Here is a 144,179-nt window from a genome sequence, read left to right on the forward strand (position 1 = left end):
AAACAATTCCAAAATGACACTACAAATCAAATTCTGGAGCGGCAGAACCAGCAAAAAGTCAGGTGAAAGAGTTTTCAGGGTCAAATCACTGGTCGTAGGGGATTGCAGGGGACCTTTTGCTGGCCCTTAGTTCAGGACCCTGTTGAATTGCCCCCATAGCCACAGTCCAAAGGCCAAAACAAGGGATAGTATTTGCAGCCCCAGAGGAACAGGGGTTGTGGTTGGGGTTCCAGAGCACAGAGGTGTGCTTATGGTCACTCACAGGGGAGTAGGGAACCTCGCCTCAATTCCAAGACGTAGGGAAACACTAGCAATTGGGGCTGCAGAAAAGCTGGGGACCTGGTCACAGCCCTAGGGCCAGGAAGTGTGCTAGAGAAGGTGGTTATAAAAGAACTAGGTCCCTTCTGGGGTAAAGACCAGAGCATTGGACAGGGGAGCAGTGATCATACCTCTCCCTAGATCATGTTACTTGGAACAACAAAAAGCTACAGACTCCACAGACATGGCCCTGAAAATAGCATCGAGAAAGGCCTGAAGGTGGTGACAGTGCCCCTTTTATCACAGCAGAGCACGGCTTTAACATAAAGCTAAAAGCCAAGAAATAGTTCAGAGAATTGAGCAAGTGACAGAATGAACTCGACCATAGCAAGTACTATAATAATAGGGAAGATGAAGACCCAGACCCAGAAAACAATGACGTCAAAGCATCTAGAATTAAAGCCTCAAAAATGTGAATTGGTCACAAGCCAAATAAGAATTCTTAGAAAAGCTCAAAAAGGATTTTAAAAGTCAAGTAAGAGAGGTAGAGGAAAAAATGGGAAAAGGAATGAGAGTGATGCAAGACAGTTATGAAGAAACAACAGTTTGGTAAAAGAGGAATAAAAAGAGGAATCAAAATAATATCTTAAAAAACAGAATTGGTCAAATTAAAAGATATACAAAAATCCAATGAAGAGAACAATTCCTTAAAAGTAGAATTGGTCAAATTGGGAAAAAAAAAAGGTACAAAATCTTTCTGAAGAAAATAATCTATTAAATAATTAGAATTGGGCAAGTGGAATTTAATAACTCTGTGAGATACCAGCAAACAATAAAACAAAATCAAAATATGAAAAAAGAAAAAACATGAAATGCATTATTGGAAAACAATTAAGTTGGTAGATGGAGGAGAGAAAATTTAAGAATTATTGGACTACTGAAAGTCATGATAAAAAAGGTGGGACTTAGATATCATACTCCAAGAAATTTTAAAAGAAAACTGCCCGGATAACGTAGAATCAGAGGTTAAAACAGATATTGAAAGAATCCACTGATTAGGTCCTGAGAGATAGCCCAAAATGAAAACTCCCAGGAATATTATATCCCAATTCTAGAGTTTCCAGATAAAGGAGGAAGTATGGAAAGCAGCAAGAAAGAAACAATTCAAATATCATGGAAGCGCAGTTAGATTCACATAAGATTTAATAGCTTCCATATTAAAGCATTGAAGGGTTTAGAATATGATATTCTGGAAGGCAAAGGAACTAGAATTGTAAGCAAGAATAACTGAATGGGAAAATAAATATTTAATGAAATAGAAGATTTTCAAACATTTCTGATAAAAAGACTAGAGCTGAATAGAAAATGTGACTTTCAAAACAAGACTCAAGAAAGGTATAAAAAGGTAAACACAAAAGAGAAATCATACGGGAATCAACAAGGTTAAAATCTTTATATTTCTACACAGGAAGATGATAATTTCTACTCTTAAGAACTTTACCATTATTAGGGCACTTAGAAGGAATAGACATAGAAAGAGTGCATTAAAGTAAGGGGCTGCAACAAAAACTATTATGGTTTAGCTGAGGTTAAAAAAAAGGCAGGGGTAGCAATCATGATCTCAAACAAAGCAAAACCAAAAATTAGAACTAATTAAAGGAGATTAAACAAGGAAACTACATTTTTAAAAAAAGTACCATAGACAAGTAAGTAATATCAGTACTAAACATATATGCACCAAATGGCATAGCATCCAAATTCTTAAAAGAAAAATTAAATGAGTTACAGGATGAATGAAACAATAAAACTATACTAGTAGGGGACCTCAACTTTCCTCACTGAGAACTAGATGTATCTAACCAAAAAGTAAACAAGAAGGAAGATAAGGACATCTCCTCAGCTGTAATATCAAATTTAGAAAAGTTAAATATAATAGACCTCTGGAAAAAAAATTAATGGGAATAGAAAGGAATATACCCTTTTTTTCTCAGTTATATATGGGAAATTCACAAAACTGACCATATATTAGGACACAAAAACCTCACAATTGAATGCAGAAAAGTAGAAATATTAAATGTATCCTTTACAGACCATAATGTAATAAAAAATTTCTTCAATAAAGATTGTGGAAAATAGATTAAAATTAATTGGAAACTAAATAATACTACAAAATGAATGGGTAAAAGAGCAAATCGTAGAAATAAGAAATAACTTATTAAAGAGATATATAACAATTAAACAATATACCAGATTTATGGGATACAACCAAAGCAGTATTTGGGAAAAATATATATCTCTAAATGCTTGCACCAATAAAATAGAGAAGAGCAGATCAACAAATAGGGCATGCAAGTAGAAAAAGAAGAGGAAGAAAGAGAAGAAGAAGAAGAAGAGGAAGAAGAAGAAGGAGGAGGAAGAGAAGGAGAAGGAAAAGGAGGAGGAGAAAAAGAAGAGGAAGAAGAAGAATTTAAAAATCTCCAATTGAACACCAAATTAGAAATCCTGAAAATCAAAGAAGAGATTAATAAAGTTGAAAGCAAAAAATCCTTGAGCTAGTAAATAAAACTAGGTTCTGGTTTTATGAAAAAAGATAGATGTATCATTGATTGATTTGATTAAAAAAAACAAAGAAAACCAAATTTTCAGTATCAACATGCAAAGGGTTTATTCACCACAAGTGAAGATGAAATTAAAGCAATTATTTTGCCTTGTTTTGTCAGGTCATATACCAATAAACTTGGAAATCTAAGTGAAATGGATAAATGGTTACAAAAATATAAATTGCCTAGATTAACAGAATAGGAAATAGAATACTCAAATAACCTATCTTAGCAAAATAAATTGAACAAAACATTAGGAGCTCCCTAAGGAAAAATCCCTAGGACAAAAGGAATTTAGAGGTTAATTCTACCAAACAATTAAAAACAAAACAATTAATTCTAAAGTGTATCAAACTATTTGGAAAAAATAGGCAAAGAGTCCTACTAATTCCTTTTATTACACAAATATGATGCTGATATCCAAAATAGGAAGAACAAATACTGAGAAAAGAAACAATTTCCCTATTGAATATTGATAAAAAACTTTTAAGTAAAATACTAGCAAGGATATTAGTCTCCATTATGTATTGCTACCCTTCACATATTCTATTGTCCAATCAAATAAGTCTTATTACTCAATCAGATATTATTTTCTTTCTCCCAACTCTATGTCTTCTTTGCACAGGGAGCCACTTGTGACTAGATTATATGTGTTCTTCAATTATATTTCTTAAATTTCCTTGTTTCTATTAAAGTTCAATTCAAGCATCTCATTCTACCTGAATCAATGAGTTGAAAAGTGTTCATTCATTCATTCATATTTATTCATTGAACATGAATGATTGTAAATATGAGCTATAAGAATATCTTACAGCATGGAGACAGTAGATCTATGGGTTACAAGTAACAGTAAGCCTCTGTATCTTACCATTGATGATTTGTAAAAGTTTTGCCAAAGGTAACATGAATGAATGAAAAAAAAATTAAATGGTTAAGTGCAAAAATGGAAAAAGTACGGGAACTCCTGCTCTCAAGGAGTTTCTTTTCTGATTAGGGGAGTGAACACACTTAATAGAACTCAGGTGTAGAGCAGATGGATAGGCCCAACTAGCCTGGAGGGTCCTTTGGGTGCATTTGAGGAGCAATACCCAGGAACATAGATATAGTAGCAAGACATCTGGCAAGGCCCAGATATATTTAGTTAGTTCTCAGTAGCAGAGAAAATTATATGGTGGAAGTTCTCCTCCAGATTCTCTTATGAATTGTAGTTTTGATTTCCTAATGATCAAAATGGTGAGATAATTGGAATTCTGCATTCCATCCTGCATATTCTAACCTGCAGTTGATGTCTAGACAAGAATGGGAAAAGGGGAAAGGTCACTGGAAGAAGGTTTAGGGGAGATGGATTATGGGAAGTAAACTGGAATAAGGATGTGTGGAAGAGAGAGGTATACAAGAAAGGCTGATAATATCAGGAAGACAACCCAGGTTTTCCACTGCTTTTCATTAAAAAATATTAAAATTGTCAAAGGAAGGCCTTCAACTCATTTGGCAGATGCTTTATAAATACAGTATGGAAGCTCATGAAGAAGAAACACGTCGCATAAATCCTGAATTGGCATCAAACTGTACCACTAGAGGGCATGCTCACACCAATGTGAGCATACGCCCTTCAAAGCATTGAAACACTGGCAAACTGACCTACTCCTCAGAGGACAGAGCTGGTAGACATTGTAGGAGAAGTTTTAAAATTTCCCCCTTTAGGGGAGTCCATAGTTATTCTATTTTCAGCCTTCGTTTCTGAAAGATCTCAGTCTTCCTCTGGCACTGAAATTCTAATTAAGCTCCTTGTATAAAGAGGAATTTTATAGGCAGAGATATCACATTTTCTGAACATGTCATTTGTAGCTTACTTTGCTTTTTGTTTATCTATCTAAAGGCTTCTGCTTGTTTTAGGCCCCTTGGCTATTTATCTATTTACTTGATGCTATAGTCTCTTGTTCAGAAGAGTGAATTTATGTCAAAAATTCAATTCAACATTTGAACCACTGTGTTCAAGGCACAGTGCTCATGAAATGGATTCCGAAAGGAAAAAGACAAGATCCTTTCTGGCGAGGAGTTTATTGATTCTATTTTGATGAGTCTCCTCTGTCTTGAATTTAAGATATTTGTCTTGGTCCTCAAGGTAGTCTTTTCCTGTTGAATAGAATGGATAATGAACCGCTTGCCTCAGATCAACTATGATTCCTTTTTTCCAGACTGGGATTTAAGGGTCCTTAGTATTAAATTTAGAACAGATTCCCAAGGACCTGAAGTATATAATTATTGCTAGGCCAAGAGATTGTCTGAGGCTCAAAGAAGCTAAGTAGCTAGTCCATGAACATCACCCATGGATGCCACCTCATCATGAGTGTCAGAGATGAGATTTGAATCTCATGCCTTCTAACACCTAATTCAACCACCTACATTTAAAGTTTTTGGTGGTTTTCATTCTTTTTTTCTATTTTTCTATTTACTTGATACTATAGTCTCTTGTTCAGAGTTATGAATTTATGTCAAAAATTCAACAAACAAGTTGTGCAAGGCGAATATTAGTCCTTCACTTACCTGTGGTAAATTGTTCTTGTTAATGTAGTAAAAATCCATCTTCCCCCTCTCTAACTATCCCTGTGATCCAGTACAGTAACACACCATAGAAAAAGTCTTTGGAAATTTTGGTTTTAAACTCCTACCACCATTATTATTTCTTTCACTACTCATTTATATTCTATGAATCCCAATTTCTTTATCTGTAAATAGTAGATATTAATACTATCCCTATATACTTTATAGAAGGATTGAAAGAAAATCAAACATCATAAAACTATGAAGCACTATGAAGATATAAGACATTATCAAGACTATCTATCAAAGTGAGGAGTAGATGAGAGGTCCTATAGGTGCAATTGTCTCTGAGTGAAAATTTCTCTGAATTTTGATTATATATTAAATCTTGAAATAAATTGTATTGTTCTTTGAAAATTGGTGTGGCATTCTAATTTTCTTGTGGGGCAAGGAATGAGGAGGATTTTATCTCATCTCTATTATATTGGCACTTGTAGAATATAAAATAATGTTATAAAAAGGGCTATACTGACAATGTAAGTTTATTTGGTTCATATCAGTTGAACTTAAAATATTTAGTTTATGATTTATTTTATTGAGGTTTATATAAATTTGAACTAATAAATAGTCCCTAAATAAATTATCCCCTATTTTATTTATATAAATCAGTTGAATTTTGCTTGTTTACTAATTCTAAAAATGTCAGTGTTTATAGATTACTAAGAGTTGCCTTTTTAGGTTTGGATTTGCAAAAAAAAAAAGTACTTCATTATTTCAATGTCTTATGCTCATCTTGGTGTGGATGATTCCTCCACCAAGAGAGATTGAAATTCTTTCACTTAATAGAAGCTTGCCTTTTGATCAATACAATGTTCAATCATGATTCCAAAGGACTGATTATGAAGAATAGTGCTCATAAATCAGGGGTGGGGAACCTGTGGCTTTGAGATCATATGTGGCCTCCTAGATCCTGAGGTGCAGCCTTTTGACTGAGTCCAAGTTTCACAGAACAAATCCTTTTATTAAGGCAATTTGTTCCATGAAGTTTTGATTCAATCAAAGGGCCACACTTGAGGAACCCAGAGAGCCATGTGTGTCCTCAAGGTTGCAGGTTCTCCATCCAGCTATGGACTGATATACAAGTGAAAAAAGAAATAAATACTTGATAATTGAAAAAACAAAGCAAAACTACTTTAAAGAAGATTTTAAAAAATCTTTGAAAGTTGCTGTGGTCAAAAAAAAATCATTATCCTTAGATCAACCTCTAAACTTCACAAAGTTGGTCCTCAGCTGACAGGTAGATAGTCTGCCATTGGAACCATGCTAGAAACTGTTCCATAAGAGTACCATCTGATTGCTTAAACTTTACTCTCATCAGATTTTGCTCAAAAAAGGGAATAATATATTCAGGTATAGAAATCTAATTTACCCTATAGGCAGTAGGAGAGGAAGGGGGACGAAAAGGGAAGAAGGGCATAGAAGGGAGGGCAGATTGAGGGAGGCAGGGAAAAGGGAGAAAGAAAAGCATAAATGGGATGGGGTGGGAGGATGGAAAGAAAGACACAGACAGTAATCATAACTGTGAATGTGAATGGGATAAACTCTCCCATAAAAGGGAAGGAGAGAGCAGAATGGATTAAAAATCACAGTCCTACAATATGTTGTTTACAAGAAACACATTTAAAATAGAGAGATACACACAGGGTAAGGGTAAAAGACTGGTGTAGAATATATTATATTTCAGCTGAAGTAAAAAAAAAAGCAGGGGTAGCAATCCTAGTCTCAGTCAAAGCAAAAGCAAAAATAGATCTAATTAAAAGAGATAAGGAAGGAAACTACATCCTGCTAAAAGGCATGATAGACAATAAAGTAATATCACTGCCAAACATATGCACCAAGTGGAATAACATACAAATTCTTAGAGGAGAAGTTAAGGGAGTTACAGGAAGAACAGACAGCAGGACTATACTAGTGGGGGACTTCAGACTACCTCTTTGAACCACATAAATCTAGAAAGAGAAATCCCACTTAAAGTTATTGTAGACAGTATGAAATATTTGGGAGTCTACCTGCCAAAACAAGATCAGAGACTATATGAACACAACTACAAAACACTTTTCACACAAATAAAGTCAGATATAAGTAACTTGAAAAACACCAGTTGCTCCTAGGTAGATTGAGCTCATATAATAAAAATGACAATTCTACCTAAATTAATTTACTTATTCAGTGCCATACCAATCAAATTACCAGGAAATTATTTTCCAGAACTAGAAAAAATAATATCAAAATTCATCTGGAAGAACAAAAGATCCAGAATATCAAGAGAATTAATGAACAAAAAAAGCTAGGAAAAGTGGCCTAGCCGTAACAGATTTCAAAATGTATTATAAAGCAGCAGTCATCAAAACTACTTGGTACTGGCTAAGAAATAGTGATGTATCAATGGAATAGTTTAGGTATACAAGACACAGCAGTCAATGACAGTAATAATTGACTGTTTGATAAACTCAAAGACTCCAGCTTTTGGGATTTGAACTTACTATTTGATTAAAAAATGCTGGGAAAACGGGCAGAAAGCAGGCTTAAAGTCAAAATGGGTATATGATTTATATATAAAGACTGATCCTGTTAGAAAACTTGGAGAGCAAGGAATAGTTTCCTTTTCTGATTTATGAAGAACAGAAGAATTTATAACCAAACAGGAGACAGAGAACATTATAAATGCAAAACGGATATTTTGATTACATTAAACTTAAAAGTTTTTGCACAAATAAAACCAATGCAATCAAGAGTAGGAGGGAACCAGAAAACTAAGAAAGAATTTTTATAACTAATATCTCTGTTAAATGTCTTATTCCTAAATTATATAGAGAACTGAGTCAAATTTATAAGAATACAAGTCATTCACCAACTGATAAGTGGTCAAAGGATATGAACAGGCAGTTTTCATATGAAGAAATTAAAGCTGTCTGTGGTTATATGAAAACAATGTTCTAAATCACTATTGCTTAGAGAAATGCAAATCAAAACAACTCTTAGGTACCACATCACACCTATCAAATTGGCTAACATGACAAAGTATGAATGTTATAAATGCTGGATAAGATGTGGGAAAATTGGAACACTAATGCATTTTTGGCAGAGTTGTGAACTGATCCAACCATTCTGGAGAGCAATTTGGAAGTATACCCAAAGGGCTACAAAAATGTGCATACTCTTTGACTTAGAAATACTGCTTCCAAGGCTGTATTCGAAAAAGATCATAAAAATGGGAAAAGAACGTGTACAAAAATATTTATAGCAGTTCCTTTTGTGGTAGCAAAGAATTGGAAATTGAGAAGATACCTATCAGTTGGTATATAACAAGTTGAGGTATATGAATGTAATGGAATACTATTGTGTTATAAGAAATGATGAACAGGCAGAAAAACCTGGAAGGACTTATGTGAACTGATGCTGAATGAAGTGAGCAGAGCCAAGAGAACATTGTACACAGTAAGAGACACAATATGGATGTGTCACTTTGATAGACTTATGTCTTCTTAGCAATGCAAGGATCCAAGACAACTCCAAAGGATTCATGATGGAAAATGCTGGCAACATTCAGAAAAATAGCTGTGAAATTTGAATACACATTGAAGCATATTATTTGCTCTCTCTTTTTTCTTTTACTTGTTTCTTCTTTTTCTTGGTTTTTCCCATTGGTTCTAATTCTTCTTTACAACATGACTAATGTGAAAATAGGTTCAGTATGGATGCATATGTAGAACCTATATCAAATTACATGCTGTCTTGATGTGGGGGGAGGGGAGAGATGGGGAGAAAATTTGGAACTCAAAATCTTATTGAAGTGAATGCTGAAAATTAAGAACAAATAAATATATTTTTTAAAAGAGTATCATCTGCCAGAATTTGTTCTTTATTGGTGCAGCCTTTTATATCCCATGGTCACCCTATCCCATAATGAGACATAAGAGAAGGACAACATTATTATGTCCCTTTTAGAGATGATAGATCTGAGGCTTTTCTTAAACTCTTCAATGAAGAGTAGAAATGAATATCACCCTTAGAGTCAAAAGCCCTAAGTCTGAATACTGGCTGTATCTATTTCTTCTCTCTGTGACCATAACAGATCACTTACCTTTTCTGTGTCTCAATTGAATCATCTATAAAAATGAGATAATAATAACTTTCATGAGGTAAGGCATGTGATTTTTAAAAAAATCTTAAAGTCCTACATGAATGAAAGATTTTTATTATTGTTATAAAGTAAAGGAAAAGTTTGTATGAGATGGTAAGAACTAAAAACAATTCAGTTTTCTTTGAATGTCTAACTCCTTGAGGGTAGGAATTATTTGATTTTTCTCTTTGTATCCCCAGCATATATTATAATACCTCACACATGCTTATTGAATTGAACTGAATTGATCTTTTTCTAGAATGAAAAGTCACTAGAATAAGAGATGAGAAACAACCTTGAAGTAGAAAAAGAGAGGGTGTGAGGAGAGAAATTGGTGGAAAAGACCAACAGGGAAGCTGATTGAACTCTGTGAAGGGTTTTAAAAAGGGAATTATACCTGGATCTTGAAAAAAATGCCTCTGACATTGTTTGGACATAAGAGAAAGGACCCTCAGGCAAGGTACTGGAAGGGCGGGTTAGAGGAGATATGTCACTGTGGTATTCTGCATGTGAGAACAAAGAAGTGAGATTTGGGAAGTCATAAAGATGGATGGCAATAGTTATTGTGGAGGATCAAAACTCCAGTGCAATTGAAGCCAAAGCATTTAATTTTTTTAAAGGCAAATTGTAAATTATCATAAGAATTTCAACTAACTGGAATTGTCATAGGCAAACGTTGCATTATGGCATTTGAGGTATCAATACACATTAAATGTAAGAAACAAGGTATTTTATACCACCAACTTGATTCTATAACTTGTCAGTGATTATTGATGAATAAAGTTATCTATTATTGATGGATGGCACAGATGCTTCATTTAAAAGTTCGAGAAAAGCACAGTCATGTGAGTTAACAGAGTCTACCTGACATACACTCCGATCAGCTTTGGGCAAATTTTTGACTTCTGTATGCCTTTATTTTTCCATCAGTAAGTTATAAATAGCAATGTCCTATTTCCACTTAGAGCTACTATTTGAATTCATATTGACTATAAGGTATGACATGCACTGAAATTTTCTGAGAAAGGCAGCATTAAATACAAATTATTAGTATAGAAACCAAAACCAGCTTGAAGTAAGGTGTTTGCTGTAATCAGGATTCAAAAAGAAAATCCAAAAGGCTAAAATATTGAGATGAATAGATTTAGATGCAATTCAAAAGGAATAAATGGAAAATCTTACACTTGGGTTTAAAAATTAACTTTATGAGATGAGGGAGATAAGGTTGTACAGTACTTTAAATAAGAAATAAATGAGAGCTTGAGGTGATTGAAAGTCGACAATGTGACATGATGGCACAAAATGCTGATGGTATTGTATCAGTAAGCCCTAATATACAGAGGGAGGCTTGCTATCACAGGTTCTTAGTTCTGCATTCATAAAAGGAAAGACAACTTCTCAGAGAAAATCAAAATCAAAATTTCAGAGAAATCAAAAATCAACAGATAGTGCCTCCAAACTGCCTGACCACTAACATACATGCATCTTTACCAGAGAGGGAAGCACCAACATCAGAGTTTTCAAAAAGCTTGAGGCAGGGGAAAGGTGGGGTGAGATGAGTGGGGGCTGTATAGAATTTCCCAGAGTCTCATCTGGCACAGAGACCTTCTTCCAAAAATTAAGCCCCAAAGTAAAACCTCACCCTCAGAGTACTGTATACTTTTCAGAGCCAGAGGGCATAACCTTCTGACCCAGAGCCTCAATAGAAAAAACAAAATGTACTTGGGACCCTCCTATGAAACAACTCTCCTAATCAAGCTTCTCAAGATGGGCAATCCCATCAGTGGGTGAGGAAGATCTTCTTTAATCACATTATTCAATCAGAGGCACTTTTAGTAAAACAAAAACAGCAAAAGATCTTAATTTGATTGCCACCACAAGCATAAGGCCATAGGAAGTGACAATAATAGAAAAGTGTCTATTGTACTCCTTCTTGGTCGGATCATTTCTGGGACACTGGGTTCAGTTCTCGCTACTACATATTGTGGAAAGGGTAGTCAAAAGCTGGAGTGTGAACAGAAGAAAGAAACCAGGATGAGGAAAGATCTTGAAATAATGTCATGTAAGAATCTTTTGAAAAAACTGGTGATGGGGAGGAATCCTAATCAAGGTAGGCTTGGGAGTGGGGGTGTCATACTTGCCTTCAAGTATTTCAAGGACTGGACAAAGAAAGACTTGAGAATTTATCTGCTAAACCCTAGAAGGCAGAACTAGGAACAGTGGGCAGAAAAGCCATATCTAAGTTTAATATATAAAAAAATAACCTTGAGAAGTGTGTAAAACAAAATAAGTTTCCTTGGAATGAACAGGTTTCTTCTGACAAGAGGAAGGGCTGAAGGATAACTTGTCAGGCATGTTAAGAGATGAATTTAATTCAGGCACAGTTGGGTTGGATCAAAGGTGTCAAGCACTAGGTCCTCAGTCTGCATGTCACTCACAACACTTCCAAGAATAACCCAGAGCAGATTAAAATGTAATTGGGAAATATTTTAAAAAATAAGCAAGAAGAAAAGAAAACATAGAAAATATTTTGTTTTAAAATGAGGATCCTCATGTGTGGATGAATGGTTTCGATTTAAATTGAGTTTGAACACCACAGGTCTAGGTGACCTCTTTAGTCTGACCCTGTGCTGAGAATCTGTGCTTTTGCAATCTAGTGCTACTCATAAGCAATTCACACCTTTCCAGCTGGGGTGGTCTGATTCATATGACTGCTTATTAAAATGGGAATGAGAGATAAAGAGGAAGGAAATAGGAGAGTCTGGTGTGAGTGTGCATGTCAATTGGATCCTATACTTCCTTCATGGCTTCAAGTAGCTGTCCCTTTGTTTTAGGCTACATCCAATGTATTTTGTCAATTACAATCCCTTTGCATTATAACCTATATCTTCTAACACTTCTCTGATAGAGTTGTAATTGACATTTAAAGATAAGCATTCTGATTTACAGATAAAAACATAAGAAAATAAAATATTTTTAATGTTACCTATGATACAAATATAGTTGATAACAACATGATGTGAATAGTTATATTGTCACTGTTTTCGTTGTCGTGACTTCATCTTCATTTGACATTGAATAATAACACCTCTCTCCTTCTCTCACTCTAGTTATTGTAACCAACCAAAATTTGGAAATGTGTTAGAAGATTTAGGGTGGTCTGTGAAAAATATAGAAGATATAAAAGAAAGGAAAAATGTAACAAGTGCTTTGTCCATGCCCTGACTAACTTGCCTTCCACTAGGCACCACTGTGCCTGTCATATAACTTGGAGGGTGGTTGCCACTACATACTCTCTCCTGTTTGTCACATGACCCATGACAACCAATCATCCTCAGTTTGTCTCTAAAAACCTATCTGTACCCCAAAGAAGTTCAGCCTATTTTAATTTTGTCCCTTATCTACTTCCAAGTTGTGTAGGTCTGCGTAGACATAGCTTTATTCTAAATTTTATCCTTTGGAATCAAAGACTTTAGGTCACTTCTGAAAGGGTTTTCAAGCATAATTTATAAAGTTTATATATTATATGGAAAGGTAGATTGTTCTGTGAAGTTTGGATTTAGTCAGAGGGCTGCACTTGAAGACCTGGAGGGCCACACACGGTCTCGGGGCTACATGTTCCTTACCCCTGGGGAAACGGAAGAATACAATGAGCATTATGAATGACAGCCCAGATTGCAGGTGAAATAAATGGTCTTTCTAGGGACAATCACCCTGAGATAGTTCTGTGATTTCTACTCTTGGGTACATGTAGAATCTACTAGCCTGAGTTTCTTCCACAAGGATCCAAGCAGGTAGCTATCTGTATAGAAATTCAGTCTCTGTAAAAACTCCTCACATACTAGTTTCAAGACATGAGTAAATCCCAGACTCTGTGTCTTAATTTGCCTGGTTTCAGGCAGTCAAAGAGGGACCACACGAACTCTCAAGGTTGTGGTAATTAAATACATAGTGATGGTGGTAATAAAAAACAAAGGACTTTCTGCTCTCCTATTGGGAGATCTTATTGTCCACAGCATCTACCTCCTCTACAAAATATTCATACATCTTGTCATCCATGGTACACTCATCTATATTTGTTCCCAGTAATGGGGCCAGAAGCCTCTGTCCTAAAGTGCAGATCAACCAGTCTTAGGCCGTTCAGCTGGATATGTTATGGCTTCCCAAGTCACAGAGACCTCATGGACTTAGTGAAACATCTCTGGTGATGATTACAGCAGTATCTCTGCCAGACCCACTGTCCACCATGTTCACCACTACATCACAGATGGCCAATAGTGCCAGGTCTTGAGCATTCAGGATCTCTACCTCATGTCAGTTCTTGTCACAGTAGATGGTGCCATTGTGGGTCTAGAGGCAGGGCTGCCTAAAACCATAGGTTCTTTGTAGTTTCACCTGGAGGACAGGGCAAGCTCGAGGATCAGTCATCGAGTCCTATAGCAGTGTGGAGGGAAGAGCCAGGAAGTGAGAGAGGGATTTATTTTTGTGCTGTCACTTTCTGATGTTCAGAGTAGAGCAGATTGACAAAGTATGAACTTAACCAGGAAGTTTTTCTGTGAATCAAAGTCAAGGCTAGGAAGTGGTAACATATGCCTCGTGAATAATCTTCAAGGGAATGTAACTAAGGATGATTTTCAGTGTCTCAAAATAGTCAAAGGTATCCAGTATAACTTCAGTGTTGATCTTCACTTGATACTGCTATCTATGCCTGCTATCTATGCCTGCCCTTCTGCAACTCTCCTGCATGTCCTGTCCCAGGTTCCCTGCAGTGGGGAAATTTGATAGAGACTTTTCATGCTAAGTATGCCAGTAGAGCACACAGGCTGCCTGTGGAATTTCTCTGTTTCAATACATGCAGAGCCCATCTACAATTTTAGGCCATTCATTTTCATAATAACATTTCAGTATCACTCTGGATATATGTGAATATTTTTGATGCAAGAAAATTCCACTCTCCATGGCTCATATTTACTTTGGGTAGGTCAAACTGAATGTATCAGAAAATGTTGAAAGCTTCCAGTGGACAGTAACACACAGGGAGCTTTTTAAAATTCAACTGTCTGAGAATTGTTAAGCCTTCTTTAGAATACATTGTCTCAGCACAGTACCCAATACCAAATATTTGCCTGAGATGTGTATAATAATCAAATAAGATATACTATAGTGAAAAAACAAAACAGAACTGTCCTTTCATGTATTTTTTTTAAACCATAAAATGATATTTCCTGCATTTTCTTCTAAAAGACTTGGTCTTCCCTATCTCAGATAGGTTGGAAGTACAGGGGCCCAGCTCACACATCAATCTCTTTCTGTGAGTTTTGAAGTTCCCTAGTATCCTTGGTATCCAATGAAAGCTCTTGATCTTGACTTGCAAAGTTATCATAAATAATTCACTTTGTCTCATCTAGCTGAGTTGGGAGATTAAGAGCAAGAAAACAGAATAGAGCGTTGGATCATTTTTGTCTTTCTCCAAAAAAGTTATCACCATACTTCCCTCTCTCCTTCACCCAGTTGTCCTGATTTGGGCCAGAAACCTTCAATCAATGTGGCAGGAAAACAAACAAACATAACTGTGGTTTAAAATAAATGTTTAAAGGAAAGTAACAACTCATGATCCTATGAGCCAATTTGTTCCTTCTTAAAACATGGTTATATCTAAGGTCATATCTTTCTATTTTGGGAGCTTGTTCTATTTTGATTTGATTTGGAAGAGCTGGGGCTTCAGACTTGTGATTTCATTGGTTTAGTAGGGTGATGACATCAAACTGAAAAAGAAAGAGGGAGCCATTAAATAATATGTAACATCCCTGTGGGCCTCATACTGACTAAGTTTTAAAATGCAATGTGATCTATGCTTTATTGCATTTTTATTTTTTTGGTAATATTTCCCAACATCATTTTAATCTTGTTTGGCCCCACTCACAACATGTTTGACTTTTCTAGTATAAGGAACTCAAAGTGAGGGAGTTGCACCAATGCAGATCAATGATTGTTCTGCAATATACAGTCTTAGAGATTTGCCTGGGGGATAATGACTTGCCCAGGGTCACAAATCAGTTTGTGACAGAGACAAGGCTTGAACCCAGATTGTCCCGACTCTGAAGCCAGCTCTTATGTACTATGCTGCCTCTTTTACTAAATATTGCAAAACTTTTCCTAATAATTAGAACAGAAATGAAATCAACTGCCTGAGGAGCTAACATGTTCCTTGGAGGACATTATTGGAAATGCTGTAATACTTCTCAGAAAGACTACTCTTAAGGAATTTTATAGGATTAATTGTATAGTTATGGACTTAACTAAATGAAATCTCAGGTCTGTTGAATTCTAAAATGTTTTCACTCTACATTACATAAAACTGGGGCTTGGGGCAGGAAAAAGAAACCAAATGATTTCCCTCATTAACCCCAATCATGCCTACTTTCCTATTAGTTACTTGAATTTGAGAGTAGGGAAAGGGAAGTGGAGAGAAGAGAACAGAAGGTTAAAAATGTTGTTAGTGAGAAAGAGAGACAGAATATGAGGGAAGTCTGATGTGGATCATTTTTGCTCATTCAAAAAAGAGTAAGTTCAACAGCTCTTTGCTATGAAATGGGGAAAATATAATTATGAAGTTTCAGATGAACTAGTTTGTGAAGGACAAACACCTATCAAACTGATGTGAACCAAACTTAAGTCCTCAGAATGAGGAAAAATTGGGTTATGAAGGACTTCTTGGAGGAGATAACAAGCAGGGCCTTCAAAGAAATAGTTAGTGGAAAAGAGAGACACTAGAATTTTTGAAGATAGATTTTTTTAGAAGTTTCTGAAGAGAAATGTAAAGAAAGAAGCAGTGCAACAGAGAAGTAATATTGGTACAGAAGATGCAATCAAAGACGCTAAAACAGAAACGCAATAATTCATTCATACCAAGTAATCAAGACTAAACATCTCATTTAAAAAAAATAGCACTTCACTTCTGAACCAAGTATGTGGTTCCCAAGACCTAGTAAGAAGGGGTTTGATCAAGAACTTGAGGTCACTGAAGCATGGAGCCTCTATAATTTTATTCCTTTTGTTGCTATGGAGACTTCAGTTTTGGAATCTGGTTTCATTATGAATACCTCAGAACAATTACCAGGAAAACCAGTCTGTTGTGTAATTCTGGTGAGCTTTAAAAGGCTTTTCAACAGGTCAAAATCCTTAAAAGAACCCCCTCCTCTAAACATTTTTAAATATATTTTGATATAATGAAACAATCAGATTTTAAAAAACACTGCATCCAAGATGTCCCAATCTGTCTCGTAGTTAATCATATCTCTACTTTAGGTAACAAGAAATTATATTTTAGTATAAAGCTTAATGCCTCAGACTTCAGGGGAACTCATTCATTGTCTCTGAAAATTGCTGGGTAATAGCATAGATCCTTATGCCTTACACATATTTCATGCTAGAAGGGAGGCATACCAGAACTTGTTGTCAGGAGGTGGTCTTTAGTTATGGAATTCAATTTCCATGTCTCACTCAATTCAATTTGACTGGGGAATCTTTCAAAATAAAAGCTTATGTGACTTCTGAGTCTAATAGATATTCTATAAAGAGATGGATGTGGCTTTTAACCACCAGAAATTTCTTTTTAAAAAATGAAAAAGAATAGTGGACTGCCTACCAAGTCTTACTTTTCAACTCACTTATCATTGTATAACTAATTTATAAATCAAGCATCTAAAAAGAGCCATACAAAAAGGCCATTGTTCTAGCTTAGTAACCTAGTTGATGTGTAGAGGATTTGGCCACTTTCTAGAAATGTGTAGCTGGTGGGGATTTTAACACTGTACCTTATTTTAGAAAGCTATAAACAAATACAGATTTAATTTAGCAATACTATCAGCTGCCTTATTCTCCTAATCATAAATCAGTCAACAATATCAGGGGAAGTAAAGTTTTCAAGAATCCACAAAGAATAGTTAACACACAAAAAAAGTTATACTCATAAAATAAACTTAAGGCTACAGAATAAGCATAATTATATGGCTTTTTTCCCAAAAAGGAAAAATGCTAATAGCTACTGGAAACAGTAGGTTCTTCTTGTTAAACAACAAGGAGAAATGGAAGATGTTTTGAGAAAAAAAAGGACTTTTGTTTATCTAAAAAAGAAAATTTTCTTTATCTAATCCTGGCACCATTAGCAATCAAATATTTAATTTCAGTCAAAGATGGAAACTAATTATAGTACATGGAAGATGTCATTTTTTTTAAAGTATACCTCCATTCACCCCAGCTTTCTTTATCCTTTTTCATTTTCTATGTTCAAGTCATTTCTTCTCACACTAACACCCCCAATTTCTGTGGTACTCATTGGTATCTGTAGACCAATGCTATTTGGTAAATGATAATTTAACACTTTGGAAGAATATGAAACAAATTTTTACCTACTGATGCAGATTTCTCATCACTCAGTTGAAGTCCATGCTAAAAGATGCTAAACATATCAAAAAAAAGGACACATTATCTGGAGAAATTTGTTTCCATTCCCATTCCAAAATTTTCCTTTCATGAAAATATCTCTAAAATGTAGTATTTGTGGTGTTCAAATTTTTTTTAAAAGAAAGAATGAATAATGTTTAATTATTGGCAGAACATACTTCGAACACACACATCTGGGCCAGCTGTCAGCCAGAAAATTTTATATCTTCAATGAGATATTAAGTTTCTCTTAAATCTGATGCTAATGAAAATTCCAGGAAACTGGCATCTATCCAAATGCAGCGCTTCCTTACGTGTCATGCTTCATATAACATCTCAGAGGCACTAAACACTAAGACATGGTGGTGGTTTTTAACACAAACCTGGCTCTACTAGGTGCCATGCCTCTGATGATGATCTTGTGCTTTCCTCCTCCAAACCCCCTTCTACCTCCCAATTCCTAGTCTAGGATGGATGCTTTGAGTTCACAACCCTTCCTGTACTTACTGTATGAACTCTTCCCAAGGGGAAAACAAAGGAATGAAATCAGACTTTGGTAGCATTAGGAGGTCAGTATTAAACATTTTTGTCAGATTCAGTAGCTCTATGATGTCAAATCTCCAGTGAAATTTTCTATGAGAATGAATTATGCTGTCATTTAACCCATCTCACCTTCCAGATGGAAAATTTAGAATTTAGTAAAGAAAGTGAAAAAAGTTAAGGAATATGACTTAAAGGCACTCTCCAACTTATCCTTTATGCTTGAGTTCCTATCCCTTCTCAAATCCCAATAAACTCATGATACTATACAAGTTTGTTTATTTGTACTGTCAAAATACAATTCATTTTCTTTATCCTTTCTCTGTCTGTCTTTTTCTGTCTCTTCCTTTCCCTCCTTTCCTTCTTCCTTTCTCTTCCTTTTTCTTTCTGTCAACCTCATCTTATTATCATCAATCTACCTTTCCACCCTTGATTTCATATTACTTCCCTTTATTTCATATACTTGATATTCCAAATAAACTGGACTCAAGTACATGTATTCATGCATATATACATATGTACATATAATATAACATATATACATATATTATACATGGATATGGATATATGTATATAAAGAGAGAGAGAGAGAGAATTTGCAAAGAGCTGACAGCTGTTAGCAAATCTGAATTTTAGTCATAACTCTATCAATTCTAGTCATTTATGTAGCTCCACTGGAAGTTCTTCATTATTATAATAATTAAGCTTTCTCTTAGAAAACTTTCTAACATTACCTGATGGGTAGATAATTCAAGTCACTAAGTGTCTATTAAATGTTTGCTATGTGCCAGTCACTGTGCTAAGTGGTGGTAATACAAATGCAAGGCAAGGCATAGGTACTATTTCTAGGGTCATTTAGAAATTTTCAGCAAAGATGAAACCAAAATCCAATAATGAAAACAGTTGTTTGACATTCTGCATATGAATATTATCAGAACAAACTCCTTAATACCAGCCTCTATACTTCAGGCTATCAAAACCCAACTCTATTGTTTCTTTCAAAATGCTTACTTGCAACTTTCAGGCTATTTATGCAACATTGTATGAGATCTTGAGTTTCTTTTAAGGCTTTTCCAAATTGCATTTTATAGTATGAAATATAACTTAACAGGATATATGTCCTAAAATATTATTTAAAACCTCTGAAATCGTTGCAATAAATGTACTGAAAAAGGACAATTTCATAATGTACATTACAAAATGTGGAAACCTGTTTTTTAAAGACTGTGATCTTCACAACTACTTTAGGTGACAGGAGCAGATAAGGAGAAAGAGCAATTTGCCATCTGTAACAGCAGTTGTGTCATTTTTTGTAAAACCAAAATAATATATCACTCAGTAAGTCATACCAGTGAATCAGAGATGTCACACAGATGTTTTGAATCATTTTGTGAAAAGGGATTTTCACAAGAAGAGTTAAAAATCACTTACACTATAAGTAATATAGTTAATCGCTTGTCTTATGTAGTCACATGATTTCAGAAATGAGTTCCTCAGTACTTCAAAGGAGTTGGGATTTTGTTGGCATAAAATACCATTGGATACTTACTCCACTGACTCAGTTTGCATTTTCTCAATGCCTACATGGACCACATAAATGGGGAAAAATGGATCACCTGGTTGCCATTTTTCTGATGATCAATTTCTCTTAAAGTGACTGAGCCAGTCATTAGATGACAGACACAGCATTCACCTCTTCACCCCTGCTCAAATCCTTTCAAAATTAGTAGGATCTACTAGAATTTCTGCTCTGCTGACGTGACGCATGGGAGCCTAGGAGTCATCTTTGTGCTCTGATGAGGTCTTTGAGAAATGAGTATGTCAGAAGCAAATGATAGAAGTGAATAATGATGGCTGATTTTCTCTTTTTCATGTTTTGTTACTCTTTATAACCTAAAAGCTAATCATAAATTAAAACTTTTGAAAATTTTGGATAATTTCTTGCATTGAAGAACAATATATTAAATTCCAATACATTGGATGTGCCTAGAGGACTGGAAGGTAATTGAAGAGCCATTTCCTTGGGGATGAGGGGACGAAGGGGAAGAGCCAAAATGGCATGGAGAAGCCAAAAGTTTCCTGAGTTCTTCCTAGTTTCTCTCAGAAACAATGCCAAATGAAGCCTCTAAATGGATTCTGGAGCAGTAGAACCCACAAAAAGATGAAGCAAAACCATTTTCAGCCCAAGATAACTTAAAAGGACTTCAGAAAAGGTCTGTCTTACCTGAGTAAAAGGAGAGCACAGTCCAGTACAGATAGTATCTAGGGAAGCTAGGTGGAGGTTCTTAGCCATAGAATTCCACAGCCACCAAGCCCCTCAGTCTTAACTCAACAGGCCAGTACTGAGGCCTCCAGTTCCATCACAAAAAAGAGAAGTTGTGAGCCCTGGAACCCTGGCACAACAGGCATGACCAGGTAGGTCTACCCCTAATGTGATAGACAAGCCACAAGCACCTGAAATTCCATCATGGAAAGCCAGTGAGCCAGCTCCTGGCTCCCAACATAAGAAGTTTGGGAGAGTTTTCACTGTGACCCAGGAACAGAATTCAACTTTAAAAGTCACAAAATTACCTGAAAAAATGAGCAAGAAAAATGAAGACAGCCATGACCATAAAAAGCTACTATACTGACAAGGAAGATCAAACACAAGCTCAGAAGGACAATATTAAAATGCCTACGTGTATGTGAAACCTCAAAGGTGAGTGTGAATTGATCTCAAGCTCAAAAATTCCTCTTGGAAAATCTCAAAAGAGAATCTTGAAAATCAAGTAAGAGAGACAGAAGAAAAATCAGAGGGGAGAGAGAGTTATGAAGGAGAATTATGAAAAAAGAGTCAACATATTGGAAAAAGACGCAAAATAATTGACTGAAGAAAAAAGATACTTAAAAATAGAATTGGTCAAATTGAGGGAAAAACATCCACTAAAGGAAACAAATCCTTTAAAAGTAGAATTGGTTAAATGGAAAAGAAAGTACAAAAGCTAACTGAAGAAAATAATTTTTTAAAAATTGGAATTGGGGACTTCATGAAATATCAGTAAAACAAAAGAAAATAAAGGAATGAAAAAATAGAAGAAAATGTGAAACACTTCATTGGAAAAATAACACACATAGAAAATAGATCCTGGAGAGATAATTTAAGAATTATTGGACTACCTGAAAGCCAGGTTCCAAAAAAAGGGCCTGGAGAGCATTTTTCAAGAAATTATCGAGGAAAATTGACCTGATATCCCAAAACCAGAGAGTAAAATAATCATTGAAAGAATCCACCAATCACCTCTGAAAGAGACCCCCAAATGAAAACTCCAATGAATATTGTAGTTAAATTTCAGAATTATCAGGTCAAGGAAAAATATAGCAAGCAGTCAGAAAGAAACAATTCAAATACAAAGGAGTCACACTCAGAATTATACAGGATTTAGCAGCTTCTAAATTAAAGAACTGGAGGTATTGGAATGTGATATTCTGGAAGGCAAAAGATCTTGGATTACAATCAAGAATCAACTACTCAGGAACATTGAGCATAATTTTTCAGGGGGTAAGATGGATATTCAATGAAATAGGGGACTTTCAAACTTTCTTGATGGAAAGACCAAAGCTGAGCAGAAAATTTGGTCTTCAAATACAAGACTAAAGAGTAGCATACAAAGGTAAATAGGAAAGAAAGAAAATGTTATTCAATAAGATTTAAACTGTTTTCCCTGCATAGGAAGATATTTGTAACTTGACAACTATATCTCTATTAGAAGTATACAAGACAGAAGGCATGGGTATAAGTTGACTTTGATGTGGTGAAATTAAAAAAAAAAACAAAATCATTAAGCAATAAAAAAAGGATTGTACTGGGAAAAGAGAAAAGGGAGAGTCAGAGTAGGGTAAATTATATCACAGGAAGAGGTGCAAAACATCTATTACAGTAGAGGGAAAGAAGGGGAAGGGGTGAGCATTATTTGAACTTTATTCTCATCAGATTTGGCTTAAAGAGGGAATAATATACAGACTCAATCAGGTATAGAAATTTATCTTGTCTTATACGAATGAATGAGGGAAAAGGAAAAAGAAAGAGGATGTACTGATAGAAGGGTGGGCAGAAGTAGGATAGGAAAGGGGAAAGGAAAGGTGGGACTGAGAGAGGGCAGGGCAGATTGAGAGAGATGTGATCAAAAATAAAACTGTGGTGAGGAGGGGCAGGGTGAAAGGACAAAGAAAAATGTAAACAGGAGGGAATTACACAAGAATCATAACTGTGAAATGTGAATGGTATGAACTCTCCCATAACATGGAACCTGGATAGCAAGGATTAAAAATCCACTTAATTTATGGATTAAAAACCATAATCTAACAATATGTTGTTTACAAGAAACGTATTTGAAGCAGAGAGATACACAAAGAGCAAGGGTAAAAGGTTGGTGTGGAATACATCATGTTTCAGTTGAAGTAAAAAAATGCAAGAATATGATCCTGATCTCAGGCAAAACAAAAGCAATAATAGATCTAATTAAAAGACATAAGAGAAAAACTACATCTTGATAAAAGACATAGACACTGAAGTAATATCAACACTAAACATGTATGCACCAAGTAGTATAGCATCTGAATTCTTAGAGATGTTAAGTGAGTTACAGGAAGAAATAGACAGCAAAACTACACTAATGGAGAACCAGATAAATCTAACCACAAAATAAACAAGAAAGAACTTAATGAGGTGAATGGGATGTTAGAAAAGTTACGTGATAGACCTCTGAGAAAATTGAATGGAGATAGAAAAGAATATACCTTTTTCTCAGTGGAACATGGTACCTACACAAAATTTGACCATATATTAGGGCATAAAAATCTCACAATACAATGCAGAAAGGCAGAAATATTAATTTCATCCTTTTCAGATCATGATGCATTAAAAAATGACATGTAATAAATAGCCATGGAAACAGTTTAAAAACTAATTGGAAATTAAATAATTTAATCCTAAAGAATGAGTGGGTCAAAAAACAAATCATAGAAAAAATCAATAATTTTGTTTAAGAGAATAACAATAATGTGACAATATACCAAAACTTATGGAATGCAGCCAAAGTAATTCTTAGGGGAAATTTTAAATCTCTGAATATTTACATTAATAAAATAGAGAAAGAAGAGATTAGTGATTTGGGCATGAAACTAAAAAAGCTAGAAAAAGAAAAATAATAAAAATCCCTAACTAAATCCCAAATTAGAAATTCTGGAAATCAAAGGAGAGATTCATAAAAATAAAAGCAAGAAAATATTGAACTAATAAATCTAAGCTGATTTTATACAAAAATAAAATAGATAAACCTTTGGCTAATTTGATTTAAAAAAGGATCATTTCCTGTTGCCTCTAGATTTAACTGCTGGTCAACAATCTCACACAGGTTCTTGAACTCATGGTTGGTCTTGAAATCTTGAGAAGATTATCTGACTTCCTGTGGTACTATGCATTAGGTCTCAGGGAGGAGGTAGTTCTCTCTACTTTTCCATTGACTTTCCTTGCCTTCATGCTTCCACTCTTACTTCTGTATCTATAAATCCAAAGCCCAGTCCATTGGTACATCTAATGGTTCCTTTACTACTATGACTTTCTCTGGGATCTTTAAAATGTATATATACACTTAATTCCTAAAAAAGGAAGGACATAGATTTATCTCTCTCCTCTTACCCTTTGCCATAATTTTCCTCAAAACAAGAAGAATATTTTAGTGGTTGCTTGGTACAAAGCGTTACAGAGGTAATATCCCAAGGAGTCATATGATGGCAGTAATGGAAAGGAAAAAAGGGCCAATGATAAATATTAATAGAAGAAAGTTTACAGATTATATCAATGTTTGTGAATTAATCCTTTTTCTATATGCTAGCTATAGAGAAGGAATCCTATTCTTATTAGGCTTTTCTTTCTAATTTATCTCCTGTGGACAAATATTACATTTGGTATTACCTTGATCTAGATTTCGATACAATTTTCACTTCCAAGCTTATTGAGTTTCACATATTTTTGAATGTTTCCCTGACTTTAAGCTACAATGAAACCTTTTTGTAGTTCCCCCATTTAATTATTTTATGGAATATATCATCCTAGACCCATTATTCATAAACCTAGAGAAGTTCCTATTTCCACCTGTCTCTGTACTAAAAGTATTATTTCCTATCTCAGAGTTCTCCAAATTAATGGGCCATACCTGTGGTCATAATTGGTTTTAACTATTCAATTATAATACCTACATGACACTATTTTTAATCAAAAAAATTCAAAACAAAATCAACAAAATTAGGTAAACAGCAAATTCATGCTGACAATGAAGTTAACATTACATTATGAAATATTATATGGGTAGACAAAGTCAAACTGGAATCAGTACAAGGTGGAATCAGTACAAGGTGAATCTCAAAATTGGCATGAAGAAAGTGTGTGTGTGGGGGGAAGACTAAGATAACTTCTTTCCTGAAATAATTGTTTTAACTCTTATGAAGAAATATGAATGGAATTCTTTGGAAGCCTCTCACACCTATGGACAGAATATCATTAATTACCATACAAAGGATAATTATTATGAATAACAAAAACATGAATGTAAATAAACAGAGAACATATTATGGTTTATTAGAGGAGGGGGAAGAATCAAGTGCATATTTATATCTTAAGATGGTAAGTGGAATTGATCTTAGAGATAATTTAGACCTTCTCCTTAATTTGCAGATAAGCAAACTGAAGCTCAAAAAGGTGATAATATCATAAATCTAGAATTATAAAATTATAATAATATATATGATGTATATACATAATATATATGTAAATATATAATTATAATATAATAAATCTAGAATTAAAAAGAACCTCAACGACCATCTAATCCAACATCTCATTTTATAAATGGTGAAATTGAATCCAATGGAGGTTAAACAAAAATTGGCCAAGACCACCCAGGTGAAGTGATTTGCCCAAGATTACATAGATAGGTAGTAGAAAAGTCAGAATTTGAAACCAGGTGTTCTGATTTCAAACACATTACTCATTCCAATACTTTATGCTGTGAATGAGAACAAAGGAGAATGTGTTGCTTCTTATCTAAGCCAATAACTTTTTGATACTAAATGATTATGTATAGAAAAAAATCCTGTTTGAGGCTTGGAAAGAAACCCAACAAACTCATTTCTGCCTTTCTTAACCATAAAGTATACAGTTTGTCACCATGTTAATTATCCAGCACGGGAGTTCAATTTGCTGAGGTCAACAAGTGATTTTCTAGTAGACTGCCATATCCCTTCTGGTCACTAGAGGATAGTCAAGACTGCAAACTTTTAGTCTAATCCTACCATCTGCCATAACCTCATATTGGAAAACTAATTTTCATTAATTCCTTACTGGCTGGGTTCCAAATTTAATTCAAGGAATGAAATGAAGTATTGATCCAAATATTAAAATATGGTGTCTGCTATCTGTGTCTGGCTTAACCCTTACCCTGTGAAATATTTTACTCTCTCAGGGCATTTACCAATGCATTTAAAGATCCAGGGCCTTAGCATGCTGTCATCTCAGCATTGTAAAAGAAGAAAGTGAAAAAGAAACTAGGCTAAATGCTACTCTACCAATCATCTTCTTCCCTAGCTTTTCTCCTGTTTTCCTCCCAGGATTTTCAAATGTGAACTCACACACACACACACACACACACACACACACACACAGAACTCATTAAAAAGAGGTGGGCAAAAGAGTAGTTGAGATGTTCACTAACCATCTCAGAAGCAAACATCATTTTTTTCTGCTCACAAGTGTTGAGTGATTCTTGATAGCTACCATCATCAACAAATCAAAATCCTTTTTTTCCCCTAACATCTCCTGGTCACTGTCTTATCTCTCAGATATCCAGGCATGACTGATGCTTTTGACACCTGCAGGAATTTTGGCAGCACTAGTCATTGTATCCACAGCTCTTGATGTTCTTATCACTCAAGCCACATGCCCCTTTTTTAAGAAGTCCAAATGTGGAGAGGGAGAAAGATAACAATTGAAATAAGAGCACTTACAAAGTAGAAGAGAGTTCTGATGTCTTCTCAGATGCTTCTGCTGCCTCTTTCTGTCTCTCTGTCTCTCTCTTTCTCCATCTCCCCATCTCCTCTCTCTCTCATACTCATAAACACACACATATGAGAGATTCATTTTGATTTCAAATGAAGGAGAATGGAGAGTGAATTCATCATAATCATCATTTGTCTGCTTTCCTATCTGTTTATGTCACTGTTGTCTGTCTTCCCTGTCTGTCTTTAACACACACACACACACACACACACACACACACATGCATACACTCCTATTATCCACAAAGATAAAAAAGACATGGGTTAGTACTCTACATCTGTGACATTATCTTAACTATGGACATGCCACATATTTGTCCAGTGTCTCTTAGGAAATTAAATAAATTCCAAAAACATGTTTGAAAGAAGAGCCTGCTAAAACTCTGTTGTTAGGCAATCTGCAATGGAGCCTGAGGGAGTGGGATTAATTAATGGAATTAAAGGTTGAATTCAGAACAATACTAAAGATTAAAATACTTCACTTTAATTCTTCTCTCTCTGACCTTGGTGGTCTTCCATCAGTAGCACTAGTAATTAGAGAAGATCCAAAATTATTCAACAGAAACTGCTAAGCCTTAGGTTGGAAGACTCAGTGAAATGTAACTCTTCCTGGAAGCTAACACTTCTTGTCATGACCTATGTAATTTTTTTCAATTGGCATTTCTCAATTGTCAGGAAACTACCATTTTCACAAAGTAATTTTAGAATTATATTAATGGATAAGACTCATGGATGTCTTATGTGCATGTAGTACAATTTATGACACTTCAATGAACCATGGAGTTGATCATCTATTTGACTACATTTTCTTAAAGGCATCTCAACAGTAAGTGGAACTTTAAATGGAAGATGTAATTGATACAGAATTTTTGGTGTTCTGCGCTCAGAAGTAGAGAGATGGCATTAATCAAAAGGTCACTTGCTTGACACCTCTCATTTGTCCACTGAAACATCTATGTTAGCAATCTTCAATCCATCAGCAAGTATTTGCTAAACATCTGCTATGTGCCAAGCTTTGTGCTTGACCCTGTATAGCTTGGAAAAGTCTTATTTCAATAATAAGATAATAAGTTTAGGTCTAGATCTACAAAGGACCTTCAATAGTATCTAACACACTCCCTTCTACATTTTATTAAGAGGGATTCTGAGAATGAAAGAGATGATTATGATGGCTAGAATATATAAAACACTTAAAGATTTGAAAAATGCTTTGCAAATATTATCTCATTTTATGTTTGTAACAACCCTTGGAGTTGTTATGACAGCTGTTGTGGCTGTAGCTGTTCTGAGCCATGTTGGACTCTTCATGACCTCATTTTGGGTTTTCTTGGCAAAGATACTGGAGTGGCTTGCCATTTCCATCTCCAGCTCATTTTACAGATAAGGAAACTGAGGCAAACAGGGCTAAGTGACTGGGCCAGGGTCACATAGCTAGCAAATATATGAGATCAGACATGAACTCAGGTTTTTCTGATTCCTGATCTGGCTCTCTATCCACTATGTCACTTAGCTACTTAGATAGAGTGATTTGCTAAATGCTAAATAAATAGAAACGAGATTTAAAATCAGTAACTTTCTTTCCAAATCCACTACTCTTTTCAATACACCAGTTTCTTTTCTTTCTTACATTTAGCTCTACTTCTATTAAAGGAAGGGTATAGTTGAATCACCACTTTTTTTATTTTTCCACGGTCACATCTCCTTGAAATTATCCCTGTTATGCCTTTTCAAACATCCAATCTGTTGCAAATTCTTGCTGTTTTTATCTCTACAACAACTTTCACATCTGTCCCTATTTCCTCACTAATACAGCCACCATCATAGCTCGGGTAATCATCACTTATTACCTGGACTCTTGTAAAAGTCCTTCAAATTAATCTCCCTACCTTGTCTTTCCTTACTCCTGTCCACTATACACAATCTGTTAAAATGGTTTCCCTTTAGCACAGATCTATTCCCCTTTGCCTCTAGAATAAAATCTGAATTCTCCTGTTTAAAGTCCTTCAGAGCATGGCCCAAATCCATCTTCCCGGTTTCGTTATATGCGTTAGTCCCCTTACTACAACATGTAGTCTACCTTTCTGTTGCTTATATATAACACTCCATCTTCCATCTTTATGCCTTTGTAATAGCCTTTCCTCATACCCAGAAGGTAGTGCCTCTTCAGCTCTGCCTCATAAAATCTCTCACTTTCTTCAAGACGAGGCTCAAAGTTCAAGCATCACCTTTAATATACTTTTCTTTCTTTCCCTCCCACCATTTCTAACTATATGATTATTCCCATTTTGTATTTATTCTACATTTAAAAAATGTTTTAGGTAAAGGGCATCTCCATTTCTGGAGGCCAAGGATTGCTTCAGTGTTCTTGCATACCCAACACCTAGCACAGTGCCTGCAACTGTTGCTTACTTAAATGTTTTTGTGGATTGCTTTTATGCAGTTTCAGAATATAGAATAAAATTAAAAATGAACCTGGAAGTTTCTTACAATTCACTAAACCACAATCTCAGAGTTGAAATTGACCTCAGAAGCCATCTAGTCCCGTATATAACTTGAACACGACCTCTTTCTACAACATCGCCAATTAGGGTCATCTATCGTTTATCTTGAAGACATCTTCATTATCTCCCTTGAAGAGCCATTCCATTTTTATAAGCTCTAAATCTAGTTTTTGCTTTTGTCTTTTGTTGTTGTTATTATTTTTGTTTATGTAACACAAAACCTAAAGCTGTCTTTCATCAGTCTACAGAGTTGATACTCCACTAGATCTGCTTTCTGGTTTCAAATGGAAGAGACTTAATTCCACTTCTAGGTCACTTCAAATACTTAAAGATATATATTATGGTCCACCTTCATTCTTCTCTTCTGTAGGATGAATGAAACCATCTAATTTATGGAAAGTATGATTACCTTACATAAAAAGTTGAGTTGAAGAAAACCTAAACTAGTTAGTATCAACCTCAGTCCTCTGTCAAAACCTGAGGAAACTAAGCTTACCAAATCTACCCCTTTGGTAGGCACTAAGCAATTAGCATCAAGAAAACACAGGTGCTCCATCAGTCTCCACCATATCATCTATATATGGAAGCATCAGTTACAGAAAATGGAGAAGTTTTGACTGCTGTTAATAAGTTCACTTACCTTGGTAATATGCTTTCCAGAGATATACACATTGATAATGAGGTTTACACACTCATTGCCTGAGTTAGTTCAGTGTTTGGGAGGCTCCAAAGGAAAGTATGGGACAAAAGAGGTATTAGACTAATTACCAAATCGAAGGTCTACAGAGCCATTATGCTGACCTCATTGTTGTACGCCTGAGAAACCTGGACAGACTACCAGCGCCATGCCAGGATACTGAATTGTTTCCATTTGAATTGTCTTAGGAAGATTCTGAAGATCATCTGGCAGGATAAGGTACTAGACAGACATTGAGGTTCTTACTCACACTAAACTGCCAAGCATTCAAACTCTGCTTCAGAAAGCACAATTCTGATGGGCTGGTCACAGTTTTCAAATGCAAAACATACACTTGCCAAAAAAAGATTTTTTTATGGAGAACTCACACAGGGTAAGAGTTCGTATGGTAATCAGAAGAAGTGACACAGGGACATTCTCAAGGCCTCTCTTAAGAAATTTGGAATTGTTTGTGTGACATGGGAGACAGTGAAACAGTGCCATTCATCATGGCATGCCCACATCAGAGAAGATGCTGTTGTTTAGTTGTTAACGTCATGTCCAACTCTTCATGATGGGATTTTCTTGGCAAAGATCCTGGAGTGATTTACCATTTTCTTACCCATAACATTTTGAAGATGAAGAAGCTGAGGCAAGAGGGCTAAGTGACTTATCCAGGGTCACAGAGCTAGTAGATGTTCAAGGACAGATTTGAACTCAGAAAAATGAGTCTTCCTGACTTCAAACTGGTCCTTCTATCCACTGCACTACCTAGTTGATCACTTTTTTGGGGAAAGAGGGGGAAGAGAGACAGGCTACTATATTATTTGTTTATTCTGAGATTTCAATTCACAAAAATGGTAATTTCACACAAATGGTAATTTAGTCCTTTATCTCCCATATTGAACTTGATATTTTTTTGGACCCAACATGTAGAGTAACACATTTGTCTCTATTAAATTTCATCTTACACTTTCCTCCTCCTGCTAGCAACTCTATTGTTCAGTATGTGACCTTTCCCAAGTTTTTCTCATTTGTGAAGCTGATAAACATGTCATCTATGCCTTTATTCTATCATTATTTATTTTAATGTTGCATGAAATCGGACCAAATGGCTTTCATGGATGCATTTCTGCTAGAGATTTCTCTTCTGGTTGACATCAAGCCATTAATGATGACCTTTTGGACCTTATCATTTAAATAATTTCAAATATACTTACTTTACTGCACTGTCAGCTAGGCCAGCTATTCTTACAGTGTCATCCATGAATGTATGGATTTCTTCAAGTCCTTTGTTAGAGTGGTCATGAAGTCGAAACAATTTTCATTATAATATTAAGATGTTTTAATTTCTAATACTATAAACATCAATAGACATAAACAAAAGCTCTTTGGGGGGAGGTACTCTAATTTTTAAGAGGATAAAGGGATTCCAAAATACTGATATAACATATGTAAGTATAAAGTATTAAAATACATCATGAAAGATTTTGTCAAATGATTTTCTGAAATCTGGTTCAGTTTTATCTAAGCATTCTCATGCTCTATCAGTTTAATAACTGTAAAAAAAGGAGATGAAGTAAGTTTAGTATGAGCTGCTCCCGATGCTATGCTGGCTTCACTGTTTCCCTTTCTATATATGTATATATAAATCCCTCTTATAGTACGACACTCATAATTGAACATGATCCAATTGGAATGGGAATCAAAATGAAGTTCACTGGCCTAGAATTGTAAACTTGATTCTCTACCTTTTTTTCCCCTGTGGATGTGGGGGGGATGAAAACTGAAATAACATATCTAATTCTCTAGGACTGCAGGACCTTCCCCATTTTCCATGATCTTTCAATAATCACTGTTAGTGTGTGGATCATTAATCACAGCCACCAATTCTTTCTGTATCCTGGAACATGATTTAGCTGGGTCTGGTGAATTGAATTCATCTAGAAAACCTAGGCTCTTTCCTATCATTTTCTTACTTATAGGTTTCAATTCCCTTTGACTACTTTTGTTCTAGTCCCAAATCATTCCCTTTTACAGAGAAAGAGGACAAAAACCAATTAATAGAATGTTTTCAGGTCTGTTTATTGCCTAGTCTTCATTCCTACTCATCTTCTCAAGTGCCCTACTCATTCTATCTGCCACTGTTCAAACAGTGATAAAAAGATCAGTTAATAGAAAAATCTAAACTTGGACTTCTTTCTGAGGGCAAAAAAGAAATTAAATTGTTAATACATCCCTTCCCTGTAGGGAAATAATTGTTTTGGCTAAAAGTGTTCCCTTTAATCCATCACCTATCTACATCTCCCAGTAAACAGGGATTTTGTTCTGTCTCAATGGAAAACTTAATCAAGTGACATTGGTAACAGAGACTTGAAGACATAATATACAATGTGATAATGCCCCTTGGTAGGACAAAATATTAAGCTGCACTTTCTTTTAGGGTTTTGCTCAACATTTTGACTGAATCTGTCATTTGGTAGCAAATGTATTGCTTTCATGTGACCCCTTTTTAGAGCCTCTTGGTATGTAAAGCTTTAGGTAAAGAAGTATGTGTTTATATGTATGTATATATGTATACACACATATATACATATATATGTGCTTGTCCATGTTTATACATGTACACAGGCATATAATCAATAGTCAATAAACATTTATCAAACACCTGCTGTGTCCCTGGCACTGTGCAAAGAGCTGGGGATGCATATACAAAAAAAGAAAGCAGTCCCTGCCCTCCAGAAGTTTCTATACTAATGAGAGAGAAAAATAAACAAAAGGAAGATAAAGAGGGAAGGGAAATACCTATTGCAGGGGCACAATGGAGAAATCCCAAGAAGTCCGAAAGTGAAGGAGGTTAGACATACATACATACATACACACACACAGACAGACAGACAGACAGATAGATAGATGGATAGATAGATGGATGAATGAATGGATAGATAGATAGAAAGACAGACATACCAATAGATAGAAAGACACATACAGATAGATAGATAGACAGAAAGACAAAGAGATAGATGATAGATAGGTCAATATATAGATCAATAGATAGATAGAGATGAAAAGATAGAAATAGATACATACAGATAGAGATATATCTATCTGTGTGTGTGTGTGTGTGTGTGTGCACATCTACATGTGGATGTGGGTGTGTGTACCTCCATTGTGTGCACTCAGACAGTGACCAACAACATTATAGATTTCAAATGGAAAGGAATCTTGGAAGTCATCTAACCTTGCTCCTTGATATTACAGCTGATGAAATCAAGTGCCTAAAAGGTTAAATCTTTTATCCAAGAAACATATTTTAGTGAGCTACACAGCCAGGATTTGACAGGTCCTCTTACAAGATAAGACCAGAGTTCTTTCACTTCATCACAGTGTCATGGATCTATGAGTGAAATGAATCTATATGTGCATATGTGCATACATATATATGTCTAATATATCACTACATAATATCTTTACATATACATATACATAATATGTATTTCTTCCTATAACCTCCCCTCACATCAGGAAGGTCTTAAAGACTTTCTGCCCCTCTAATCATTATTTTGGATACCATAACAAAGATGGAAGATGTTAACAGTCAAAAACAATTGCTATTGTTTCAGCTCTAAATTAGAGAAGTCTGCCCGCACTCATTAAAGGAAAGGATCAGCTTGCAGGTATCATATTCATTACTTTGAGTTAGAACTCATGCTTTCTGGGGAGGAACCAAGATGGCGAAGTAGAAAGACACACATATGCTAGTTCTGAACCCACAGACCATAAAATATCTGTAAAGAAGAACTCCCAACAAATTCTGGAGCAACAGAAGCCACAGAACAATGGAGAGGATGAGATTTCAGTTCCAGAGAGACCTGAAAACCTGACGTGAAAGGTCTGTGGCGCATGGGACCTGGAGCGGAGCCCAGCCCTGCCTTGGACACGTGGCACTGAGAGGAGCAGATCTGAGCAGGCTTCAGGGACAGAATCTCCAGCGGCCATGCAGGTCCCTCCACCCACAGGTGGCAGGGGTTGGTGAGAGAGTCTTTTTGGGTGGCCAACAGGGGAGTGGGATGTCCCTATAACTCAGGCCCCCTTGGGAGGCAGCAATGGGGGCGGCAGCAGACAGGGGCTCCCAAAGCAGGCTGGAGCCTGGATCCATTGTTGAAGGTCTCTGCATAAACCTCCTGAGGGAACTGAGCCCTGTTCAGTAGCCCTACCCTCACCTGAGCACCTGAACTTAATCTCACACTGAATAGCAGCCCCGCCCCCACCTAAAGCCCTGAGGCTGGGAAGCAGCATTTGAATCTCAGACCCCAAGTGCTGGCTGGGCTGATCTGGAGGTGAGGTGGGGGTGGAAAGAAAACTCAGAAGGAAAGTCACTGGCTGGGAAAATGCTCAGAAAAGGGAAAAAAAAAATAAGACTATAGAAGGTTACTTTCTTGGTGAACAGATAATTCCTCCCTTCCTTTCTGATGGGGAAGAACAATGCTTACCATCAGGGAAAGACACAGAAGTCAAGGCTTCTGTATCCTACACATCCAAAATAAATATACCATGGGCTCAGGCCATGGAAGAGCTCATAAAGAACTCATGCTTTCTTTAAAATGACTCTTGTTCTTTTACCTTCCTTCTTTTTTAGATCTTTTTAAAAAATTAATTCTTTTTCCTAGCACAATTCTAACCTGGCTTTCAGATAAGGATTTATTCTCTATAACATTGATTTATTTTCTAAAATCCATTTAAAGATAAGGAGATAATCTATAGAAAGTCTTCACTATACCTTTATCCATGTAGTATAGGATGACATGGCAGATAGAATGATAGATTTAGAGCCAGGCAGACCTAGGATGGAATTGCAACTCTAAGGCAATATTCCATCTCTACTGTTGACTCCTTATATATAAAACCAGGATTTGGACTAGATTGTGTCTAAGGAAAGTGGACTAGGAGCTGAGGTAAAAATTAAGTTGTCTCTGCTTTTCTGGAGCTTACATTCTACTGGGGGACATACAAAAGGTTCACAAATAAATAAATGTAGGGTAATTTATGGAGGAATTTGACCTCTCCATGTCCCTTCTACTTTTAAATCTATGCTACATTTAGTTACTGATTTAGTATATGCGATGGAGAACAAAAAACCCAAGACCATAATTAATACTCCCGAATTAAAGGATGATTTCTGATATTACTTTCCTAGTTCTTATGATACTTGAATTAGATTGCCTAAGAGTAAAAACTGTCCCAAATCTGCCCTTTCTTTCAACCCCATACTCATGAACCTTATCCTTCTCATATTCTACTCCAACTCTACCTGCACCTTCCATTGCATGCTTTGGAATTCTTGTTCTACAAGTAATAAACTTTTTCTTAATTTTAAATCTTCTCTCATATATTTATTTATTCTATCTCCTGCCACTTACAGAGACATGTGACACTGGATCCCTGAACTTCTCCTAAACTATCTATACCTTCTTTTGACTTGATGATGGGACCCCTAATATATACCTATGGTTGGAGCCTGGTTTCATAGATCTGTATCAGAAGCTATTCAAACTAGATTTGAAGATTCCTAGAATGTGAGAGTAAATGTTTTTTATGGCCAATGATGTTAATTAATTGTTTTGAATATGTAAGCAATTATCTTGCTTAACAATGTATTCCACCAAAATCACTAAACTTAAAAAAAAAGAGAGAGAAAAAAGTATGTGTGTGGAGAGAGATGGGATAGAATAAGGAACAATTAAGTTTTGTTAGTAAAGGAATCAGAGAGGTAGTAGTAATTTAAGAGATAAGCATCTCCAAACCAAGGGATTTCTACAGTATTTGAACTCTCATAACATGTTTCCACTCTCCATTATGAACTTATAAGACCAAATTTTGCGTGATAGTTTTTATACCTTACCTCTTTCTCTTGATTATAAGTTTTTTTTTAAATAGTTGGGACACAATCTAATTAGTTTCTCTGTTCACCCTCACATCACCTAGTACTAGTTACTTTGAATGTTATATTTTTCTCTTAATTACTAGCTGAATTGATAGAAGAACTTGGTTCAATACTTGGCTTTGTCACTTATTCTTTGTAATTTTAGTCATATCATTTCATCTGTCTGGGATTAATATTCTCCTCTATGATATGAAGGAGATGGACTAGGTGATAATTATTTCTAGGGTCCATTCTTCTCTTAAATTCAAGGATTCTTTCATTAAATTTAATGAAAAATTTTGTGGGGAATATAATATCTAGTGCCTGTCAAATCTCACCCATTGGAGTTGACATATGCCTAAAGCTGATGAGTGGATTATGAAGTCAACTTCTGAGTTACTTAACTTACTGACTTCCTAAAGACATCTTGGACTATTCTCCTTTACTCCCATTTCTTCCCCCAGCCCCAATTGCTATTTTGTCCATTCTAACTCCACAACATCTTTCTGTTTTACAAAGTAAAACATATTCCTCTTTTCTGTTTATAAAGTAATTACCCTACAACTGGCCCTTGTTACCTCTAGCTTGGTCTACTGCAATGGGCACCTAACTATAAACTTCAACCTTTCTTCTCCCCAATCCATCCTTTGTACAGCTGCCTACTGGTCTGACCTACTAAGAATTTCATTAGCTCCCTCCTGACTTTTTGATGGAATACAAATTTTCACCAGAGTTTTAAGGTTTTCCCCAACCTTCTTTTAAAACTACTTTCCCAGAATGTGTTCACATTATTTGAGCTTCAGTTCAGCCTGATTGTCCTTGTTTTGAACATATTTCCAATGCTTTCTTTACGTATTTGCAATAATAATTTCTATTCCTGTAACACACTCAATCTGTGTCTCTGACTCTTTGATCAATACTAAGTCAGATGACATATTCTATGAAGACTTTTCTGATCCTCAGATGTTAGTGATTTCCTCCTTCCTAAAACTACCGTATATAAACTTATCTGTGAACATTTCGTGTATCACTCAGTAGAAGACAGAGTCAGCTTTACCTTAAGTCCTAGTACAGTGCCCTTTATCTAATACGTGTTGAATAAATGTTTTCTAAATTTGAATTGAAAGTCAGATTTCCTGAAGGAAAACCCCAGAAGAAAAAAGAAATCCTGTTCCAAAATGCAAGAATAACATATGAATATCTTCATGGTCAAGGCCATAAGTTCAAAGAGCTTTGAATCTTTGACCAGCAGTTTCCTAATCTAACAGGGAAGAACACCTTTGAGAGAAGAGCAACACAACATTTAACTCTCACAAAGAATTAACCTGAGACTGATTCCTTCTATGTGAATTGCTTTGATGGTATGCTGATAAGAGTCCTCCCTAAGTAAAGTGAAGGCAGTGGAACAATGGGCTCCCATAATTTTAATGACTTAGTTACATTCTATCCACAAGAGCAGTTGAAGAAACTCTCAGAATGTAGGACTGATATGAGGTTTCCCTTTCATAGTAGAACTCATCAGGGACTCTTTTTTGTCCAATCTGCTTACCTTTTACTTTTCTTTAAGTATTCTATGGTTTGCTTACACTGGCTTGCTTGTCCTTCTTTCCCTTCCTCTCAAATCCTTGACTTTTCATTGGAATGTCATTCAGACCTGTAAAACTTTCCTTCCTTTCCTCATTTTACTCCTGTCTTCTCTGTTCTCCTTCTAGATTCAGCTCAAATTCCAAGAAGACTCCTAGGAGGCCTACAGGAGGCCTTTCCTATTACTGTTAGTGTCTTCCATTCGCCCTGCATATGTCTTTATGTACATAGCTATTGGCATATTTCTTTCCTATGAAAAAAGTGAGCTCCTTGAGTTCAAGGACTTTGATTTTGCCTCTCTTTGTGGCCAATGGTTACAACACAGTGTCTGGTATGAAAAAAGTGTTTAATGAATGCTTGTTGACTGATTGATGTTTTTCCTGTCCCACTTATCTACAACCAGGGTAATAAGGTCTCTGAAATGTTAAATATATAATCACCAATCATGCGTATAGTAATCACCTAAAAAAAGTACACAGCTATGTTCAAGAACTGAAAAATCAGAGCAGTCGCCTTGAATAGCTATGGCACCAAGATAATGTTGTCCTTGACAGAAGTGGATAACGGATGAATGCAAAAGTACATGTTGAACATGATGTCACTTCTCTCAAACGCATCACAGACAGCTCCCTCCTATGCTGACATACACAGCTATGTCTTCCCTTAAGGTTCATTTTAACTGAATTTTCTCACATACAAAAAAATTCAGAGGGGAAAGTAAAGTTCAGGGAGAATAAGTAGTATAATTTGCCCTAGATTCTCCATCCACCAAGAGATGACTCTAAACTTACACAATTTTAGGTGGCCTTAGAATTATCCTTCACAAATTTTCCATGTTAAAATAAAAAACAAGCACAAATGCTTATATACAGAGTAGTAACTAAAGATCTGGGATCTGACTTTATTTTGGAAAGTGCTAACAGCACCTTGCATTCTTTCTGAAGAAACTTCAGGGCTTAGAACCTAGTTGCCAAGAATATTCAAATGACAAAGGTACCAGATAATCTTCTCTCCATCCCTCCCCTAGTGAAATTTTATCACAAGTGAAATCCTTGCCTTGCTCCTAAACCCAGCCCACCTCATCCCCAAACAACATTGAATTTGATTTAAAAAGTGAATTTGAGAAAAGTGTCTATCATTTGTTCCATGACCTCATTTCCCCAGATAACTAAAGTCAAAGATAGTTTGCCTCAATTTTTAGGATATTGAGGTTTAAATATATTTTCTTTTGTGGTTGGGAGTGTGATTATTTATCTAATTAGGTTTTCAATATCACTTTATGGATATGGAAACAGAGAAAACTAGAAAAAAGAATAGGGAACACTTCTAAGGATTTAAGAGTTGCAAAAGAAAGAATAAGGGGAACAAAAAAGGTGAAATCTTTACAAGTATATAATGTATCCAAACTCCTTGTCATCAAATCACTTTTTACCTGGGCAGTTTTCTAGTTGAGTTTCTATTATAAGCAACTTCAATGAATGCATATATACATACACATATATACACACATTTACATATACATACATATATGTGTGCATATGTATACACACATATGTATGTATATGAATTGTTGGCAGCTCTCATAGCCCTTATCCTAAAATAATATCATTACCTGAGGGAGTTAGGCCATTTGTAAATGCCTGGATTTGATATGTTAAAAGCTTTTACTATTGCATTCTTTGTGGTTAAAGGGAAATGGAGTCATTCTTTTAACTAATTTTTGTTCTCAATCCTCCTCCCTTCTTTAATTCCTATGTATTCTCATCCATTCAGTCATTAGACCATGCTTCCCTTTTTTGTTGAAATGACTTTACATTCCAGTTCTTAAGGGGCAGGCAGTTTGGGTCTCACCATGTGTTTCACATAAAATCACCAGCTGCCTCCACTGCTACATGATGGGCTGCTGGGAGTTGAAGACAAGGTGCATCCCCTTGCCTGGAGAAGGAAAAAAAAGTTTTGTTTTAAATTAACTTACACACTCAGTAGCCAAGTTTATATCTTCCCCTGGATATGATTGCCCTGAACATGTTTGCTTCTATGTTTTTCCCCAAAAACTATCAGAAGGAAATCCTCCAAGGGTCAAATATCTTAATGTCAACAACGGGATGTGAAGATTTATCAAACATTTATCTGAAAAGATTGAGGACTGAAGAAGGAAAAAACAGGTCAGGAAATAGCATGACTGGCCATTAAGTTTGTCAAGAAGCAAAGAAAACTTAAAAAGATCTTGAAATTGTGAATAAAGGTATTGTGATTGGACTGAGATGTAAATATTCTTTGTATGAAGAAATATGGCCTTCTTACCCCTGGGGCAGTTGTGTGTGGGGTCTAGGATTTGATTTTTCTGAACTACTCCTGGATTCTTTGGAAGAGGCTGTCTTGTTTTTTGTTTTTTTTTTTTTTGGCTGCCTTTTTCAGGAAGCCCATTATATAGCCTCTGCCCATGAAAGACATATGCTTAGTGAACTTTAGAAGCAGAGTTGGAATTGTATGAAAAATGATATTCCCTGTGTCTGACAGACAAGCTGTCAATTAACCTCTCCAGATATGTTAATTCCTCTTTAAAATGAAGAACTAAAAACCTGTAGTACTTTATCTCACAGGGTTATTGTAATAGTGATAAAGTATGTACATAAAATTCTTTCAAAACTTTTAAGTCCTATATAAATGTCAGTTTTATTAATGTTGTTTTTATAACTATTACTGAATCAATAAGGGAAGGAAAAAGGGCAGTGCCACATGCAGTGCTAAGCACTTTACAAATTTGAAAATGGAAAGGTGTACACTGGACCACCACTCCAAAAAAAGAAACAAGAAGCAATATGCTGATTTTTTTTTCTTTTGTGCCATCTGAATCTCATGGTGTCTTTTCTGAGGTAATTTGAATTTTAGCCCTGTGTTGAGCAGGGTGGAGGACAGCCCATCAGGGAAATATCAGCTTGTGTTTGAATTTGCTTATGCAGACAGACAGTTTCTTTCTAGTAAATCCAGTGTCATATTTACATAAATGTTATTGTTAATTTGCATATATTTGCATTGTATATTTAGGAAACCAAATACAAGAATGTCTCAGGATACAGAGGTCTCTTAAATTTATCTTCATAGGATTTTTTAAAATGATAAATAATTATTGATTACGTAATGCCATAGATCTGAATGAATACATCTAAAAAGCATAGAGAAGAAGCCATTTCAATATACAAAATTACCTCCTGTAGCACTAATGCAATAATCACAACACCTTTGGTGGCCATGAATAATATCCCAGCGCAATTCGGAGTTCAAAAATACCACAGACTCTCCACATGGAAGACAGAACCAAAACGTTTATTCAGACACCAGAAAGCCAAATCCATCATAGTAACAAAAAATTATACTCAATAAGAACAACACCATCTCCAAGCTGTCCCCTTGCTAGGCTTCCCACAAACCAGTTCCATTACACAAACCACAAACAGGCTTCCCTTAAACAAAATGCCCTTCTCATGCTCATAGCCAGCTGTGAGCTTGCCTGCATCTTTCTGTTCTGACTACTCCCTCCAAATTTTCTCTCAGTTGTGCCCTAGCTCTGCCTCTTCCTGTTCTAACCATTCAACAAACTCCTCCCACCACAGGCTCCATGTGACTCAGACTTCCATGTGACCCAGGCAGGTCACCTGCCTGGGCCTATTAATGAATATGAAAGGTCTCCCCATTTAAATTACTATTATACCTCCCTAAACTAGATACCATCAAACCCAGCCTTCAGATAGATGTTCTTCTGGTATCTTTTTATTTATTCCCTATGCTTACAGCTCCTGAACAGTCGTGGGATTGGGGGAAGACAGAGTTCATCCATATGGCCTCTTTGATTCATATGCTTATAAGTAGTTCCCAAAACAGGAATTCTATTATCCTTCTGTTATGGAGCTTGTGCACCAAATTGCCTCGTTTTAAACATATATTAGTGAATCATAGTACCAATAACTACCACTTCACAACAACCTGGCATGCAAGTGCTATTAGTTTCCTCATTTTCTAGATGAGGAAATGAAGGCTGAGAAAGCTTAAGTGACCTGTGAATGGTAACACAAGAAAGGGTCAGAAGGTAAGATTCAAACTTATATCTTCCTGAGTCTAAGCCTAGAATTCTATCCGCAATGTCACATAGCTACATTCTAATTGTTAGTCTTGAACTTATTTTTAATGCTCATGGGATCATGTAATTTAGAAATTAAGTAGATTTTGTTGAATTAAAATATTCCTTAAAATTGGGATGGGCCTGTAGTGCCAATGAGACACCTATGGCAGCTATGAATATGCCAGCACAGTTCTGAATCACAGAAGACCACCCACATGGAAGACAGAACCAAAACATTTATCCAAACACCAGAAAGCCAAATCCATCATAAAAACAAAGAAATCTGTATACAATAACAATGCAGGGGGCACTACCCTCCCCAAGCCTTCCCTCTGTTAGGCTTCCCACAAACCAGCCTCCTTAAACAAAATCACAAACAAGCTCTCCTCCTTATGCTAGCAGCTACCTGCTCTCTCTTTCCCAGCTCTGACTGTTCTCATTCATTTCCTGCTCCACCTGTTCAGCAAACTCCTCAGACTCAGACTGACTCAGATTTCCATGTGACCCAGGCAGGTCACATGTGCCTATTAATGGATGGGAAAGATCTTCCCATTTAAATTACCATTATAGTGCCTTAGTGATACTCTTGTACAGATCTGCGATTTATAGGTGAGGCCCCAAAAGAGGTTATGTGCCCGCCATCACTCCTAGTTATTGAAAAAAGCAGATTCTTTTTCTCTGAATTAAGTATTCCTTCCATTGTGTCATGCTGCTTCACCAAAATTATATCTTCATTTTACAGACAAAACTCAGACAATGATGCTCAGACAGGTTAAGTTAAAACATGTAGTCATCTAACTAATAGATATCTTGGTCTTGATCAGAACACAGGGCTCTTGGCCCCAACTCATTCTCTTTCCTAGTACTTTCATTTCCATATTTTTTCTTCAATAAATTCCAGAATTTGCATCACAGTTGGTTGGATTCTTGACTGTTGAGCTCAGTTCTCCCTTGGAACTACAAACTGTGCTTTCAATTGTCAACCAGGGGTTACTATTCTCTTCTTACAGTGGATCTTCCCTGGGACTTACTCAAGACAATAAAAACCAGTGGTCAGGCCAATATACTCAAAAGGACTGCCTATGAACACTGGTCTCCAAAGTATAGAAACACATTGAAGTAGGACTGATATTTATGAATTTAGGAATTGAAATGTAACAAGTGTGCCTTGGGCTTGACAGGCTATATAAAAGCATCTTTACATGCATGCTGTTTGACTGAATTAAATGGGAGGATTTGGATTATAAAGAGTGAGCCAGATGCTTCCCAGTAAAATTCTGTCTTCCTTTCTCAGTGAACTTTTAGCTTTGCAGATATAGCAATAAAAAGCTTTGTACCATGGGTCACTGGTTTGATAGATGGTCTTCTAAATGATCATGAATGATACTTTATGCTTACATATATTTATGCATATATATAATTGTTGTTCAGTTGTATCTTACTCTTCATGACCTCATTTGGGATTTCCTTGGCAGAGATGCTAGGTTGGTTTGCCATTTCCTTGTCCTGCTCATTTCATATGTAAGGAAACTGAGGCAAACAGGATAAAGTGACTTGCCCAGGGTTGCACAGCTAGTTAGCTTCTGAGGCCAGATTTGAACTCAGGAAGATGCATCTTCCTGACTTCAGGCCCAGCACTTTATCCACTGCACCACCTAGTTGTCTTGTGTATAAATATACAAATATATATGCATGTAAATATATATATGTATAAGTGTGTATATATGTATGTATAAGCATGTGTGCATGCACACACATATTATACCTGCACACACACCTCTAGGTATACCTATATTTGCAAATGTTATCTTTAAATGAGCTAACCTTTTGAAAGCCAGTGTGATAGATAGAGAGCCAGCCTGAGAGTCAGAATAGACCTGGGTTCAAGGCTTCTGTCCTATTATTGTGTTGCTATGGAAATGTCACAATCTCTCAATGCCCAATGCCTCTTTAACAAGTGTTGATTTGCATTGATGGAGGAATATTCCTTATTGACAGTTCTCAACAGCAGTAAAATCAGAGGTCTGAATCAAAAACAACAAAAAAATCTTATGAATAGTAATAAAAATGAAAACTCAGCAACGCAGATGGACAGAAAATTGAAAAACCTGAGATCCTGCTGGAAACAGAAGTCATTAACATTTTCAATTTTAGTCATTATTAAAGGACTTATAGAAAACACAGTCTTCCTTGTTCTTTCTTCAATTTTCTTAATTAGGGCATACACTAGTCAAATAAGTCATTTATTTCACTTTTATATTAGCCTTACTATCCTAATTTAAATTCATGTTTTTTTTTAAATCATTGTCCTATTATGTTTTATCTTCACTTGCTAGGATTCATGTTATTATGGTCTCATATCCCTGAGTTATGAATCTAAAATATATTTGAATAAAAACTCTTTCAGTTATGGTTATAACTAAAAGATAAGCACGAGCTTACAATTGTGTAAGCCAAAACCCTATGATATCAATAGAATACAATGTATAGTTATCTCTTACACATCATGACTTTCTCCATCACGATTTTGATATATCACAGGTTGTCATAGGAAATTAAATGGGAATTTGGGGGGAGTTTTGTGGAAGATGTAGACAATATGCAAAGGCCAGCAGATGACAGAAAACATTTAGAAACTCAGAAGCGCATAATATATATATATAGTATTATATACATAATACCAACATATTTTATCATTTAATACCATAATAATTCATATATCTCTGGTGCGAAGGGAAGGCCAAAAGATTTTATGCAGACTTTCCAGATCATGGGGATGCTGCCACCCAAACTCCTATGATATGGATGAATAGCTATACTTTCCAAGCTCAGTCTTGACCATGGCCTTCTTGCTCATGCAATTCAGCTCATGGGACCAGAGACTTAGAATTAGAAGATTATCTAGTCCAACCCCCTGATTCTATAGATGAGGAAACTGAGTCTTCAGGGAGATTAAGTGACTTACCTAAAGTAATATAGTTTATAAATATAAGAGACAGAATTTGAACACAAGTCTTCCTGAATTCAAGCCCATCACTATATCTAATACATCATGCTACCTCTTCAAACTGGTTACCAATGCAGCAAATTATAATATCTGCCAGTCAATCAGATGTCATTCAAATCATTCCACCCTTTATTATGCAAAAAACTCATTATTTCCATATAATACGATTTGGTCATATGTTGTGTCACATAAGTTAATACAGAAAATTTCTAATGATCAGAAATTGATATGTAAGTTGTAAAACCATAAAAGTGTTGAATTTGACTAACTTTTTTTATCAGCAACCCACATTTATTATTTTTCCATAAAAGTTTATTTTTCCTTTAATGTTTTAGGAAATTAACAAATACCAGGAGATTTTAATCCAAATATAAAAGTCAATGTAAGAAATGGCATGAAATGTTTATAGTAGGTATTTTTGCAGTGGCAAAGAACCAGATACTAAAGTGGCTGCTCATGATTGAACAAATTATAGTGTGTGAATGCAATGGAATGCTATTATGGCATAAGAAATAGCAAAAGAAAAAGGTGATTCCTGAGAAACATGGAAAATGTTGCATAACTTGATGCAAGCAAATTGAGGAGAACCACGAGATTAATTTATACAGTAGCAGTCCTATTGCAAGGACAACTTTGAAAGATGTAAGAATTCTTATCAATGCAAGAACCACCAGTGATTCCAGAGGATCAATGATGATGATGATGATGATGATGATGATGATGATGATGATGGCGATGATAATGGTGACACTTTCTATCCATCTTGTAGGAGAGGTGATAGATTCTGGGTAAAGATTCAGTCACATTTCCAGACAAAAATGATATGTGGATTTGTTTTGTGTGATGATGCATATTTGTGGCCAGGTTTTGTTTTCCTTTTTTTTCCTAATGGGTGGGAGGATGGGAAATAATAATGCTTTTAAATTAATAGAATAAAATAATGATGAACCTGAAAATTGACACAGCAGATGAATTTTTAGCCATCTACCTCCAAAGTAACTTTTCTCAAATCCTTAAAATGATAGTCCAGGACTGAAAAGATAAATGAAATTACTTTTTAAAATTTTTACATAAATCTAAATTTATGTACCTTCAATAGAGAAATATTGGGGGAGCATTTTAAAGCTAACTTGCACAAATAAAGTCTTTGTCTGATGTCTTGCTATGGAATGGAGGTGACCCTGGGTTCTTCAAAGCTATGCCAGCTTTGCCAAACTTTGAAAAGTCTTCATAAGATGGAACGTTTCCTAATGAAGTTCTGTGTCTATCTGTTGTCAAAGGACCAGTCTAGCCAAACTAAGGGGTTCCTAACTATGTTGGTCTCAGAGTGAATGATTCACAACTCTCAAAGACAATTTTCAAGGTCATAGAGGGGCATCCATCTACATAGGAGGAAGATATTGGCACACCAGTCAAATCACATTCTTTGAAATACTGAAGTATCACAAATATATGGTATAGCACAGGGGCAAAATCTTGTAATTCATTTGAAAAGAAATTAAAAAGCAGATGAGTAAATTGCTGACAAATATTTTATGTAAGACCTAAAAACCAACATTATCTTCTATAATGATTCTGCTACCTGTAAATAATGTGACGTCTCAGAGTCTGTGATACTGTTATCTTTGAAGGCTAACATTCATTTTTCTCCTTTTTAAAGAGAAAAATGAACAGAATTTTTTAACATAGATGCAAAGTCTTTTCACAACAACCTTCAAAGCAGTTTTTCCAGTCTTGGCTCCCTTATTTCTGTCAATGGAAAGTCCATTGTCTCAGGAACTAAATGTCAGAGTCAATTTTGACTTCTTACTCTGTCATTCCTTATTTCCTGGCAGTAATCAAGTCTTACTGATTCCTCTTTCATAATGTTTCTCAAGAACAGACTTTTTAAAATTAAATTTTAGTTTATTTTCAGATCCATGTTATTTCTCTTCCAGCTTCCCTCTTCTCCTAAAGTGGCAAAGTAAGAAAAATAAAATCCTTGTTAGAAACATAAATAGCCAAACAAAATAAATTCCCATGTTAGCTATGTCCAAAAATTATTTTTCAATAAGGTTATTGTGAATAAAGCATTTTATATACTCTAAGGTGCTACATAAATATGATTTTGTTCAGACGTGGCTTTGTTTACACTTTTAAGAAATCTGTGATTTCATCACTGTAAGTGTTCTTTTTACCAAAATTCAGCAAAACTTTTCCTTTGAATGTCAGTGTGGACTAGTGAGGCTGGGTTACACTTCTCAAAGCATGCTGGGGTTGAAATTAGTAAGATCTGGGTTTGAGCCCTGTCTCAGACATTAACTAGCTCTGTTACCCTGGGCAAGTGGCAATGAAGATATTGTACTCTTTGACCTCTAAAGTAACTTAAAATCTATTATCCCATTACACTAGTAGTAGGTTCTTAAAAATATTTTCTAAGAATGATTTTATACACACACTTATATGTATATATAGGAGAGAATGTAATACAATTCTTAACAAATCAGTTGGTTCAGTTATGAGGATTCTGGGGGAACAGAATAATTCTAGAAGCAGTGTACGGGGCTAAAAGTAGGGACTTTAATGTTTTTCATCTCACAGCTAAAACAGATGAGGGTCATTGACCACATATTTCAGAATTCTTTTAAGTAAAAGCAGGTTGCCTGGTTGGAAAAAAAAAAGCATCCTGCTGTCTCTTCCTCATTAGGATAAAAGTGGCTGCAGTTCCAATGGCTGAATCTGATTATGTGAATTGCTGCACAGTATTCAAAAACTCATTGCATAAGACATTGTTGTCATCATAGATATGTACATGCATATATATGTATATGTATATAGGATGAAGAAAGAGAGCAAGAGAGGAGCAGGGTTGAGGTGGGGATAATGAAAGACAGAGAGACACATGGAGGGAGACGAAAATAGAAATAGAGAAAGAAGAATCATAGAGAGACACACAGAGACAAAAATACAGACACACAGAGAAAAAGACAGACAGAGACCTGACAGAGAGAGGGAGGAAGACAGAGACAGACAGAGACAGAGGCAGGGGGAGGGAGAGAGGAAAAGGGAGAGGTCACTTACTTTAAACTTTCAATACTCTAGACAATTCTCTAAGACTATAAGTTGGTAAAGGGAATTTCCTTATCCAGAAGTTTCCTATATCAGTTAAATCACAGATTCATAAACACACACAGATTATGTATGAATACACACATACATACACATATAAAATTATTTAGTAGTCAACGTTTTTTCTTGATGAAACCTGACAGTTAAAAAATAATATGGTTCCTCAGACATCAGGCCCTCAGTCCTTTGGGTCTACCATTGTGTTCAGCAGCATAGGCCTTGCTGGAACAAGTCTACTTTGCTAACAAAATCTTTGAGAACTCAAGGTCCCCTCCTCGCAGATGCTAAAATACCAGAGTAGGAATTTAGTCAAAATGATTTTTTGCTATAAGACAGAGTAATTGAGACCAATGGATAGATCTGTAAAAAGTTGAGGAAAGAAGATATCAATTTTTGAGGTTTTCCTAATATCATTTTGGAAGCTAACAAAGTGGCAGTGACATTTGTTGCAATGGAATTCTTGTACAATCTGCTGGAGCCATCTCAACTACAGCTGCATTCTTCCTAAGTAGGATGAAAAAGGCAGATGCTTAATTCTCTGACAGGAAGCCTTCTTTTACTTGTAGGAGTTTCTAAATCTGGGGCCAATGACCCTCATTTGTTTTTAGCTATGAGCTGAAGAACATTTAAAATCCTTAATCTTTGGCCACAGTAGATCATTGCTGAAATTATTCTAGAATCTTTACAGCTGAACTTCCAGATTGATTGGTAGTTAGACTAAATTCTAAGAATAATCTAGCTGCACCTGACACATTGTTGAAAGTCTCTCATTCATGTGAGATGGAAAATTATCTTCCAGCTGAAAGTCTATCACTGAGGTTTTGATTTACACTTAGGTATACCCCAGTGTCACAATTTACAGTAACTGGATAATCAGACTGGCACAATAATTTCATAGGATCGTAGATTTAGAGATGAAAAAGACCCAACCAGCCTTTGAGCTCACCCCTTCCTCTTGTTTTACAGATGGGTAAACAGAGGAACGAAAAGGTTAAACGACATACCTAAGATTATAAAGCCAGTGTCTGTGAAGAAGTCTGAACTAAGATTTTCTTGTTTCCAGATCCAGTAGCCCATCTACTTCTTCATGCTTTCTCTCTTATAGGCACCCAGCCACATAGCAGAAAGTACATCTTCTGTGTGTATGTGTGTGTGTGTGTGTGTGTGTGTTTTCATGTGTGTTTTCATCTAGGTAGAAGAAATCTTTCCCTTACTAATACTTGCGGTTCAGTCGTTTTTCAGTTGTCTGACTCTACATGACACCATTTGAGGTTTTTGTGGCAAAGATACTGTAGTGCTTTGCCATTTCCTTCTCTAGCTCTTTATAGAGATGAGAAAACTAAGGGAAACAAAGTTAAACGTCTTGCCCAGGGTCACACAGCTAGTAAGTATCTGAGGCTGGGTTTGAACTCAAGAAGATAAATCTTCCTGACTCCAGGTCTGGCACTCTATCCACTATGTTACATAGCTCTCCTCTTCTAGGGGTTTATCATAGTTTAATTTGGGATTCTAGCTGTTGGTATATGTAATTCATTTTCTTTACTAGCTTATATGTTCCTTAACGTTAGGAACCATGATTACTTTTCTTTGCAAATAGTAGGTACTTAATAAATATTGAATTGATTTTAAATCTCAGAGATTATATCACTCTAAGGCAAGAACTTTGCATCTCAACAAACAGACTAATAACAGTTTTCACTGTGAATGAATGAGACATCAGCCTATGTGGAAGAGAGCTAAAATAACCATGTTTGTTCACCTTTCCACTTATTGATCACAAAGCATGAAAATGCTGGAATGTGATTGTGACCTTTGCTTTCATATCTTTGTGTTCATAGTAGAAGAAACCTTCAAAGTTTCCATTCAGTCAGCATTGTGTTGGAGTCAGATCTTACCAACTCAATATAAAGAATGACAGAAGTGGAAGTTTATGACTCTATCCTAAATAAAGACTTAGATGATGACATTGGCTTCCCTGAGATGGAGATAAACCTGATTTCTCTATTTTTTCCCCTTTACTTTTTTTAGAAAAGAATTGCATTTTTATTGAAACATACTCTAAATATCAAAAATCAAATAAATTATCTCAATAAACAAGCTAGGTATCAAATAAAGATCAAACTACAACTTGGTATTTTTTTCATTAGCCCTTAATTTGCATGAATGACTGTTTGACCCAATCTTTCTCTCATTCATTTAACCAATAATCATTTACAGATCATGCACTAAATTCAAGATAATATCCTCACTGACTTTATTAGCATTCTTCTTCATTCCTGACTCTTTTAACGATCCTTATATTAGAAGTTAATTACTCCTGGCTTTCCTTTATAGCTCTGCGATTTCTGGCAGACAATATAAACATCTTTGTGGTTCTTGCCAAGTGCTAATGATGAGTTCCCTACCATGGGTCCCCTAACTAGTATATATTTACTTGATTATCCAGTAAACCCTTATCATCTATCTTCCTGAGAACACCTAGTATGAATCAGAAAGTTCCAGGTAGGGATTTTTTAAAAAAGATTTTGTCTCTTTTCTGGTTCCTGGATGCCATCATTTACTTTTAGGGATTTTGAAGAGAGGAAATTAAGAGTTAGAGGATTGCAATAATTATTTTCTCTAGTTCTTGAAAATGTCTCAGGTCTAGTCCCCACATTCTGGAAAGCAATTTCAAACTAAAGCTCAGAAAATCATTAAAACTCTACATACTGTGGCCAAGGAATAAAATATTATGCTATCCTAAGAATTCATGAAAGAGGCAATTTCAGAAAGTAACAAACACACAAAAAACCTGGAAAGATTTAAGAATTGATGTAATGATGTAAGCAGAACTTGGCAATGACCATCAATGATTCCAGAATATTAATGATAAAGAATGCTACCCATCTCCTGACAAAGGGGAATTGGACTTAATATGAAGAAAGACACAAAATTTTGGGCATGGCCAAGTTGGAGTTTGTTTTCCTTTATTATGTGCATTTTTTAACAAGAGTTTTGTTTTTCTTTCTTTTTCTCTAATGAATAGAGGAGGTAGAGGTAAAATAGCGTAGAATTCGGTTTAAAAATAAGAATAGAATAGGAAAGAAGGAAACAAGCATTTATTAAATGCCTACTGTATGACAGATATTGTATTAAGTGCTCTTATCCTTTTGACAACCCTGGGAGGTAAATGTTATTATCCCCACAGGGATGAGAAAACTGAGACAGAGACTAAGTGGATTGTCCAAGCTCATAGGGCTAGGATTTTAACTCAGATTTTCCTGACTCCAGGCCCAGATTTTTATCTACTGTGCCACCTAACTGCCATGAAAAGAAGGAAAGTCAGAAGGAATGACAGATAAGCAGAACAGCTCTGATGCTTACTCATTGAATTTATATATTTTGAAAGCTAAGCTCTTTGTAAGAGGGATTCATATATATCTATATCTATATCTATCTATATATCTATATGTCTCTTCCTATTCTAGAACATATATATAAGTGTTTATTATATTTTGTGTTTTTATAAGTTCAGAATTTTTTAATGATAAAAAAGAAATTTTGATTTTGACGGATTTCCAACAAAATCTTCCTTTCTCTACTTTCATAATATTATTTCTTTTATTTATTTCATAAAGTGCTATGTTAAAATGATATACCACTAATATCTCCAAGATGCCAAAATTTTTAAAAATGTTTTCAGCGTATTGTAGGGCTCCTCTACAGAGGGATTAAGGGACAATCTAAAGAAGACTCAAGTAGAACCCAAAGACTTAAGACAGGATGAAGTATCAGTAAAGAGAATTGCCATCCCATTAGAATCACAATTTCCTCCAAGAATCATCTCAATTCAATAGATATGCCTTAATTGCTAACTTTATGTAATGTACTGCATTAGGTATTTGGGACAAAAAGAGAAAATCAAAGCATTACGTGACTTCAAGTAACTTACATTCTTCTATAACATATGCAGGTTTCTGTTGGTCAATATTGGGGGAAATTTTCCATAATGCACCTTTAAGTTAAATTTGCATTATTCTCAATAATGGACGAATAACAAAACAATCAATCAAGTAGCAGCTTGTAATGTTTGCTGATTTCTCAGGTATAAATGTTCACACTGAAGTTTTAACAATCAGCTCCTGTGAACCACATCGAATTGGCAGCAGTATGCCTCTACAGGAATATAAGAAAGTGCAAAGTAAGTAGAAAATAATTTTAAGAGAAAAGGTATGCCAATAACTGTATAGATGAGGAAATATCCAAGGTGTGACATGGCCCTTGAACTAAGCTTTCAAAGAAGCCAATGCTTCTGCAAGATTTAAGTAAAGAAGAAGTGTTTTCCAGACATGGGCAAACACCTATTCTAAGATATGGATGTTGTAAATAGATTGCTATGTGCATATAATAACTAATAATTCAGTTTGATTGGATCATATATAGATAAAAAGAAGAGCAACACTGAGTAACACTTGCTTCCTAACAAGAAGCACCTTCCACTTACTGTCTTAACTAAAGACTCCTTTGGAGTCTTTAGAATTTCTTAGAACCAATTTCTAAAAGATCTAATTGCCCTATCAGAATGAAGTATTAGAAGCATTTTTATGTAGAAAAGCTAAAGAGGTTTTTAAAATATGTAATAACTATATAATAACTAATAGTTCATTTTGATTGAACCATATGTGCATAAAAAAGAGCAACATTGAGTAACACTTGCTCTCTAACAAGAAACAACTTCTGCTTACTGTCTCAACTAAAGATTCCTTTAGAGTCTTTAGAATTTCTTAGAATCAGTTTTTAAAAGATCTAATTGCCCTATCAGAATGGAGTATTATAAGCATTTTTTATGTAGAAAATCCAAAGAGATTTTGAAAAGTTAATTTATTACAGTGACAATATAGACCCTGAGTCACTAATTTGACTCCATATTTTTGGTTCCCGTCAATCTGTTTATTATAGAAAGATTCAACATCTAGCCCTACAGGATGTCTTCAAAGTCACCATCATCTTCTACCACTTTGCAGCTGGTAGTAGAAGGTGTGATGCTTCATTTTAAATGAATTCATAACATGTATAACTATGATTGCCTAAATGAATGAAAATATGTAGATTCCTTAAATGTACTGTGAAGGATTTAATTTGTTTGTATAAAATTCCCTAATAGACCCATTCAATAAATGGGTATTGCCTCACCTGTAAGTGAGTACCTGAAAAGACCTTGACCTAAAGGACCCAAGGTTTCCCAGTGCATCCTGGGTCATCTCTAGTCATCCTGATGAATATCTAGTCACTGGATTGAGTTGGCTCTGGAGAAGAAATGAGGCTGGTGACCTGTACAGCCTTCCCTTACTCAAAACAAAATCAAGGGTAAGTCATGTCATCATTTATCTGATGGCATGGTCTTCTTCAGCAACAATGAATGATAAATACAATAAAATTCCCAGATTTATATTTTAACCAAAATTATAAAATGACTGCAGAGAATAGCCTTCATGTAAAATAGCATAAAAAATGAAAGAATAGTCAGAGTGTACGCAGCACAGCCCAATGTGGCAGGGACAGAACCTTGAACAGACTTCAGGGAACCACCAGCATCACCAGTTCCCAGATTGCTCAACCTACAAACAGCTTCAAAGGTCAGTGGGAAGGCTCCTTCACCCAGGAGAGGGGAGCACACTCTGGAGTGGCAGCCATGAGAGACCTCTGCCTAAAGCTCCTGGGGTGATTGAGCCAATGATCTGAATCTCAGCCCTGAGCTTGGCCCAGACAAAAACTCAAAAGTCAAGTAATTGGATGGGAAAATGCCCAAAAAAGGTAAAAAGAAGAAGACAAGAGAAGGTTACTTTCTTGGTGAGCAGGTATTTCCTTCCAGCCTTTCAGATGAAGAGTAACAATTTAGGTCTTCAGAGGAAGACCAAAAAGTCAAGGTTTCTGCATGCAAAACCTCCAAAATAAATATGCAATGTTCTCAGGCCATGGAAGAGCTCAAAAATGATTTTGAAACTTAAATAACAGAGGTGGAGGAAAAATTGGGAAGAAAAATGAGAGCAATGCAAGAAAATGATGAAAAGCAAGTCAACTGCTTGCTGAAGGAGACCCAATAAAATGTTGAAGAAACTAACACCTTAAAAAATAGATTAACTCAAATGGCAAAAGAGGACCAAAAAGCCAATGAGGGGAAGAATGCTTTATAAAGCAGAATTAGCCAAATGGAAAAGGAGGTTCAAAAGTTCACTGGAGAGAACAGTTCTTTAAAAATTAGAATGGAGCAGATAGAAGCTAATGACTTTATAAGAAACCAAGAAATTACAAAACAAAACCAAAAAAAAATGAAAAAAATAGAAGATAATATGAAATATCTCACTGGAAAAACAACTGACCTGGAAAATAGATTCAAGAGATCTACATAAAATTTAAGATTTAATTTAAGTTAAGAAAGCTAAAATAATCTGTTTAAAAATTAAGGAACTGTCTGAAAGCCATGATCAGAAAAAGAGCCTAGACATTATCTTTCATGAAATTATCAAGGAAAACTTCCCTGATATTCTAGAGCAAGAGGGTAAAATAAATAGTTAAAGAATCTATGGATCACTTCCTGAAAGAGATCCAAAAGGAGAAACTCCTAGGAATATTGTAGCCAAATTCAAGAGTTCCCAGATCATTGAGAAAATTTTGCAAGCAGCTAGAAAGAAACAATTCAAGTATTGTGGAAATACAATCATGATAACACAAGATCTGTCAGCTGCTACATTAAGGAACAGAAGGGCCTTGAATATGATATTTCAGAAGTCAAGGGAACTAAGATTAAAACCAAGAGTCACCTACCCAGCAAAACTGAACATAATACTTCAGGGGAAAAATGGTCATTCAATGATATAAAGGACTTTCAAGCATTCTTGATGAAAAGACACAACCTATAAAGAAAATTTGGCTTTCAAACACAAGAATCAAGAGAAGCATGAAAAGGTCAACAGGAAAGGAAAATCATAAAGGACTTTCTAAAGTTGAACTGTTTACATTCCTACATGGAAAGACAATATTTGCAACTCTTAAGACTTTTCTCATTATTTCGGTAGTTGAAAGGATTACACACACACACACACACACACACACACACACACACATGCACACACATGCACACACACACATACTTCTCTCTCTCTCTCTCTCTCTCTCTCTTTTTACACACACACACACACACACACACACACACACACACACACACAGACCACAGGGTGAGTTAATTAATAAAGGATGATATCTAAAAAAATAAAAATTAAGGGATGACAGAGGAATATATTGGGAGGAGAAAGGGAGAAATGGAATGGGGCAAATTATCTTTCATAAAAGAAGTAAGAATAAGCTTATTCAATGGAAGAGAAAAGGGAGGAGGTGAGAGAGAACAAGTGAAGCTTACTCTCATCACACTTGGCTTTAGGAGGGAATAACATGCTCACTCAATTTGGTATGAAAATCCATATTACACTACAGGAAAGTAGGGGAGAAGGGGATAAGTGGGTTGGGGGGATCATAGAAGGGAGGGCAAATGGGAAGAGGAAGTAGTTACAAGTAAACATTTATGGAGAGGGACAAGGTCAAAAGAGAGAATAGAATAAATGGGGGAAAGACAAGATGGGGGGAAATATAGTTAGTCTTACACAACTTTTTTGTGTAAGTCTTTTGCAAAACTGCACATATACAGCCTATGTTGAATTGCTTGCCTTCTCAGTGGGGATGGGTGAGAAGGGTGGAAGGGAGAGAAGTTGGAGTTCAAAGTACTAGGAAAGAATATTGAGAAATGTTTTTGCATGCAACTGGGAAATAAGAAATACAGGTAATGGATTATAGCAATCTATCTTTCCCTACAAGAAAAGAGAGAAGATGGGGATAAGGGAAGGGAGGAGTGTGATAGAAGGGAAGGCATATGGAGGAAAAGAGACAATCAGGATGCAAGACATTATGGGGTGGGAGAGGGGAGTGATGGAGAGAAAATTTGGAACTCAAGATTTTGTGAAATTAATGTTGAAAACTAAAAATTAATAAATAAACATTTAAATTTTAAAAAAAGAAAATGAAAGAATATAGTTCAATTAAAAACTTAGAAATGCCAAAGCCTATATAAATTAATTTCAAGATGAAAAGTATACTAATAACTGCATGCATGAGAAAGATTCAAGGTCAGAGGTGATGCCTGAGTTGTGATTTTAAGGAAGGTAAGAATTCTCAATGTTTAAGTAAGGAGGGAGAACTTCCATAAATGAATGACTACCATACCAGATCTCAAACTGTATTACAAAGCACTAATCATCAGAAAAAATCTGGGATGTCTAAGAAATAGAAGTTTAGTAGCAGAATAGAATAGGTATATAATACACAGTAGTAAATGACAACAGTAATCAAGTGCTTGATGAACCCAAAGACAGCCTTTGGGATAAGAATTCACTATTTGACAAAAAGATCTGGGAAAACTGGGAAGCAGTTTGGCAGAAACTAGATATAGACCAACATCTCATACTTCATGCCAAGAAAAGATCAAAATGAATACATGATTTAGACATAAATAGTGTTAATAAGCAAATTAGAGAGCACGGAAGAGTTTACCTGTCAGATTTATGGATAAAGAAAGAATTTATGACCAAATAAGAGATAGAGAACATTATGAGATATAAACTGCATAATTTTGATTACATTAAATTAAGAATATTCTGCACAAACAAAAGCAATGCAGCCAAGATTAAAAGGAAAGCAGAAAATGGGCTGGGTGACTGGGGATTTATAAGTTTATATAGAGAGATCTAAGTCAAATTTATAAGACTACAAGTCATTTCCCAATTGATAAATGGTCAAAGAATCTGAACAGGCAGTTTTCAGAAAAAAAATCAAAACTATCTACAATAATATGAAAAAATGTTCTAAATCACTATCAATTAGAGAAACATAAATTAAAACATTTCTGAAATAGTACCTCACACCTATCAGATTGGATAATATGACAAAAAGAAAATGACAAATGTTGGAGTGGATGTCAGATAATTGATACACTAATACATTGTTCATGGAATTGTGGACTAATCCAACCATTATGGAGAGCAATTTGGAATGGTGTCCAAAGAGCTATAAAATTGTGCATACCCTTTAACCTAGCAATACCATTACTAGATCTATAATTCCACAAGATAAAAAAGGAAGATGACCTATAAATACAAAAATATTTATATCAATTTTTTGGTGTGGTGGCAAAGGTTTGGAATTTTAGAGGATGCTTATAAATTTTAGAATAGCTGAATAAGTTGTGGTAAATGATTGCAATCTAATAAGATTGTGGTATTAGAAATGACAAGGAGACTGTTCTCAGAAAAATCTGGAAAATCTTAAATGAGCTAAGGCAAATGAGAAGAACCAGGAAAACATTGCACATAGTAACAGTAATATTGTATGACGATCAACTGTGAATGACAGCTATCCTCAGAAATATAATGATTTAAGAAAATTTCAAGGAGCTTATGATGAAAAATGCTAACTACTTTCAGAAAAATAACTGATGGAGTCTGAATGCAGGTCTAAGCATATTTTTTAAACTTCATTTTTCTTATACGAATTTATTTTCATTTCTTGTTATTTTGCTTTATAATTTGCTACAATCCTAGAAATATAGTACTAATAATGGACACTTTTGCCTTATTCTTGGTCTTATTGGAAAGGATTCTGGCCCTTTTTTCCTTTATATATATTGCATATATAAAGGTTCTGTATGTTAGATAATACTTAACATATGAAAGAAAGATCTTTTTATTAAGTTTTCTTTAACAGAAATATTTTGTCAAAAGCTTATTTGGGAGTTATCCATTGATATGATAATGTGACTTAATTTTGTTTTTAATACTCCATATTTAGTTTAGAGTAAAATTTTTATTGAATCAACCCTGAATTTCTGGCATAAATTTAATCTTTTTGTAATGTATAATATAATATAATATTCTTTTGAACATGTTGCCAAGGTATCATTACTAATATTTAATTAACTTTCATTAAACATTTTTTGAACATATATTGAGTATATTGATCTATATGTTTTTGGATGCTTGATAGAATTCATGCATAAATCCATTTTGTCTCTTTGTCATTTGAGTGTTAATTGATTCTCTCCAAAATGTCATTTTTTGATAGTGGGTTATTTAATCTATTTTTTTCTGTTAATAAGACCTTTTATGTTTTTGCAAATATCTACTTTTGTAAACATCTACTTTCTGTTATCAGGTTGTTTTTTATTCACAAAGGGCCCAAATGCTTTCTGATAATGTTCTTTATTTGTTCTTCAATTTATGTGAATTCCATCTTTTAATTTTTAATATAATTATTCTGGTTTTCCTCTCCTTTGAAAAATGGATTAGGTAAATATTTATTTGATCTCATACATTTTCATTATAATCCAAAGCCAACAGATTTCTCAGCTGTTAGTACTTGATTTTTATTTTAATATGAATAGTATTTCCTCAACTACCAAAGTTATAAAGTCAGAAAATCATTTAAATTCAAGTATGCCAAAGCAGATATAGTCTTTAAAACTGAAATAAATCCTCTATACTCAAATAATCCTTTGTAAGAATACTATGTGGAAATTGTGGTACAACTTTTTCTGAAAGGTTCTTCACAAACTTTTTCTTGGTAATTTTTAAAAATACAAGTAAAAATACTTTTTACTGTCATGATACTGAAGAACTGGTGAATGATAGGGGTGATTTTCCTCCCCCTTTATCAATGCCTTTTTCAAAATCTGTGATTTGACTCTTCATTTACCATCTCTGTATTGTAAATCATGCTTGGCCTTAGTTAATCCTCTCATTTTTACATGACTTTCTACATTCCATCTTTCATTTCCCATGTCCTAAAAGGGCTAGAGTCACAATTTACAAACGTAAAGTGAACAGCCTCATTTTTCCACATTGCACATGTGGGAGACAAATGCTACAATATGGTTATCATGAAGTCAATTTGTAACTGACACAATTTGTGCAGCCATGTGGGTGGGCTCTGACAAGAATGTTGACAAGAGGGAAATACTATTTAAATAAATCCACAACAGCTGCAAGAAGCATTTACAAAACTGTGTAGTCCAAGGCCACATAGTCCTAAATCTACAAGGTAGCAGTTAAGTGGACTGAGAAATCTTAACAATTAACTTGATAATCTTTTGTGTCCCCATGATACTGTCATTATGTGTGTGGTTAGAAATATCAAACTTGCATAAGATCCTCAAGTTCAGGCTTTACATACATTAATGAACACAAGTTCAAGTTGGGGGAAGATGTATCATAATTATTAAAATTCTTCTTTAAGTGTTCCTATGCATGTGTGTTTTCCAAATACAAAAAGTTGTAAGGCAACTAGGTTTTGCCCCAGGAATCTACAATTTAGAAAGCAGTTGTGTTCCATCATCAGGTAGAACCAGCTGAGTTTAGCACTTAATTATTTAAAACAGAATGCTATCTGATGGAGTAATTTGCACTCTTATCCTAACTGTTCCCCTGGAAAACAGCTGCAGGACAAGCCCCACCATGCTTCTTTCCCTGGTGATTTTTCCCTTGGTAGCAGCGTTACTGTGTTCTGATGTCTATATTCATCAGGAACAAGACACTGGAGTTTCTATCTTTCCCCATAGGACACTCTCTACAGGGTGGCATTCTGAGTATGAGGTTAGAATTTATTTTATTGCTTGTTACAGGTGCCAAAAATCATAATTTAAAACTCTTACATTCATGTTTATATTTTTTTCATTTTAATATCATTGTCTTTTCAAAACCCCATCATTGGGTTTCCATAGTACCCTAAATGGAAATTAAACTTATTGTACCTTTGCAACTGATAATGATGTACACAGCATCTATTTCATTGTCCTTTAAGACTAAAATGAAAGCACGAAGTTGAAAATGAATAGACAGAAGAGATAAGACTGTCAATTTTTTTTAAAAAGTGAACTTAATTTGAAAATCTTTGATATTGGCTGAACAGATCTAACAGTTAATTATCATCTCCATCTAATTTTGTGTTATGAAGAATTGACCTTCTGTCATTAAGAATTCATAATGAATGAGAGCAAAAGGAATGACTGGGTCCAATAAAGTTATCAATAAGATTTAATATAGTATAATTAAAAAGATCATACCTATATAGATCAGTTGACAATCAGGACTACTCTCATTAGAATGCGAGGAACAAGAGCACATGACATTTAAGACCTCCATAACTGTTTACAAGTTCATTTTCCATATTATTTTTCCCTTATTTTCTCACGTTTTCTATATTCCAGATAAACCAACCTTTCATGATCCCTTTATACAACATTCCACCTGCCATGTTTTACCTTTTCATTAAATGTTCCTTTTATCTGTTGTACCTTTCTTCTTTACCTCTGCTCCTTGAAATCATTGGCTCCCTCAAAGGCTAAGATCAAGTGCATCCTCCTACGGACAGACTTTCTTGACCTTACTCTCCACCTCAACAACTTGTTAATGTTCCTGTTCCTCAAGATACTTTTAACTTTTTTTGTAGACATCCTGTAGTTTTAACCTTTAATCTATTTGTTCAGCCCTAACCTCTCTCTCCAATCTTGAAGTTTCATCTACAGCTGCCTATTGGACATCTGAACAGTAGACGTCTTAAAAGTCAATCTATCAAAACTGAATTCATTATTCTTTCCCTTCTTAACTTGCCAATTACTGTCGACAGTGCTACTATCAATGTTCTGTGCTTAACAAAGTGGTCAGCATATAGTAGGCACTTAATAAATACATGTTAACTAACTGACATAATTTCATTGATTAGAATATAAACTCTTTGAGGAAAAGTATTACTTTGTTATTAGCTTTTTATCTCTAGTGACTCTTTTAGATCTGTAAGTCACAGAATACCTTGGTCATTAAAAACCTAAATAAAGTAGCACTTGGTAGAGGGCTGTGGTAGGTATGGGTAGACTGTATCATATGTTAAATATGCAACTATAAAGAGGAACAGTTAGGAGGTATCTTGAAATAAATGCATGAGTGAAAAAGAATTGAAAAACATTAAATGATACCTTAAAGTTTTGATAATTCACAAAGAATGACAAAAGCAGTTGGGGAGGACCATAGAGCATATGGAAAGGAATTACATGGAATTAGGCTAGAAAGGTAGATTGAGGCCAGTTTGTGAAGAGCTTTAAATGCTAAACAAGTATTTAAATTTTATTTTAGAAATAATGGTGAATCACTGGAGTTTGTGAAGATGACATGGTCTCATTAGTGATTTAGGAGAATCACTTTGGTGAGTGTTTGAGGCATATGTTGGAGTAAGGAGAAACTTGAGGCAGGGAAGTTAAGTAGAAGACTATTCCAATAATCCCATTATTAGGTGATGAGAACCTGAATTGGAGTGTTGCCCCTGTGAGTGGAGAGAAAGGGACAGATAAAACAGAGATCAGGAAACCAAGAAAGGACAGTTATTGAATATAATTATTGTGTTTCTTACAGAAGAGCTAAGAAGTTTATTTCTAAAGACTGTTGCATATTTGGTGACATTTTACTGTCTTCTTTTTTTTACAACATTAAGAAATTTGAAAATGAAATTTATTTACTGGTAAATGATTCTCCACCTGGCAAAATGTCCTTATGGTTGTAATATTAAGCTTTCATTTTTGTATTTGACCTATACTAGAAACAATAATATTTCCAGCAAGAATGTTCAATGAGGTTTAGTTAGAGTACACCATCAGTCATATCTGAAAGGATCCCAAACTATAGTTAAATTGTTTTATTTATATTTTAGATGCATTAAGCTAAGGACAATGAATGATGGTGTAAGTTGGATACCAGTTTCACACACACCCACACCACACACACACGTGAATTCTACAGTACTTTAGAAATTTAGTGAACATATTGGCAATACATTTATAGTATGATGCATGTTATTAAGTCTACAAAAATCAAGTGACTCCATGTAAGATTGTCCATTTGTTTAAATGAGCAATGAGAAAAGATACAAATAGTATACTAGCCTTGTAACTCAACAGTTGATACTAGAATTTTTCCAGGCTTGATACTAGAATTTTTATACCTTTGTTAACAACAATAATTTTTTTTATAGAACTTGAAAATTCTGTTTTTGTTAGTTCTATAGCTCTAAATATCAACCTGGAGAAACTTCCTGGGTAAAGTAGAATCTAACTCCATCATCTAGAAAAAAATAGTGAAATCATATTAAAAAAATCTTTTCAAAGGAAAAAAAATCAAAGAGGAAAGCCTCACCTCTGGTCTATTGTTTAAACAATTATCCTAAGGCTTTTGAAAAAGAACCAAGGGTCCTTTGTCAAAAAAAAAAATCTGTCCACATCGCAGTTTCACTCTGATGTTAATTTGAAGTTGGTATATTTCTTACGTAAAGGTGAAAGAAAATCATTTGTAATACCAATAATTAGACACAAGCAAGGAAAGAGGGTTTTTGAGTCGATCTCTCATATGAGGGAACTAGGCTTACAAAATGTTCTGAAAAGTTTTGAGAAAATAAATTTGTCTATGACCTCAATAAAGAATTTCCAGTGTTAAAAAAAATACAACTCATTTTACAGATGAAGAATCTGAGGCAAACAGGATTAAGTAACTTGCCCAGGGTCACACAGCTAGTAAGTATAGGAGATCAGATTTGAACTCATGAAGATAAATCTTCCTGATTCCAAACTCAATGCACCAAATTCACTGCACCATATAGCACCTACCAAGCTCTTTATACTTTTCAAAATATAACATTCCAGACTTTCATGTTCTGTGTATCTTTATGGAAATAACTTTCGAGCTTTTTGAGTACAGTATTAATCATTTGACAAGTAGTGCTAGAGTTCAACTATAAAATAAACATGGAAAAGATGGATATGCACATGGAAAAAATGTCAAGAAGCTGAATGATAAGAAGATTAAATGGTGATGTGATGAGGGCAAGAGATGACAGGTAGACAGATCATATGTTACACTGTCACCCTTGAGATGTCAGAAGGAAGGAAGATTATCTCCAGAATGGTTGGTAGTCTTCTCTGCAGTAAACTTATAGAATCGCATAGACAAGAGTAGATAATGGTGGGAAAGTATGAGTGGGTTGTGACCTTCATTAATGGAGGGAAACTTCCTAAGTGATAAGATCACAAAAACCAATTGTCTTACCTTACATATGTAAGAAGCATCAAATCTGTCAGTGATGATTGACTGCTGCTGATTGGGACTCTTGAAGTTAGTTTAAATAGAATATAAGAATTTTTAAAGTTTTTTCAGACATCCATTTAAGTGGTTTTCTTAAGAAACTACTTTTAAATTTTCTCCTTTCAATTACTAAGCATGTTTTGTTTTGTCAGTTATATTTCTACTTTCCCCTAATTAAAAGTATTCGTCTTTGGGCAGAAGTTCTTTTTTTAATTTAATCTTATTTTATCTTTCTCAAGAGAAAAACAGCAGGGTCCCTATAAAACTTTATTACTGTTGTTGGTTCAGGAGTAAGAATGGATCATTATTAGCTAGTATTCAAGAACTCTTGGCAAGAGTACTTAAAAAAGTAATCTATTTCCCCCTTATGATGGTATATTCTGTAAAAGACTACCATCAGATATTTGTAACTTACTGACCTTTTTGCCTCAGGACATAGACACTTGAAAATAACCAGTCTTTTTCCAGGCTTGATACATATGGAAAACTAAAATCATGCCTTATTCTTTTGCAAGAATAGCTTTCCTACTGACCTATTAAATAAGTTACTGTTAGTTGGAAGAAGTTGTTCAGGAGCAACAAATGCTAGAGTACAAATTTAAAATGTATTTGTACTCAACTCATATCAGAAATACATGACTGCATCGTCTTCCTTTACTATGCTAAATATCACATTTTCAGGATTCCACATAGATTTGCTTATTGGAGGGTTTGAACTCTCAAGGAAGCCAAGTTCAAAATTCAGTTAACAACAGTTTTAAATGAGAGTATGAGATCCTACCAAATATATACACAAAACTCACTTTTTTCATTTGTCAGAAATTTATACTCGCTTTTGTTTGCAACACTTTGATCAGTAGATTACATTTTTTTTGAATCTCTCTTCCCAGAATAAGATACAAAAAAACTTTAAAATAAGATGTATTATATTTTAAATATTTTTCCAGCCTTCCTCTCCCAATAACATTTGGCTCAGTTTACCATGAATTGTAAAGAAAATTACACCTACATTTAATTGAAGAAAATGTCAATGTCATGTTTATTTGCATTGTTTGTGATTTATCTGAGTATTTCACTTGTCAGAACTTGTCAAGGAATCAGTTGCCCTATACCGGGAAGAGATTACTATGTTAATTCAACACTGAAACGTTTTGTAGTTTAAGCACTTTAAGTGGAAATCTGTCTAAAATATATTTGAGATAATCCTTGGCCTACACACACACACACACACACACACACACACATATGTACACACATTCTGGATTGAGTTTTAACCAATCACATATGTGCATGTGGGCTCTAGCCAATCAGATGCTGAGTAGAAATGTATATAAAGTAATAGCCAGTGTTGAGAAAGCAGATATGAAGAGAGCCAGCCTTGAAGGGGTGATCCAGTGTTGAGAAGAGAGCTGAGAGGAGACCTCTGAAAGCTGGGAGAGGAGACCTCTGATAGCCGAGAGAGACCTCTGAGATCAGACCCTATGCATTAGAAGAAGGCTGAGCCCCTTTTGAGAGCTGTTAAAGTGAACTGAGCTATTAACACAGAGCCTCTGGACTTTGGAGGTGAATTGAGACGATGGTTCTGGTGGTGTGTGTTAGTATTGTTGTTGGCCTGTTGATCTTTGTTTTCCCCGGGGGCAGAAGCTGCAGAGTGGAGTAGTCCCCTTGAACTGAGACATAGATCAGGAGCTGAGAGCTGCCTGCACACAGATCCAGGCAAGAGCCGGGAATGGCCAGCCCCTGCTGGAGGAGGAGCAATCCAAGATCTTTCACTTCCATTACATAGGCAACTTGCATCTGAAGTGGTATTAACATTTCTTAAGTAGATATTGCATAATTGCCATAAAATAAACACATCATGAACTTCACATTTGCAACAACTCATTACCAGAGTGACCACATGGTCTTAAACAAGCACAAAGGTATATACATAATATAACATAACATCATTCTTTGGAGGTCAGTCTTTGGGGAGTGAACAACCAGCTCATCATTCCTCAATCCAAAACAACAACAAAAAAAGCCCAGATAAAGTCCTTTCAGGGGGTGTGTCCTTCTTCCCACACTGATTTTCCAGGCTTCCTCTTGCCATTCTCAGATGCAAGCTCTAATGAGCCAAGTCCCAGTCTTAACACTGCTCCATCCCCCACTTCTAAGTCCTGAGGGGTGGCTGGGCAACAAAGCCAAGGGGGTGGGGTCTTTGGACATTTCCCTCCACCCACCCTAGGCAACTCCACCCCCTCAATCTCAAACCATCCCAGGAGAATGCTGCAAAACACACACCTACCTTGCCTGCCTTGTCTCTCAGTCTTTGTCTTGCCTGGGGCTGAATTCTAAGATCCAGGTTCCTTCTCCTCCAGCAGGAGCTGGCTGTGCCCAGCTCTTGCCTAGGTCTCTGTGCAGGCAGCTTCCACTCCAATTTCATGGCTCACTTCTCCAAGGTTGGCACACAGGCATTTCACTACTTCTGCTCCATGCCTCCATTCCAAGCTCTCACCTCTCCTGCTTGAGTTCTGCATACAATGCAATCTCAGGTCACTTCTGGGGCTCCAGAGAACCACAGCTATCACAACTGGAAAGCAGTGAACAATTATCCCAGCCCTTATACTTTCGTTTTAGTTTGCAGATACTGCCCAACTATGCCATAATGTAGCATTAAGCACCCCAGCAGACACAGGAGGGTCTATTAAACAGGTTCTTAGATCTGCTTTACTAAAAGGAAAGTAACTTTTGAGGGGGTCAACAATATTCTTTAATTACATTCACCAACAGAGAAAATATAAGCAGAAAAATAAAGACCAACAGGACTTCCCACTGCCTTCCAACTTCTAGCTGTCCATAGGTCATATATGCCTCACAGATCAACAGACAGATCCAGCTGTCTGACCATTACATACATACACAGTTACCAGAGAGGGAGAAGCGCCAACATCTAGGTTTTCAAAGCCAGAGAGCTTCTTCATGACTACCCAGAGTCTCATCTGGCACATGAACCTTCTTCCAAAAAGTAAGCAAAGTAAAACTTCACCTCAGGGTGTATGTTCACTTTTCAGAGCTGGAGGCAACAACCTTGGTGACTCATTAGAAACAAAAGGTGTGGGCCTTCCTACAAAACTAGTCTCCCCTAATCAAACTTTCCTTAATGGACTTCAACTGATGCATATTAATGGTCTGGGAAGATATTTAACTCTTTCCCCCACCTACTTTTAACCTTACATTAACATTATATTATGCATATACATACTATGTACATATACACACATGTATATGTGCATCTATATGTATATATGTATATATGTGCATATATACATGTTCTGTTATTTTAATGTAAAATTTGTCTTATGCCTTATTCCACATAAAATCTGATCCTTAAGAAGGCTAATAAAATGGCAAGAAATACGGTTTTGTCTATGGTTGTGATACTTAATTAGAAAGAAAGATTGTGGTTCAAATGAAAATATTTGATTTTGTCCACTTTCCTTTTCTCCATGAAGTCTATGATTTAGTCAACCAGATCACTTTCCACTCCCTCCTCTTCAGCTTTCCTTCCTCCCACACAGTGCACTCAATTTCTTTGTGCTTCTTCTCGCCCTCTTCTCTATGCCCAGAATTCTATCCCACATCTCGTTAACAAAATGAATTGATTCAGCCTTTAAAGCACAACTCAAATGCCATCATGTCCGGGAAGCCTTTTTCTAATATCTTTAGTTGATAGCTGCTTCAGTTGATAACAATCCCCCTCAGAATCTCATAAAAATTCACTGTAGACCTCTCTAAAGCATGTGTGTAAAACAGACTAATAGTACTATCTGTCTTTGGGTCAACCACATAACCCTAGTCTCTACTACAGGTTGCATTTCTTATCTAAACTCTCTATTTCCCCCAATTATGAATGATGTCTTCAGCAGGTAGTAGTTGTTTGATAAGAATAACAAAAGAGTGATTTTATAGATTCAGTGTGTAACTTATGATCATGTGCCTTTGACTTTGATTATCATTCACTCAACAATAAAAAGTCACCAACTCGGGAAGCAGAGGACCTAGAATTTTATTCTTTCCAGGGTATCATCTGGGTGACCTAGGGACAAGTCACATAAATCTTCCTGTGCCTCTGTTTCCCCAATTATAAAGTGAGAGCGTTCTTGTGGTCATTTTTGATCTATAACTCTATGTGTAAACAGATACTCTACTACACATTTTGACATCATAAGTCTACAAAATGAAATAAAAAAATGAAAACTTGAGTTATGTTTTGCAAGAGCCCAGAACCAGGTGAAGCTGTCTGTGGTATGAAAAGACAGCTCAACAAAACAGAAAGGCATTTTCTTCCAAAAACAACAGAATGAATGAATGTAAGAACCAATAAAGAATGAATGAATTTTTAGATTATTTACTATGCAAAATGCGCTATGCTAAGAACCAAGGATAGTCTTTGCTCTCAAGGAGATTACATTCTAGTGAAGGAGATAATGGAAAAGAGCAAGCAACAGTTTAATAATTAAAGTCTACATTTTCATAGGGAAATTTGGATAAAGGAAGCAGCAAAACAGATATTCTTGTATATATTTTCCTTAAACTCATAAGGTGACCTTGAATCTTTCCCCAAAATATTTGCAAAGATGCTTTTAGAAATCTTTTAGAGAAGCCCTTCTGAATTTCATGGTGTACCTTTATTTGTTCCAGTAAAAATAATGTAAGAATTAGATAATTTTATACAATACACTATGATACTAAATCATATGAAACAGAGTTCTGTATAGTTGATTACTATATTGGCTTAGTTTATCAATTTATATTTTTGCAGAATCTAAGGCTTTAGAAGGATATAAATTGGTTAAATAGAGAAGTACAGTAACCAATTTCCATGAAACTCTCTTTAATGTGATATAGTACCTAAAGTTAATTTTCAGAAAGCATTGCACTGCATATAATAATTTATGATGTACAATTTTTTGTAGTTGCTTAAATGTTTGTCATTGTTTCTCCTAAATCATTGGTCATCAGATCCTTTGTCAAAAACTTAAGTGCTTATTATACTATTGTTTCTAAGTTAAAGATCAGATAAAACTTACATCATTTTAATTCATATTTTATAAGACCTTTTCCAAGAACATAAACTGCGGTTATTGCAAGGGCTTCCTATATATACTTCCGTTATTTCAACAGTATGCAGAACATAATTTAATCTTTTCTTAATGACTTAGAGGCATTATGAACATCAAGTATTATAAAGTGCTACTATGCATGAATAACCTTAAGCTACTGTTGTCTCTAACTTGCTTTCTAATTTTTCACATAATTATGTGTCAGTGGGTTTCCATGGCCCCTCCTTTCTCTCTTAAGTAATGAACATGGTCTTCATAATTGTGGGAAATAGTTCTTCTAGGAAAGCCTTTTTGTAATGGTATTTGAGAGGCATAGAGCCATGGTAGATAAAGAACAAATTTCAGAGGCAGGAAGATGCAAATTCAAGAAATGTCTCTGTTATTTATTAGCTTTGTGACTCAAGTAAATCACTTAGCCTCTTATTTCCCCAGGCATCTTTAAGAACACAAGATACAGAAAAAGTGCAAATCTTAGTTTTTAGCAATAATAGATAAACAAAAGTTGGTTCCAAGTACACATAAAAATATCTCAAAAGAGACTTTTTCTTTTCTTAAGCATAGGATCTGCCCATCGAGAACTCAAATATGGTGTAATCATGAATTGTCTTATTTGAGCGAAAGCGACTTGCTACAGAAAAAGCAGAATGTCTAGGTAACTTCTGTCACTAGGAAATCAACAGACCCAGAAGTACTCTAAGAGATACAAAGATGGACTTGCTTCTGTCCCTGGACCACTTTTAGACAGAGGCAGAGGTGGACAAGTTAGAAAAAAATGATGTAGCAAATGCAGAAAGTCTCATAACCAATTCCCAAACAAAAAATACTTAGGTTATATATATATATATATATATATAGATATAGATAGATAGATAGATAGATAGATAGACAGATAGATAGATCAGCCAGAAGTCCCTTATACTGTACTCAGTACTATTAAATTGTCTCTTGATGATGTTTTGGATGGACAGTGGAGTAAAAAACTAAACAAAACAAAACGCACTGTTGCAATCTTGCTGTAAATGCTACTCTCATCCCTGGTGAATGTTTATGCTCTGGTTAATATCCCAATCCAACAGGCTTTCCTCCTTCCTCATTCTCCTTGTTCTCTGTGGTATTTGACACTCTTGACCATCCATCCTCACAACTTTCACTTCTTTTTTTAGACACACAATTCCCTTCCCTTTTCCCTTCTGCCTTCCCCTTCCCTCCCTTGTCTTGCCTTCCCATCTTTCTTTCTAACCATAAACTGTGGGTCTACATAAGGTTGAGTTGCCTTTAACCCTCTATACATCATTATCTGTAATCTCTTCCTCAAATAAATAATTTACTCTAATGATGAGAATTGAGATCTCTACAGATGTTTCTAAATCTTGCCTTTTCAGTCAAAGCTATAATTAGAAATTGGTGACCTAAAGAGGCACCAAAGTGCAACCCTGTGAAGTCTTCATACCTTCAGAGCCATTTTGCATATCTGGATATCTGGCTGTATTTTATGGAGTGAGCCACTTAAAAGTTTAACCTAGAATTATAGAATAGTAGAGCTTAAAAGGACATGAGACATTCAACCTCCTCCATGTACAGAATGAAAAAGAAATTCAGAGAGTTAAAATTATTTATCCAAGTTTGGATTTATTTGTCTAAATTAGATCTAGATAAACTTGTCCAAATTTATTCAAAATGGATCCAGTTCTTTTAATACCTGATTAAGTGCCCTTTCCATGAATACTTTAAATCCCTACCCCCACCCCAATTCCTTAGAGTGTAAGTATAGGGTAGAGATTGTCCACAAGCAACAACATTTTAGCATGTACTCCATGCAAACTTTCTTACATAAAAAAGTTAAGTTCAAGAACTGCACATTAAAAAAATAGCAAGCATCTATTGAAGTTAGATACTAAAAGATTTATATAAATAATTAAGGTTAATTTTTACTATTTAATTTGGCTATTCAGAGTATAGAAGGTATATTGCTATTTAATACCTGAAATATTCAAATATTTGAAGCTGGTTTGATCTTTCCTTATCCTTACTAATAATTTCATTTCCTTAGAGCATAGTTGCAGGTTTGATCACTGTTCCTTGGTCACAAATTTCTATAGTAGTGAAAATGTCGCCTGTCATTTTCCCCCTTTAAATGGAGTTTGTACAAAATCTGAATGTGGCCATTAAAGTACATTTAGCTAGCAAACAACAATGAGTAAAATGAGGACAAGGGGAACAGTGATATTTTAAAATGAATAAAACCCCTTAATTTAAAAAAATGCAAAATAGAACTTCCACTAAAGATTATATTTTGATATCTATACACACACACACACACACACACACACACACACACACACACACACACACACACACACACACCCCCATACACCAGGCACATACATACACAAATTCTTTAATTCTTTGGTTCCTGATCCTCAACATTCTTACATTTAACATTTGAGACCTCAAGTATTTGTGTGGTTTTATTAGTATCCCCATTTTCACTTTCTCATTGGACCATGAACATTTGTACTTATGCACAGGAGAGAAAAAAATAATTGTGCCACTCAGTTTCCAGGCCTGAACAACAGCTTGGCATAAGTGACCAACTGGCTAGAGACATGGAGACTGCTGATTCCATCACCCACTGAAGGCTCAGGGTTAAACATTAACTCACCTCTGCTGTGTTCCCACACTCCAAGACACTTCACGATCTCAAACAGGGCATGGAGCAGAAATGGCTGATAGATTATTTCAAGGCTGTGCATCCTTCATAATCTCCAGTGTTATTCAATAACCATGAGGGGCAAAGTATTAGAGATGATGTGGAGACCTCACTAATCTTAGTGTCTTCTGACAGCAGCAACTAAAATCCCAGGGACCTCTCCCCTGGTTTTCAGAGGGTAGCCAAGTCAGGGAAGTTTGCAGCAGTATAATGTATGGTACAATGCCCACACTACCATCTGACACAGTGATAGGTAAGATTCAGGTTCAAAAAGTTTTAGTTTTAATAATTTTATTTGGTGAACAGTATTTATGATACTGTAGATTTCACATGCTATAAAAAGTGAAAATTGAAATAAATGTACTTTTTGTAACTGAGATCTTAGCAGAAAAAGTCACAGAATTCTAGAGAATTATTAGCAAGAGAAATGGTTTTTCATGTTACCAATTTTATTTTGTATATTGCATTTTGTGAGTTATTTTATAGTTACTGTATTAGGTAAAGCATATAATATCAGAATTAATGTTTTGAATCTTCAGCAATCTCTAGGAAGATACTACAGTTTGGGGGGATTGCAGGAATCTAATCCCCTATTTTGTATAGGTTCAAAGTATCAACATTCATGTTTGACTTTGTCATTTTCTAAGAATGTTACCTCCCATGAAAGTGGACTGCACTTATTTTATACTACATGAGAAAATAATTCCCTTCAATGAGCTTTTATTGGTGATCTGGTTGGTTTTCTGGAGAAGCTACATTCAGAAGAATATCACATATCCATATTTTCCATTTTCCAAATATTTATTTAGAATTGTTCAGAGGGAGCAAAGCTCCTAGAGTTCTATGGCCATTTAGCAGTATTGTCTGTATAAAAATTAGATCTGGTCATTAACCAACAAATCTTTAGGCAGAAGTTTAAATAATTCAGATTCTATTAGAACAGTTTCTCCCTTAATTCTACTTCCCTCAAAACCGTTTATTTTCCTGGGAACTCCCTAGAACATTAAGGATTTCCAGGTGAAAACATTAGCATAAATATTAATGGAGGTAGAATAGGCTGTCTGGTTTCAAAAATCATTCAGTTAACCCCAATTCCCTGACAATCAAAGGATCCACATGCAACATCTGGAATACTTTGAAACGTTCCTTTATGAGGAAGGAAGGAATATCATGTTTCTTACTGTAATACATAACCTATGAATGAATCTAAATTACTGGTTTAGCAAATTTAGATTCATTCATAGGTTATTTATGGGTTTTGAATGATGACACAACTTGCACTTGACTTTGTTTTGAGTGAGGGAGGGCTGTGCAAGGTCACCAGCCTCAAGGTCCATTTAGGTCAATTAAGAACAATTGTTCCTCTTTTTCTTCTCCTTTTTCTTCTTCTGTTTGTTCCTCTTTTTCTTTTCTCCTTCTCCTTGTTCTTGTTCTTGTTCTTCCTCTTCCTCCTCCTCCTCCTTCAGGAAATCAAAGCAAACTTCCTGTTGTGTTTGTCCTTGTATCACCCAGGCAATGTTCACAATACTGAGAGTAACTATGAAAACATCAGCTTAATTCTGGATCTCCACACAGAAGGCAGAAGGAAAATATTTGTTCAGATCCCAGAAAGCCAAATGTGTCCTAGCAACCAAGAAGTCAATGCACATGACCGCTATAGGGAACAGGGGTATTCCCAAACCTCCCGAACCTTCTCACAAGGAAACACTTCTGAGCCTAGCCACATGCTTACCTATGTCCTTCTCAGCTCTGACTAGCTACACATACTTCCTCTCAGCTCTGCTCCATTCTTCCTGTTCCACCCATGCAGCAAGCTCCTCCTACCACGTGTAACTTAGGCTTCCATGTGACTTAAACAGGTCATATGGGCCTATTAATGAATGGGAAAGGTCTTCCCATTTAAATTACAGTCCTTCATTTTCAAACAGGACCATGACATCAGGGAAATGATGACATGACTTGACTTTTAATTGATTGACTGATTGACTGAGAGAAGGCTGACATCAAAGCAGACATACTACAGACCAGTGATCTGTAAAGCGTTAAGTTCCTTACACACTTGAAGAGCTGCATGTAGGAAAGAGGCCCTTGAAACTTTTCTCTACTATAAATTTAAAGAACACTAACAGTATCTTCCTTGTTCTCATTGTCTTCTGCCTGATCATAGGTTGCTTCTATCCCACCAGCACAACTGCTGGTTGCCAGTAACCATAACCCTTTCTCCCCTACCGAGTTATATTCTTGAAATTGAACCATGCTTCTTCCAGTGGGGACTTCATTTTCTGATACAAACCTAGAGGTGACTGAGTCTGATTGCAGCTTCCAGGAGCAACACCAAGATCCCCTGCCTTTTGATCACTTTTTCTTTTTCCACACCCCTCTTGTAGCATGTAAAATTTTTCTACTTATGGCTCTGTTCACTTGTCCAGAAAATAACTACAACTATTGCACGTGAGTTACTTGGTAGAAGGGGAGATATAAAAACCCACTTTTATAGTGGGTTTTTATATAGACATTCACTTTGGACTGGTAATTGGATCATAGTTTCAGAGCAAGATGGGACCCCAGAGGCCATTTAGTCTCATTTCATCATTTATAACAGTGGGGAAACTGATACCCGGTGTGTGACTTGTCCAAAGTCACAGAGGTGTTGGAAGTAAAGTTTAAATCTAGGTCTTTTGAATCTAAAACCACCATTCTTTAGCACATTACCTCTTTCCTTCCTACCTCCAGTCTTCTCCTACTTTACACCCTTCATGTACCCTACAGTTAAGTGGGACTGGACTTTTTGCTGGTCATCACTCTCTGTCTCTCAGCTCCATGGCTTTTCCTTGGTTGTAACCCATGCCTTGCATGCATTACTTCATTTCTGCACCAGGCTTTTCAGGTTTCCTTCATCACTCAGCTCAAATCCTTCCTTCTGCAAGAGAACTTTTCCAGTCACCTTTACTGCTGGTGTCTTTTCTCTGTCATTATCTCAGATTTACAGAATATATCTTATAAGTACATACTTGCATAAGTGTTTTCTGCCACATGAGAATATGAGCTTGGTAGTTTAGTATCAGGTATAGATTGTTAATGTAATACATACATACCACCAAATGCAAGAAAAAGCATTAGCTCAATCAACATTTCAGTTTTGTGAATTTTGTGTCCTCCACACTGAGAAGGCATAATGTGTGTTTCAAAGATAATGCAAATATTCCTAGCAAACTCTTGACTTTTTACAGCAGAAGTTACTGAATACTGAAAAGACAGCCTAAGTTCAACTTATTTTTTCATTTCTAAGCTAGCCAATTGCTAGGTATACAGCAATGAAGTCAATTTAAAAGCAGGAAAAAAAAATCTTAAAAAAGACATGCTCCAATAACACGACTATCCTTTTGCTGACTAACTTCTAACACATTCCTTTTTAGCCTTTCAATAAAATGAAAAATGAACTTGGTAGCATTTTGCTCTGCTTATCAGATGTGAGATAATAATAAAATCCCAATCACTGCCCTACCTGACTTCTTTTAAGTATTTTCTTGTCAAAATATTTTAAGATATTTTTTTCTAAAAATTATCCTGAAGATAAAATCACTTTATTGCTGCTCTTAGAACATAATTTATCTTGAACAACCATTATTTCTCATTATTTCTAAGACTGTCAAGTGAAATTTGAACAAAGTTGGAAATGTCAAGTTTGATCAAGTATGTTTTGTATAATTAAAGTTTCTCAGTTTGCCAAATGCAGAGAAAATAATAATCATTATGTCTTAGCCCTTTACTTCCTTCTTACTGAGAAAGAAAAAAAACTTCCGGTCTTCAGTCCAACACAAGATTAATCAAAGAAAGTACACATGGAAATCCTTGCAACTACATGTCTAACTGGACCCCCTACCTCTCCCAACCAAAAATAAATGTGAATTTCCTAGATAAATTTAGGTTTGGCTCTAGATTTGTTTGCTCCACCCCAGAATAGTTCCTGATTCTATTCCAATGGATTCTAAACTCAATTGATTGAAAACCTTTAAATCTTTTTTATGATTTTCAAGGTTCCTCTTCTTCCCCAGGGGATACCAAATCAAGTGGAACTGAATGTGTTGTGAAGACAGAAGACTGCAGAACACAAGATGAGCCATATTGTCATAGCAACATTTCATTACTGTCATGTCCCAAACTAGCGTTCTTCTAATCTTCCTTTGACACTTGTGGGGAACTTGTGGCTACAAAAGCTACACACCCATTCTTTCAGTCAGATTTTAAGAAGAATTAATTGTTCTACAAGGAATTAGGATTGATACTTCACCATGGATGGGAACATGATAGGAAGATAAGAATGGAAATTCAGAAGTAAACTGACATTTCCCTGGATGGGGGCTTGTAAAAAGCTGAGTGTCCACCACATAATCTATTTCTCTTTATCATTTAAACAATTGGGGGGGGGGGTATTTTTAAGTGAAAATTTTTATTTTTTTCCAATTTCATGCAAAAATGACTTTTGATAATCTTTTTTTTTATTTTGAATTCCAAATTCCCTCTCTCTTCTTTCTTCCCCCCTCATTGAAAAGTCAAGCAATTTGATACAGATTACATAGGGGCAGTCATGAAAAATATACTTCCATATTAGCCATGTTGCAAAAAAACCCCAAAAAACCTCAAGAAAAATAAAGTTAAAAAGAAATATGCTTTCATCTGCATTTTGATTTCCTCAGTTCTTTCTCTGAAGGTAGACAGCAGATTTTTATCATAAATTCTTTGGAGTTGTCTTGGATTAGACTATTGTATTTCTGAGAATAACTAAGTCTTTTGCAGTTGATCATTACTGCTACTGTATACAATGTTCTCCTGGTTTTGCTCATTTCATTTTGCATCAGTTCCTATAAGTCTTTCTAGCTTTTTTCTGAAAGCATTCTGCTCATCATTTCTTATAGCATAATAGTATATTATATACCACATACCAGAACTTGTTCAGCCATTCCCCAATTGATAGACATCTTATTAACTTCCATTTCTTTACCACTACAAAAAAGATTTGTAAATACTTTTGTATAAATAGGTCCTTTCCTTTTTAAAATCTCCTTGAGATACAGACATAGTAACAGTATTGCTGGGTCAAAGGATATATATAGCTTGAAAGTCCTTTGGGTATAATTCCCACTTGGTCTCCAGAATGATTGGATCAATTCACAAGACCAACAACAGGGCATTCATATACCAATTTTTTGATGTGCCCTCCAATATTTACTACATCCCTTTTCCATCATATTAGCCATTCTGATAGTGTGAGGTGGAACCTCAGATTTGTTTTTAAATTGCATTTCTCTAATAAATAGTGATTGGAAAAAAAATTTATATGACTATAGATAACCTTATTTTTTTTCTTCTGTAAAAATGCCTGTTTATATCTTTTGACCATTTTCACTTGGGTTTTATCATTTGAATATGACCTTACTTTTGTTGATATTTACTAAATTTCCAGATTTCCAGATTAGAGAATGTCCTTGAAAATATTAGAGATATGAAATGAGCAGAACCAGAACATTGTATATGGTAGCAGCAATGTTGCATGACTATCAACTGTGAATGACTTAACTCTTCTCAGTAATACAATGATTCAAGGAAATTCTGCTGTCCATCTTCAGAGAAAGAACTGATGTTGTCTGAATTCAGATCAAAACATACTTTTTCTTTACTTTATTTTTCTTGTTTTTTTTTGGTCTGTGTTCTCTTTAAGAACCTCATTAAAATGGAAATAAAAAAAGAAATAGTAAAGAAATTTTTAGACAAATTGCAACTTTGTATAGTAATCAAATATTTAAGAAACTTGTGATATAGCCAAAAAATAATAAAAAAATTCAAAGGTAAAATCAACATTATATAGGAGATGGCATGTTGACAGCAGGGAAGAAGGAAGAACTGGGTTCAAATTCCACCTCTGATACTTTCTATCTAGGTGGTCCCAAGCAAATCATTTAATGTGTATGTACTTCAATTTCCTCATCTGTAAAATGGAGGGGTCAGACTTAATGACTGCCAGGGTCCCTTTCAAGCCAATATCTACAAGGTGACATAGCTTGATAATATATTCAATCAAATCTCTAGGACTTAAGTCATAGATGTATCCCATAAATGTTCTGCAGATTTGTTTTGGATGAGGAAATTCCTACATAACAAATGCCTCATTCTGAGAAAATGAGGGATATTATTATGAGTATCCATGAATTCATACCCAAGAAATCCATGAATATTCTATATTGAATTATTTTAAAATATTTTTATTTATAATTTTTGTTTCTTAATATCCTATTTATCTGACACCTTTCCCTTCAACAAGAGGTATCTCATGTGATAAATGGTGTTTTTTTTTTTTTAGAGAGGGAAAAAATGGCAGCACAACTGATCAATACAATGATTGCACTGTATTGAAAGTCTGAAAATGTACAATGTATAAAACTTGTAGACTTCCCACTTCCACAAAGGAGTAGGTTAAGGGTGTCTTATTCTGTCTCTTCATTGAAATCCCTCTTGATATTCATAATTTTCTTGCATTTACTTTAGAAAGTTTTTGGTTTGGGATTTTCTTTTTCCAATTTACATTATTATAGTTCCTGTGTGTAAGTGTATGTGTGTATATATGTATGTACGTATGTATACACACATATATGTATGACTCTGCTTACTTCACTTTGCATCAGTTCATATAGACTTTCCATGCTTCTTTGTATTCATCAAATACATCATTTCTCATAGCACAGTAATATTCCATTACATTACGTTCCAGTTGATTTTCATCTACTTTATTTCCAATTCTTAAGCTTTCACAAAAATCCATTGCAATTAATATTTTGGTTTATGTACTGATTTTGTGTTCTTGTTGGTGGCTTCCTTGGAGTGTAAGATCAGTAAGGGAACATTAGTTACACATTTTAGTCTATGTATTTGCATACTTCCAAATTGATTTTCTAAGTGGTTATAATGCCATTTCACAGCTCCATCAACAATGTATTAGTCTGCTTATCTTTCCACGACTGTTGCATCATTAATTGTTGCCATTTTAAACCATTTTTGACTATTTGAAAGATGCGAAATGAACCCTCAGGGTTGTATACACTTCTCTTATCATTAATGATTTAGAATATTTTTCATGTTATTATGAATAATTTACAGTTATTCTTTGATGTGATTGTTTGCAGTTTGCAATTATTTTGAGAACTGTTTCTTCATATACTTGGCCGTTTATCTATGTGGAATGACAGATAGGTAGATAGATAGATAGAGAGATAGATAAAAAGAGATGTAGATAGATAGAAAGGTGTGTGTATGTACTGTTGATCTTTAAGGATGTTTTTTAGCCTTCAACTTTACTGAAGCTACAAATTATCTTAGTATCTTTGCTGATATACTGGGGTTTTTCTAATAAACTATCATATCATCAGCAAATAGGGATGATTTTATATCCTCTTCACCTATCTTTATTATTTTCTCTTCTCTTATTGCTATTTTTAGCATGTCCAAAACTATATCAAGTAATAGTGGGCACCTTGCTTTACTTCCATATTTGTTGTAAAGGGTTCTAGTGTGTTCCTTTTACATATGAAGGCTTGATTTTGGTATAACATTAAAGAAAGGTCCCTTTATCTCATACTCTATAGAGTTTTTAACATAAATAAGTGCTGTACCTTGTGAAAGATTTTTTTCTTCATCTATTCAGAGGACTTAGGATATTTTGGTTTTTAATCTATTATGTTGTTTGTTTTCCTAATGTTGAATTATCCTTCCATCTGTGGTGTAAAATCACACTTGATTATAGTGAATGAATTCTTGGATAAATTACTATAGTGTGTTCAATAGAATTTTGTTGAAATTGTTTGAGTCTATTGAGAATTATTTGTGAATTTTATTGAGAATTATTTGTGAATTATAGGTCAGAACTATTGTTCAAAAGTTTGACAGAATTCTCATGTAAATCCATCAGGACAAGGAAATTTTTCTTCTTTTTTTTAGTCATTTTCAGCAGGATATATTTCTTTTTCTGAGATCAGGTTATTTAATATATCTGCCTAGTATTCTCATACATTAAGCAGCTTATATTTTGGAAGGCATTTCCTTATTTCTTTTGTCTTCTCAATTTTATTGCCATATAACTATGAATACTATTTTCTGATTATAGTTCAGTTTGTCCCAGTTTTGCTATGGTTTCTCCTTGCTTATCTGCCAATTTATTGATTTGATTTTACGTTTTATTCTTTTCAATCAGATTAATTAAAAGCTAATCCATTTTATTAGTCTTTTCAAAGGATTGGCTTTTGGTTTTATTTATCATTTCTGTATTTTTAAAATTTATCTATTTCATTTTTAACATCTCTGATTTTCTGCTCATTTTAGGTTTGTTTGTTGATGTTCTAATTTTGTAAATGTTAATTCAGTTCATTAATCTTTTATTTCCTTTTTGTTAAATTATAACAATTATATAATTATATATAATTATATAATTATAATATATAAATATAAAATGTACATACATATATAATTATAATATAATTATAAAATATGATTTCCCACCAGAGGACTGCTTTAGGAGCATCTCAAAAATTTTTGATATACTCTTTCATCATTATTATTTTATTTCATGTAGTTGTTAATTGTTTCTATGATTTATTCTTTGACCTACACATTGTTTAGGATTTCATTGTTAAGTCTCCATTTCAGTATGTATCTTTTGTTTGTAGTCCCTGAACCAATTTCTATTCTAATTGCACTATAGTTTATAAAAGATTTATTGTCAATTTCTTACTTTTAAAAATTCATTTGCAATATCTCTGCGCTAAAGTACATGGTCAATTTTTGTAAAAGTTCTGCATGCTGTAGAGAAATATGTATATTCTTTGGTTGCCCCATTTAGAAGACATCATGAGTTTTAACTCTAGTTTATCCAGAAATTCATTCAGTACAGTATTTTCCCTTTTGTTTGTCTTTCTGTTAGCCTTATCTGATAGAGGACTTTGAAGTCTCCTGTCATTATTGTGTTAATGTGTAAGTCTTCTTGTAGCTCAAGTATTTTATTTATTAATCTGAATGCTAAGGTATTTAGAGTGTATAGATTTATTACTGATATTGTTTATTATCTGTAATTCCTTTCAGCATAGTATGGCTTCCTTGTTTATCTATTTGTTTTTTTTTTTTTTTTTACTTTTGAACTTCTTATTTGCCTGATAGAATGATGACAGTTCCTCTTTTTTGGATTCACTTGATAATTTTTTTTTATACCCTCAGTTTTAATTTGGGTACATCTGTATTATTTTTACTTTGTAAAGAATAAGTTGTAAGATTTTATTTTCTTATCTAATCTCTCCCATTTTGTTTTATTTGATTCTTTTATTTGTTTACATTTAAAGTTATGAGAATTAGGCTAATATTTTCCTAAATTTTTTGAGGTTATGATTTTTTCTCCTGTTCTGTAAGCAGAGTATTATGTTCCTTTGGTTACTTTACTTAATCTTATTTTAAGGTGTCCTTGTTCCTACTGGCTTTCTTACCTGCATCCCTAATTCCCCATTCTCATTTTTTACCCTTTTCCTGTAACCGGACTAGTTAGGGCTGACCCCTGCCCATCGCAGGATGCTACACCAAGAGCCTGCCTAGGTAAACTAGGGGCTTGTTGGTACGGGTGGAACTAGGTGGCGCTAGGAGGAAGGGTCTTGTCCTTGTTGGCAACGTGGCAGTTCCAGGTACAGTTCTGAGTGCACGGTGGAGAAGACATCCATATAAGGAAAAATGTTAGGTGGTAGGTTTAATGTGTATGCTTAGGTATGTTTACGTCATCAAGACTATATATGTATGTAAGCTAGCTGGAATAAACGGAGTTGATCACCATCTTGCCTCCAGCCTCATTCATTACTCACTAGATCAAGACTCTTGCTGGACAAGAGTCTTCGGTTTGGGGTTTCGGGGACCAGTGAACCCCAACATTTTCCCTTTGTAATTTTGGTTTTTTAAAATTCTCTCTCTTACTTAGCTATATATTTCTTTACCCTTTTTTAAACTTCTCAGTCAAGATTGTACCTTTTTCTTCTTTCATTTAGCTAGTCAGGTTCTTTAGTTTTTTAAGCTCCCTTTTTGTGAACTTTTCCAAAAATTATATCACTCTTCATTATCCATCATCTCTTTCTGCTTACTCTAAATCATCATTCTCTTTTTAATGACTCCTATAGTTTTTTCTGTCTTTTATATATAGTAAAATCTTCCAATGTATTTATTTTAGGCTTTCACCCATAAGTGCTTTTTGTCACTGTCTTATGGGGCTTACCCCATGGATTCCACATTTCCATTTTGACTATCTCTCAGAACAATGACAATTATTGAAAATGGGAGAGATAACAGAGATAAAATGTCAGAGGGGCCCTATTGTAAGCCCCCTCCCAGACCACATCCCTGATTATGTGGTCCAAAACTGATCTATATCTTCTCTTGTTACCCTGTTTTTCTAATTTTATAGAGAGCAAGGATGTTATCCTGGTGCAACTGGGTGGTACAGTGGATAGGGTGTCAAGGATTGGAATAAGAAACATTCATTTTCCTGAGTTCAAATTTGGCCTCAGAAAATTACCAGCTATGTGATCCTAACCAAGTCACTTAATCACCTTTGCCTCAATTTAACATCTGTAAAATGAGCAAGAGAAGCAATGGCAAACCACTCTGGCATCTTTGCCAAGGAAATTCCAAAAAGAGGTCACAAAGAGTTGGACACAACTGAAATGACAGAACAGAAACAACGAAGATGTCATCATGTTCTGTCTACCTCATCACTGCTACCTCTCCCTTTATCTCTTGTCTTCTTGTTTATATTTAGAAATATCACTCACTAGACTTTTTTTTGTTAAATTTCATTTTATTAAAACAAATATACAATAAGAAAAGAAAAAGACATATATTATAAACTTAAATATTAAAACTGAAGTACAAAGTAAGAAAAGAAAAAAGTAATGTCCACAGAGGATATGAGAGGACTCAAAATATATAGGAATAAATTTCCATTTCAAAAAAGTCTAAGTAGTAAATATTGCACATTGCATTGAGAGCGATCCCTCTTTTCTTTGCTTCCTTTCAAGTTTTCTTTTGTTTTCTGTTGTGCATTTTTTACTCTTTCCTTCCCTTCCCCTGCCCCTAGAAGACTACAATGAAGTGTGTCTATATTTAGACAGAAATATAAATATGTATGTATCTACATATTTACATATATAAACATGTATTTCCTTAGAAAATTCTACTCCTGATCTTTGTTTTATGTTTGTGTGTATCTCTTATTTCCTATCCCTCATGACTCCTCTACTTCACTTCTGCCTGCTCTCTTGCTCTCCTTTTATTTAACCTACTCGCTCCCCAAGAATTCCTCCCTTATCCTCCCATTCCCATAAATCTAAACACTCTTCTATACCCCCTTTTGACCTATTTTCCTCTAAAAATGCCTTCCTTATCTCCCAGGGATCCCTCCCTTATCCTCTTATTTCCATTAATTTAAACACCCTCCTTTAACCCCTTTAACCTATTCCCTCACCATCCCCTCTAGAGATCTCTCCCTTAACTTCTTCACTACTTATCCCCATAGTGTTTTATTTCTTTCTGAATTTAAAACTTTTATACTCTTACACACACAGATATATGCATATGCATATATGTGTGTATGTATATATACATGTATGCATATGTGTGTTTGTCCTTTGTTGCCGAAGATCATGCCATCAGAGGAATAATGACATGACTTGAAGTTGACTTTGTTTTGAGTGAGGGAGGGCTGTGCAGGTCACTGCCTCACTTCTCCTCCAGAGCCCTCTGAATCCAGTGACCAGATATTCATCAGGATGACTGGAGATGACCCAGGATGTATATATGCATGTATGTATGTATGTATGGTACCCTCTTAAACTCATTCCTGATGAAAGTAGGTTTCCAGAATTAACACCCCTCTTCCCCCATTAAATGCCTCTGTATTGGTTCTTCTTCTTGTACCTCATTTGTATAACATAATCACTCATTTTAGCTGTTCCTAAACAGTTTTAGTTTTTAAAGTCGTATCTTTCTTATGAATTGCCCAATTACTAACAACAATCTTAGTCACATGTTTTACAGATTACATACATAAAAGGTAAAAAAAATATCTGTCTTTATTGAGTCCCTTGTAATTTCTCTTGGCTCTTGTATGTCAAATCTTCTACTAAGTGGAAGTTTTATTTTAAACAAAGTCTTGAAAGTCTGACAATTCATTAAATGTTCTTTTTTAAAATTCTTGATTATGCTTAGCTTTGTTGGATATGATATTTTCAGCCTGAACCCCAGTTCTTTTGCTCATTGATATATAGTGTTCGAAGCCTTTTTGTGTTTCTACTACTAGGTCTAGTGCAATTCTAATTGTGGCAGCATCATATTTAAATTGTTTTTTTTCTTTGTTGTTGTTCTTAATATTTCATCCTTGAGCTGGGGGTTTCAGAATTTAAGTATAATATTCCTGTGGGTTTTCCCCATACAATGTCTTTCAGGTGATAATCAGTGGATTTTTAACTATTTATACTTTCCCCTCTTATTCTAATGCTTCAGGACAATTTTCCTTAATTATTTATTGTTTTATTGTATCAAAATTCTTTTTTCTTATCATAACCCTCAGATAATCTAATCATTCTTATGTTTCCTCTTCTTGATTTCTTCTCCAGATCAGTTATTTTTCTTATGAGATTTTTCACATTATTTTCTATTTTTTCATTCTTTGTATATTGTTTTATTATTTCTTGATCCTGTAACTTCACTGGCTTCCCCTTTCCCAACTGATTTTCAAGGAGGCATTTTCTTCCTTAAGATCCTGGATCTATGTTTTCTAGTTGTTTGGCTTTCTTTTCATAATTTTCTTGTTTTTCTTGGTGTGTTCTTATTTTTCTTTTAGTTTTTCCTCAATCTCTCTCATTTGATTTTAACAGACTTAAAGTTCTGTGAATTCCTTTTGGGCAGATGAACATTTGATGTTACTGTTTGGGAGTAGAAGAGGATTTCTTAGTTTCAGTATCCTCTTTTGAAGATGAACCCAGTTTTCTTCACTCCCACAGTAACTCTCTATGGTTGAATTCTTTCTCCTTTACATTTGTAATTTTTTATTTGTAGTAGTTTAATTTTTGTAATCACCTTTAATCCTGGGGAACAGGGGATGGTGCCTCTGGCCTCAGAGCCCCTTCTATTTTTCCCTCTGATCTGGAATTGAAACCAAGACCTCTAGCCTCCTGTAAGTGCCCACAGTCAGCAGCATTCCTGCTCCACTGCACTCACTCAATATATGCTGGTTCCTTCTCACCCTCAGAAAGTTCTCTGCAGCATATCTGGGTCTGGCATTTTTTGTCATCTTTCAGTCTTCCCTGGCTCAGATGCCCAACTCACCACACTGTCCCAGGGTTAAAAGTTCCTGTGACCAGAGTCCAGGCAGCACACACCACCCCCCCAACACAGCTAACCCCAGTGCTCGCTGCTTGTTATTTAAGTGTTCTCTAGCATAGGGGTGTTTACTCTTCACAGGGACCAAACCTTGTCCTAAGATACGTCTTCAGATCTTATCCGATTGTCCCAGAAAGAACCCTCTTCTGCCCCTACTCTTATTAATTTTTAACATTCTGCGTTCACTCTGAAGCACTATTTTATCTCTTTTGTGGGGGAAAATCTAGAGAACTTGCAACTTTCTGATCTCCTCCATCACCTTCCCAGAATCCTCTCTACTGATCTTTTTATTATCACTCTATTGATGTCCCTGCTTGCTACATTTACCCACTCTTGCATTTCTAATGTTAGGCTCTCTAAGGAGCAAATATATTCTATTTCTTTTCTAAAATGTATTTCAAATTCTTATTTATTTTTGGATGTTCATCTTTTGTCTGTGTAACTCCGATTTACATGATAGGACATGGTGGGCTGCATCTTGAACTCCATTCCTCTTTACAACATATTACTCCATTCCCTCTTTTTTTCTAGTGCATACAGAGTAATCTTGTAGCATGTCTTTTACTTTGAAGATCTTTCTCCTAACAGCTCTCATAACTTGAATTTTCTGAATTAAATTTTCACATTTAACAACTGTGGAGTTTGCAGCCGTCATTGTTGCTGTTTTTGTTGTTATTTTTGCTATATTTTTACTGGACACAATCTGTGAAGTATTTCAATTGGAATATCATTTTCCATGTTCAAAAGTTCTGTGCATTTTCTTCTATTACTGTGTTAAGGTGTTTTGTCCTGTCATATTCCTCTGGGAAACTTAGGATCTTTTGGTTGTCTTTCTGCATCCTGTCTTCAAGATCCCTTCTGCAGTTTCTTTGGGGACTGGATATCAAAGTGCCTCAATCTGATCCCACACTGCGAAATTTATCATTTACCAACCTAGGTGTTTGCCTTCCCTGACTGAACTGGTCCCAGCTGGGTGCTGTATTCCTTCCCTACAGTTTGCTGGAGTGCTACACCGTTACCGACATCCATTCTACTCCCTCTTCTCCATTCTGGATCCTAACATTGGTATTTAAGAACCTGATTTCCCTACACAGGAAATTCAAATCTTTTTTTTTTTTTTATGGCAAAAAAGGAAAATAGGAAGATTTGTTTATTTTTTTTCTAACTCTAGATGGTTATACCTTATTTTATTTTATTTTATTTTTTTCTTTCCTTTTTTTTAATTTTTTAATGTTTAACAATCACTCCCATACAATTGTGATTTTATCCCCCCCACCTGCCCCCCACTCCCCCCTTCCCTCCCCACGACTGCATACAATTCTGTATAGATTCTACATATACTTTCCTATTGAGTATATTTTCACTATAGTCATACTATGTAGTCAGACTAAGATAAATGAAAGAAATCGTATAACAAATCAGAACATGATACACAAACATATACACATACACAAACATGATCTGCTACATTATGTGAGTGACTTCCATATTTCTCTCTCTGAGTGTGGAAGGCATTTTGCCTTGAGAACCACCATTGGGATTTTTTTTTTTTGTAAGAAGTTCTTGTGTTATTACAAAAATCTAAGTCTACCAGAAAAAACTCTCACACACTGTGGTCATTGCTGTGCATAAAGTTCTCCTGGTTCTGCTCCTTTCACTCAGCATCAGGTCATATAAGTCCTTCCAGGCCTCTCTGAAGTCTTCTTGTTCATCATTTCTTATGGCACAATCGTACTCCATTACATTCATATACCATAATTTATTCAGCCATTCCCCAATTGATGGACATCCCCTTGACTTCCAGTTTTTGGCAACTACATAGAGTGCTGCTATAAATATTTTTGTACATGTGGGACCCTTTCCCATTTTTATGATCTCTTGGGGATACTGTCCTAGTGGCGATATTGCTGGGTCAAAGGGTATGCACATTTTTGTAGCCCTTTGGGCATAGTTCCAAATTGCTCTCCAGAATGGTTGGATGGAAATTCAAATCTTTGTAGAGTTATGGTTTACAGGTTGCAGCCTCCGACAGGCTTGTGTTCCTGAAAGACTGTGGCCAAGATAACTTTTGGGATTTGACCAAACTTTTATAGCCTGTAATTGTGGGGTTCATGGCATGGAAAAAAGAGGGAGGAAGAACTAGAATATAGAAGTGGGTTTTCATTTAAATTTGTATGATGAATCTGCTAATGCAGCCTCACTTTTGTTAGTATGGAAGGGGAAGGGGAGGGATACTGAGTGTTATCAAGGTAGGTGAACATCAGTTTCTGGGATTTGAGGGGATTTTTTTAAACCTTTCTTTGGATTCTAAGTGTTCTAGACCATAGAAATAGGTGAGGTTGCTTAGTCTTTGTTGTATAATTCCTGTTTTGAAGAAATCTGAGAAGTTGTGAGGATCAGAGAAAATGTCTAGTCTGCCATAGTTTTGCTCATGTGACCCAGAACCTTTAGTTATTTTCTCTGTTATGCGTTATTAAAGGAGACTAGGTTGTTTAACACTTTGAGGTTTATGTTAGGGAAGGATCAATAATACTCTCTCAAAATGTTCCTTGACACAAATTTTAAAAATAAAATATTTCAGATTATATATATTAGACATGTAATATACAAAAATTCTTCTATTCTTTAAAGTGAAAAATAAGGATAAAGGACCCAGTATTGTGAGAATATGTACATACATACATACATATTTCAAAAAGAGGACAAAATCTACACTTGCAACATACAGCCATTTTGACACCCCGTTTAGGAACCACTACTCACTGCCAACTCAATATATCTTTGCAATTTAAAAGAATCCTAGCATTTCAAAGGTCATTTAGCTCAACATCTTTCTGAAAACATGAGTGCTTTCTGTACAGTTCCTCAAAGAAGAAAAGTTTGTGCTTGAATAATTACAGTGATAGAGAATTTATTTACGAGATAGTCTTTTCTATTGCTGACAGTCATATTTCTTTGCAAATGCTTTCTTATAGAAAGTAAAAATCTGTCTTCTTACCTTCCCCTAAGCCCCATTATTTTCATCCAATGGTCTTATTTCTGTTCTCTAGAGCAATGCAGAATAGCTCTACTCTCACTTCCATAGAATAGGACTTCAAATATTTGGAAGGAATCATATAGAGAATCATTGATTCTTTCATTCAATTATTTAATGAGTGTCTTTTGTTATTTACTTTACTATTAGCCTTATGAAAAGCGAGTTAGAATACAAAATAAAAAGGGAGAACTGGAAGGTTATAGAAATTTTCTTCCATCTATAATGTAGAGGACAATAAATCAATAAATCAACTTAAGAAAAGGATTGTTTCTAAAATCAGTCTAATTTACCTATATTGTCCATCTATTTGGATTGATGTAAATTGATTGAATTGAAAAACAAATGTTTGTTCACTAGATTCTCTAATCAGATACATTTAATGTGAGCGTACTTCAGTCAGGGCTGAGGTTTAGATCAGCTGCTCAATTCCCCCAGGGGCTTTAGGCCCAGTGCTTCATAGATGGGCACTGCAGCTGCTGCCACCACTGCTGTCACTGTGGCCATTATCACTGCCACCACCTGGGACCAATGCTGGGGGTGAACCTGCTCCTCTCTTACCCAGTTGAGAAAGCCCTCTCACTGACCTTTGAAGCTTTCTTTGGCACTTGTGGATTGAGGGATCTGACACCCTCCCTGCTGGGGATTCTGCCCTGAAAGTCTGTTCTGGTCCTGTTTTTCAAAGTGCTACATGACCAGGGTTGGGCTCTTCTCTGTTCCGTGTCCCGTGCAATAGACCTTTCCTGTCAGGCTTCCGGGTTACCTTTGGCTGGAAATCTCTTTCACTCTGTTGTTCTGTGGCTTCTGCTGCTCTAGAATTTGTTGAGAATCATTTTTGCAGATATTTTATGGAAGAGATGGAGTATGTGCATCTTTCTACTCCACCATCTGGGCTGTGCTCCTCTGATGAAAAGTTTTTAACAAATATATAAAAAAAGTCTATCCTTCTATTTGATAATAGTTTTCCTCATTGATTTATTGTTCATCATTAGAAAACTTCAGGGTTTTTTTCTTCTTTTTATGTTCCATTCTTACACTGACATCCTGAATATGTGACCCTAGGTTCTTGTAACCTATAGTAGCAGAGCATAAGCCCTTGAAAGTCATACCACACTAGGAAGTCTTCAAAGGCAGGTGTGGTGAAGGGCTATTTATGTTTCATCCAAAGAGCAGCATAGTTAAGTGTAGAGAGCCTCATTATCGTGTTGTAGGAAGCATGATGAGTCTCTTGCCCAAAAGAACTCTTGAAGTGATAGAGAGGTTGTAATCTTTGGTTTGTAGAGTGGTCATATTAACAAAATTGCAGATCCCTGATATTGTAAAATATATTCCATTAAGTGTCAATTTCATGAATATAAATTCCTTTAACTGAAGTTCTCAGTTCAAAAACTAATTAGATTTTAAATTGGGGAGCTAGGCTTCTGATTAGTGAGCATTTGCCCCAATTATTCTGATGCAAATCTGTTACATTGCTGCCCATCCTTTTGCCATGCCACTGGGCCTGAACTCTTCTCTCCCTGCTATCTTATGAGAATGGTAATCAAATTCACACTACTGTTCCTGAGAACACTATGTCCATTAGTTGACCTATGAATCTACTTGCCATTTCTGTGACTTCCCTAATCAGTGTATCTCTTCTTGGCCACCAATACCCTATAGTTATTGTATTTTTACAACACTATTGTTTTACAATTTAAAGCACCACAATGGCAAGAACTTTCTTGTTTTTGTATTTTTATCTCTTATATAAGGTTCAGTACTTATTACACAGTAAATTTTTAACAAAAGTTTTTTCATTCATTCATTCATTCATTCATTCATTCATTCTTCGTTTGCAAGTTGTATCTCAGAAAGTTTTAGAACACTTGTAATTAGTCATGAATTTTTTTGTATCAATACTAAGTTGGACTATAGAGTAATAATCATCCCTAACTATAATTTCTTCAACACTTTAATACTCCAAAGATTTGATGATGTTTTTCATGGTATTTACACCTCTAACAAAACAGATTCAAGTCTCTACATCCCTTACTAAATGCTTTTATGAAATTCCATGATGAAGATGTCCTCACTTGGTGGCCAATAGACTATTAAAAAGATATTTTCAAAACACAGATGAAGTGATTCTCAGACAAAAATCATCAAATCTAGGACTTTATCTTTGAAACTTAGAAGGACCTGGAAAGTCTTTAACTGTTTTGCATGATATTTGAGAACATAGGACTCTCTCTATTCTTTAAATAAATATAGTTCTATGATGATAATATTAAAAATAATAACTAGCATTTGTACAGTACATTAAGTTTTGGCTGTGTGAAATTAGACAAGTCACTTAACATCTTTTTGTCTGACCTACTAGAGAAGGAAATGATAAATTACTCCAGCATCTTTGCCAAGAAAATCCCGCACTGGATCATGAAGAGTTATACAAGACTGAATGACTGAACAACAGCAATAGCTGAGTCAGACAAAAGTTAAGTCATCCACCCAGTGTAACATAGATAATCAGTGTCTGAGAATAGACTTGAACTCAGATGTTTTCTTACTCCAGTGGTAGGTACAGAAACTAGGAAAGGCCTCTTGAGTTTGAAGGACAGGAAAAGTAAAAGCAGAGACAAGGTGAGAAAGGAGAGCATTTCAGTAATGGGATACAACCAGTTGTATAAGAGTGAAATGGAGTATCAAATCTGAAGAACAGCAATGAGGTCAGTGTAGTTGGATCATAGTGTAAATGAAAAGGAGCAGAGTGTACAACTAGAATAGTTGAAAGGTACAAGGTTGTAAAGAGATTTAAATGTGAAATAGAGAAGTTTACTTTTAATCCTGGAGATAACTGAGACCAATTAATATTTATTGTGGGTGTTAGTGTGAAATGGAACAGTCTTTAGGAAATTCACCTTGGCAGCTGAGTAGAGGATGAATTAGAAGGAGAAGAGACCTGAAAAATAGAAAACAATTAGAAGGTTTTTACAATAGTCTACCCGAGATATGATGATGGTTTGTCATAAGGTGGTGGGTGTGTGAATTGAGAGAAGAGGGATGTATGTGAGATATATTGTGAAAGTACAAAGAACAAATCCTGGCAATACATTAGACATATAGGATAAATAAGAGATAAGGATAGCACTGTTTGCGGCCATTGGTGATTTAGAGGATGGGAGTGCCTTGAATTTTAGTAGGGAAATTTAGAAAGAGGGAATACTTTGGGGGAAAGAGGGTGAATTTTGTTTTGGTCATGTTGAGTTTGTTAGTTGTATGTTGTTTGTTAGTCACATGTTTACCCCATTAAACAATGGGTTAAATAAGCTTCTCTTAGAAATTCCAGCGACCTAGTAACTACATATAGCATCTTTATCTATAGGAAAGCCTATCTGGCCCTGCAAAGCAATTAAGGAACTCTTCCATTCTCTCTGGCCCTATACATTCATAATGTGACACAAGACAAAAAGAGAACACAAATGCTCAAGGAACACCTCAGTTTGTGAGCTGGGGTGAAGTTCACCCCTGAGCCTGGTACAGAAAGATTCAACAGTTCTCATGTACATATAGAATGTCTAAGTCAGATGCTCAGTGTTTTAAGTGTGAGCTGATATGAACTTGTTTGTCATAGCCCCTCTGTTAGTCTCAATGTAAAAGCAAAACTGGGGGAAGAGTAAGACATTGCAATGGAGGAGCAGGATGCTGAGAAATTTCGGCAGGTATCCAACTCTAGCATCCTAGTTTACTTATAGACACCTGCATGTGGTAAGATCAAAGAATACTACACTGGAAACTAGAGAAAATGCAAAAAAAGCACTAAGAAGTGACTTTAAAAATATAATGAATACAGATGATTAAGAAAAACAGTTTTTAAATAGGAGGATGAGGAGTGGAAATAGACTTTCATATTTTGAAGAGGATTTCTGGGTACTTTTAAAGATTGAAGTTGCTGATTCTGTACTAAGCATGACTTCACTTTAACTCCATGACTTTAAATATATAGAAATATTGATAGTACCAATGTAATATTCTTAACATCATGTTTTACATTCTTGTAAAATTAACAACCATCAACATGACCAAAGAAATCAAAGACACATAAAACAGGCATAAAATGTTGTTCTAAGTTCTCAGGGTCTAACAAGGCAGAAACAAATCAGTTAACGAGCTAAAAACAAGAACAATAACACTAACAAAATAAATACCTTGGTTTTCCACATCATTCCAGTTCTGTTGAAAGGTGTTATCCTTTTGGCTATTTTCTGTGTTTCTTACCTTTCTTCCCTCTTTTTTAAAAAATAAAGTTATATTTAGTGTTTATGGAGATCTGATATTGCTAATTGTTCCCCTATACATTATTTCCATATTTCTTCATCATTTTACATGGTGGTATACTAGATGAAATGCTAGAACTGGATTTTTTTCCCAATTGTACAACTTACTAGATGTTAGATCTTTTCTGACCTTTTCTGAGACTCAAATTCTTTATGGAAAAAGTAGACAAAATAATGTCATTTACATCACAGAACCATTTTGGAGATCAAGTTAGATAATATAGGTCAAAGACTATACACACATCCATGCGCGCGCGCGTGCGTGCGTGTGTGTGTGTGTGTGTGTGTGTGTGTGTGTGCGCATACTCTCATTGATTTTTATGTCTTGGTTTTCTGTCCTATTCTACCAATTTTGTTTTATTTTTTTATCATTTCTCTAGTACCAGATTCTCTTTTTAGTAACTAATTATTGCTTTCTGTTACACATGTTGATGTGTACATCCATATAATTGAAGAGATTCACTAAAGACTTAAGGTAGGGAGGAATCAAATTTTGGTATTTGGAAGTTCAAATTTCCTTCAGATGCCATTATTTTTCATAGTTCTTGATATTTTTGACTAGTCAGTCAGGGAATAAACATTTATTAAGTACCTACTCTGTTCCAGGCAATGTGCTAAAAATGAGAGGGTTCAAAGAAAGGCAAAATATAGTTCCTGTTATCAAGGTACTCATAATCTAATTGGGGAAGGAATATGTAAACTACTAGGTAGAAGCTATATACTAGACAAATTGTATGTAATCATCACAGGGAAGGTACTAGAATAAAGGTAAGTTGGGAAAAGCTACCTTTTATTTGTAGGAAGCCAGTGAAATCATGAGGTAGAGATGAGGAGGAAGAATATTCCAGTCCTGAGGGGCAGCCAGTGAAAATACCTGGAATGATGGATTGAAGTATCTTGTTCTAGAGATAGCAAAGAGGTCAGTATCATTGGAATAAAGTGTATGGGAGGAGGAGTAAGAAGACTGCAAATGTGATAGGGTTTGGGGGAGATAGGTTATGACTGACTTTGAACACCAAACAGAAAATTTGTATGTTTGATCCTGTACTAGTAGAGGTGATTGAGTTAGTGAGTGGGGAGGATGACATAGTCAAACCTGTGCTTTAGGAAGATTCACTTTGGCAGCTAATTGAAAGAAGGACTGGAGAGAGAAGAGACATGTGGTAGGCAGACAAACCAGTATGCTATTGTATTAGTCCAGGTATGAAGTGATAAGAGGATAGAAAGAAACATATGCAAAAAAGTTTGCAAAGGTAAAGTCAATAACTTTTTGCAACAGATGAGATATAGAAAGTGAGGAAGAATGAGAAGTCAAAGATGACACCTCATGAGCTGGAGTGACTGGAAGGATGGTGGTAACTTCAAAATAGAGAAGTTTTAAAAAGGGGAAGTGTGAGGTAGAGATAAAAAAGTTATAGCTTGGAATTGGTGAGTTTAAGAATTTCAAGATAAACAATTCAAGATACACAGTTGCTAGTCAAAAATGCTAGACTCAAAATCAATAGAGAGATAAGGGCTGGATGAGTAGATTTGAGAATCACCAGCATAGAGATCATAATAAAATTCATGGAAGTCAATGAAATCACCAAGTAAAAGTACAAATGGAGAGAAAAGGCCCAGGACCTGATGGATCTATTGTCCTGTGGGATACCTGTGGTTAGCCTGGGTGAAGATCTGGCAAAAGAGATGTGATCAGGTAAGCAAGAGAAGAACCAGGAGAGAGTAGTGTCATAAAACCAAATGTGAAGAGAATCTCCAGGAGAAGAGAGTGACTGATAATTCCAAAGACTGCACAGAGGTCTAAGCATGAGGTCTGAGAAAATGCCCCTTGATTTAGCAATTTAAACATCACCAATAACTTATGGGAGAGATTTCAGTTGATGGTCAGGTAGAAAACCATACTATAGAGTGAGGCAAGAAGAATTAATGAGTAGAGAAACAAGTTCAGGTATTTCTCCAAACCAGTAGAAATGCAATTCCAGAACAATTTGTGGGTGATGGTGGGTCATGTGGCAGAGTAACCTTTGGTATATTGGGATGGAAGGTCATTCATATACAAGGGATGTTTCATAGCACAGTATTCCTACTTTGGCTAGTGCCTGTAGTTTGAATAATCAAGTTTTATTTTATTTTATTTTTTATCACATGATATCTATTAGTTAACTCATCATCTTTACTGAAGTGTGATTTGCAAAACTCTCATTGCTTTGTTTGACATGACTTAAATGAAGACAAATCTCAGGTATGCGTTTATCTGTGAATTCAGTGATTGGAATTAGCAATAAATTCCCTGAATATTGTTTCCAACACTGGTTCTATTGAGGTCTGAAATGTTTAGCATTGGGTCTGAGAGCTTCAGTAATGTATTTTACTCTTAGATTTTCTAAAGAAGTGGTCATTAACCTGGGATTCATAAACTTTTAAAAAAATTGATAGTTATATATATTTTTTTATTTTAACATATAACTTATTTTTCAGTTTTAAACATTCACTTCCACAAAAAAGTGAATTCTAACTTTTCTCCCCATCTCTCCCCACCCCTCACCACAGGACAGCATGCATCCCATGCACCCCTTTCCCAAGTCTGTGCTTCCTTCTATTACCACCCCCCTTTCTTGCATCCCTCTAGCCTCTATTTTCCTGTAGGGTACAATAGATTTCTATACCCCATTGCCTGAACTTCATATCTCTCAGTTGCATGAAAAAACAATTTTAACATTCATTTTTAAAGCTTTATGTTCCATATTCTCTCCATTCCTTCCTCCCATCCACCCTCATTGAGACAGCAAGCAATTCAATATAGGTCATACATGTGCAGCCAGGCAAAACACTTCCGCAATAGTTACATTACAAAAGATACATTTCCCTCTGTCCCGTCCTGACCTCCATTTATTCCATTCTCTTCCTTGATCTATTACCCCTTTGCCTCTCATTATCCCTTTCCCCAATTTACTGTCACTTATATTATCTTCTGTCTCCTATCCCTTTCCGCCTTGCCTTCCTGCAGGGTAAAATAGATTTCCGTACCCAATTTAGTGTGTGTTATGGAGGGAAGTCTTTAAGACAAATCCCATGAGAATAAGGTTCACTCATTCTCTTTCATCTTCCCCCTCTTTCCTTCTATTGTAAAAGCTCTTTCTTGCCTCTTTTATGTGAGATTATTTGCTACATTCTGCCTCTCCATTTCTCTTTCTTCTAGTACATTCCACTCAATAATAAATTTTATTTTTTTAGGTATTCTTCCTTCATATTCAGCTCACCCTGTGCCCTCTGACTATGTATATGTGTGTGTATGTGTATTTTTATATATATACACATATATACATATGTAGTATATATGCACACATATACATCCACACATACATATATATGATGCATGCATATGTATACATATATAAACACACACCTACATGTATGTATGGATGTATGTGTATATATATGTATTCTCTCTAACTAATCAAATATGGAAAAAGGTCTCATGAGCTACAAATATATGCATTCCATGTAGGAATGTACACAGTTCAACTTTAATGAGTTCCTTATGGCTTCTTTTTCCTGCTTACTTTTTCATGTTTTTTCTTGATTTTTGTATTTGAACGTCAAATTTTCTATTCAGCTCTGGTCTTTTCAGCAAGAATGCTTGGAAGTCTTTTATTTCATTGAAATTCCATTTTTCCCCTGAAGTATTATGCTCATTTTTGCTGAGTAGGTGATTCTTGGTTTCAATCCTACTTCCTTTGATCTCTGCAATATCATATTCCAAGTCCTTTGATCCCTTGGTGTAGAAGCTTCTAAATCCTTTGTTATCCTGATTACATTTCCACAATACTTGATTTTTTTCTTTCTGGCTATTTGTAATATTTTCTCCTTGACCTGGGAACTCTGGAATTTGGCTACAATATTCCTAGGAGTTTTCTTTTGGAGGTGATTGGTAAATTCTTTCCATTTCTATTTTATCCACTGGTTCTAGAATATCAGGGCAGTTTTCCTTGATAATTTCTTGGAAGATGATGCCTAAGGTCTTTTTTTGATCATGGTTTTCAAGTAGACAAATAATTTTTAAATGATATATTCCAGATCTATTTTCCAGATCAGTCATTTTACCAATGAAATATTTCACATTATCTTCTATTTTTTTCATTCTTTTGGTTTTGTTTTATAATTTCTTGACTTCTCATAAAGTGATTAGTTTCCCTCTGCTCCATTCTAAGTTTTAAAGAACGATTTTCTTCAGTGAACTTTTGAACCTCCTTTTCCTTTTGGTCAATTCTGCCTTTTAAGGAATTCTTCTCCTCTTTGGCTTTTTGGATCCTTTTGCCAATTGGGTTAGTTTATTTTCAAAGGTCTTATTTTCTTCAACATTTGGGGAATCTCTTTTAGCAAGTTGTTGACTTACTTTTCATGATTTTCTTGCATAGCTCTCATTTCTCTTCCAAATTTTTCCTCTACCGCTCTTACTTGATTTTCAAAATCCTTTTTGAGTGCTTCCATGGCCTGAGACCATTTTTTACTTTTTTGGAAACTTTCAAAGTAGGAACCTTGACCTTGCTGTCTTCATCCATTTGTATGTTTGTTCTTCCTCTGGTTATATGCTTTGATATTATTTATCTGAAAGGATAGAAGAAAACACCCTTTCACCAAGAAATCAACCTTCTATAGTATTATTTTTTCCCCTTTTTTGGCATTTTCACAGCCAATTACTTGGCTTTTAAGCCCTTTGTCAAGTGGAGGGTATACTATCCCAGACTTCAGAGGTTTTGTGTAGCTGTTCTCTGAGATATCACTAGGGATCTGTAAGTTCTCAATTTCTCCAAAGTGGCATAATCAAGGGAGAATTGTCTGCCCCTCTCCTGGTCTGCACTCTGTTCTGTGAGCAACCACAAGCACTCATTTCTGTCCTAAAACTTCAAGTAGGATTCTATCTCTACCACCAACTCCACCACACCAGAGCTCCTCTTCACCCCAGGAACACTACTCAGGATTGAGGACCAGATCAGTGGCTCAATTCCTCCACCATCTGTAGGCCGGGAGAGATCCAGAAGCAAATGCTATTGTGGCAGTAGCTTCCACTGCCCTGGGGCTGGGGCTGGGGCTGGACCACTTTCCCCTCTCACCCAGGTAAAAGAGCTTTCTCACTGACCTTTGAAACTGTCTTTGGAGTCTGTGGGTTGAAAAATCTGGAAACCCCAGCTGCTTATGATTCAGCACACCGAAGCCTGCTTCAGTCTGTTTGTGCTTGCATGGCCCATACTGGGTTGCACTCTGCTCTGATCCCAGTGCAATAGACCCTTCCTGTTGGTCTTCCAGGTTGTCTTGGGCTGGAAATCTGTTTTGTTCTGTCATTTTGTGGGTTCTACTACTCTATAACTTGCTTAGAGTAATTTTTTACAGGTATTTTAAGGGCTTTATGGGCAGAGCTTGAGCAGGTCCATGATTCTTCTCCACCATCTTGGCTCTACCTCTGACAACAATATTTCAATATGATTAATTTTCTTTATAATCCAATGTTTTTATGCATTTAAAGACATACTGAGAAATCAGAAGACCTCACCAAATTGTAAAAGGCATCCGTGACATGAAAAATTTTAAAATCCCATGTTCTAAAAGAAAAATAATATTCTCAGAGCTAGAAATGATTGCAGAGGCTAGCCTGTGCCTATGCAAATATTCTCTCTCAATCATATTTGTTAAATGGTTTAATAGTCTTTGCTTGAACACTTGCAGTGCAGGTTAATCCACTACCACTGGGATAGCTCATTACAATTATTTCTTATTGATAACATAACTAGAGAACATACCCTCAGTATGTTTGCTTTGTCAGTTTCTTGGAATTGAATAGCTAGAAAATATGAAATTAAATTCAGTTAACTCAGGGAATGGGAATAACATGGTTCCTTTTAAACTGACATTAAGTTTAATTGAATAAGGAATTCATTAAGTGCTTACTATATACATGTCACTTCACTACATTCTTGGAATTCTAGGAAAAATAGAAAATAGTCCCTGTCCTCTAGGAGCTTACATTCTATTGCAGGAAAATAGCATGAACAAAAATAAGCACAAAATTATTTGAGGAAGGGTTAACCATAACGATGCGGATCAGGAAAAGCTATTTGTATAAAATGGCACCTAATTTAATATCTGAAAGGAGTTAGATGCAGAAGAAAGAGAGAAATGGGGACAGTGCTGGCAAGGCACCAGTGTGAGAAATGGAATAGTAAGCTTGGGAAAGAATAATTCAGCTTATAGAGATCAGGCATGATAAAAATAAGCTTTTCTTTTTGCTTTAAATTTTTTAACAAACATGTTTTTGTGGAATAATAGAACAAATAAATTATTAAATGGATCAAATAATAATGTGGGGATCAATAAGTACAGTTAATGTATAAGTCATAGCCCATAACTTCCCCTCCACCATTTAATTTTGATTATGAAACATATATAAATCTAATGATTTCCATATTTAATGTGTGTAAGAAGTGTAACCCATTTCAAAGACACTGCTATTGGTTCTTTTTGATGAAAAGGAAGAGAACTCTGATTTGTGTTTTTGTTATATTTCTAGTTTGTGATTTGATTTTAATGGTTAGTCCCTCTCTCACCTCAGTCTCATGTTCTTTAGTTCAGTATGAGTTTGCTAAACATAGTTTGTTTCCTGAATATATAGCAGGCATACATTTTTTTCTGCATTTTGTGCAGTCATCCTGCTAATCACTTTGTATATAATTAGAATGTTTCCTGATGATTAAAAGGATTTATAGTTTTTTCTTCTAAAAGTAAATGAAAACTCCATTTGTGAAATAAATGTTACTCAAAAAATAAAAAAAAAACTGTATTTCCTTATTATTATCTGCCTTATCTTTGCATATTAGAAGAATCATCTTTACTCTGTGGCAAAGCACCTTGTGCTGATTCTATTCCAGCTGAGATTTATAAGGTAGGGGGACCATCGCTCATACAAAAGTTGACTGAAATTTTCCAGGTTATATGGCAAAAGGAGGTTATGCCCCAGGAGTTCAAGGATGCCTCCATTGTCCATCTCTATAAAAGTAAAGGGAATAGGTTGTCCTGTGAAAATCACAGGGGGTCTCTCTCTTAGCCATTGCTGTCAAAATTCTTGATAGAGTACTCCTTAATAGGCTGATCCTTCACCTGGAAGACAGCCATATACCTGAGAGTCAGCGTGGCTTCAGAAAAGGAGAAGGAACAGTTCATATGGATGTTTGCTGCCTGACAACTCCATGAGAAATGCCAGGAGCAGAACAGAAGTCTATATACAACTTTTGTAGATCTGGCCAAGGTCTTTGACACTGTTACTAGTGAGGGTTTGTGGAAATTTATGTCAAAATTTGGTTGCCCTGAGTTCATCAATATTGTATGTCAGTTTCATGATGGCATGTTTACCCAGGTTCTGGATAATGGACAATGCTCTTGTGCCTTTCCAGTCACCAGTGAAATAAAACAGGGCTGTGTGCTTTTTAGCATGATGTTTTCAGCCATGTTGACAAATATTTTCAATGAGAATGAACACGACATCAAGGTCAACTACAGTACTGATGGTAAGTTCTTCAATCTGAAAAGGTTACAAGCCAAGACCAAAGTGGAGGGAGTGTTGGTGCATGATTTTCTGTTTGCAGATGATTGTGCACTCAATGCAGCCTCTGAAACTGAGGTGTAACAAAGTATGAATCAGTTCTCTGCTACCTGTGCTAATTTTGGCCTAATAATTAACACCAAGAAAACACAGATGCTCCATCAGCCACCACCACACCATCTATACATGTAACAATCAGTTACAATAAATAGAGAAGTTTTGAATGTTGTGGATAAGTTAACTCACTTACCTTGGTAGTATACTTTCCAGGGATGTACACATTGACAATGAGGTTGATGCACACATTGCCAGAGCTAGCTCAGTGTCTGGGAGGCTCCAAAGAAAAGTTTGGGAGAGAAGAGATATTACACTCACTACCAAACTGAAGTTCTACAGAGCCGTTGTGCTAACCTCATTGCTATATGCTTGTGAAACATGGGCAGTCTACCAGTGCTATGCCAGGAAACTGAATCACTCCCATTTGAACTGTCTTAGGAAGATTCTAAGGATCACTTGGCAGGATAAGGTACCAGACACTGAAGTCCTCGCCTTGAACTGAACTGTCAAGTATTCAAACTATGCTTCAGAGAGCACAACTCCAATGAACTGGGCACGTTGTTTGAGTGCATAATGTATGCTTGCCAAAAAGATTATTTTATGGAGACTGAAGTGATACAAAGACACTCTCAAGGTCTCTCACAAGAAGTTTGAATTTGACTGTGCAATGTGGGAGACACTGGCACAGGACTGCTCAGAATGACATGCCCACCTCAGAATGAGTTCTGTGCTCTTTGAGCAAAGCAGAAGTGAGATAGCACAAAGTAAATGCAGGCTGCACAAATTTGGGATATCCACCCCAAATATTCACACAGACTATCTGTGCCCAACCTGGGGTAGAGCATTCCGAGCTCTTATTGGTCTGATCAGCCATAGTAGGACACACTGAAATTTCACTTTATCATGGTGATGTCATTTTGGTCCTCTTAGAAGATGAAGGACAACAAACCAACCAATCAGTTTTATATCCCTAGGGCTTAGCACAGTGCCTGGAAGTACCAGATGCTTAATAAATGTTTATTGACTCCGACTTAAAGGAGTTTGTATATTTCTTCATTAGACAATGTAATGCCACTGATAATTTATGAGTGGAAGACAGAAAGAAGGAAGGAGGGAGACATGATCAAAGTTATCCATTAAGCATATTACTTCAGTAATTGTGTGAAAAATGGGTTGGAGAGAGAAGAGACTGCAAGCAGATTAGTTAGGAGGCAGATAACTCTGATCCAGGCAAAAGGCAACATGACCCTAAACAATGGCAGTGGAGAGGAGAATATTATGAGTCAGTTTCAAAAAGTGATTAGTGAAAAATATAATAGGATCATAGATATAGAGCTGGAAGGAGACCTTAGAGGTCAATTAATTTGAGCTCCTTATTTTAGAAATAAGAAAACTGAGTCTCAGAGAAGTCAAGAAACTTGTGGAAGGTCCCACAATTATTAAAGGGCAGAGGAGATTTGAATCCAGATCCATTGTTTCCACATCTGGAGTTTTTCCCACAGTACATTGCTTCAAGATATGTCAATAAAATCTTACGTTAAAGTTTAGAGTAAAGATAACCAGCAGAATATTCAGTCAACTAGAATGGGAGAGCTAAGGGTCACATTTTTGCGAAACTATTTTATTATAGGGGAAAGAATCATTAAAGAAACCAGTACAAACCAATTACATCTAAATAGCTTAGTGCCCTTGAACTAATAAGAATTACTGATGCCAATAGTGAGGATACCAGGGAAGAAATTAAGTTCACTCTCTGAATAGCAGCTACTAGAAATCTGCTGCCTTCCATTTTGCTCCCACCTCCAATAAAATGCAATTTAGCATCAGAATATCTGAGAAAAGGAGAAATTCTCCACTTCAATAGCTGAGTGCATATGACAATGCTTTCATTTATGTATCATGGTCACTGTCTCCGCTCAAACAAGTCCTTTTTTAAAAAAATGTAGATTTGCATTGCAGTTATTACAGAATTTTCAAGGAAAACATGAACTATTTTATTTAAATGGCAATGATGTAAAGTAAGAAATTCTTATTAAAAGGGAAATGTATTGCAAAATAAAGCAAAAAAGTCGTATATATGTATATATACCTGTATGTTTATATATATGTATGTGTTATATATATATATATATGTATATGCATACATAGGTCTTTCTGTTTTGCAACACACATTTGCCTGTGTGTATGCATATATATGATGGCACAGTTGGATAGAGTGCCAAGTCTGGAGTCGGGAAGACTAGCTGTGTGACCTTGACCAAGTCACCTAATCCTGATTGCCTCAGTTCTCTCATCTGTAAAACGAACTAGAGAAGAAAATGACAAGCCACTCAAGTATCTTTGCTGAGAAAACTCCAAATGGGGTCGTAAAGAGTCGGACACGAATGAAATGAACAACTACAAAAAATGTGCATGTATGTACTTGCATATACATGACTTTTTGTTTGTTTTATAACACACATTTGTCTTTTTATTATAATATTCCTTGTATGTAAATAAGTGTGTGTATGTATATACATATACATACACATATATAGAGATATAAGTATAGATGCTTGTGTGTGTGAATGTGTATGTGTGTGCATGTGTATGACAGGAGAGAAGAAGAAGAACAAAGAGAGAGAGAGAGAGAGAGAGACAGACAGACAGACAGAGACAGAGACAGAGACAGAGAGAGACAGAGAAAAGGATACAAAGAGAAGGAGACAGAGAACAAGAACCAGGACAAGAACAAGAAGGAAAAGGAGGAGAAACAAGAAGAGGAGGTGAAGGAAAAAAAAGGAGAAACAGGAGAAGGAAGAGGATGAGAACAAGAAGAAGAAGGAGAACAAGAAGCTAATGAAAGGAGATAAAGCTTGGCACTTGATCAAAATGTGCTCAATGGAGGTGAAAGATGAAATGGCTAATTTACAGCTTTGCAAAAACTGTTTCAGGTAGTGATGATGCTTTCATCATGCTTTACCTAACTAATATGTTACTTTATCTTTCTGTTATGTCCTCTATAATTCTTTTCTACTTTTCTATGTGGAAATGAAATATTTTTTTTTTAAAGATGAGTTATTTTTGTTTGTTTTGTTTTATTTTGTTTCATTTTTTTGGTGAGGAAGAGAACCCTAGACTAGAATGTGGCAGCAGTACATGGTGTATAATGGCAAGATCAAGGATATGACCACCTTTGTACTTAGCTAAGGTAGGTAGAAGAATAAGCCATGCGAAGAGAGGAGGTTAAGAAACTGAGTGATCAGGTTACTTGAGGAAGAGTAAATATGTATTTTGATTGAGTGTACATCAATGTTGGGAATTATGTTACTATTATTATTATTTTAAATTTAGTTTAATTTATAAAAGCTCTATCCCAGTTCAGGTTGATCTTTTGCAGGACACTTTTGGTGTGACTTTTGGTATGCCAGAATACTTTCCAACTCTTTTCATTTAGAATAATCTTTATTAACCCACTTTTTATAGTTATTGTGAGAAAAATGTTTTGTAAACCTTAAAACCCATGTTGGAATGGACTACCTTGGGAAATAGTGATTTCCTTATTCACTACAAGTCTTTAAGAAAAGGCTATATTGATGAATTCTCAAGCATGCCATAGAAGTATGTTACGTGTCAGTAGAAGTTGCACTTGATAACCATAGTATCATGTAATTAAATCTCCAAGGGACTTCAGAAGTCATCTGGTTCAAAAGCCTTATTTTACAGATGAGAAATTTAAGATCAAAAGAGATGAGGTGACTTACCCAAGGTCACACCAGCAGCAGACATTAGAAATGAGATTTGATTCTAGCTCCTCCTTCCTACTTTGTTGACTAGTTGGCGGCTAGGTGGGACAATGGAAATCACTGGGGCCTAGAGTTAGGAAGATCTGACTATAGGACAGGCCTTATACACAGACTAGTTTTGTGACTCTTACTAAGTCATTTTCTCTCTGCTTCAGTTTCCTTAAATGTAAAATGGGTATCGCAATAGTATCTCCTTCAAAGTGTTTAGCACAATCTCTGGCACAACTCCTCACCACCTAGAAGCTCATTTCCTGACATCATTAGTCCCTCCCAACTGTGCGATTTTGTGAGTCTTTGATTCGTGGTACAGCATTATATTACTTTACACAGTCAGTGGATTTGAGTTGCAATATTGTTTAACACTTTTCACTGTGATATACCTCCTTACTTTGAATTAAGTACTTTTGAGCTCTTATCCTGACTTCAGTGCTCACTAACTATGGAACAATGGAACCATAGGCTCTGAGTTAATCTCTTTGTTCCTTAATTTCATTGCCTGCAAAAGACTGATATTATCTAACCCTACCTTCTTGACAGGTGCATTTAGTGAATATATCATATACTGTATGTGAAAGCTATTTGCAGAAATATCTAAATCAAAAGTCTTATTCAAATAAAGTCTTCTTTAATATGAAAGATGTCAGAAAGCCAAGGTTCTGATCAAATGATAGGAAAGCATTAAATCACCATCATAAATGTAGTGTACCATTTTGAAAAAAATCCTATATAATTCTTACCATAAATGCAGAAGGAAGTATCAAAAGGCAGATAGACAGAAAAAAATATTAACTTGACTGACAAGGTGACTCTTATATCCTTGATTTTATATCTTCTATGCATGAGTCAGTAATAAGCAAGGCACACGTTATATCTGAGATCAGTCGAATATAATTTAATTTATCTTGGCCGAAATAAGATCTCTAAGTAAACAAAATAATTCCAAGGACATATAAAGATGAAAATGGAGAGAATACTACAAACAGAAAAAAATAAGAAGTTTACAGGAAAAAAAGTATCCAAAATACACTATAACATTTTTTCCCCATCAAGAATGGTTGCTTTGGTCATTCAGTTGTTTTTCAGGCAAGTCCAACTCTTCATTTGGGACTTTCTTGGCAAAGTGCTTTGCCATTTCCTTCTCCAGCTCATTTCATAGATGAAGAAACTGAGGCAAACAGGGTTAAGTGACTTGCCCAGGGTCATACAACTAGCAACTGTCTGAGGACAGATTTTAACTCAGGAAGATGAGTTTTCTGACTCCAGAATTGGAGCTCTATCCCCTAAGACTACCTAGTTGTCCCAAAGTGGCTATCAGAAATGGTGGAACCACTATATTTGGACCCTAACATCACAATATCATATCTACTTGTATGTAGATGGAGGAAAGCAGAGAATAACTAGAGAAAATAGCAAGGAGGAACAGCTGGATTGAATCATGCCTATAGAGACAAAGAAGATCCATTCTGGAGACAATAAAACCATGAGGATACTGAGGGACTTAAACACAAGGCATATGGAGCAAAGGAAGATAGCAAAGGTATGGACAAAATCTTGGAAGTTATTAACATTCTCTTTCCAAAAAAAAAAGTTACCTGCAGGAGCATCAGTAACTCCTAAACTGTGTGACCGTTTTCCCCTCAATCGAAAGTCTTCATGAGAGCCTTGTATGCACAAATTGAGGATATTCTCAAGAATGAAACAAGTAAATTTTTGCAAGTGACATTCAACAATGGACCATATCTTTACCACTTCACAGTTAACTGAAAGATACAGAGAATAGAATCCCAATATGCTCATTATTTATAGTTCATTAAGAAGAATTTGACTTAGTAAAACAAAATGTCACCTTAAAAGTAACAAAGTATTATCCATCTTTAGCAATCATGAAGTTCATTCCAGACTCCTTGGAAGAGATAATAACAGAAGTAATTCTGTTCAATAACCCTTTGGTAATAAAACTCAGGCAATTCATAAAGTAAGGAGATAATTGATCAATCAAAGTATGCGCCATTGTGGTGGAGACGATCCAGAGAGAGTCTAGGCCAAGGAAGGATTGCATGTGAAGTGTGATATCCTCCAGATGCTCCTCTTTGAGATGTGATTATACTGATCACATCAAGCTCTATGACATTTCAGAGACTCCTGTGTAAACCCTTAAAGGTGTTTGGCCCTTTTATCCACATGGGAAAGACCAAGTAGATAATTAAAGTATATTACCCAGATTTCAACATATGTTTATATGGACAGCCTATAGAACTTGTCCAAAGGATATATATCTAAAACATACAGTTGATTAGTTGAGAAGGACAACATGCTGGACCAAGAGTTCTTCAGAAGATCAGTGTGGGTTGCTTGTAAGAAATTGTAAAGCTCTTTTAATGATGAAAGCGAATGTCCAGATTTTCAATACTATCATTTTACTGCCTTTTTTATAAGGTGATAAGACATGGAATATCATTGTATTGAAAGAACTAAAAATAAACAACATGTGGCAGGAAATGAAGAAGTGAATATGTGAACAGGCTGCAACATATAATCCACAAGTGATTCCAAAGAACATCAGGAAAGGGCATCATGTGGGATCATAGGATCAGAGTTTAAGAGATGAAAGAGATCTTAGAAATTATATAGTTCAAATCCCTCATTTTTCAAAGACAAAACTGAGGTCTAGAAGCTAAAATAAATTGTCAAAGAAAGTGCATAATGGGAAGAGATTATGAACTGACAATCTGGCAAGAGCAGGTCAACAAGAAGGAATTCCCTGCACTAATACAAGCCATTGGCAGCTACTTCTCAATTTAAAGCCTTAAAGAATTCCCTGGGGCATTGAGAAATGAAAGACTTGTCCAGGTTCTATATTGGAGCCAGGATTTGAAACCAGGTCTTCCTGATTATGAAGACAGTTTTCTATCTACTGTGCCTTTAGGCTTCTCTAAAATAGGTATCTATAGTAAGTCTTTCTAATTGCTGAGACATGAAAATAGCTGAAAACTACAGAATTCTGAAGGTTCCTCTAAATGAGAACAATTCAGACCCAGGAAGGTTATTTAAAAAATTCACAACTCAGAATCCTAATTCCCATTAAGAGTCACCAGGCAATCTTGGATGCCATTTATAACACAGGATAAAACAGCAGTAAATCCAACCCTGTGGCTTTAAATAGCTTTCCTTTTCCTCCCTCTCCCCACCAGGGTTAGGAAACACATTTCATATTCTTTCTACCACCAGGTATGTGGAATTTCATCACTGTGCTGATAAAGCCACAATTGGTACTTACATAATTAGCAGAAGAGTGGGTCAGCAGCAGTGGGGTGGTTTCAGCTCTCATCATTCCAGAGTAACATTCCAATCCTAATTGGGGTCCCATGGTTGTCAGCAGCTTGCATGATCAAGTTTTTAAATCTTTTGCCTGCCTTCACTGTGCTATCTTTGGTCTGGTTCCACTGTCTCTCAGGGATTAGCAACTTGCACACTCCCCGCCTAACAGCTTTACTTGACTCTTGGCAGCATTGAGCTTTGAACTTAATACTACAGGAGATCAGCCCTTCTATGGCTAGGCTCTTTATTTGGAAAATTCTTGTTAATTGATCATAAGCCTGCCTTAGATTTGAGGTTATTTTTTTTTAATTTAGTTTACAAGGAAGACCTTTCAGGGTACTTTGGAGCCTCATTCATATGAGTCATCCAGCTTGCTACGAGTCTTTTCCAGCTTAGTTGTGGGCTGTATCCTTCATCTACCTCCTCCATGGACTGTTAAGATGAAAAAGGCTTGGCAAACCATAAAGCACTATATTAATGTGAATTATTGTTATTATTTCTGTGAGTTCTTGAGAGGAAGGGGCAGCACCAACTGGAATTCTGACAGCTGGCAGTAATTTCAACATCACTTACATTATTCCTCACTTGTGTGTCTCTTCTTTCAAAAGTTTTTCAAGTTCAGGGCTGCTGAAAAAGCATCAGTTGTAGAAATTTTGCATCTCATCTGTCACAAGCTCACTTAGCATAGGGATGAGGTGTGACTATAAAGTAAGAATTAAAAGCTCATAGAATGTGAACACTGGAAAGGACCTTAGGGATCATCCAGTGCATCCCTCCCATATTATGCACGATAATACTGAGACCCAGAGCAAATCAATGACTGGACTGAAGACATGGAGAATTTTGTAGGAGAGCTGAACCCAGGTCTTCTAACTCCAAACCCATTAACACATTGCCTCTTTAAATGGTTTTTCAGTTGTTAAACATTACAAAATATGTACTTCCAAGTATATCTTTTTGTTCCAGTACATTATCCAGTTCCTCATGCAATGTAGACACTTCATAAATGCTTATTGACTATCCTCTTCAACATAGTCATTTCGGGATGTATTCCAACAATGCTATTGTTTAGAGCTGTAACTGGGCAAAAACGGTTGTGGGGAGATGATAGATACTAGGGCAACCACAGGTGAAGCTGCACTAAGAGTAGGGGAAGGCTGACTTTTATTATAAAAGGGGCCAGTAGCAGTAAGGCAGAACCCTTGAGAAGCACATCATAAACACTGGAACCATGGAGGGAGCAGCTTGGAGGCATCTGCATTACAGAGTGGAACAGACCAATGGGATACTGTGAAGTGAAGATATGGGGACAATGCTCATCTTGGTAAGAATGTCCCAGAGAGGAAGTACACCCTGTTTTCCAAATTCTGGATGACGTTGCCATACAACAAAGTCTCATTTGCCTCATACTAGTTATCTCTTCACCAATGCTTAAGATATTCTTAGAGCCACTCTTTAAAAAGGCTCTGCAGATATTATCATATTTTCTTGTCGATGTCTTTTCTCAATGGTGGCAAATCACTTTAGAGATTATTTGATGTCTGAAAAAAAGGCAAGAGTCACTTAAAATTAAATCAAGTGAATGGCATAAATGATCAAGCTGGGTAAGATTGTTTTCTGTGGTCCTAAATTAATGAGACTTGTATATGAACTCCAAAGGTAATTTCCAAAAAGCAGCTCTAAAAATGTTCTGAATTCTGGAACACAAATATAGCTTCCCCAGTTGAGTACTCCGAGAGATGGCACTGATTTAAGTGATGTTTCATTGTGTACAGTAAAAGTCAGTCTTACCCCTTTTTAGTCCCATCTTATAGGTTTGAGATGCTGCTACTTCCTGGTTGTATGGCCTCATTCCTGTTGCTGTATCTGTCTTGGACTCAGTCATAAAATAAGGGTCATTTCCTACTCTAACACTGTACTTCTTTACACAGTCCAATGCTCACTTAGTATGAATTGTCTGATTTTACTATCCTAATTGCTACTGTATACCTGGCTTCTGGGTTAAATGCCACTGCTACTTCTGACCCATTTCAGGAATATGGATGTGAGATCACCCATTTATCATCATCACAAAAATAATGGTCTCTCAGATTTAGAATAGATCTTAATAGCTATGTAGCCCATCTAAAATTTTGGAGGGCGGAGTGAAGAGTTCTTAAGTACATCAAGCCCAACCATCTCTTCATTTTCTATCCAATTATATCTCATTGGACTTCTGTGGGCTTTGGCTTCCTTTTATGGGTTGTCTTCCTCCATTAGATTGTAAACTCATTAAGGGGAGAAACTGTCTTTTTTATTTTTTTGTATTTGTATCCCTTGCACTTGACATAAGCTTATCAACTGACTGACTGCAAAAGAAACCCTTTTCAAAATATATCAAGCACATGATCATTCAACCTTTGCTCAGTGTCTCCATTGAGGGGGAATCCACTGTCACCTGAGGGCACCCTTACATTTTGGGATTGTCTTTATTAAGATATTTTTTCCCCTACATCATATTCCACTGTGAATCTTTATCATGTCCATTGATTGCTTCTAGTTATTCTTCCTGGGGAAAATCCCAACAATTCTAAATCCTGCTTCCTGAATGACATCCCTTAAAATACTTGAAGACAGTTATCATGTGTCCCCTGAGAGTTCACTTCTCCAGGGTAAACAGTGGGACTTCCCAGTTATAACTAGCAAATTTGGCATTGTGCAAGCACCTCCAAATATGCCAGGTCTAACAGCACGAAATGTGCCTTTCAATAGAGACAAATTCAGTTTGTTAGTGTAAGTAAGGGGAAATAGAAACCTCAGTTTTCTGCAAAATAGTTATTGGAGAAGCAACTACTCGAAGATGAATTAAGGTGAGACCAGGCGCCAGGGGAGCTGACCAGGGAGAGGTGCCAGGGGGATTAAGTGCACTATCTTGTAGTTTCCTAATTTAACCAAGTATTTTTGCCTACTAGATGCTAAGCTTATTTGTTTTAGCCGCTAAAGAAGTACAAGTACAGTCAGTGCCCTTGGAGAAAGCTCTAGTCACCCTGCCCTAGTTATGGATTTTGCCGGGTCCATTAAGTAATATGACCTTTTACCATTCTAGTCCTCGTCCTCTGGAAGCTTCCCTGCTTGTTAATGTCCTCACTAAAATGGGACACAATATACCAGATTTGTCCTGACCAAGAAAGATTACAGTAACACTGTCCCTTCTAGGACACTATAATCTCTTAATACAGTCTCAGATTTCATTGTTCTTTTTGGCTGCCACATCACATTATTAATTCTTATGCTTTCAGGTCACTGAAATTCCCAGATATTTTTCAAATGCATTTGCAAAGTTTCTTTCCCTTTTAAATTGCAAGTTATAAAATGCATCCTGACATTCTAGTTTGTTGAACCATTACCAGATGCAGACTCTGTCCTCTAACATATTAGCTATCCCCCCCAGGTTTGGGTCATCATGCATATTTAATAAGCCTCTGATCAATACCTTTCTCTAAATACTGTTAAAATGTTAAACATTACAGAGTTGAGCACAGATCCTAGTAGGGTGGGGGGAGGGAGAACAATTAGCAAACTCCTATCAAATTGAAGGCAGTTAGGTAGCACAGTGGATAGGGTGATGTCTGGAGTCAGGACGAGTCCTCTTCCTGAGTTCAAATCTGACCTCAGACATTTTCTAATTGTGTGACATTGGGCAAGTCACTTAACCCGGTTTACTTCAGTTCCTCATCTATAAAATGAGCTGTAGAAGGAAACCACAAATCATCCCAGGATCTTTGCCAAGAAAACCCCAAATGAGATCATAAAGAATTGGACATGACTGAAAAATGACTAAACAACACCAAGTCGAAGCTGAATGATTAGTGACTAAACTTTGGGTCCTTTCATTCAATCATATTCCCTGCCACCTGATTCTACTATCTCCTAACTCACACATTTGTTCCACAAGAAGGAGAGATCGTGTAAAAGTCCGAGCTTAAAATCTGGGTAAACTATTTTCAACATTCCAGACTGTAGATCAATTTACTCTATCAGAAAAGGAAACAAAGATAGTTTGAACATGGCCTTGAATCCATGCTGGTTCCTTGTGATCACTGCTTCCTCTTCTAAATATTCACTAACTTTTTGCTAACACTTGCTAAATTTTTATCAGATATTGAAGTCAGGGAAAGCTTTATAATGGAGATGACATTAGACCTGAGTCATGAATGGTGAACTGAAGTTTAAACAGATGGAAAAGAGATACAGAAGAGCAACCACAACAATAATATTTTTCCTGTTTTATAATACAGAACATTTGGTTTTGTATAAGTCCCCAAACATCAATGATTAAGAAAGTGGTAAAAAATAGCCTCACTGTATAAGGAAAAGAAAAGAAGGCAAACATGATAAAATCATAAAATTGGAAAATGGGGAAGAGCTCAGACATCAATTCCTCATTTCGCTTCACATCGAGTTGCTAATAAGGAAACAGAGACTTGCCTGAGGGCACCCAGTTAGCCTGGGACAAGAAAACAGTTCAGACACAGTCCTTATATTAAAGGCATTGCTCTTCTCCATAAAATGGGCTAAAACTCTGTGCTGTCACCAGGTGAATTACAACTGAACGTTATGACCTTGTAAGCCTGATAATGTAGAAATTTTACCCTCATTTCTATAAGTAAGTTCCTTTTCTGAGCCAAATATTTCAGAATCTATTTTTGAAGTGAATCAGTTATTATGACTGTGTCTAGGATTTTAAATTTCTTCTTCATAAATAACCCAAACAGGAAAATCTGCTGAATGTTTAGTAGAAGCTCTTTGTAGTGATAGTAAAGGCTCCTTTTGGACCAGTAACAGAGAGGGGAGAGTGACAGTGGAATGTTCTGCTGTTGATGTGTCCAGCCACAGGGGGTCATTCTAAGAGTACAGTTTGGCAGATTCAGGAGGCAGCTCCCACCATATGAATACTCCCACTGAATACTTAGTGCACTGAATAGGAGCCCACATCTTTGCGTCTACCTGTTCTCATTTGTGTTGTGGTATTGTCATTTCTCCATGGATCCATTTAAAAGCCTTGAAAATAATTTTATATAAAGGTTTCATCTTGGGATGGTGGGGGAGGTGACATGAAGTTGCCAAAATATATTTTTCAAGAGTGAATCAGGCTTAGTGGTTTCTTTCTTTTTTAAAATTGCCTTACATATCTCTTAAATTGGGAAAATAAGTGAAAATGCATAATAGATGCTTTTCATGTCTACTCAGAGAACGTGATAAGAAAAAGCTAGACAGGTGAGTCTTGGCATTTTTGGTGCTGACATGTTAATATGTTGGTTGATGACAAAAGTAAAATCCCATAGTCAGCAGCTGTAAGGAATCGATGCTTTATCTCTTGACTGGTTCAGACGATAAGGTAATTGAAAGAGTCTTAAACTACATTCTTATTCCACATTAGCAGAGGCCTGCTGCCCGGCAATTCTTATTGAGTTCCCTGTCTTATTTTACTGGGAAATGGTGGCATAAGGAATCTAGATGACGATATTTTTCAAAGTTTCAAAGGATCATGAGGAAAAATGACAGATGGAAATGGGAAAGTCAAATGCAAAAGGAAGATGTACCGCACTCTTTCTATCTGTGTCTCCCAGCATGCAGTGACTAGGTAATTGTGCAGTAGACTCAACCCCGTCTCTGATTTTGGAGACAGGTGATGCCTGGTTTCATACCTTTTTGAATTCCTCCTCCAGGACAGCATGGGTTACTGCAGTAAGAAGAAAGTGCTTTTCTTCACTATCTATTGAAAAGTTAAGAAAGATAGTGTGGTTCACCAGTGGGATCTGGTATGAGTGAGATTTGAGTTCAAATCCTACCTCTAAAACTTACCATATCTATAAATTTGGACAAGCCATGCCATCTTTATGATCTGCAGTTTCTGTATCTATGAAATGAGGGGGTTGTTCCTTGCAGTGTTAGGTCTATGATCCTACAATCCATCCTGGGCACCATTACTCATGGGACAAATGGTACACTGCATTCCATGCTGAAAGCTGAGGTACATCCAAAGTCTAGAAGCTGTCAGTTAAGAAGGAAGGAACTTCCTACAGAGAAGTCACTTGAAAGTTTGTGCCTATTTCATGTATTTCTTTATCCTTAGTGCTTAGAACAGTACCTGGAACAGATTATGTTGGTTACCATTTATCAACTTAATTAAGGTTGGTTATTGATTGAGAGCTTTTTTAATACTTTAGGAGGTAGAAACAGCTTGAGTGTTTCTATCCACTGTACTGAACAGGTGTCAGCAGTCAAAACTTCAGAGGGAATAGGTCTTTAATCATAGTATCTTACAGAGGAATTTTCAAGACAGATAAACATAGGAAAAGACTATTCTGAAGCCATTCAAATTTTACTTTAGAGGAAGATAAATTTTTTTTGTGATTTCTAAGGTATTCTTAGTGAGGTTTATAGTTGGATCTACCAGCATTCTCTGGGGCTCAAGAGGAATCATTGAAATTCTTTTGCTTGTGTTTTTAGGTTACAAAAAAAGTCATTTCAAGTCTGATCTCCATTAGAGTATCTTTTAGCTAAATAGAAGTTCTGTTAAAAAAACAAAACAAGAAGTAGTCTCCCTTTTCTTCAAAGGCTCCTAGATGGCTCAGTGGCGAGAATGCCAGGCCTGAAGTTAGGAAGACCTGAGTTCAAATTTGACCTCAGACACTTATTAGCTGTGTGATCCTGGGCACTTGATTTAGCCACATTTGCTCCAGTTCCCTCATCTTTAAATGAGCTCAAGGAAGAAATGGCAAATTACTCCAGTATCTTTGATAAGAAAACCTCAAATGAGGTCATGAAGAATTGGACACAGCTGAAGTGACTAAATAACAGCAGGAACAAGAAAAAGAAGTGACGCTGAAAGTGGAAGGGACAGTAGCAGGCTGTCCTTGGCAGAGACAATCCGTCAGTCATCTGGTTAAGTCTTTCCTAGGTAAATATTTTTCTGAATGGAAACATTTATGTAGCAATATGTATGTTCTTGTGTTTCCAGAGTCATGTACATTATGAACACCTTGCCACAGTGATAATACTATCCTCAATCTCAAGAGAAAAAAAAACAAACTTCTCTCTTCCATTCATATTCAGAGAACAGGTGTCACATTGTAAGATCCTAAAATTAATTATGCTTTATAAGAAAGACTGAGATGACATATAAATCACAAGTATTTATTGTTTTAAAAGCTAATGTTAGGTTAGAAAAATGCTAAGAAAAATGCAAAGTATGCCTACCTCATGCCTCTACTAGAAATGAGAGTAGATTAAATAATCTATCATTCTTAGAAACTTGCAGAAGTACAGAACAAAAAAAGTTATCCCCAACATCAACCTGGATACAACATCATTCACAATCAGTCAATATCACAATGAAAACAATTCACACAGACTCAAGGTACGCTTTCCAAATTAGACTCCTATTTGGACTATTCAAATACTAATTGGTGATTTTTTTGCTCAATATAGTTAGAATGTATCACTAAAGTTGTACCCTCATGCCTCATCACAGTGTGGAGGTGACACTGGGTTACTGAAAGCAATGCCACAGGAAATAATCTCTTTTAGATGGTTCAATCAAGTTGGAAAGTCTTCAGCTATAGCCCACATGAAGAATTACACTGACTTTTCAAGGACCAGTCTAGCTAAACAAGGAAAGGCTCATTCCAATTGGGTTCACTGAAGGTTGCTGAAACCAAGAATTCATCAAGAAACAAAGTCAAATACAAAATATCCCTCAGTCTTACTTAGGTTCCCTTTTGTTTAATATTAGTAATAGCTAGCATTTATAGAGTACTTTAAGGTTTATAAATATTATTTCATTTTATCATTACAACAACACTGGAAGGTATTGTTGTTAATCTCCATTTTAAATATGAGGAAACAGGCAGATGGAGGTTAAGTGAGTTTCCCCATGGTCGCACAGTTAATAATAATCTGAGGTCAGATTTAAATTCAGATCTTTCTGACAGCCGTCCCAGAGGTCTATCCATTACTCTAACTAACTTCTGTAACAATGATGATAAAACGTAGAGAGGGCTCTGAGAATCACAGAGTTTTAATTAGATTACTTTTAGAACACTTTTAGGTAAAGTATTCATTGAATTGGCGCTTTAAATGTGAATTATCTGTTTAATATTAACCGGTTAAAATTATCTTGGAGGAGCTGAACCATGTCTGTGTTCATCATCTTGTCTTTAATGAAATCAGAAGACATAAGGCTGAGGTTCTCTTTGGAGAAACAAATAAAAAGAATTTGGAGGAGTGATGCCCCTGAAGACAGTAAGAAATATAATTTCATGGAATAGTTAGGCATCTTGCTTGAAGCCTTTATGATGAACATAAGCAAAAAGCCCACTTTAAATAATTGGAATTTATGCATGAACATCTGTTCCTAAGAATGATGAAGTAGAGACATGCTATGAAGAAACTGAAAAGATCTTTCAGGACAAGTCAGCATGGGCAGTTTGTAAATGCATAGGCATTTACTTCAGTATAGAATGGATAGGAAAAAATGGATAGAAGGATATGAAACTAAGCAATCCCAGAGTTGAAAGAAGAATAGACTACATTATAACATTTCTTTAAGAAAAGAGTTTGAAGATAAACATGGAGAATACCAGAGTATACTACAAAAAAGGGGAAAATTTACTGCATCTTTTTTGTTTTATTTAAAACAAGTTTTGCTGGTGCCTTTTTTTTCTAACAATATGGTCATTTTCAGAAATAACTCACTCACAGCCACTTCCAGATTGAATCTTACCTTATAATCAGATGACTCCATTTTAAAATACAGGAAAGATCTGGTTAATGGTGTAAAAGGTCATTCCTACATCGACAAACTCTGTGGCCAAATCATCAACTAGTTCTGGGTTGGGGAACCTGTACCCTTGAGCCACATGTGGCCCTCTAGGTTCTCAAGTACAGCCCTTTGACTGAATCCAAACTTCACAGAACAAATCCCCTTAATAAAACGATCTGTTGTGTAAAACTTGGACTCATTCCAAAGCCCTCACCCAAGGACCTAGAGACAACAGGTTCCCCACTTCTGAAATGTTTAAAGCAAAGTTTAAAATCAATATCAAACTGAAAGAAAAGGGGAAAAAAGAGAAAACAACTAAGAAGTTACAGTAGCTCCAAGTTGAGCTATTAAAAATAAACATTAATAAAAAAGGCAGCAAATTAAGCAAGGAAATGATATTTATTCTAATTCACATAATTTCTTAGGACGTTTAAAAGCAGTAACCATCATAAGGAAACCAAAAAGATATGGGATACTGCCCGCAATCAACAAATATATGATTTCATAGCAGCCAAGGATGACAAAGTGATTTTTATAAGTGTTACAGAGGAAGATGGTGAAAAATTATAAATAGCATTACATCACAAAACAAGGAAAAATTAGTAAGCAAGAAAGTCTGCAGAAAGTTTGGTATGAAATTCAGCCACGAAATTTCATCCCAATAGAAGTGATAGATGAATGAATAGGACAATTAACTAGTAAGACGAATTTCTCTGCATTCCTATAGCAAACAGCTTTCAGTATTAATGACAGTGAAACAATGATTCCTGGACTTTAGTGCTTCAGGCCCCAGTGTGACATGTGATGAAAAATAAAGGGCACTGAAGAAGACAGAGTTAGGAATAACAGATGAACCAGATGAAATCTATACAAAAGAAAGCCATATTAATCCTGATGCAATCTTCAAAATCTTGTTATAAATTTTCATGGTATTTTAAAGGGAAGATGGTAAAAGATCGGTATCATGACTTACCCCTAAACTGCAGACCAGTGGAAACATTGGAAAATAAATCAGTAACTTCATACTCATATGCCTACTTTTTCAGTCCTTAAAAGTCTTTATGGGAATGATCTATACATGGATTCTGCATAAATTTGATGAAAATATGAGACATTTTATATTTTCATAATGATAGATTGATTGAAAATAGAATGTAAGAGCTTGCTTTATGCTTTGTTTCCTGATTTAAAAAAAATGACTCCATATAACAAAACATAGCCTTGGAGGCTCTTCTCCAAGAAGGTATCTCCAGGGCATATATTGAGATCATTTAAAATTCCTTGATAAGCACAATAAATTCTATTCAATAATCCTCTGATTATCAATAAGGCATAAAACAGGGAGACATTTACTTGCCAAAGGCATTTACCACAGTCGTGGTGTTCTGAACATGATCCAAATAGAAAATAGATTCCCTATGGATGTTCCTGTTTGCAGATGACCTTATGAGGACTGCATCACGATGGCTCCCCCTCAATGGCATCCATAATCACTAAGAAGTAAATATCATAGCAATACACAAAGCAGAAAAGAAAGAAAGAAAGAATGGTTATTGTCTAGATTTTTGCCTTAATTGTATATGACCCAAGGGGCAATAAAAGGGAATCTAGGTGCTCTTCAGTATACTGCACATGTTGCCAATGGTGATGATTTGTATGCAAAAACCCACATAAAAGATATGAGTAAGGAAATATATGATTGCAAAAGCAGATAGGTTGTTCATGTCATGAGAACGAAAGTTGACAAATAGCCTGAGTACTCTACTTCTGCCTATACGATGTTAAAAGGGTAAGGTTCCCAGTGTGCTGGATAGATAGATACTCCGGGTTCGGATGGATCTTTCATATTCAGGATGAAACTCAGAGGCATGCTAGACCTTTGATTTCTCTCTCTTGTCCTCTTATTTGTTATTCAGTTCTTACCATATGAGATGTCTCTTCTTTAAACCTACTTCCAAACTGGATGTTGTCAGCCTACCATAATGGTAATTGCCTTGGTGATATATCTACAAATAGTAATCACAATAAAAATAATGTAAGGCAAATTGATGACAGAATTTCTTCTAGGGTTTTGTTTCAGAAATTAAATCCTACAATTCCATAAATGTTTTAAGGGATATTAGAAGGCAAAAAGGAGATAACTGAGTTCTTTAAATGGTAACTTTATATAATAGCTAATATTTCTATAGTTCATAAAAATTGCAAAATAATTTAAATATATATATACCTATATATCATTTGATCCTCAAAGAACTCTATGAGATAGGTGCTATTATTATCTCTGTTGTTACATATGAGGAAATAGAATTTGATTGAATTTTTGAGTTTTGTCCATGGCCAACAAGCAAATGTCTGAAGCAGGATTGGAATTCAGGTCTTCCTGAATATAGTAGAATCTAGCTACTATACTACCTATCTGCCTCTAATATGTGGACTGTTTCCTTTGATTTGTACCACAGCTCTATGAGGCAGGTAATACAGTTGTTATTATTCCCATCTTACATCCTAAGAATCTGAGACCCAGAGAGATGGTGATTTCCACATATACACACAAATTATAAGTGTTAGGGACCAGATTTGAACCCAGGTCTTCCCACCTTGGGGTAATATTCTATCTACTATTCCATGATGCCTACTGAACTCCAAGTCCATTATTTTGTCTACTCTTTCATGGTCTAAGAATATAGCAGTACAAATGTTTGCTTAGGAAATAAGAGCATGTTACAGAATTAATTGTTGTGCTTAACTTCTCCCAGTTATAAACTAACTTAAATTTGACAGACCACTAAATTGTTATAATTGTATTATTTATGATTGTTATTGTTATTTTTGGTGTGCATTTGTTTCCTTATAACCTTTCTCCAGTAGGGAATTCTCTTTTGAAGTATGAAGAATTACTTACTGTGGATTGCACTGTTAGAATGTGTTACTTTAAAATATAGGAACATTCTCGTGTTGTTTACTGTTTGCTGCATTGATAAGTATAAAGGATCTAAGGACACACAAGTCTTTTTCACAAGTGAGACAAAACACATGAAGATCCTCTCTTTCTCAAAAGACGTTTCTCGAGTTCTTGTCTCTCACATAGACACAAAAATACATGACTATTCTATTTCAAAAGACAAATCTTTTCCTGCCTCTCCCCACTCCACCACACACACCCTTGTGCATTCTTTTCAGTAACTTATTGTAAAAAAGCCTTTTCAGAGGAAAACATTTTATATGTGACTTAACTATACTGTTGTGTTCCTAATAAAACTGAAAAATGACATGTTCCAAAGAGCCATAATTACAGGGAGTTTCTGAAGATATATTTGAGAAAGTCTAGTGGATTAGGGCTTAAAATGGTCCAGCTGCTGTTAAATTTTCCTTTAATGTTAGCTTGGGTACATTTTCAAATGCAATACAGTTGGTTACCAAGGGTACTAGGTTTGACTGATCCAACAGATGCCTTGTTTATAATATTACAGACTTAGATATTTGAGGGAAAAAAGTTATCTATTCCTCCATGTGATACTTCTTTCTAAAAGGGAAGAGGGGTGATATTCTCATTTTTAAAAGTACTTTCCTGAGGCTTTACTTTGGAACTAAGATCTGGCATTTAACCAGAGCAGGTATTGCCTCTACTAACCCAAGGGAACTCCCTTTCCAAACTCAGCCAGCCTAGCCCTTGTAACATCTCCACAATCTGTTGCTATATCCATACTTGAAAGTTTCCACTTGTTATGAATTTCCAGGACTTGTACTACAATGGCATACCCTTTGAGTTTCTAAGGTACCCTCATGGTCAATGAGTAAACAAAGGAGGACTTGAACTGAGGATGTACATCTTTGATCAATTAATCAATTAACATATTTATTAAGTACTTACTTGCTACGTGCCAGGCACTGTGCTAAGCACCAAGGTTCCCCTGCTCCACCTCTCCTGACACAAAACCCCAAAACAAAACAAAAACAAAAACAACTTCTGCTCTCAAGGAGTTTATAGCATACTGTAGGAGACAAATATCACTAGGAATTGAAATGTATTGTTTTAGTTAATTTCAGAAATGGATAGTAATAGCAAATCCTTCCCTCCCTTAAGGTATTTCAGTGTCAAAAGCTAAAGAATTTTTATAAATGTTAAGAGTTGTCCATCAACCTCTTTAATCATGCTAAATTCGCACTATAATTTTCATCAACTCAAAGGATCATACTTTATTTCATTGTGTAGTCATAATGCACTCAGGCCTCCAAACTGATATGAGGAGTTTTTGTACAGAATGTTTTTAACGACATGGAAAGTAGTCATTTAAGACAAGAACTTTGAATGCCAAGTAAGTAGGCCACTTGGAGCTTTGTAACATCATGGGCAAAGAGTCAGTACTTAAATTGAGAATACCTAAGTTCTGATATAGCCAGAAATATGACTGTGGGCAATTCCTTACCCTCTGTGTGCCTTAAAATTCTGTAAGACTGTAAGTTATGGAGGTCTCGATTCCTGTCAAACTGCAGCAATGGAAGACATCTCCATGCTGTGACTTCCCTATGCTGATGAGACCATGGGATGTGGACCCAAAATAAATATGCTAACTTATCCCCTGAAGTATAAAAGTTGATATTATTAGATCAGTATTCATGATGGTTTAAGCCAAATTGACAAAATTAATTTCAATCAATCACTAAGACTGGGAGTTAGCTTAGAGAATGAATGACATGGTTGGAGGGATGGGTAGGGAAGTTATGAGAACTCTCTGTTAGAGTTTCAGTACAAGTTAGTAAATATTTATTAAGCACTTACTGTGTACTAGGAACTGTATTAAGTGCTGGGGATAATGAAAAGAGCAAAAAAATAGTCCCTGCCTTAAACATGCTTACAATCTAATGGGGGAGGCAACCAGCAAGCAAATATGTACAAAAAATGTACAAGATAAATAGGAAAGAATAAAAAAGAGAAGGGACTAGAAATGACTGGTTAGGAAAGGCTTCCTGTAAAATATATGACTTTAGTTGAGGTTTAAAGGAAACCAGGGGAGCTGGTAGACAGAGATGGGGAGGGAGAGAACAGCAGGCATGGAAATAGTCAGAAAAAATGCCTAAAACCCAGAGATAGTTGTTGTGTTTGTCCTTCCTTCTCAAAGAGGACCATGACATTGAGATCATGACATGACTTGCAGTTGACTTTATTTTGAGCAAGGGAGGGCTGTGCAAGGTCACCAACCTCACTTTCTTCTCCTGAGTCATCTTGGTGCAGTGACCAGATATTCATCAGGACGACTGGAGATGGCCCAGGATGCAGTGTGAATAGTGGAAAGTGTAAGAAAACTGGAAAAGTAGCAGGAGATTAGCTTATGAAAAGGTTCGAATGCCAAATAGAGGATTTTGCATATGATTCTTGAGTCCATTGGGAGCCAATGGAGTTTATTGAGTAGTGCGGTGACATGATTGGATTTGTGCTTTAAGAAAATCACTTTAGGGGATGAAAGGTATATGGATTGGAGTGAGGAAAGGCCTGAGGTAGTTCTGATGAGGGCCTGTACCAGAGTGGTGGCAGTGTCAGAGGAGAGAATAAAAAAGATGTTGCAAAGGTAAAATCAACAGGCCTTGCCAGCATATGGGATATGACTTTGGGGGTGGTTAGAGAAAGTCAAAAGCTGAGGATAATATCTGATAGTGATAGGGAAGTAAAAAGGCAGGGTGGACTCCAGGGTAAAGATAAGGAGTTCAGTTTGGGACATGCTGATATTGTGATGTGTACTGGACATTCAGTTAAAGATGATGGAAAGGCATTTTGAAATGTGAAATTGGAGACTGGGTTAGAGTTTCTGCAGGGTAGGTATATTTGAGAATCATCTAATCCTCTCCTCAGCTCTAAAGGAGACAGAACTCAAAGCACTATACAGATGTTGCCCACAGGCAGAATTTGGCTCTATGTAAAGAAAAATTTGCTAAGAATTAGAGGTAATGAGAAGTGAAGTGGGCTGCCTCAGGAGATAGTGATTCCATAACTTGCTGGGAGAATATATGGTTTTTATCAAGGAAATTGTTGAAGGGATTCCTATTGAGATACTCATAAATCTAGTTGCTATTTGAGGTCCCTTTTCAAATCTAAGATTTGTCTCTGTACTTTTGCCATTGTTAGAACTGAAAAATCTGAAGTAATTTAAGGATAAAATTTAGGAATTATTCGCCACAATAAATAATGTATGTATACAAATAGATGTTGGAGAATTGCTAGATTGTAAGTATGTCCCCTATTTATAGAAGGGCTTGAGAGAGAATCTGGGAAATGACAAATTGATATTTCACAAGACAAACTGATGGAACCCTCAAAGAGGGATAGAATCACTAAACCCAAACAAAATTAACTGGGAAAAGTGAAAAAGGTTTCAGTAAGCATACATTATGGGTAATCTACTGGAATTTTGTAAAGGAGTAAAAAGAAATAGTGATAAAAGATGTCAATTACGGGGAAAATGCATTTGTATTTTGACCATGTTCCATAATAAAATAAATAAATAAATGGAACAAAAAAGAATTCCAATCAATGCACTTAGCTGTGCAGAGAAGCATAAAGAGAAGTGTTCCTCTGGGGCCGATAGTAGATATTCTCTTTATTAGTGTTATATAAGAGGGAATACAGTAAAGGACTTTAAATGCCAAATGTACTAGTATGTATTAGATCCTAGAAGCAATAGTGAGTCTCTGAAGTTTATTCCCTCCAATATAATTTATTCAGAATTGTACTTTAGAAATATAAGTCTCAGCCAAACATAATGGTGTATGCCTGCAATTTCTGCTGTCTGGAAGGTTGGAATGGGCTAAGCTGATCTAGATACCTACACTGTTTGCCATTAACAAGGTGAGCCCCTTGGGAGCAGAGGACCATTAGTTTGCCAACGTAGCTCAATGACAGTCAATAGTAGGACTGGGACATGAGGAACCCCAAAAGTTCCAAACTGGATGAGATACAGAAATTTAGTCTTTTAAAAGAGAAGAGTAACATAAGTCACTAGAGATTGTTACCCAAAGAAAACATTCTTCAATTTTTATATAAAATGACCTATGTTTGTTTTCCTATGTGAAAGACGTTGCATAACATTCTGGTTAGTTCTCTTGAATAAGAAAATAATGAAAATAGAAGTATGAGAAGAGACAAACAACAGTGGAGTGGAATGGTGGATCATGACACATTGACAAACCAAAGGGATTGAACTCTGGTTTGGAAATGGCCATTCTATTCACCAATGCTTTATGTGAAGAGTGGGACGTCTCATTATTCAAAATGCCAAGAAGAGATGATGAATTTCTAACTATAAAAGTAAGGCTGATGGATGAACTAAGTCTCAGGGTAGAACTGTATTTATTTATGCTTATTGTATACTGAAACCAACCAGTGTAACCTTCTTTTGGAAAATTTCCTTCCTTAATAGATAAAATACATTAAGGCACAATATACTAAACCTTTTTGCCCACGTGTTAATAGTTTCTTAGATGCCTAACACAGTGACTTGTCACCTCCTACTTTTCCTGTGTGTATTTTTTTCTCTTTTGTGCTTTTGAAGGAAGGCTTAATGTGAAGAGTTAACTCTCTCCAGGCCTTACACACACCCCACTGTTCCATCCCAATAAGATAACAGTACCTTCTCTAAGGTATTGTTAGAACCTTTTTAGCAAATGTCCTGAATGGCTCTCGCATCTGAATAATAGCTACCTATTTGTAAGGCTGATGAAGGTGTCAAGGCTGAATTGCCCCAGAGACCAATGATGAGTTCAGAAAGAAAGTCTATCCCAGCCATATTGATCCTAGAGAATCAATACACCTAAAACCTTCAACACAAGATCAAAAGTGAGATTTTGATGGTAATCTATATCAGAAGTAAGGCTTTGTTTTCTCTAAGTAACAGCCTCATATTGCACTGAGGCCAAAGATTCATGCTATTAACCTCATGCCAAAGCTAACAATTGTCAACAGATGTCATAGGATGAAGAACTCACATGCCCAGAGGGCAAGCCCCTTACTTGAGGGGAACTGAGCAGTAGTTATGATGAGGCTACATTTATCACTTCACTATCCCTTGGGAAAGTATTTGTTTCTGAATACTGAGGAATAAGGGACAGCTAGGAGCCACAGTAGAGGAACGGTCAGGCTTGAAAACAGGAAGATTCATCTTCCTGATTACAAATCTGGCCTCAGATATTTGCAAGCTGTGTGACTCTATATTTAACCCTCTTTGACTCAGTTACCTCATTTGTAAAATGTGTTGGAGAAATAAATGGTAAACCACTCCAGTACCTTTGTCAAGGAAACCCCAAATGGGATCACAGAGTTGGAAAAGATTGAAATGACTGAATGACAACAAACAACAATTTTGGAGGAGCAAATTCAGGAAACTGATCCAATATAGCTAACATTTAAGGCTGAAATCAGAAAGACTTATATGGGTTCTCACTATATATACCTGGAATTTGCCACTGACATCTGTAGTGACTGCTACAAAATGACCTGTCAGTGAGACAAGAATCCCTCCTACAGCATCAACAGCATAGATTCATTCTCCCTGTGCTTGAAAGCCTCCAGTGAAGGGAACTCACTGCCTCCTAAGGTAGGATACATTGAGTTGTCTCTGATTATTGAAGTTTTTTTTCCCCTTATCTCAAGCCAAAGTCTGACTTCATATAACTTCTTTCTAATGTACATTTCTGCCTTCTAAGGACAAATAAAACAACTCTAAAACATATTCTTTATGAATGCCAAATAGTGGAAGACAGTAACCATTATATCTTCAATAAGCCATCCTTCATTCAGGCAAAATAATCCCAATTTCTTCCATTTATCCTCATATTGCATAGTCTCTAGTCCCCTTTCTATACCTTATAATATACTTTCATAACAAGATGGGTAAATGTAGACATAATAACATATGAATCAAAAGTTAGGTAGATTTGGAACTGGCCAAATGACTGAACTCAAAGAAAGGAAATCAATAGGTCAATGTCAATTCAGAGACATATCTCCGATATAGTAACTGACTCCAACCATTCTATTTAACATTTCCTTCAATGACTTCACTTCAGGCAGGGATAGTATGCTTGTCACATTCATGAATGATAAAAGTTGAATAGCAAATATATGAGGGATGAAGGAAAATTTAAAAAACTAGTAAGCTAGAATAATAGATCTAATATAATAAGATAAATAAGAATAAATTTTGGGACCCTCATCGGGGTTGAAAAATAAATTACATGAATTGAATTAGATGAATCAGGTTAAGCAACATTAGATAGAAGCTCTCAGGGAGTGGATATAGGATATTTTAGAGGACTAGATATCAGTGCAGTGTGATAAGAAAAAAGAATTTATCATGTCTGTTTCAATTTGAGAATATCTTGTTTTCAATCAAACTTAGTTGTTAGTCAGTTCTTTTTGAAAATGTGAAATCTTATCTTAGCTGAACTAAAAGAGTCTTAGGATCAGCAGATTCTCCTGGGTAATGACATATGAAATGCCTCACCATGAGAGATCCAGGAAAACAAGCCTGTATTGGGGTGTAAGGACAGACCCTTATGTCCAGAGTCCATATGCATATGGCTTCAAAGGAAGCACATATTGCTATTGCAGAAAATGGACTGGCTGGTACAGATAATGATAAATACACTAAGTTCTGGATAAAAAATAACAGCTATGGAATTGGCCTGGGGAGGTAGGCTTAACCGTCAAATCTTCATGGTCAAGCCAGGGTTATTCCTCAGTGTCACAGATAAAATCTGTGCTGTGTGAAGTTACTGGAATGAATTTGAAGATGCATGTTGGCATGACTCAGCCCCTTAAATAGGAGCTAAAAAGAATCAGAGTAGTGGAAAACGGAGCAGATGTAGATTTGATTGGACAAGAAGGGAGATAACTGCACAGCTTGGTGGGGAAAAATGTCACAGTCTAAGAGATGGTAGAAGTCAAAGCTCAGAAGAAAACTCAGAAGGGTGGAGGAGAAGCCCACATAAAAATTGATTGAAAAGAAGTGTGACTCTTGTGGTACATTCACTTCCCCCAAACACACACACACACACACACACCCACACACACCCACACACACACACACACACACACACACACACACACACACACCCATACTTCCCAAAATGGAAATTGGGATAAGGAAAGAAGGAAAAGGAAACATAATGATGGATTCTGAAAAGGAAAGAGCTATTCTTGTACTCCAGGACAAGAGAGGAAACAGCCACCTCAGGCTATAAAGGAACTCACCAAATAGTCTCCTAACACTGATAACTGGTGGAATAGCCATGTTAGGAAGTTGGCTCCCAGGCTTTTGTGTCAGATTGTGCAGAAGTGATAGAGTGCTTTTGGAGAACAGGAAAAATATGGTAGTATGAGAACAAAGAGGAGGGAATGAATAGACACTAAGGAAACTAAAAGAATGTTCCACAGACTGTTTACATATTGCCCTCTGGATAAGGTGAGGGAGGAAGTTTGTGAATCATGCATGAATTATGTACACATCCCTGGTTCAGTTAGGATTCCTTCCTGTAGTGAGCTTTAATTTAGGGAAAGGAGGATCACCCTCAAACTGTGCTTCTATAGTAAATGAATGTGGGAAAGTCTTTAATCCATAGGGTAAGCACTTACAGGTGAGAAACATCTGAATGGCCCAGCTCCAAGTCTCCACAGAAACAAAGTGTTAATGCAGGGCAAAAAGGCAGATCTTTTATACAGGTCACAAACTCAAGAGGACTGAGCATTGTACCTAAATCAATCAGCTATGTAATATTTTGAAATGTAATGTTTGCTGAACACTGCAAACATGGACGGTGTCTTACTAAGCAAAGTCATGACCGCAGATGAAAGTTCTGATGCCAAGAGTCAGGGAATGTGGGCTCCAGCTAGCCTCAGTTCTACCACTAAGTAACTTTTCAACCTTGAACAAAACAGCCTTAGTTCTTTCTTTGATCTGTATATTACTCTTCATTCATATCTCCCATGTATGTCTAATCAAGCTGCCTGTTTTACATTCCCTATGTGATATACCATCTTTGATCTCTGCACCTTTTTGTCTAGCTGTTCTCCATGCCTCAAATGTGCTCCTTCCTTATCTTTGCCTCTTCAGATTCTTAACTCATTCAAATCTGCACTCAAACCCATTGATACATGTATTGATCCTGGGAAGAAAATGCTGTTATTATTACCATTTTGCAGTTGAGGAAACTGAGGCAGACAGGTTCACAAAGCTAGTAAGTGTCTAAGGCCACAATTTTAACTCAGCACTTCCTGATTCCCAGCCCAATGCTCTATCCACTACATCACCTCCAGGCTTCATATAACATGATATAGTATTGGAGAGAGAGAGAGAGACACTTGGGTCAAACTCCTGACTCTGACACTTACTAGCTTTATGACCCTACATAAGTCAGTTAACTTCTACTTGACTCCAACAGCTCTCTAGGATTGGGCTATGAAGTCACAGTTCACAAAATTACAGCTTCGTTGCATATCCCTATATTTATTTTACTACCTTTTCTTGTGCCTATAGTGACTGCAACAACTTTCAGAGTTTAGTCATTAATACTTCCGTGACATAGGGTAATGAGGCAGTTTTGTCTCTTGGTTGCAGATTTATCAATAAGGATGTTAGAATTTTAGGAACTTGCCCAAAGAATCATAGTGTAGAGCTGGAAAGAACCTTAGCAAACATCTAGTTCCAATTCCCTCATTTTAAAAATGTGGAAATTTAAGAGAGAGACTGAATGAAGCTCCCAAGGTCACAGAGGAATAAATGTCGGAGCTGAGATGTGAGCCTCAGGTCTCTAACCTGAAGCCTACAACTCTTTGGGTTATAGTATAAAGAAGAAAGAAGAGTTGGGGCTGACTTCTGAATTCTTAACAAGAATTTTGTTAAGTAAGTGAGTTAAAAATGTGTCAAAATTCCCATTTCAGAAAGCAAAATTAGGCCTGGATAACATACCTGAAGCAGTGAGAAATAATTGATAGGGACCAAAAGCAGACATTCCACTGAAATAATATGTTGGGTCTGTATGGAGTAAGATGAAAGAAAAAAATGATTTGAATTATTTTGACTTTCATACAAAGTATCATTCTAAAATGGATTGGTACCACTTTGGTTACTTTCCAGGGACATTTCTGTCAATCATCATTTCTGAGTAACTGCTTTATCCCATCTTTCCTCCTACCTGTCAAATGTTAAATGATATTCCTATCAAGCAGCCAAGTGCTGAATGAATTATTTACCCACTGCTATTTTAAATGACCTATGAAAACTGTTAGTTTCTCAGTCCTTGCCACGTTGTGTAATATCATGTGGCTGAGTCGGAAGTATGATCTCTCACCGAGCAGAAGACATTCTGTACCAACATTTAACATGACTGACTATTTAGATGAAAATTTGATTTCTGAGGTTTTGGAAACAGATTTGAGCTAAGCACCTATGGCTTGGCTCTTCAAGGAACATGCTCGGATTCTGGAGTCAAGTGTTTTCCCACATCATTGCAGTGATTTTTTGACTCAGAGGAGGGACTTTTACATCATCTGACTAATGGTGTGCAAGAAAACATGGCCACATCAATCGCATGTACTCAAGTTCTGAGAACTTCAGCCAATAATGTCTGTGAAGACCATTTATCTGGAAAGTATGTAAAACAAATCCAAAGCTGAATTCAGCTAAACCAATGAAATCAACAGCAGTATATTAACCATCTTTAAATGTAATCATGTGAGATTATGTCTTAATAGAGCTCAGTGGCATTTCAGAATAAATTTAAGAGAGTCAATATAGCACAGCAGATAAAGAATCAGAGTCGGGGAGATCAAAGTTCAAGTCTGACTTTTGGGATACAATGACTGTGTGAGTGTGAGCAAGTCATATGGCTTGTCAGTGTCCCACACAACTCTCTAAGACTATGAATTGTAGAGCATGGTTTTTGTAGACATAAGACTATGAACTGTAGGGCTTATGTACGTTTTAGAGGTATTTTCATAGCAAGAATTACCCATAACAATGAAATCACAAATTTGGTATTAAAAAAGTAAGAATGACATACTTAAATATTATCTTGCAATTTATAAATCACTTTTATAACTTATTTCATTTGATCATCACAATAATCTTTTGAGGCTTGGGAGTTTGGTTATTACTATTCTCAGTTCAGAAAACTGAGGTTCAGGAAGGGTAAGATCTGGCTTAAAGTAAATAGGAGAGCTAGGGCTAGAATTCAAGTTCTCCAACTTTTCATCTGTGATGTTTCTTGCTTTTTTCCAATACTCCATCAAAGGCAAGCTAAAAACAGTGTTACCAGAAAGATCACACTTAAGGAGAATTATTTACATGGAAAAATTCTTCACTCTTCTTTCTATTAGTTGATATTTAGGGATTTAAATGAAAAATTGTCTATGATTGTCATTGTCTATGATTCCTTCATTCAGCACATATTTATTGAGTGCTTGCTTGCCATGTTTATAGCTAGATGTTATGTGCTAGGTACTATTGAAAATGTAACAGACATCCCCCTTCCTGAAACCAAAGTTTGTACAACATGCCTTGGGCATTGTCACTAAAAGACACTACTTTCCCAGGTGAATGCTGGGGAGACTCACCTGGCCTACAGTAGATACTATTTTCACTAATTCTTCTCAAACATCAGGTGCTAGATTCAATTCCTTCGATACTGACAAGAAGGTGTACTGCTGCCAGTACCTCCTAATTTTGAGGTTTTATTTTTAAGATATCATTATAAAGTAACCCAGCATGGAGTTCTTGCCCTCCAGAAGCATGTCCATCTACTGATTGTGACTGAAAAAATTTCTATACTCAGACATCCTGCAATTTACAATCTAAAAATTGCAGCATTATAGAAACTTAGAGTTCCTAAGTGACCTGAAATATTATCAATTGATTCAAATGCCTTTATTATTAATTATAAATATTTTAATAACACCTAGTCAAAGTTAGCAGTTAGAAGTTATATGAAGAAAATAGCAGGAAATAACATTATCCAATAATAGCTATCATTTATTTAGCACTATTTTAAGATTTGAAAAACACTTTACAAACATAGATTGTCTTGTTGTATCTTCACAAAGACCTTGATAGAGGTGCTATTATTAGCCTATTTTACAGATGGAGAAACTGAGGCAGACAGAAGTTAAATGATTTGCAGAGGGTCACATAGGAAGTAACTGAGATTAGATTAGAACTCAGGTTTTCAGGACTAAAGGTATAATGTACTACCTAATTTACCTGTCTTACCCAATAAGCTCACAAGGTGCCAAAAGTATCATACTTAAATTAAGAAATGACACAAGGTTCTCAGAAATGAAGAGAAGAAAAATGTATAATTTTTGTCTTAAAGATTATTTAATATTTAAGTTCAAGAGAAGAATTTTTTAGGTGGATTAACTCAAATTTTCCCTCTTGCTTCAGATATTCACTAGCTGAGTGATCTTGGGTAAATCATCTAACCTCTATCTGCCTCAGTTTCCTCATTTGTAAAATGTGGATAATAGAACCTACCTCACAGGCTTGTTGTGAAAAATAAAATGATTTAATATTTTTAAATCACTTAGCATGGTGCCTGCATGTAATAGCTGCTTAATAATTTCATATTTCCTTCCTTCCCTGGAAATATTAGATATGCTTTAATATATGAGTTAGGATTTTGCATCTTTGGGAGAGAGATGAGTTTTAGGAACCCTTTTCTAGCTTCAACATTATGCAATTAGGTAATTCACTCTGATAATTCTGTTTTCTCTTGGCTTTTCATCAAACAACATCTGTGAGCCATGTTTTCTCCTTTGCATACAAGTTAATATCAGTTATTATTCACTGGATTTCCTCTAAAAACACAAATGCCTTTGACATGGTTTTCAAACCCTTTTCATGTCCCCTGAAGGGTTCCTTTCAAACCTCTGTTTTTGACCAATATAGGACAAACAAGACAGACAACTTCATCTTTGAAAGATCATTTCGAAGTGGTATGGGAGAGATGGCAGATACACTGGCTGAGAGACCAATTAGAACATTGGGGTGAATCAAGTCAGACGAAATTTAATAAGGAAAATATAGAATCCCAAATCGGGGTGCAAAATATCAACTTCAGAAGTTGGTAAGAGGATAGAGGTATGGCTAGACAATGAATCATCTCAACTATTTTCAGCTGTCTGTGTAATATGGGTATTATCCCCTTTTATTATAGAAGCAATTTGGTTTTGAAAGAATAAGAAAAATGGTGTGCAGCGGGACAGAACATGAACTATTGAACAGAAAAAGATTAAATCAAACTATGAAGTATATAAATCGCTATGTCTTTTGTGTGTGTTCACATTCAGTTTTTGTGACTGGGAAAAATACAAAAATACATTTGTTTATTAATAATATCCTGATAAAATCTGAGTGTGAAGAAGTAGTTTCACATAAAAGGTGCTAGAGACAAGCTATTGGGAGGACCAAACTGAGAGTGTAGAGGACCCATTTAATTTACATAGAAATGCTGCAGGGAATTTTGATCCCTCTGTCTCTTTGCAGATAGCTGAAGTTGAGTTTGAGAGATTAAAATTTACAGTGTTAACTTTTGTAAATAAGTATTTGATGGCCACAAGATAATTTAAAAGGGCTGTTGGGTTTATAACTAGTAGAAAGATGGATTTGTCAGTTTTACTTGTTAAAGGAGCATCTGAAGAATCTGCTGTGGATCCCTGAGGGTGTTGAAGAGAGGAACACTTAAGATGTTGGCGGAAGCTGAACAAAGATACAAGTACAAGCGGTCTGTATGCAGAAAGACTTCAGCTGTTGTATTTGGGAGGCTGCTAATTGAAAGAAAGAGCATTGTTTTAAGATTTAGCTGAAGAAAAGTCAGAGAACCTTCAGACTGAACAAGAATGGAACTCATTTGCAGTCTCAGTTATGGTCCTTCAAAATTATCTACAGTTTGAGAAAGATGAATTGTTGGTTCTCTCTACTGCCATCTATGATTTCTAGGAAGAAACAAGGAAAAAAGCAAGGTTTCCATGCATCTTAAGAGACTTGAAGATACTCAGTTGATTACTAGACAACTCAGTGTCCTCTAGGATGATAAGGTGATTAGATTGTCTAGAGAACCAATCTGAGGAGTTTTGCTGTGAGTTCTAATTTTCTGTAAGAAAATTTGAAAGCTATTTGGATAAACAGTATCCTACTGAGAAAAACGTGGGGCTTCTCTGCGTTACCCAGATAGTCACACTGAAGAACATTGCAGTTTTCTGGTTTGGAAGAATGAGTAATCATTACAATATCATAACACTTTCTATGTACCCAATGAAGAGTATAATTCTGAGTTAGAAGACTCTGTAAGAGCATCATCAGTTTGAAAATAGATAAGGAATGATTTGCCCAGGAGGAGAGCAGGGAGGACCAGAAAGCAACAGCAGAAAAGTTTCATGTGGTAGACAGTGTTCGTGACAAGACCAGTAATGCTAAAGCCTGACGTCAAGAATTTCCAGTGATTTAATTTAAGGTACTATCAGTTGAGCTCCGTCATATAGATCCCTAGGGGATTTCTGTGAGGATATGTACTCTACCCACTCTCCCCTACCCCTCACCAGAGATATTCTGAGCAATGGTAGGATGATGTGATCAAATTAGTGAATCAAATGTGACATATTAAACATTATTTATTTAACCTTATCATTTAGTAAATGTTTTATGTTTAAGAATTAATGCATCCAGGCATGGGAACACAAACCTATAGTCCGTGGTTCTGGAGAGGCTGGGGTTATAGAACCCTTGAGATCAGGAGTTCTACGTTACAGTAGAACTGAAGCTGATTGGGTGACTGCATTGTCTGGCATTGATATGGTGAGAATTCAGCAGCAGAGGACCAGCAGGTGCACTAAGGAAGGAGCTGGAACAGGTCAGAAAAGTGGGGCACTTGGAAGCTTGCATAAAAGTTAAGTGTTAGGATTGGAAGCTGAAAGTTTGATGCATGATCCAGTCTCAGACAAACAAAGAGTTAATGATGTCCACATGGTGGCTGATTAAATCTGTGTAGGTGGTGAGCACAGAGTTTGGGGTTCAGGAGTCATGATAGCAAGCAGGGAGAAAGTATCATCCCCACAACAGGGTTGCCCTTAGCATCCTGAGGGAATTTAACTTGTCGGCTCTTGTGGTTGTCCTTTCCTGGGAACTCAGCCAATGTGGAGGCAGATTGAAGTGAGTGAACCAGTCCTGAGAGATAAAACAATTTAACATGCCCCATGTGAGAGGCTCTACTGTGGGATTTCATTCACAGGACCCCATAGAGGTGTCCTATAATAATCAGTATAAGAAACTAAAGATGTTTAGCTTGTGGAAGAAAAGACGCAGAAGTGGCATCATTGTGTTCAAGGGATTAGAGAGGTTTTAATTTGCTACCAAGACAGGAGCACTGGATGAAAAATGAAAAAAGGAAAATTTAATTTCCATATTAAAAATAATTCCAAGAATTAGAGATATCCAAAAGTGAAATGAGCTACCTTAGGATATAGTGAGTTCCCCTTCATTTAATATCTATAAGCAGAACTGCCAACTGACTCCTTGTAGCAGATCATCTGAGGTGCAAAACCACAATCCACATCTCCTGTCCTGGTTCATTTTTCTTTCCACAAAATACAGTTTTAGCTACTGCTGTTGTTGTTATTGTATACATAAAATTATTCTCCACAAATTTTAGTATGACCCATATTTGTTTATGTCATTTGCAACAATATCCATTATATATTTCTTTTTTGTCCACTTAATGATTTCATCAATGAAAGAACTCCTGATAAACTCCATCAACCAATGCAAGCTGGCAACTGTTCTAAAATTTAGAATTTAGTATAACTAATATTTTGATATTAGAGAGCTTGCTGGGACACTGGAATTTTAAATGATCTGTCCAGTGTCATACAGCTAATAAATTATCAGAGATGGGATTTGAATTTAGGTCTTCCAGGCTCTATGTCCATGACTGAAGGGAATGAGAACTTAAAGGAAAATGCTGACAAGAATCAGAAAGAAGGAGAAGGTGTGGCTGGTTCACTGTTTGTACCATTGTAAAGAATACTCACAACTGTGAGATCACAGGTCAATCAAACCATCAAAATATACAAGTATCTCAAATAGTAAATTATTATGAAATCTAAATTATAAAATGGATAGAGAAAGAAAAACTTAGGAAAAGGAGAAACGAACTGTTGCTAAATTTTTCACAGTTTTTTTTTTTTTCCTTCTGAATGCACCTAAGAGTTGGATACAGTCCTGGGCCTGGAGTTAGGAAGACCTGAGTTCAAATACAACCTCAGATAGTTACTAGCTGTGTGGCCCTGAACAAGTAATTTAACCTCTTTCTGCCTCAATTTCAACAAATACAAAATGTGGATGATAATAGCAACTAACTTCCAGAGTTACTCTCAGGATCAAATGAGATAATACTTGTGAAGTACTTAGCATAGTGCTTGCAATATAGTAGGTGCACACATACATATTATTACTACTACTACCACTAAATGCTTCCTCCCTTCCTTCCCTCCTTCCTTTCTTCCTTCCCTCCCTTGTCCTTTCCTTCCTGTGCTACAAGAACACTGTTCCTTGCCTTCAAGGTAGGCAGTAGGAGGAAAAAATTGCACTCTTAGGGGGAGATCAGAACGTCTGTCAGTACAGCAGGATGCTTAGATGGGAAGGAGATTGTGCTTTAAAAAGAACTCATAAATGGTTAGTTGATAACATTTTCCCTCTCCCTGCCCATCACCATACTTCCATAATTCATCTCGTTTACCCACATCACTCAAACTGCAGGCTCCTCTCTGATGATTAATTTTCAAATTTGTCCTTCAAAAGTGCCCTTAATATTTGTCTTAAACAGGTTTTTACCTTTACACAAAATATTAAGGGGAAAGTGGTTTGACCTGGGCTTGCAACCCTTCTTTGGGGTGACCTTGACTTTCAGTTTCTAGATCTATGACCCAGTTACTTTTGGCCATTAAAAGGTGAGCGAATCCAATCAAACTCTCATCCATAAAATTACTGGGCCTATATTGATACTTCAAAAGATATGCCACTGTAAGGTAAGCAGAATATTATCTTTCTTTTTTGTTTATTTATTTTTATAATTCATTTTTAAAAAAAAATTGCATTTCAAATTCTCTCCCTCCCTCCATTGAGAAGGCAAGAATATTATATCAATTACACATGTAAAATTATGCAAAATATATTTTAATATTAGCCATGTTGCAAGAAAACACATACACACACAAATGTGAGTGCAAAACAAAAAGAGTAAAAAGTATGTTTCAATTTTCACTCAGAGTTCATCACTTCTCTCTCTGGAAGTGGATAGCATTTTTCATCATAAGTTCTTTGGAATTGTATTGATCAATTGTCAGAGTAACTAAGTCTTTCACAGCTTTACAGTATTGCTGTTATTGTGTACAATATTCTCCTGGTACTTCTCACTTCACTTTGTTTCAATTCAAATTAGATTTTCCATGTTCTTTTTAAACAATCTTGAAAAGTGATTTTTTATATTCCAATAGTATTTCATAACAATCATATATCATGACTTATTCAGTCACTCCTCAAGTGGTGGGCAGCCCCTTCAATTTCTAATATGTTGCACCACAAAAGAGCTGCTATTAATATTTTTGTACATTTTCCTTGATCTCTTTGGGTTACAGAACTAGCAGTGGTACTACTGAGTCAAAGGGTATGCAGTTTTATAACCCTTTGGACAGAGTTCCATTTCTCCTATCTTTTCATTCTTTTGATTTTGTTTTATTGTTTCTTGTTGTTTTATAGAGATGTCATTAGCTTCCACTTGCCCAATTGTAACAGTAAGTACCCCAACATACACAGGGGGACTTACTATCACAGATTCTTAGATCTACATTCATAAAAGGAAAGGCAACTTTTGAGGCGTTAACAATCACTTTAATCAAGCATGTGTATCAATCCTTTAACCAAGCACATACATCATTCACCTCTTGGGACCCTCCTACAAAACAGCTCCTCCATTCAAACTTCCCACAATGGGCAGGCACATCAATGGGTGGGAAAGATTCTCCCCAATTGCACTATTCAATCAGTTTTTACATGGAGGGGAATATGGAAGAAGTGAGGAGAAGCTTGAACCTTACTTTGATTAGAAGTGGCTCAAAGACAGAATAACATACACATATAGAAATTTATCTTACCCTGTGGAAAAGTAGGAGCGGAAGGGGATTAGTAAAACAAAAATAGCAAAAGATCCTAATTTGATTGCTATTACACCAATTCTAATTTTTAAGGAATTATTTTTTACAGTTGGTTTTTATGCCTCTTTTTCCACTTTATCTATTCCACTTTTAATATATTATTTATGTTAATATATATTAATATATTAATTATATTATAAATATATTAAATAGTTAATTTTTCCCAATAACATGTAAAAGTAATTTTTAACATTTTTTTTAATTTTGAGATTCAAATTCTCTCCCTCCTTCACTCCTGGAGAGCAAAGAAATCTTGGAGAAATAAACTAATTTGATATAGATTATACAATGCATAGTCAAGCAAAATATATTCCATATTAGTTATATTATGAAAGAGAATTCTGACCAAAATAGAAAAAAAAAGAGAAAAAAGTATACTTCAATCTGCATTCAAACTCCAACAATTCTTTCTCTGGAAATGGAAAACATTTTTCATCATAAGTCATTTAGAATTATCTTGGATTATTTTTTTGCTGAGGATAGCCAAGTCATTCAAGTTGATCATTGTACAATATTGTTATGACTATGTACAATATTCTCCTGGTTCTGCTTCTTTTACTTTGTGTCAGTTCATGTAAGTCTTTCCAGGTTTTTTTGAAAATATCCTACTTACACAGCAATAGTATTCCATTAGATTCGTATACCACAACTTGTTCAACCATTCCCCATTTGATGGGCATCCCCTGAATTTCCAGTTCTTTTCTACCACCAAAGGAGCTGTTATAACTATTTTTGTTCATAGAGGTACTTTTCCTTTTTTCTTAAATTTCTTTGGAATATAGACTTAATAGTGGTATTGTTAGTTCAAAGTGTATTAACGATTTTAATAGTTCTTTGGGCCTAGTTCCTAATTGCTCTCCATAATTGGGAATGGCTTATATTTTGATAAATTTGATTCAGTTCTCTACTTTGTTTTCCTCTATCCTATTCCCCAAGTCCCCTTTTGCCTGACTCTCTCTCTCTCCTTTCACCCTATTCATCCTCAAAAAAGTGTTTTGCTCCTGACTACCACCTTTCCCAATCTGTCTTCCCTTCTATCAGCCCCATCCCCTTCTGTAATCCCTTTCTGCTCCTACTTTTCCACAGGGTAAGATAAATTTCTATATGTATATGTTATTCTGTCTTTGAGACACTGCTAATGAAAGTAAGGTTCAAGCTCCTCCTCACTTTTTCCATATTCCCCTCCATGTAAAAACTCTTTTGGACTTCTTTTATATGAGATAATTTATCTCACTCTACCTGTCCCTTCTCCTAGTGCATTCCTCTTTCTCACCCCTTAATTTTCTTTTTGAGATATCCTCCCAACATATTCAATTACTGCTATGCCCTTTGTCTATGGATACTCCTTTTTAAGAGTATTTTATATTTTTCCAGTTACATGTAAAGATAGTTTTTAACGTTCACTTTTATAAGATTTTGAGTTCAAAATTTTTTCTCCCTACCCCTCTTCCCGCCTCCAAGATGACATATAATCTAATATAGGCAATACATGTACAATCCTATTAAACATATTTCTGCATTAGACATGTTATGAAGGAAGAATCAAAACAAAAGGGAAAAACCAAGAGAAAAAAAGAGAAAATAATATGCTTCCATCTGCATTCAGATTTCATAGTTCTTTCTATGGATGTGGATAGCATTTTCCATCATGATTCTTTTAGAATTGTCTTAGATTGTTGTGCTGCTGAGAAGAGATAAGTATATCAAAGTTGGTCATTGCATAATGTTGCTGTAACTGTATACAATGTTTTCCTGGTTCTTCATACAAGTTTTTCAAGGTTTTTCAGAAAACTACCTTCTCATCATTTCTTATGAAAGAATAGTATTCCATTACATTCATGCATCACAACTTGTTCAGCCATTCCCCAACTGACAGGCATTCCCTCAATTTAGTTGTTGCCACAACCAAATGAGCTGTTATAAATATTTATGTACATGTAGATCCTTTCCCCTTTTTATGATCTTTTTAGGATATAGACTTGGTAGTGGTATTGCTAGATCAAAGGATATGCACAAGAGCATAGTTCCAAATTGCTATCCAGAAAAGTTTGATCAGTTCACAATTCCACCAGCAATGCATTAGTGTTCCAATTTTCCCACATCTTCTCCAATATTTATTATTTTCCTTTTCTGTTATATTAGTCAATCTGATTTGTGTGGGGTGGTAGCTCAGAGTTGCTTTAATTTGCACTAAATATCATATTCTTAAATCTCAGCCTCTTTAATGTAGAAGCTGCTAAATATTGTGTTATTATGACTGTTGTTCCACAACATTTGAATTTTTTTCCTTAGTTGCTTGAAACATTTTCTCCATGACTAGGAGCCCTGGAATTCACTTATAACATTCCTAGAAGTTTTTTATTTTGGGGTTTCTTCCAGGAGGTGTTTAGTGGATTTTTTCAATTCTATTTTTCCTTCTGGTTCTAAAATATCTGTGCACTTTTCCTTGCTAATTTCTTGAAATATTATTTCTAGACTCTTATTTTGATCATGACTTTCAGGTAGTCCAATAATTCTTAAATTATCTTTCCTCAATTTATTTTCCAAGTCAGTTGTTTCCTCAATATGATATTTCACATTTTCATCTTTTTTTCTTTTGATTTTGTGTTTTTTGTTTCTTGACATCTTGTGGAATCATTAGCTTTCACTTGTTCAATTCTAATTTTTAAGGAATTATTTTCTTCCATGAGCATTTTATACCTTTTGTTCCCCATTTGGCCAGTTATGCTTCCTAAATGAATTCTCTTCAGTGAATTTTTGTACATATTTTCCCGTTTGGTCAATTCGGTTTTTTAAGGAATTCTCTTATGTGGATTTTTGTGCCTCTTTTATTATTTGGGATATTTTAAGGTGTTATTTTTTTCAGTATTTTTGTGCCTGCTTTACCAAGCCAGTAACTTTTCATGATTTTCTTGCATCTGTCTCATTTCTTTTACCAATTTTTCCTCTATCTCTTTTGTTTTTTTAAATCCTTTTGGAGCTCTTCCAGGAATTGTTTTTGCATCTGATACAAATTCACATTTTTCTTTGAGATCTTGGATGTAGCAATTTTGAGTTTGCTGTCTTCATCTGAGTTTATACTTTCATCTTCTCTGTCACCATTGTAAATTTCTATGGTCGTATTATTTTTTTAGTCATTTGTTTATTTTTCCAGCCTATTTCTTGACATAACTTTATGTTAAAGTTGGGTTTTGTTCCTTGTGTGGATAGAGCATTTTCCCAAGCTTCAGGTTTTTGTGCAGCTATTTTCAGAGCTAGTTCTGGGGGTTTATAAATTTTCAGTTCTTCCAAGGTGATATGATCTAAGGAGAGGTGTGTTTACTACTCTCCTCACCTGTACTCTGGTCTGCCAGCAACCACAAGCTCTCTTTTCTGCCCTGGAATTGTAACCAGGGATCCCACTTTCCTGTGATTGCTAAGTGTGGTGTACTAGAACTCTTCCTCATCCCTTGACTGTGATCCAAAGCTATAACCTGAATCCACGTATGGTCAATGCAACAGAGTTCTGCACCTAGAGGTAGCAAAGGGACCCCTGCAATCTCCTTCTGACCAGTTGTCTGATTCCCTTACCAGCTGTAGGCTGAGAGCTCAGGAAGCCACAACTGATGATTCAGTTGTCCCCAAGGACTGTTGCTGTGTTGCTGGGATGTGGCCTGTGCTGCACTGAGTTTCCACTCTCACTCTGGTGTGACAGATCTTTCCTATCAACCCTCTAAGTTGTCTTGGCCTGGAGAATTATTTCACCCCATGCTCTTGAGGGTTCTGGTGTTTCAGAATTCATTTTGAGGTATTATTGAAAATTTTTTGAGGGGTATTTGGGAGAGTTCAACCTAATACTTATGCTTTTTCTTGGCTCCACCCTTCCTATTCTGTTTTTTAAGGAGTTATTTTATCACTGTAGTTTTGTACTTTTATCATTGGGTAATTCTGTTTTTTAAGGTGTTATTTTCTTCATTATTGTTTGTGCCTCTTTTATCATGCTGTTCACTGTCTTTTCATAACTTCTCTTTTCTCCCACTCTTAATTCTTTTCCCATATTTTTCTCTACCACTCTGATTTTGAAAATCATGTTTTAAAGCTCTTCCAGGGATTCTTGTTGGATTTCTATCCAATTCACATTTTTCTTCCTTTGAGATTTTGTTTGTATCTGTTTTGACATTGTCTTCTTCTGAATTTGTGATTTGATCTTCCTGTCATCATAGTAGTATTTTATGGTCATATTCTCTTTGCTATTTGCTCATTTTTTCATCCTATTTCTTGATTTCGAACTTTGTGTTAAAATAGGGCTGTATTCCAGGGAGTGGTTATGGGTGTGGGCAAACTGTTCTAAGCCTCAGGTGAGGGGTGTGTGTGTGTGTGTGTGTGTGTGTGTGTGTGTGTGTGTGTGCGCACGTGCACATATATGTATGCTCAAGCACTGCTGATTTCACAGTTAGTTTTGGGAATTTGGAAGGTTTTAGTGCTTCCAAGGTGGTATAATCTGGCGACAGTTATGGTCAATGTTTTCCTGATCTGCACTCTGGTCTTTATATAGGTAGGGCCCATGATCTTTTAGTACCAAAAGAATTTTTCTCCATTTTGCAACTGCAACCTAGAAGTAGGTAGAGACAAAGGAGTTCCCCAATAGAACCTGGTCCTGTACTCAGTGTTAACACAGGGGTCCTCTGAAATTTAAGACTTATTACTTCACCTTTCTACTGTCTCTTACTTTAGGGCCTCTGAAGCTGCTGCTTCTGCTGGTACCTCCAAAGCCCACGGCTGGTACTGTGACCCCATAGATTCTGGAATAGCCTCTACCCCAATGTCATAGACCTCTCCTGCTGGCCCCCTAAGTTATTTTAGGCTGGAAAAGTGTCTCACTCTGGCTTTTTGTTGCCTCTACTACTCCAAAATTTGGTTTGATGAGTTATTTTAAAGTTGTTTGGAAAAGAATATTGGGAGAGTTCATCTGTGTTGCTGCACGTACTACACTATCTTGGCTTCACCTCAATCCATATTTTCTTTCAAGTATCTTTTATCACATACATTTTTCACTATTAAAAGTCAGAAAAGAAGTTTTGGCATGAACCACTTATGATGCAGTCATCCATCCAACAAGCATTTATTAAGTACTTACATGATAGATACTTTAGGCTGCATATTGATGTAGAAAAATAACATTAACATTATCTGTTATCTATATTACCTAACATTATCTACTAAGTATTTTCAAAAATACAAAGAAAGACAAATGCATGAAGACCTCACCATTGTTGCCTTTCCAGGTCCTGTCTAACTTACCTCCAACATACCTATCTAACCTTATTTCCCAGTACTCCTCAGCACAAACCATCTGTTCTTTCCTTGCTTCATGTTCATACCCACTCTTATTCCCCTTTCATTTAACTAAAGAATTTAGAGCTAGAACAGACCAGAGAGATCATTTAATACATCACCTTCGGTTTCCAGATGAAGAAATTTTTTCCTAAGAAAGAAAATTGACCCAAGGTCTCACAGTAGTACCCAGATTCAACCCAAATTCTCTGACTCTAAATTCAAAGTACTTTCTTTTAATATGTGTATGTGCACATATTAATTTTAATATGCATGTGCATATATGTGGATATCATGCATACATATTTACATATATGCATATTTTGGTTTTTATATCACATATATATTTTATATCACAATTACTTCTTGGTTAAAAAGCCCCCGTAGAACCCCATCTTGTAACAAAGCAAAACAACGAAGAAAAACAAAACTAACTGCCACAGGGACACATTGGTGCATTCCAATCTACACAGGATTTAGCATCTATGATCCTCCCCCAATTGCTTCCTTCATACTGAAAGACAGGAGTTCTATCATCCATCCTTATCCAAGGTGCTTCTCCTATATAATGTGCCATTCATGTTATTTCTATTGTTTAAAATTCTTTATTATTTCTCTATGGTAATTACTTGTGTTTTCGCCTCCTAGCCATCAGATCATAGATAGGAGAGTTGACTTAGAGCTGGAAGGGATCTTTGAGATCATCTACTTTAACTCCTTCATTTTACCAATGAGGAACTCAAGGCCCTTCAAAGTTCTACAAATTTTTTTTCTTTTCTTTTCTTTCTTTCTTTTCTTTATTTCCTTTTCTCTTCTCTTCTTTTCTTTTCCTTTCTTTCTTTTTTTGAAGAAGGGACAGCAAAGGGATTAGGGTTAAGTGATTGGCCCAACCTCACACATCTAGTGTCAAGTATTGGAGGCCTGTTGAACTCAGGTCCTCCTGACCCCAGGGTCAGTGCTCTATTCATGGTGTCACCTAGCTACCCGTGAAACTTTTCCTACCTATTTTAGCCTTCATCTCTCTCCATCTTCTCTAAAATTATAAAGCTTAATTGAACCCTTTAAATTTCATTTTAAATTTAATCCTTAATATATTCTATCTTGTCATGTTTCATCATGATGTTTTCTTTTTGTAAACTCCACTCTCTGAGGCCAGGGTCCATGTCTTCTAGTTCTTTTGTAACTTGTACATCAAAAAGGCCAAGTGCTTACTAAGTTCATATTGACACTGATTTATCTGGGTACTCCATTTGCCATCATATATCAAGGTCTCTGAGAAGCACCTTGATGCAATTGAAAAGCCTGTAGAAAGAGAACCTGTATGATTTTGAGGAAGTCATCAAGATCCTTAGGCCTCAGATTTTTCATTTGCTAAATAAGAGTATTCACCTAGATCAAAAATATCAAAACACAAAGCTCACAGCACTCCAGAGTGCAGCCCAGACCAGATTAAAATATAATTAAGAAATATTTACCATTATAAAAATACAATAAAATATAGTGTGTGATTTTTCTATCACAATATGAAGCCTAAAGGAATTCTTATGTATAGTTTAGTGGCCCTTGTTTCTACTAGAATTTGACATCCCTGAACTAGATCATCAAGGATGTCTTTTTCATATCTATATCTGTATGATTCTATGATGCTTCAGTAAATTAGATCTTCAAACTGATTTCTGGTTGGTGGGCATCCTGAATTATTTAGTTCCAGGTGTTACATATCACTTCTTAGCTACCTGGACAACAGATGTCTACTCTCTAGGCTCAACCTTCCTTGAGCCAGTTATCTGTGATCTTAGTCTCTGACTGGTGAGCATTGTATGTTATTTTGCCTAGTCTTGGGGCCACCATTTCACTTCCCACTCATCTCTATACCACCCTCCCACCCCAAGTTTCTTTGAAACTCTAGTTATGAGAAGAATAATCAGATCAATATCACCATTCTCTGTAACAACATGTTGATCAACTGATTTTTACTCCAATATCCATTCTCTCTGACTGTCCTGTCCTGGCTACCACTTCCCTATGAGCTCCCTGCTAGAGTGTAAGCTTCTTGGGGCATGGACTATCATGCTTGCTATATAGTAACTCTACTCTTAATACAGTGTATGACACAGAGAAATAGTTAATAAACACAGTTTGTTCATTTGTCCAAAGTTTCATATGGAAGGCAATCTGCTCATCCCCTGGATAGCGTGGTGATGGCATGTAGTCTGCTCCTGGGACAAAAGATATTTGGTCCACCTCAAGGCTGTGTTCAAAGCATTTTTACAGCTTGGTAGGACTTTGTTTTTCAATGACAGCCATCAAGAGCTCATGGTCACTTTCAAATCATGATGAGTTCCCAAGGTAGGATTATTGTAGGTTGCTGTTGAAGGAAAAAAAGAGAATACTTTTTTTCTGAAAATGTTGAGAAAGTGTTTGAGAATTACTGAAATATTATACAACATGACTCAAAACCATAGATAAAAGATTTTCAAATATATTCATGCAAAAATTCACCTGAGGGCTACCTAAAATCTCATATCTTGACATAGTCTAAAACTACAAGATCCAATTAGGTTAAGCAACAGGAAAATAACAAGAGTTGCTGTCACATAGAAGAATAGCTATAGTACTTTTCATCTAAAATTGGGTTGAGGAAAGGCAATGAAAGATAATGGCCAATAGGAATGATGGCAAACATTTATATAGAGCTTCATTGTTTGCAAAATATTTTACATGTATTATTTATATTAGTCCTGTTAAGGAGGTGCTATTACTAACCTAATTTTACAGAAGAAGAAACTGAGTCAAGATAGGTTAAGGAATTGGCCCAGGGTCATACAGCTAATATCAGGGACATGATTCAAACCTATGTCTTCCTGGTCCTAAGGCCAGTACTCTTTACCATATCACAATACCTCTTAGGTTAAAAAGCAAAACAATCACATGTATGGAGGGAGAAAAGAGATTGTTGTGTTCAAAGACCAAATAAAGCCTGTGCTGTGGTGTCTGACTCCTTTGGAACTCCCTGGACATCCCCAACTGGAGATCACAGCTCTATCTGACATGACATCAAATTAACCGTTCCCACAACTGCCACATTCTTCTTATCTCACTTTATTATATTGAATACCACTAAAATGTAGCATACTATAAAATGCATTTAAAAAAAAAAGATCTAAGAACTATGTAGCCACAAGTGCAGTCATGATTTTGATGAAAACTGTTGGAAACCACAGTGAATTGGACGGGTCCAGAAACTGATTCCACAGTGTTTGATTCCAAACCCATACAGCTGGCTGACCTAGGCTGCCCCAGACATATTTATCCTGGCCAGTTAGTCAGTCCTAGTTGCTCTATGTCAGTGCTCCTGTAAAAAAAAAAATCTTTTCCTCCTCCCCTTCACTGTTTCATAGTTTTTGCTTTTTCTCAATTACTATTACAAGGGCAGGGATGACTGACTCAAAAACCAAGATGATGATCCTGGATTCAAAAATTTATTATCTCCTGTTATTTAAAAAAATGGCTCTTCTTAAAACTACTCATATGAGCCTATTGACTTACTGACTTTCACTTTCATGATTATTTCACATTTATCTCATGCTTCTACTTCCAATTTCTTTTTCCACTTGCCTGATGGTCCTTCTAAAATATTCTTTTTATAAGGCTG

Source organism: Notamacropus eugenii, chromosome 6 (assembly GCF_028372415.1).
Source record: "Notamacropus eugenii isolate mMacEug1 chromosome 6, mMacEug1.pri_v2, whole genome shotgun sequence".
NCBI lineage: Eukaryota > Metazoa > Chordata > Mammalia > Diprotodontia > Macropodidae > Notamacropus > Notamacropus eugenii.